Genomic DNA, 143169 nt, shown 5'->3' on the forward strand with positions numbered 1-143169 from the left:
CCCGTCCCCTTAGACATCTTGTATGCCATCGTCACACATTTGTGCGGTGATGCCTGGGTTGCGCAAATGCTTAGCAAACCTGTAGCGCCAGAGTCCTTCTAGGCTTGTGGGAATTAAGGAGATACCCCCCTATTTCACAAAATCTCTTTCTCACTTGGGCCATTTGCAAGGTTGGCATTTGACCTAGAGTCTCAAAGCCACTCAGTCTCAACGATTTTCCACCATTGACCAAAGGAAAGTTTACATGGAGGCCAGAGATGGTAGAAATCTAGAAAGAAGGGGACAGGAAGAAGAAGTGTTGGTGGATATTTTATCAACAGAACACACTCTATGAACTTTTCAGATTTGAAAGGTGCCACGGGTTAGGTTCCCCTGAGGCAGCCCCCAGAGCAAGGGCCCACAAGAAGGCAGCCCAGGAGAACCGAGGACCCGGGGGCGGGGGGCAGGACAGGGAGAGGTAGGCGCCCGTGGAGGCGCTGCTCCAGGCAGAGCCTGGTCTCGGCCTGGCCCGGCGGGGCAGCTCTGCCGTGCAGGACCTCTGGGGCGTGTTCAGACTTGACACAGTGTCACCGGGGCTTTCGGGCTCCAGCGTGCATCTGGCCTTGACTGAGGGCCGGAGGGAGATGGGGTGATGGCAGGTAAACTCTCTGGTCCCTCCCGTGGTCTGGGATTCTGCCCTGGGGAAGAGAACTGGGCACGGAGAAGTAAGGGGCCCCAGAAGCTGGTGGGTGATGGGGCCAGGAGGGAGCGTCCACAGCGTCACTGTGCCAGGTTCTACAACACATTCGTAAGCCAAGTCCAGGAATTCTTGTGGCCGGCTTGCGGCCATCCTAGCGGCCCTCGGAGTCCCCTGCCAGGTTACAGGTGAGAAAACTGAGGCACGGGGAGAGTACCGTCTTTTGCCAAAGCCACATCAACTAACTGGTGATGGAATCGGAATTTTGAGTTCCTCAAGTCAGGCCTCTTTCAACCACATCCGGCCACCACTCTTCCCTGCAACCGTGTCAGCTCTTAGAGTTTGGAGGAACGCTCTGCCAACCGACGGATCCCAGTTTCTGTTGTATCTACATTATTGTCCGCCCAGGACCTGGACTTTCAGGCCCTGCTCCTGCGCTGGCAGGCCGCGCTGGCCCCGGAGCCCTGCCGGGCAGCCCGGGAGGGGCTGCCTCTCGCCCCTGACAGAGAAGCAGGCAGTCCTCGGGAAGACTTAGCTGGGTGGCTCAGGAAGTCGTGGTGCCGGAAGAAGGCACTCAGGAGGCGACAGGTCTGAAGAGTCTGACAAATTTTTATTGCCCCCAAATCTCCAGTCCTGTAAGTTATGATATCAATCTCAGCTCACATCAAATAAATTATCGTCTGTTTAAGAACGAAAGAGTAGATGAACCAAAGAGCGCTCAGTCTGCTTCTGCCTCTTCTCTCCCTCAGCTCATTATCACGGATTCTTCAATCTAGAGCTTTCGCCTAACCCTGCCCAACACCAACCACCCTCCCCCGTCCCCCCCTTCCCCTGATAGAGAGCTGGGCTGAGCAGCAGAGAGCAATTGAGGCATTAAGCCTACTTTTGAAGAATTGTGAGGACCACCAGGCAGGAGGAAAGGAACTTGAACAGATGAGAAAGCTGTCATGCTTGCTGGTTGGGCAGATGAAGTGGCCAGCAATTCCTTAGAGCACTAAAGATTTATCAGCTAGAGGGAAAAAAAATCAATTGGCCAGATAATCTTAGGAGAAAGGAGGAGGAAAAATAATGCCAGCAACGAGGGCAAGGGGCAAGAACTTTTAGGAATGGTGTAGGGATGTCCTCTGTTCTTCTGTGGCCAGTCTGTGCTTTCCTCTTCCTTGCCCCTGACAGGCTGAATTATGATTGTGAGTTTGCTTATCTGTTCCTCTGGCCACAGTGCAATGTTCCTGGTGACAACGACTCTTTGTCGTTCACCCTTGATGTATGCGTGTGCCAGGCCTAGCAAAATGTCTAGTACATAACAGATACTCATAACATATTTGTCGAATGACTGAGGAAATACACGAATGAACCGGAATTTTGAAAGGACTGATGTGGACCAAGGCCCATTGCTGGACACCTGACCTCCTCGAGCCATGTCAGTCTCTCAGCAATGAGATAGGCATTATCATTGTTAATTTGCAGATGAGAAAACTGAAATCCAGAGAGGTTAAACAGTTTTCCTGAGGCCAGGAGGTGAATTCATGGGAAGGCTGGAATTTAAAGCAAGGTCTGTCTGACTCCCAAGTCTGTGATTTTTGTTGGATTTACTCTTTATTTATCGATAATTCTCTGTGATGTGAGGGCTGCCTGCCCACTCTGACTGAACTGTTGTCCTCTCTGCCATTTTGTCACTTGACCCGTTGCCTACACTTTCTCCCTTGGGCACACTGGAGACAGAAAAAAAAAGGTGAAATCGAAGCCAAGCCCCTGGTTAGACCTCGCCAGGCTCTCCTCTGTGGCGTCTCACTTGTGCGCGGCTCCCCTCCCCTCGGGCTGTACACTCCTGGGGGCAAAAGCCACATTTTGTCCATCTCTGGCTGCTCCTCCCCAGGTGCTTACAGGGACGATTGGGGTCAGAGGCACTTTTGTCACCCTGGCTGGCATCACAGCAAAGGATGGCAGAAGGAGGGTGCTAGGGACTCGGGGGGCTGTGGCACATAAACGGGAGGACAGGAACCACCTTTGAAAGCCCCACCAAAGAGCAGAATCAGTCCATCAGTTACACTTGAAACAGACTGGTTCTTAAAGGCCAAAGGGGAGAGGAGGGGAGAGGTCGGTGTCAACACAGGTTCTCAAAACCCTGGAGCCAGCCCGTCTGCCTCCAACTTCTTCTCCTTCCCTCTGGGCAGCCAGATAGCATCGGGCAAGGAAGAGTGCCATCCCACTGCCGCCCGGTCAGCCTGGCAGCGGTGACCTTGGTGGCCCTTCCGAGCCCCAGCCTTCCCTGCCATACAAGAGGCGCTGAGGCCAGTGCACCTCTCTAACCCAGAGCGTCTGGACCCCATGCCAGGCCTTTGCTGTGACTGGTACCTCACAGGGCTGGTCAGGTGCTGGGAGAGGAGGGAGCTCCTGTGAGGAGGAGGAAGTGCTGAATTGCGCTTGGTAATAGAACCACCTGAACACCGGCCTGTGGAGGGGGCCATCTGTCTCCCCGGGGACAAGGGTAGAGGGAGCGTGACTAATACAGCTGGTTGGCGGGCTGGGCACCCCCCCTTCCTGTTCCTCCTCGGGAGGCTGACTACAGAATTCATTAGGAGCGGGCAGCAGGGACGGGGAAGAGCTGCACCCCACCCGCGACCCCTCTGTTGGGCTTCCTCCGCCGGGCTGGTCAGGGTCCTTCAGGATCCGATAGACCCTCAAGGTGGGAGCAGGAGCGCATCAGCACGGCTGGGCCACTCCCAGACCACCTTGTGCGGTTAAAAGCTTCTGAAGGCTCCTTTCACCTCTTCCCCTGAAAATAAAAGGGGGCTTGGTTTTCCGTGCTGACCCTGCCGGGCTCTTTTCTGGCTGCTCCCTGGAGGGATCTGCAGTCTCGCCACAGGGACGCTGTGCACAGGGTGCGGCGGGAGGCAGAGGCGGGCCTCACCCCACCTCAGGCAGGCTCCCTGGAAGGGGTGAAGGGCACTGGGTTGGGCAGAGGGTTCCCCATGCCCCACCGTGCCCAGGTGCTGAGTCTGGAGGAATCCCTGCAGACTGCCAAGCAGCCAGTACCCCTCGTGTAACCCCTAAGGTGTGGGCTACATGAGCAATAGTTCTTACTCAGCCATTAGACTCATTCTGCGTCACCCCTGTGATTTTTGGTCTGAATTCATCGAGGCGTCATTTCTAGCATTCTGTAAAAAATCTAATGCTTCTTGTCCCTGCTGGTGTCACATTAAGAAGAGCTACAGTGACTGCTGAGAAGTGGGGGGAATTATCCACCCTCCCCCAACTTGGGGAAAAAGTCTTTATTAATGATTTGGGCCATCTTTTCAAGTTTTTATAATTTTTTGTTGACCCCTTACTATTTCCTTTGAGAGCAGGAGTGACTGGGCTTGAAGCAAAGTCATTTTATTGATTTTTCAGGTTGGATAACTTGACACCAAATACCAAGGCCGGGTCCCCGTTATCTGGATGCTTTATGTGCAGGAAGCAGGAAAGACCAGAGGAAAAGGTCTCTGTCGTTGGAGCAAGAAGATTTATCCTTTAGTGCCAGGTAGACAGCATGTAGCTGGTGGATCTTGGGTAAATCACTTTTGTTACTTACCGCACTCAAACAGACAAACAACCCATGTTTACTGACACCAGCTTCTGTCACGCTGCTATTTCTTGTCCCCTCGGGATGAGTGCCCATAATTTCCACCATTTCTTTACTTCATTATTTATGTATTTACTTACTCTTTCCATATTCCAGAAAGGATTTGAGAAAGCTTACAAAAGCAAAGAAAGAAAAGAGAAAAAGATGTTGCATAAAAATGTATGACAGGGAAAATTAGTTTTAGGAAACATGTCATGAGGTTCTGCCTGGTGATTAGAAAGCGTCACCTGTTGGTCTCAGAGCTTTCTGGTGGCCAAGGACAGTCATGTAACCTGAAAGGGCAAAGCTTCCTCACCCCATTCATTCTGGAGAAAACAAGCCCGTTTTCCCTGTCTCTGAGAACCAACACATTTCTTTCTTGGGTCCTAATAAAAGGGCACCAGGAGGTGTAGCAGCCGGCCTCGCAGCATCTTCACAAGAGTTTCTCCAGGCTCTGACATGCGTCAGCCCTCCATGCAAGAGGAGGGCAGGGGGCCGGCCGGAGATTCAGGCGAGGACTCCCTGCAGGTCAGGGATCTACATGGCACGTGCTGCAGGGGTGTGTCTCTCTGCTGGACACTTGGCCTGCCGATGAGCTTGACATCATTTAGACCAGTTGTTCTCAAGGCAGAGCCCTGAAGCTACAGCATCTGTGTCAACCGAGAAGTTACTAGGCACGCATATATTTGGGCTCCACCCAGGCCTGCGAATCAGAAACTCAGGGATGGGGCCCGGGGATCTAGGTCGTAACTGTTTCCAATGTAATTTGAAGACGAGTGACATAGGCATAACTGCTAGCTGGCATGTCCTTCTGACTGATAATTATAGAAACACTGCTTTCTGCTTCTGATCCCTTGATTAGAGTTGGGCAGCAGGTAGTTTGAAGGTATATTTGTTTGGCAAGAGCTTGGAGAACGAATGCTTGTGTTGTCAGTTGCCAGCTGTTGCCTGCCCTGGCAAGGGGGCTTCATTGGTTGGAGCATCATCCCAGTTTGATCCCCAGTCAGGGCACATGCCTGGGTCGAAGGTTCAGTCCCCAGTCAGGGTATATACAGGAGGCAACCAGTCAATGTTTCTCTCTCACACTGATGTTTCTCTCTCCTTCCCATCCTCTCTCTCTCTAAAAAAAAGAAAATCAATAAACATACCCTCGGGCGAGGATTTTTAAGAAATCCTGTAAAAAGTGGATCCGTAAGCTTTCAAAACAACTCAGAGGCGAGCCTGGCCGACCTCCTCCCTCCCCTGCAGGGAAGCCTCCTCAGCGGTCCTCGGCCTGCCCTGCTCAGCGCCGAAGGGTGCCAGGGCAGGCCAGCAGCGGCCGCCTGTTTCCTCCCAAGACACCTTCCCTGCACAGTGTGCGTTCCTCCTGGCTTTTCTTCAGCTGTCCTTCAGTGTTCTGCGTGCATATTTGTTCTTTCTTTCCTACCACCCCTCCCAGCTCTAAAATCCTGTGATTATTCCACTAGATAGAAGGAGAATAAAAAGAGTCCTGAAGCTGGCAGGGACAGTAGGGATAGTATAATACACCCTCCTCATTTTCCAGACTGTAAGGGAGGTGAGCGCGGGGACAATTTCCCTTGGTGTATTGCTTAGCTCAATACCTGGCACATAATGGGCTCTTGGTGACTCTTAGTTGAATCTGCTTATTCGCTGTATGTAGTAGCGTTTCCTAATATTCACACGCCTTGCCTCATTTTATCCCCACACATACTCAGTGAGGATTACTGCCCCATTTTCAGATAAAAAGCTGAAGTTTCAGCAGTCGGATATTCACTGAGATTTCCCAGCTTTCAGTAGTGCAGGTCCAGACTGGAACTCAGCAGGCCTCTCGTCTTCTGGCTCTACCTGCCCCTCCTCGGCCCGTGGCACATCCCTCTTGTGTCTAGAACCCAGCTAGTCACATCCTGGGCCCCTGCGCACCAAGATATGTAAACCCAGTGGTTCATTTCTGTGTCAATAGTGGCCATGGTCAACTGCAGTCGACTCAAAGAGACCAAGGAAAGGGCGTTAGCGTTTCATTGACTCTAGACAGACTCCACACCTCTTCACACCTGAGCGAGGGCTGCCACTGGGACCTTACCAAACCTCCACACGCCGTAGAGCGAACTCAGGGAGTCATGGTTTTTACCAGACCCCTCGGAGAGGTGTAGCTACTGGACTAACAAAACCAGTTCAACACAAACCAAAGATACAGGCCTCTCCCCATCCTCATGTTTCTAGCCTTGTGGCTATAGTTCTGCACACATATCAATACGGGTAAATATGGAGAGACTGCACGTCATTTCTAATGTAGGCAGAGTGATTTGATCTCAGCAAAATTGACCTAAACAAATGCAGCAGAAGGTAGCAAGAAAGACAACAAAATATCAGAATGAAGAAATTGTTTCACTCAGGATCACAAACACAGACTCAGAAGTTCCTTTGTTGCTTACATTTTTCATCCTCTACTAGCATTTGAGAGAATTGTCTTGTCACCTCCCTTTTAAAGTTTTTGGGATTCAGGTTAGCATTTTCTGTGACTTTCCCAAAGGTCAAGGCTGCTGGTGGCCCACAGGATGCCTTTGTGAAAATTAAGAAAAGATGCTCTTTCCTCCAAGCAGACTTAACCCCAAAGAGGGAGAATGGCTTGGAGCAGGGAGCCTGGGCTAAATTTCCACTCCTCACTTGTCAGCTGCCACTTGAGTGCAGGGCCCAACCAACTCACCTGTCCATGCAGCCCTGCCTTTATATGCAAGCCCAGTGTATATGACAGCTATGGGGCCATCTACCCGATCAGGTTGGTGTCTGGGGGGTGGTGCACATAGGGCCTAAACAGAAGCCTTGCTTTCTGCTAAGCCAAATCACCATTAAATCATGCAGCTATTGGCAGCCTAGAATAACACACAAGACTGTTTGCTGAATTATACCACCTACAATGGAAGGTCATGTCTTCTAACCCTTTTTTATAAGACATCTCATTAGACATGCTCAGATTAATAACTCAAAATACTAATGAGATTACTAGTAATAGCTACCATATATTTAACACTTACTATCTGCCAGGCATTATTCTAAATATCACAGGTATCAACTCATGTCATCCTCATAATGCTTCTGTAAGGTGGAATTAGCCCCATCACACAGATGCAGGACTTTGTGAAAAACAGAAACGTTAAGTAACCTGGTCAGAGTCACAACACATAAGTGGTAAAGCTGGGATTCCAACCCAGGTCCCGCTCCAGGGTCTGTGCTCTTAACCACTGTGATACTCATGTAGAATGCTAGGCACATAGAGGATACTGGGATAGCTAGGCGTGTTGTCAAACGGAAGCCCTCCCATTTCATTCCCCACCGGCCACGCTGCTGAGGACCCTCCCGCCACCCAGCATGAGCCAACCTCTCCAGGCTAAGGAGTTCCTCCTTCCTGGCTGAACTAGCCTCTTGCCACGAATCTCAGTCCACCTGGCTGGCTGGCAAGGCCATGTTCTAGTTTCAAGAGGGACAGAAGACAGTAGTGAGAACTGCACTTGGTGTTAGAGGAAGGCTGGGCTGTTGCAGACACTGCCCCGTCTCCCCTCCTCCATCCCACCCTGGCCACTGCCAGGAGCCACAGGCCTCACGACTTGGCCACCTTCAGGCCGGGCCTCATTACCACTAATGATGACACTAGCGCTGCCCAGGCGCTGGCTGAGTCCCCATTAATCCCGCTGCCACCGCTCCACAGCGCCTGTGAATCACAGACCTGCCAGTCTTCACCGTTCCCGGTAACGCTGTCATGGTCCACCTCTGTCGTCATGGCAGCACCAACACAGCTCCAGGGGCCCTCTAAGTACCTGAGGTGAGAGCAGAGGGGGTGTGTTTGCCCCCAGGGGTCCCTGTGCGGTGTGGCCAGGTAGGCATTCCTGGGACGGTGTTGACTCAGCCCACCTGGGAGCCACTAAAGGGAAGAGCAGTGATTCTGGTGGCACTCATGCTGGCCGAGCTGAGACTCTTTCCTCTGCTCAGCCCTCCACCCAGCCCCAAGACCCCCAGGCCTCCTCACATCCCTGCGGTGGCCGCAGCCCTTCTCAGGGTTTCCCCCTGTATAGGCCAGGGCCGGGGTGGGGTCCAGAGACCACTGCTCCAAGCCTACCTGTCCACGTACTTGTCATGTGACCTCGGGGAGCCCTCGAGCTCCTTTAGAGCTGGAGTTACCCGTGTGCACTGGGTTGAAGGGGACACCTCCTCTCTGCCCCCCAACTCTTCCTTGCTGGCTGGCTGCCCTCCGGGAGTTTACAGTCCGTTAGAGCCTTCCAGAAAATGTGAAGACCTAGGGTCTTGAGATTTGTCACAGGGTAGGGAGTGAGTTTTACGGGCCACTGAGCAGCTGAGTGCCTGGAGTAATGGGGCTGGTCTTGCTTGTTGGCTCTTTGAGTGTCTTCCCTTAGGGATGATGCACACGCAATGCCTGACTACAGTCTCTGGACCAGTGTCACGTGGGACCCACGTTCTGTCCTTAAATGACTAACTTATAGAAACTAAATGCAGAGTTTAAATCTTTACTAATGTCTATTTATTCATTTTGGCTTAGAGTTTTAGCCCACCATCATCCTATAGAGTTCGGATTCTCAGTCACCATGCCCTATTTCCCCTCCGCCTTCCCTTTATATGGTATCTGTACACTTGACAAGCATATATTCTATGCTCACATCCAAGGCCTTGAAGATACAGAACACGTGCTCACTAAAAGCCATAACTGTAATTCATTTGCATGAGTTTGTACAGCCCTTTGTATAACCTCTGTGTGTGTCCCATGAAAAATAGTGACATTGATTCCAGTGGGTTGATTTGTTTTTATTTTTTCAATGGTGTGACTAATGATGTGATCTTGACCAAGTCACTTAACCTGTTTGGCTCTTCTTTTGATAGATGCTCTATAAATAAATAACAGTCAAATTGAACAGAAATAAGGAATTAAACTAAATGAGGCCTACAGTTAAATCACCAGTAAGAAAACACCTTGCATTTGCATGCTGATAATTACTTCCTGAGAGATGGTCATACATTTGGCTTCCAGGAACGATTACTTTTTACCTTTGTTCTTAAGTACATGTCCTGTTCACCAAAGCAAGAAAGCTGCACGCTGCATTCCGCAGCAGCCGCGGCACACAACATTGTGCCCTGGTGTGCTAGGCTCCTAAGAATTATTTGTTGATAAAGCTGAGACCCAGAAGAAATAACCAAAGATTATCTAGATCCTTGAGAACTCCTTGGGAAGTTCGATGTGCAGACTCTATCCAATTTTTACTAAGCCTTTCTATTTGTTCACTAGTGAGGAGACTTAAAATGGGAAGAAGAGTTCCGAACCTAGAGGAAAAATTCTTACAGAAGATTGAGCAATTTCTATTGTCATTAGAATTCTTCCCCATCCCCTACCCACTGCCATCTACTTTTTTCTTTTTTCTTTTTCTTTTTCCCTTTCTTTTGTGTGAGTCCGTTGCCTTTGCAGTCCCTGTATCGATGTTAATTTACACATCTGGTCCAGCTACCTACCCCCACACGCCCATACTCCCTATAGGCCCCTCTGCAGGGGTTTTATCTCAGGACCCCAAACAAACAGGCCTCTCCCTCACCTCAAACATCACAGGTAGAGAGAATCCACGTTGGAAAATGGGCCCCAGGGTCCCAAAAGTCAGGGCCAACCTCTGAAAATTCAGCCCCAGGGTACGGTTTGAACTTGGGCACAGCCACGTGCTGCTGGGCATCCTGAGACTAAAGCGGCCTTCGGGCCTGCGGTCAGGCCGAGTGCCCCTCTGTGCACAGGGTCCCACGCCGGCTCCGGGTGGGAGGACCCAGCCATGGCTTCCCTTTGCATGAGCCTCTGGAAATTGCACAAGGACACGTGGGGAACAAAGTCCCTCCTGACATCCCCCAGGAAACACTGTCCCTCACAGGAGCGTCATCTGGCATCTTATAACCAGAGCCCTGTTTCCAGCCTGGGTGGAGGAGGGAGGGGGAGGGAAGGGCGGGCACTTGGCCTGGGATTCTGGGCAGCTCATCCCAGCCCTCTACCTCTGGATAAGCTCTCCCGTCCTTCCCTGCCTCCCACGGAGGTTGAGAGGATCTAATGAGATAATGTTTGCAAAGCTTCTGACAAGCACAGAGGAAATGACAGTAAATGCAAAACGCTGTTATCCTAGGGTTCACTTCGAGTTCCGAGAGCTGATAACACTCTGAAATGTGCACCCCTTCCCCAGCGGAAATTCTCCACCCTTCTAATCTACTCAGAGGTGAAATGTTTTAGGAAAATTTTAGGCATTTCTCTTTAGTCCCTTTGGACAAGGAAGAACATTAAATAAGCACACGTTGGCTGCTTACAAAAGAGCTGTTTTGACCAAAATCATTCAAAAAGCCTGAGCTTTATGACTTCAGATTTAGCTGGTCTTTAGTTCCCACTGAGATAAATGGAACAGTGTTCAATCTGAAAGGGGAAAATTGGTCTGGCGAGGTTCTGATGTTTGAAGCCGCCATTCAGGGGTTGCTGAACAGAGGCTGATTTTTTCATATGACAAAATTGTTTCTTTCAAGAGAAATTATTTCGGTGACTTTCCCAACACTGAAAAATGAAGTTTGTTATTTTGGCAATCATTCATCTTTCCAATTTAGGAAGATCGTTGATTTTCAGAAGCCGCTCGAAGTCCTTTCTCTTAGGTAGAGTCAGTCCCTGAGTAGCCGAAGAGCCCACTGCAGGGCGCACTGATGGTAAAGACGGCAGGCGTCCCCATCAGAAGGATCCGGGGGCCTGGCAGGCGTCTTCGGGGGGCCGCAGGGGCAGTGGGCCAGGCGTCAGGACAAGCGTGCTTGGCCTCTGGAGAGGAGGAAAACCGTTTTCCTCCACCCTCCTCGGTCCTCCATTAGGGCCCAGTAACGTAGTCTAACGCGAGCCAGACCGACAACAGGAAGACAGGCAGAGGTCTATTAACAGGCACTGCACACGGCGCGCGGGCAGACTCGGTGATGAGTAACTCAGAGGGGTGGTGAGAACTTGGGGCTGATGTGGCATCTTAGAGAAAAGCAATAATTTTGCAGAGAAGTGAGAAGACCCAAGAAATGGTGTTTAGGCTTTTACAGGCAGCAAACTGGGAAGGCCACTAGGTGGGGGGAGCTCATGGAAGGTGTGCGTTCGTCGGTGAGCTACGTTTCTGTGGACCCTTTCTGAGCCTCGTCTCCAAGGATGGCCTCTCTCTCCCAGGTGGGCTTGTTCTCCCCTCCCAGCTCTGGGAAGTGGGGGAGGGGACACCTTTGCAAGGGAGTGCATGGTCTGCTTTCAGGCCGACAGGGCGGGCAGAGCGCTCTTCCTGTGCCTGTTTTTTGACTGTATTCAGCTCAAAGTAATCTTATGACAGGACGCCATACTGGGGGTGGCGTATTCTGAGCACCTCCTCCTCGGCGTTCAGAGCAGTGGCAAGTGGAGGGCGTCACAGGGACCTGGTGACCCTGCCACCTCCTCCAGGACAGAAACGTAATTCCTAGGTTTCTTCCAGTTTTTCAAGGGAATCCAGAAAACAGTAATTCCAGAGGCCACCTCTCCATTTTAAACGTGATTCACAAATTATTCTTTTTAACACTGTGCAGCCAAACCACACATCCTGGCCATGGGATGTTGTTTTCAACCTTGGATTTAAATGAATGTGAACTTTCCAATGAAACTATAGTGGAGGGGGAAATGCATTTTTTCTCTCTAAGACCCAAGTATCTTATCGTAATAGAAGAATTGTGGACTCCAGACAGCTTCCTTCTCTTCACCTTGGTGGTTCTTTTTTTTCTACCAACTTGCTTATTCCTTTCTCTGCCTCAGCCTCCTCATTTATGAAATCAGTATTGTGAGAGCACCTACCTCCTAGGATGTTGTAATAAATGAGAGAATCCATAAAACCCAAGACTCTAGCATGTAACGAGCACTTGGTAAACCCTATCCTTTACCCTCATTGGTTCATTTTTTAAACTAGCTAGACTCTGGCCTGGGAATCAGGTCCCCCCCCCCCCCGCCCCTGCCTTTGATAGCAAACACGGTCCCCACTGGTTAACTCACTTCAGTCCAACAGTCATAATTTGGTGAGCTCAGTATAGGCTTAAAACAAGAAGACAGAAGAGGCTTTTGAAAGCCAGCACTCCTGAGAGTTAGTGGGTGGGAAGTGGTTGCAAAGTCAACTGAGTCAAGGCACAAGTATCCCAATTTACCCTCACAGTCTGCTTCCCAAAGGATCCAAGAAGTTCAGCCTCTCCAGCCACCTATTTCCAAAACGCTACATTGTTGTCGGGCGAGAAACATGGGGCACAGGAGAAAGGTCTGAAATGGGACTTAACCTGGGTTTAGATAGTTGCTTGGGCATGTGGAAGACTTCTTTCATATTTGCTATCATCTCTCATTTATAAAATGAATGAGTTAACCTAGATAATTTCTGAACCCTGTTTATCTTTACCTTTTTAACGCACTTAATGAAACAAAATTCCTGCCCTCATGTAGTTGACATTTTTACTTTAATTTTCTGAGTCTGTGTCTTCTCTTGGCACCTTCTCCTACATGACACATCCCCTACCAAAGCTAAGACAGCCCAGAATCTATGGTCAACAATAATTCTTATCCTGAGAGAGTTTGTATCTCACTTGGAAGAATCATATTGTGTGCCTGAAACAGAACACAATTCAAGATAATAGATGATTAAGCACAAGAACAAGAGACGCAAAGAAATTCTTTAGCAAGTAGAAAGGGGAGCATAAATTAGAGCAATAGGAATAAGGAAAGACTGAGTGCGGAGAGGATTTCTGATGGCCAGGAAAAGGGGAGAAAGGCGGAGGGCATCCCGGGGGAGAGGAGAGCCAGAGCCAGAGTGAAGGTGAGGGAAGAGCACGTCGAGATGTCAGGAAGCCTCAGCCCTTTCTCTGTACTGACTGATGTGTAAATTCAGAAGAACGGGGAGGAAATGTCAAAAAGACGTAATTTCTACAGGCCCCAGGGTGAACATTTCCAGTGCCCACCAAGAAGACTCTGGAAAAATCACAGGACCATAATGGGTACCCTCAGCTTTTCCCTGTGTCCTTAGAAGGTGTGCCGTGGACTCCAGGGAGTCCAGAAAGATAAATATGAACATCAAGAAATAGGAACCTCATAGAGATGCTAAAGGAACGGGGAGATATGTGTGAGAACAGCCCCCGCCTTCCCTTATTTTGTTATTCTGGACCCTCCCAAGATCAACCATGAGGCTGTACGGATACACAGTTCCTACGGAGAGGAGGGCTAATGACAGAAATTCAGCGCTGTGGCCGGCCCTGCGTTCTGGAGTCAGGAATGCGAACCGCCCTCTCTGTCCTTGATCTGTTTGGGAAGACACTGAGCGCTGCACACAGGGACTCCAGGAACATTTCCCTGTCTCCGAGAAAACCAGTGGTCCCGGCCCCTGCTTATCACATGCCCACCCACATGTCCCCTGCACAGAGGGACAGAGAGGATGGAGACCCAGGAGGACCCTGGGCTTGCCAGGGACAGGATCTATGTGGGGCAGGCTCTTCTGAAACGCAACTATATCGATTCCTGTTCAGCCAGGAAAGGGAGCTCATGGTGACGGAGGAGCTGCGAACCCAGCAGACGTGACTCTGGCTGAAACTGGCGACTCCTGAAACCTGGGCAGAAGAGGGCCGAGTTCCCGTCACCCGTCTCTATCTGCTCAGGAATTCTCCGCCCATAGTGCCCGTGGGTTGATCTCAGAGGGGCTGACATTTAAAGGGTATCTATTTCCTCCCCGCATTGGGTGGCGCAAGCTGATGCCTTGGACTGGGGCAGACCGTCACCTCTGCGCTGCCTTGGGCTCTCCTGTTTCCCCACTAACCGGCTCGGCCGAGGCTGCGTTTGCCAGGGCAGTGTGAGCAGTGGGGAGGGCTGGGTCGGAGCGGGGGGACTGACCTGAGTGCTCCCATAGCCTCCACCTGCACCCTGCACCTCACTCTCACAGACAAAGATGCTCAGTAAAAACAGCAGCTTTCTCCGTTAACACAGCAAACCTCAAGACGCGATCCCTCGGCCCGCTGCCTTCTGATCCGATCGGAGCCCTTCATTCCTCCTCTAGAGCAATGCTGCCACTCTTGACACTCTTTAGAAGAGATTCAGCAGGTGGTGTGCAGGGAGAAGCCTCCAGTCGGAGAGGCATGGTGGATAAATGCTTCCTTTCCGCCATGGCCAAGGACAGTATGACATATGTCCCAGCACTATGTGTTGGTGGATGCCCAATAAGCAGCAGCCAGAAACTCCCAGAAGAAGAAACACTCCTCGAAGAATTGTTTGTCCGACCATGATGGGGAGCAGGCAGGAGAAGGAGGGGCTTTTAAAATTGATGCCCAGCCTGGAACGAAGAATCTCCTCCCCTGTCACACCTGGGGATGCTCTTCATTGCGTGATGGTTAATGGCAACGTGAGCCAGAGCTATAAGGGCGAACGCGGTCGGCCCATAGGAGTGATGGGGAGAGAGACGGAGCCCAAAGACCACCTCACTCAGCACCAGCAGGGAATGTGGGAGAGCCGGGCGTCCCTCAGTCAGGTCCCCACAGGGGCGTGGCCATCTATAAGGAGTGTCATTAATAATCACGGCAACAACAGATGCACGCTGGCACTGCCCCAGACACCTGGTGGGATGTGAGCTCCTTAGCTGTCTGTCACTGTGAACCAGAAAGGGAAATAGTGGCTGCCTTGAGCCAGGGAGGCGTACTGAGCTCTGGGAGTGGATCCCTCCCAAGGGGACGTTGGGGACAGAGGTGGGGGCCGAGAGCAAGTCTGCAGGCTGGAGCCATAGAGATCTTCATACAAACCCAGGGGAAGGCCATTTGTGTAGAGAAAAGAGTCTCCACCCTCTTCCAGTAGAAGTTCGTTTCTCATTCATGTGGGTGGAAGGTCAGCAGGGTCTTTGTTAATCCTGGTCACTTGGACTTCCAAGCTAAGTCAGAACTGACACGTGCTTCCTCAGTTCCCATGGCAGGGGGAAGAGAATGTGCTGATGTTGCACCAGCTTTTAAAGCCTCCACTTCCTCATCACTTCCTCTCACACTCATGGCCGAAGGGAGTTGCAAGGCCACACCTGGCTCCTAAAGGGACAGAGCAGGACAATTCTGCCGTGGGCCCAGTTAGAGAACGGGGCTGTTGATCACAGCGCTGTTTCCCAGCGCATAGGGAAACCAAGTTCAAGCCCCTGTTGGTTGACTCCAGAGCCCATGTTCTATCCTCACGTTATTCTGTGAGAGAAGGTCAGCCAGCTGGGACAGGCTCTAGCCCCCAGCATGCCTACCCCACAAGGTCCTTCCGGAGCCCCTTCCCCTCCCTTTGCTTCCCAGGCTGTGGGTAGAAGACAAGCACCAGGTGATTGACGGTTCCCAGCAGCCACGGTGCCGAGATTATCTAACAGCATGTTCTGAAGGGGCCGTGGCTGGGAGCCTGCGCATAATAGCAACTGAAACACTGGTTTCTGCAGGGCTTGGAGTGCCAGGGCCTCAAGGGTTGATTAATCCCGCAGCAGTCCTGGGAGGGGCTCCTTGCTGCTGTTATTTATACCTTTTGCTGCGCTCATCCAGCACGTAGCGTCATCTGGGATTACGTTCCAGGGACACAGAGCCCTGGCTGCCTTCCAGGCTGGGGCTGCGGTGGGCTCTTCCTCCTCGGCCAGCCCCCAGCTGCATTGACAAAGAGAGCGGAGGCAGTTCAGCCATGGAGATGCAGGCAGGTGCATCGCTTTGAGAGGGGGTGGCGAGGAGGATGTGAAATCTTGGGACTTGCCAGTCCATTAGTGTGAAATCTAAGAGCTGGTTTCTCTCTGATCTCCCCTCCCCCATCCAGAGTGACTGACCGCGCCTCCCTCAGAACCGCTGTCCCCTTGACGTCGGTCCCCGCACCCCTTGTTAGTCACCGCGCCCCTTGTTAGTTACCTGGTTTGATTGTTTCTTTTTCCGCATGACATGTTCCATCTGCTATAATTAAAGTGAGTTTCTCAGAGCATAGATTATAAGTAGTGCTCCATGGGGACCCGCAGAGCATATGCCAGGGGCTCAGTCAGCATTTGCAGCCCCTGGCTGCTGCCTACCTGTGCTAGCTTACCTTCTGCACCTCCGGCCTGTGCCTTCGCTTGGCTCTCCGGCCAGCTGGAAGGAACAGCTCATCGCACCGTTGCACACCTTACTTGTGCCTGAGCACACACCTCCCTGAGCCTGGGATCAGGCCAACCACCCACCTCAATGAAACAGATCCCTTTTTCCTCGTACCAACACTGTCCCTTGCACTTATTTTTATTACAGAAATAATTACACTTCAGTTACTTGTTTACCTGTCCATCTTCCTCACTAGCCTGAGAGCTCCTTGAGAACACAGATAGGTCTTACCTGTTTTTCTGTCTCTTCTTGCCTTTGCCAGTGTCTGGATAGGACCGGGACGAGTGGGAGGTGAATGAGTAAGTGATTTAGGATGAGAGTGAATGGCTGGAGAAACTTCGCAGATTGAATCTCTGATTTTCCAAAATTTTGGTATTTACTTTTAGAATTACCCATGTGTCCTGGAGAACTCCTTTTTCATTCAGTTTTTCTGCCCTTTGGGACAAGTTCTCTATATTCTTTCTCAAGTTTAGAGATAAGAAAGAAAAGAAATACAACACCCAAACTCAGGTCAGTCAGCTACACGTGCTTTGTTTGCTTGGTCAGCTGGGGCACCTTGTGGCCTGGCCAAGGTTTGCGACCCCATCGGTGTGGACGGGTTGATTGCTTGGCTGCAGAGACAAAGTGCCACCCCTCCCCTCCCACCCTTAGCTGGTCCCTATTCAGATGAAAGGCCTTGGTCACGAGGGACACTGAGTGAAGAAGGAGCTCTCAGGGCAAACAAATCCGCCTGCGCCACCAGCAACACAGAATGGGTGGCCCTGGGAGAACGGGTGGCATTTTCAGTTGGAATGTGTTCTTGGAATTTTATGCATCTTTGTTGTCAAAGCCAAATGCCCAAGGACTGGCTCCAGAGCCATGTGTGGAGCCGCGCTCGTCTCCAGCTAAAGACATCCGGGCGGGCTGGAGGGAAAGGCACTGGCCAGCCGTGAAGAGGCTGCTCTGTGCCCGGCTCTGCTCTCACCAGCTGTGTGACCTTGACTGAGTCACGCAGCCATTCTGGGCTCCAGTTTGTCCGTTTGTAACAAGAGAGGGTCAGTCTGCAAAACAGGCTTTCAAGTCTTGTATCAGGGAGCCCCAGGGCTGTGGGCAGGTGGGCCTGTAGGAGCCAGAGGTGAAGCTCCGCCTTCTCCCCGGCAGCCCCGCTGTTGTCACCCCCGGGTTCCTGGGTGTGGTTTGCTCTCTTAGAAAAGGGGGTGAAAGGGGTGTGGTGCTTTGACGCAATGATACAAAATTCCACTCTGTATAATTTCAGTAATGCAAACTATTCCCTGCGAACTGTTGGCAGTAGCTTTGAAGGTGCCAGGTTTGCTTCCCCTGTGTCTGAAGGATGTATTCATTCCAGCCCATAAACTAGGGCTCAAGGGTAGAATCGCAGAGAATGATGGCTTGAATTCTGTCATTCTTTTGCTTTACAAACAGCTTTGTCTCAAGAAATGACTCAAAATTAATTACGCTGTTACCACCACAGAGCATTGATAGAGGCCATTAAGTGCTGGTCCAAGTGCTTATGCAATGCTTGAGTCCCCGCCTCTGTCCGCATCGAGCGGTCACGTGCCTTCTTGAATTCTACCAGTGCTCGGAACTCACCGCCTGTGGTGATATCTGACTTAGACCCCTGATTCATAGAGCTTGGCCTCGTCAGACCATGCAAGACAAGCTCAGTCCCTCTTCTAAAAACTGGCTCCTTAGCATCAGTGGGTCAAGCCAGTCACCCCCCTTGAGCACCTCTCCTCATGCGCAGGTTTAACTTCCTTCCCCACGCTGGTGGCCCTCGCCGCCGGTGTTCCTCTCTCAAGAGGAATCCGCCAGCATGGACCAGGACATCCTACAAGACTGACCAGAGCTGAGTAGAGCACAACAGTTCTCTTTTTCTGGTCCAGAGCTTTTCAACCTTTTCCACATTAGAATCACCTCAGCAGCTTTTGGGGAAAAAATATATATATATTGTTTTCCAGGGTTCCTGCTGAACAGTTAAATCAGAAATTCTGGGGGTGTGGTTTAGGTTCTGACATTAAAAGAAAAAAAAAAAGAAAAAGTCCAAGCAATTCTTCAGCGTGGCCAGAATTCAGAATCACTGCTTTTGATACTAGGTACAAAGTGCTTGATCCTGACTCGGCTTAGCCAGTGGTCCACTGGAGTGTACTGCCCAGCCTGGTTGGGAGGCGCATTTGAGAAAAGGAGAGAGAATTGTTGTTTGAGTACATTTTATATGTAAGTACTGAGCTAGGCATGTAGGGACGTTGTTGCGTTTACTCTTCCTTGGGCGTCAGTTGCCCAAAGGAGAAAACCGTCCCTCGGTGACAGTCAGCGGTTCCCAGGTTAACTCAGCCAGGCAGCGGGCGGAATGGGCATGCGCAGGGCCTGTGGGAGCCAAAGCCTGCCTTCTTTCTATCATGCCACTTTGCTTTCCCTAATTTAATTAATGTAATAATTATTTAAGAGTCAGGACCTACCATATGCTTGACCTGTCCCCGGCCAGCCAGTGTTGGGAGCTGGCCTTTTACGGTCATCTGCCAGGCTCGATGAGGACACGGACCCTTTTCTTTATTTTCACTCCATGATTTGTTTATAGGTTTGTTGTCTTGAAGGAAAAATCATGTCAATGTAATGCAGGCTTCGTAGGGAAATAAGTCTTTGGTATTTGGCTGTAAAATAAATGTCAAAATAAAATGTTTGAGAAAATAAAGAGCTGTATATGAAATCACTTCCCACAGAGCTGTAGGATACTGATAGGCTGCTGCTGGTGTTTCATTATTTAAGGCAAATTTGGTGCCTAAGGAGGGAGCGGCTGTCGCCAGACAGCTGCCGACCCCCAGAGCTATGGTCTCCTTGTCAGGAGCAACTGCGGAGCAAGCTGCCATGGTCTTGACCCACCCTACCTGTTCAAGACCATCTCAGCCAGGTGTGTGACGCGACCAACAACCAGGCGCTCTGCGACTCTTCCCACCAAAGCTTCTGGAACATACTCAAAGAGGCAGGTTGGCTACTTTCTTTTCGTTAGCCTGACTAAGCAGGGGGCTATTTGTGGGGGCGACGTAGAGGCTGATGGTGCTATCCAGGGAGAAATAACAAGGCAAGAATAAAGAAAGCGGTCCAGACCAAGAAAAGGGGGAGAAGAAACCAAAGTGAAATGGAGAACAGGGAAGTAACAAGACAACAAAAGGTGTGCATGGAGCGTCGACAACGCTAGATGGGGTCCCCTGGCCCAAAGGCCTGCCGACCCGGCTGCCAGCTCTTCCCCAGGCTGAGAGCTACCTGTCCTTCAGACCACAGCCGAGGACGCCCCTCTTGCCCAGGGGCTTCCCTGATCCCCTAAGACGGGGCCACCGCTCCTCCCGGGCATTCCCAGCCCTGCACTCTCCTCGTCGTCGTCAGACACACGGCGCTGTATCGACATTGCCTCCTCCTCTGTTCCCCAGACCTTCCTAACTGCGTCCTCCAGTGAGTTACAGGTGTGCCCAAGCCTTTGCACACGTCAGCACGTAGGGCATCCTGGCTGCTGGAGCCCTGAGCAGCCTAGTTTACTTAGCCAGCCTGTGGCAAAACTGCTCTTTGTGTGCCATGGTATAGAAAAACGTTAGGAAACACCATTCCAGGCTGCTTCGTGAACGACAGGAAGGAAGGGAGAAAGCGAGCGAGGGAGGGAGGCAGGCAGGCTGGCGGGTTGACCCAGGTGGGCGCAGGTCACAGCATCTGGAGATGCTTGTGAACCACCACTGACCAGGCTGTTCTGCCAGCAGGGTCTGTCCGGGTCTGGAGTTATAATACGTGACATTCACAGTCTCCTGGTCTTTTGAGCCAGACTGACCTGGAGGGAAGAGCATGGGCTTTGGAACTGGAAAGAGGGAAGTGTGAATGCTAGCTCCAAGGCATGATCTGCAGGACCCCGCCCACGCCGGTTAACTTCTCTGTGCCTCCACTTTCTCATCTGCATGATGGGAATAGTAAGAGTTTTGTTTTTAGGCTAGCATGAGAATTATGAGATAACGTTTTTGCAATACTCTTGGTGCCTCATAGACACTCAACATTTCCCCTAAGATGTCTAAATTTTGTTTCCAAACCACTTTAGGAACCAGTTTTGCAGCACGAGGCAGTTAACATGGCTTAGTGCTAAAGTCTCAGTGCTTGAACTCAAATCCTGTTCTGTATTTATTAGTTATAAGACCTCAGGCGAATCACTTAACCCTCCCTCAGCCCCTCCAACCCCCTGCGTCTGCTTTCTTGTTGTTGTTAAATCTGTGAAACGTGGATAACCGCACCAGCATCGCCCAGTTTTGTTCAGAGGATTGAATGAGAGGGCGTGGGTGACAGAACAGGCCTGCACATCATAAATACTCACGCACATGCTCAGTCTTGCCATGATTACCCAGGAGGGGACAGCTGAAGGTGGCCGGTGCTGGTGCCGGGCAGGTGCGCCGGTCCAGGCTGTTGCTGTTCGGGAAGCACTGGAGCAACCGTGACTGGGGCCGTGTACTGACCAGTTGGTGGGACACATAAAAAAGTTCACTTGCACTATATTCAACTAATTAGCACAAGCCCCAAAGCCTAAAATAATGAAGCCAGTCTTACGCATGAATGAGGCTATGGGCTAGGAAGGGTGTTAAGGATTTTTTAGCATCGCTGTTCTAATTGTTGAGAGAGTGAAAATGCTCATACACGCCAAGATTGTCTATGAGCCAGAAGACTCTGGGCCCCCGTGCCCAGAGCCGTAAAAGAGTTGGGCACGAGAGAGCAAGCAGCACGGACTGTGGTAACGTTCAGTTTTTCAGAAGCTGCTCTGTGGTGGACAGTCTCCACACGTTATGCAGTCTCAGTCTTCGCAAGCCACCCACGTTAATTCCCAAGGGCTGTCATAGCACAGCCCCCAAAACCGGACGGCTTAGAACAACAGAAATTTATTGTCTTGTGGCGCTGGAAGCCCAAAGCTCAAAATCCGGTGTCAGCAGGGCCGCGTGCACTCTGATGGCGCCAGCGGAGGAGCCTTCCTGGCTCCTTGGAGCTCTGGTGTCTGTCGGCAGTTCCTGGCAGCCCTCGCGCCCTGTGCAGCACGCGGACCACGGGCGTCATCCCCTGTGCCTTGTCACTCTGTCTGTGCTCTGTGCGTCTGCCACTAGGTACACATTTCCCCTTCATGAGGCCACCGGTCATGTTGGCCTAGGGCCCACCTTAATGATCTTAATTTCATTACCTCCAGAAAGACCTTATCTTTAAATAAAGTCACGTTCCCAGGCACTGGGGCTTAGGACTTCAACATATCTTTTTGGGGGACACAGTTGAGCCCGTACCACCACTCTCTAAGGTTAATGTTATTTCTTGTTTTACAGATGAGGCATTTGAGCCTTAGGGGCACAAGAAATGTGTCCAGGTCACACAGCTGGCATTTGGAGAAGCCACCTGTCTTTCAGACCCAGGCTAGACACCCTGCTGCCCTGCCTCTGTGTGCAGGTGCTTTGTTGTGCTGTGGTGTTTCAGGTGATGCCCCTTGTGACAGTGGTCAAGCTGATTTGTCAACTCTGTGACCTTTGCATGAACCTCTCAGTTAAAGATGTCCCTGCTTTTTTTGGGCTCCTGAGCAGGGGTTGGTACTCAGTGCACCAGCCCACGTACAGCTGAGATGATGCAGGGACAGGAGGGGAGGGGGTTGATGGTGAGAGGGGCTCTTGTTTCCGCCAAGGCTTGCGGGTGCCTCCTGATCACTGGGGATCAGCTTCCACCTCTGTGGCACCTTCTGAGTTGGCCATGGGTCCTCTGAGGCCCCCACTGACCACACCATGCAGTCTCCCTGGGAGTCTCCATGGGGGCCCTGGGATCTGCTGGTGCCCACCCATCGCCTTCTCTATGGCCGGCTCGGCCCTCGCCTGGGCCCTCCTGCTCCTGGCTGCTCTGGCAGGCCTCCCGGCTCTCAGACTGTGTCCCCGCCTGCGTTCTCCGGAGGGACAGAGGACCCGGCCATGTCTACTGAGCCTCAGTGGGGGTAGTAGTGGGAGGAGCTGTTTGCTCGGGAGTTCTCACTGCCCACACCTACCCCGGCACCCCTCCTGTCTGCACAACTCACCCCATGGGGTGTGGGCCTCTGTGCCTGGTGGCCCGGGCAGGGAGCACTGTGGAAGCCCCCCACCCAGTATGCGGGGCTCTCCACCACCCCCTTTCCCAGAGTTTCAGCCTCAAGGTGCAACGTGGAGCCTGATCCCCACCTGCACCGAAACCTTTCTGTATTTCTCTTTCCACCTTCTTCAGTACCCCCACTACTACTCCAGACCCCCAAAGTTTTTTATCTGCTCTCTGCATGATGGGGGAACCCTACAGCCTTGGTGTTTCCCTCCGGCCCTGGTTTGTGGTGTAAACCCCATGCTTGAGTCTTCTCTCTTGATGGTCAGAGCTAGGTTTTTGGTGTTAAAACAGCAATGCAGCAATGCACCGAGCCTGCCTCACACAACAGCAGGCTTGGCTTTGGAGAACTCAGGGCTGAGGATCCGAACCTTGGCTCTCCTTGGCGTGGGTGCCCTGTGGCCATCAGCTTCAGCCTGGTGGTTTGATTTTAATGGTAAGGGAGTTGTAGGGTAAAGAGGAATTATCTAGAAAGGAAAATGCATGCGGTGATATTTTAGAATACTGCCCTACTTTAGTCTTACTGTTGAGATTTTGTAGCCAAGAAGAGAATTTGTGAGTTTACTTGATTGAAGCATCATTTTAATGAGTCTTAGATTCTGGCCTGTAGGAGCTGGTTGGTTTCGCTGCCATTCAGGGCAGGAGATGATATCTCTAACTCTGGTTCTCCACATCCCAAGCATGTGCTGTCTGTCCCCAAAATGTGGAAATAGACGGATTAGCATAAGATTGTCCCCAGCCAGAACATGATGGAATATAGTGAGTTGTCACTGAGTCACTAGTCTCTTCTTCCTTTATTATCAAAGGACATGTCACTTGATGCCTGCCACCAACACTGTAGACCTGATCATCTTGTCCAATCTCTGTCGTTTTACAAATGTAGAAATGGAACCCTAGAAAGAAAAGTTGCCCCAAAGATTTCAAAGCTTCACTGTAGCGAAGCCACAGCAAAGAGCCCTGCGCACAGCTGAGCTCCACGGAGACCACATCCCCCACGTTTCCTCTCCGTTACCCTGTGCAGTCACGAGGATCCCTGACTCTTTCCAACCTACAGCTTGTTTTTTGACTGTAATAACCCAGCTTAGAGGTGGAGATGGACAAGTGCAAATGCTTGACCCCGAGAAGCCCCAGTCCGTCTGCTCATGGCTACTGAAGGCAGAATTCCTCATGAGCCAGAGCCCCGGTTGCTTTGCTAAGAGACTTCAGCCTGCTTGCTCAGGAAGGATCAGTTCCCCACTGGGATGAACTCCCCGCCGCAGCCCGTGAAGGGCGTGCGGAGCACAGTGGAGGCAGGTCTTGATGCAACGTGGGAAGGCCCTGCTCGGGTGAGGGTGAGGCGGTGGGCAGACCCTGACAGGTGGCGCAGGGGAGGGGTCCCTGTCTTCGGTTCCAGCTGGCAAACATCACTGCAGTGGAAGCAGGCTCTGCAGAGCCCGGGTGGGCCACAGCCCCATGCAGTCATTTCTGTGGGTTTTCCAAAAGCAGCCGTCAGCCCACGCACGCTCTCCTGAGTTTTCCGTCCTGCCGGCGAGGCTGGCAGGGCTCCGACGTGCCGACCTGGGGGCGGCTTACTTCCGGCCCGTCAGGTCACTCTGACCTGTGCACCTTTTGTGCAATTTTTGTTTTCAAAGCAGAGCTCTCCTGAGGACTTGGAACACTTTGTTCCTTCCATAGGAATATAGAGGCGCTCCCTACCTCCCTGGGGAAAGAAAACAGGAGTGAGAACTTAAAATGCAATTGGGACAAATAGACCCACATGCCATGAAAGGGAAAGGGGTGGGACAGTGCAAACTCTCCTTGTTTTGACCCTTAAATGCCCCCCCAACACCCCCCCCCCCATCCTTTATGCAGGTAAGATCAGGTGAAAATAAGCATCATGCACAGTCCTGAAAGTAACAGAGAAAGTAAGTCACAGAAGGTCTTCTTTGAAAAGGGGAAATAGAGTCCCACAAACTTAACTTGGCTGAAAGTTGCAGAAGGTGGGGGGGTTTACTCCATGTGCACAGGGTGATTATAATGTGGTAAGAGGCTTTCCTGTGTGGCTCATTAACTGGCCTCAAAGATCATTCTAAGGGAAGTTCAAAGGATATTATGAGCTGTGGGAGAAGCTGGGGGGGCCTTACTTTGCATGACAGCCCTCCCCTGGATCTCTGTGGAGTGAATTATGTTTCATATGCAAATAGTTCCCCCCCTCCCCCCAGGTGTTCTGTTGGGCTTCGTTCATTCATTCAGATGGTTTTCCTGAGCTGCACCTTGCGTGCTGTGCTGCACCAGGTGCTGCAGGGCAGACAGAAAAGGCTGGCCTGGTTCTCCTGCCCCTGTTCTCTTTGGGGAGAGGTTAGGTTGTGCATTTAAGTGACATGGCATTTAACTGACAGGGCAAGACAGAATTGTCACAGTAATTGGCCACACCTTGCAGGAGAGCATCAAGCTGTTTTGTGTCAGCTGCCAGAGCCGCCTCCCCGGAAGCTGCTCCCCCGAATCAGTGTCTAGAAGCCAGGTGGGCGGGGTTCCTGAGGTCGACTCTGCAGGTAAAGAACAGGGTGGTGGGGCCCTCTCTCTAGCTTTCCTTTCCTCTCTTCAGGCTGTTGGGACCTCAGCATCTTTGATGGGATCTCTGATGTGTCTGAGTTGCCATGGGGACCAGTATCCTCCTTAAATACTAAAGCTGTCTCGTGGGAGGAGACAGGGAAGGGAAAGGCCTGGAAAGATAAGAGGCAGGGCCCGCAGGGGGATGAGGATACACCTTGGGCGTCCCCAGGAGAGAGGACTCTGGAGAGAAGAGGGCTTGGGGTGCTGTTGGCAAGGAGGAAGCCTGGGTGGTGTTCCTCCCGGCCCTCACCTCTGTGTCTCCAGGAAGACCCATGCGGTGGGCTTTCTGTCCCCTGTGCATGTCCTCCCTGTCATTTTACGCCTCAACGCCCAAAACTCTGACCTTGTTTCTACTTCTCAAAACCCTCCAGGGGTATCACTGAGGCTGGATAAAGTGCAAGTTTCTGACCTTGACACCTCATTAACCCAAACGACCTTGTCCTGCTCTTCCTGTCCCATCTACTTCTCTTCTCTGCCACCATGCCAGGGCTCCAACACACCCTGTGTTTCCTGGATGCCTTTCTCACCTGCCATCCTCCAAGCCCCCAAAGCTCATCTGCCACACACAGTAAGCTTTCCTTTCTGCCTTTGGATCCTCATCATTCCTGCAGGCGGTAGCCCTCTGGTGGTCCTGATACAGTGCCTGTGCTGTGTCATGCTGGCTCTGTGCTTAAGAAGTCTGGAGGGAGGAAAAGACAGGAAAAGGGAGGGGAGGGGAGGAAAAAAAAAGAAGGAAAGAAGGGGAAGGGAAGGAGGGAGACAGGAAGGACTCTCCTGTCCTTTGAGGAAACAGGACTTGTGCTGGGGAGTGATAAAGGGCTCTGAGTCATTGTGTTTGCTTAGTTGAGAGACTCCTGTGGCTAAAGCTCTGAGGCGGGGCGGGTGCTTCCTGGCACTTGCCAGGCCCCGCTGTGGAAAAGCAGAGAGCTGCTGACCTGGGGCCCGCGGAGCTGGGCCTCTGGTGCCTGCAGGGGCCCTGGCAGGAAGGGAGGAGGCTTCTGCCCAGAGAGACCCACACTCTCGGGGGCGGGCCGGGTCCTGCCACCTGGCTTCAGCGTGGGAGCCTTCAGAAGTCCTCCTTCCCCTCAGCCAGCCGCAGGAGGACACGCTAATTGCCATGCTGGCTGTCATTTAAATTCCTCTCAATGGCGAGTGCAGAAAAGGTGACAAAATCCCAACAGCGCTTTCATTTGTTTTCATTCCAGTTTAGCTCCAGGGATCTCCTCATTAAGCCACATCATCAGTGCCCGAGGGGCCAGAGCCTGAGCAGGAGGCAGCGAGCCTGGGGGGCAGCGCTGCGCCGGGCCGGGGTCTCCCTCTGCGCTCCAAGGGGACACCCACGGGGCCTGACACCTCTTTGTCCCCTCTGCTCAGCAGGGTATCTATCTAGGTAACACTCACCTTCTGCCTACCCGGGTCACTTTCATGCTCTCTTCATTGGGCTGTTGATATTGTTTATATTTTCTGCCTATCCTGTTCTATGGCCTCTTTCCATCCACAGCGTCTGTCCTGTTCGGGGCCTGGTCTGTTTATGTTCCCCGGCTGTGCTGCAGCTCTCTTCCTGGTCAGTCTCTTTTTATCATCTCCCTGACCTTCTGCACAGCCCCTCCTCTTGCTATTATCCAGAAATCCATCTATTAAATGCCCCGTGCCCCTCCCTCTCTGTCTCAGCTTTCACTTTGATCCTCTGCAAGTTCCATGGCCACCTGTCTGCTCCCCTTAACCCCCAGGCCTGCACTTGACAAGCGAGCCCAATTAAGCTGCCCTAGGGAGCGGGGCTTGCCCTGCCGGGCACCCACAGCCATACGCCCGCCCACGAGGTCCTCCTCCTCTACCACTAATGACCAGATCTAGTGCATATTCAGCACCCAGCACGAGTTGTGCCCTGAGCTAGGTCTTCATTTCCTGCTTCCTGCAACTTTTCAAGCAACTTCCCCTACGTTAGAGGAGGAGGCCTGGGTTTCAGGAGGTGGGCTGACTCGCTCAGGGTCACGCAGTTCACACGTGCGATATTGACAGCCCGCTCTTAGTTATCTGCATGAGCAGCGGCGTGGATAATCTCCCCCTGCAGAAAGTGGGGACCTCATTCCTAACAGGCTCTGAATATTGCATCTGGGCAGCGGACTCTCTGCCCGCTGCTGCTGCTGCTGCTGCTGCGCTGTGGCTGCTAGTCAGAGTGCAGTGCAGGAAAGGCCAGTGTAGGGAATGGGGCTGTGCCACGGAGTCTGCACAGAAGTGGTGGCGCGCACAGACAGCGGTGTGACGGCTGCCAGCCTCGTCCCCAGTTCCTCGTCCCAGCCCTGTGTGCCACTTCCGTCCCCTGAGCATCCACGGTGACACAGGCTTGTGGGGGGTTGTGTCTGATGCCTCATGAAAACCAAAGGACAGTGATCCAGGATTCTAATATAGCCACGGACAGATAGTAGAGGGTAACTCAGTGTCCCCTGGGATTTAGACAACAGGGAGAGCCCTGAATGGAACTACCATGGGCTAGATGGAGACAAGTGAATCCTCAAGCCTCTTGGTCAAGGGGGAAAAAAAAAAAAAAGACTATACTCCCAGACCTGTGAACTCCTGAAACAGGAATCCCAAAGTCAGAGAAAAGCAGCAATAAAACAGAACTCCTAGGCAAACTGCAAGGGAAGTTCTCGAACTCTTGAAGGCAGTGGCTGCATATTCTTCCGTGGGGTCCCTCCTCCTGTTCCCATAGCCCACCCCTTCCGCATTAGCTATATAACCATCTGCATAAATTCCTTATCCTTGCCAATTAGAATAGCACAAGGTCCCCAGTCACTCCATGTCTGGTATAGAGAAGTGCACTGAGACCTCGGGGGGCTTGAGAGAGAAGGGGTGGTCTTTCTTTGCTTGGAGGGCTTTTCCCACTGGTCCTTAAGGATTTTACAGAGCACAGTGGTGAAAAAACACATGCGCCTCAATGACTACATCCAGGTAGAGAGGCGAAGAGCATGGAAGTAAAGGAGTTGCTACGAGTTGGGAGCACAGAGGAGAGGGAGACATCCGGTACGGGGGAACGGAGAAAGGCTCCAGGAGAAGGCAGCGTTTAAGCTGGGCCTTGCAAAAGAGGACTTACGCAGAGGCTCCAAGTGGAAGGGTCACTGGCAAAGGCAGGGCACTTCCTGGAGTATTTACAAGCCTGCGGAGAAGAGGTGGGTGGCGAGAGAGGTGGGAAAAAGTGATGCTGTTCTGAGTATCTGACTTCACCGACTGTAAACCCATCGTGGCTGGGTCTAGCACAGCCACGGCTGGTGCTTACGGAGGGTTTCCGATCCTCAGTGTGATGACCATGGCAGTGACATGTGTAATGGTGATGCTGATGCTGCTCGATGGGACTCAAGCCACCGCCACCATAAGGCCGAGGGGCAGAGACCAGAGCCTGGGAAAACCAAGTGAATTTCTGACTGGACATCCTCCTCTCCCTGCTTCGTCCTCAAGCTCTGTTCATCTGCCTCTGCATCTTTTTCAGGAAGAGCGGCTGGGGTGTTGCCAAGCTGACTGGGATCCCCTGCCCAGGGTGATAGACCCTGTCACCGAAAAGTAATTTTCTCTGCAACTTCTGTCCAGTGACACCCGCTGCCGCGCATGGCAGGCTGTGCGGGAGGGGCTATCCTGCCGCCACCTTGCCGGGGAAAGGGGAGAATGCTCAGCATTAAATCTCATGTAAATCAGACTTTATTTGCTCTGGTGACAGGTTATTACCTTCTGCAGGAAATGAGGGGAAAGCACAGCTGCTGGCTGGAGACATGTCCAAGAGCAGCCCAGGGCAGCGTGGCCCGGCCAGAGCCTCACCCCGTCCGCCCCCAACCCCCCAGCTTGTGCCCGCTTCTCTGCCAGCCCTTGCCGTCTCCCAAGAGGGTCAGCTTTGCAGCACCGTCCCCACGGCTAAGCGTTTGTTCACACCACCTGCCCTTCAGGTGTGTCTCACACAGCCTCCCGTACGTAGTGGTGTGACCGCTCGATGCGCCTCTGTCCACCTCGCTGAACTCAGTCCAGCCTCGGTGGCCCCGCTCAAGGCCGACTTCCCCAGGGAGCCTTCCTCCCCTGTCCAGCCTGTGGCACTCTCTTTCCTTTCAGTTGGTTTGTCCTTAACCTCTGTCTGAAATATAACCTTGCCTGTCCTGACTGATAAACTACCAGCAGCCAATAGGTTTATGGAGAACCCACGTGCTTGAAGTGATCGTTGGCTTCCACTGTGGAATCTGCCATGTGCCAGGCCCTGTGCTCGGCACCGTGGGTGGACACACATGTGCCCAGGCCACAGTCACTACCCTCAGCCAGCTCACACCTTGCCTGGGGAACTAAGTTATGCACATGAAGAAAAAGCCAACCATCACTCTAAGTCCATAGCAGACTCTCAGTAGGTGTGCTAGCTGCTGATGTGAATGGATTAGTCAGGGTAGGCTAGGTTATGCTAAAGCAACAAATGACTCCCCAGTGTATTTCTTATTCATGCTACCTGTCCATTGTGGTCAGCTAGCAGCCTCCGCTCATTGCAGCCATTCAGTGGCCGCCAGCCTGAACACCGCATGGGAGGATCTCATGTTGGCGATGAAATGAAGCTCTCTCCTGGAGGTGACACAAATCATCCCCAGTCACAAGTCACGTGGCCCCACCAACCGTAAGGGGGCCAGGAGGTGCAATCTTACCATGTGTCCAGAAGGCAGAGGGCTAGAAATTCTTGGCAAATACCACCAATGGCTTAGTTGCTAAATTTCGTGAGGCACAAGCTATGTCTGTTTTATCCACCACTGAATCCCTGATGGCTGGCACACACAGACTCAGTAATTACTCAGGCCAATGGCCAGTGCTGGATCTGATCCTCTCTCCTGGTGCAGAGCTGAGCTAGGAGCTGTACTGGCCTTGCATCGCCTTCCGTGCCTCTGTAGACCTCAAGCCCTTGTGGGGGAGGCGGCTGCGCCCTCACTGCGTGGCAGCCCTGACACACAAGGGCAGTGTGGCTTGGGCGCGTCCCCTCTGCACCAGGAGAGAGGCAGGAGAGGGCGGCACCCTTATTTGTTGACACTGTTCTTTATGATTTGGAAAGCAGACACTTTTTGAAAAGTATGAGTATGTATGAAGGTGTGTGTGTGTGTATGTGTGTGATAGCTAACATGGGAAGGGGGAAGGCAGACGGCAGCTCCATATTTTCTCGCCCGTACTTCCCACTAGTCGTTCATCAGCATCGTGTTCGATGCAGAACTTGAAGGGGCCAGGAGAGAAGACCTTGAGAGATGGGGCGGTGGGGGGTGGTCCTTCCTTGGGCAGCTCTGTTTCCCTGCTGCGCATGGTTCATACTCTCATGGTTTCTTCCACTCAATCCTTTTTCCTCCCCGCTCTCCTCCCTCCCTTTCCTCCACACCGATTGCCTTATCCCTTCCTCCAAGGTCGCAGTGACAGGGGGAGAAGAGAATATGGAGAAGGTAGGGCCTGAGTCAAGTGGGGAAACCGGACTGAGGGCCAGCTCCAGATTGGCCTCACGGTCGTGGCTTGAGTGTCCTTGTCACGGTCAGAGGATTAGATACACCTGACCAGCTTTGGGAGCCCTGGCAGAGGAATCTGGGAGCAGAAATCATTCGAGGTCCTCTACTCACCCCACCACCCCTCATGTTAGGGTCAGGTCCCACAGCTCCAGGGACAGGCCCGCTTGGCCGCCCCTCCCAGGGCCAGGGAAGGGGAGGAAGGCTCGGCTTTGTGCTGATCTTGCCGCAGCCTGCCTGGGCTTTTACAGCTTCATTGACTAAGGGCTGCCGTTGAGAGAAGGCAGAGCCGGCCCAGCATCTCTGCTGCCTCCACAGCCTCCATGGCTGGAGGGCTGCCAGGCTCACCATCTGTACCCCGCGGGCAGGGGTATGCGCTGCCAGTTTCTGCGTCAGGCCCTGCCCCAGGCCCGCGCCCCCCGCCTGTGCTGGGAACCTGCCAGCGTCCCAGACTGCATCATACAATCGGATAAGCTTTGCCAGGTTTATGGCTGGTAATTTATGACCTTTTTTAGCAACATCTATCACGCTGTACAGTCGTTAATCCCAGAGTCTTTGCCCACTTTGCAGAAAATAGCTTGCAATTCCTTACAGTGTAGCACTGGCTAACTCACCTGTCGGGCTGCCAGGCTGGGTGGGGGTGGCAGGCCACTCTCCAGGTGCTTCTTTCCGTCCTGCTGTGCTCTGGTGAGCCAGGCCTTTTCCCTCCAGAAACGGCAGCGGGGACCTGCATTGCCAGTGACTGTACTGCTGTCCCCTGCTACCGCTGCAGTGGCAGCTCTAACCTCCGTACCTCCTGGGGTGGCTGTGGGGGGCCGTGGGAGGGTGGGCTCACAGCTCCAGCAAAGGAAGAGCCTTTCACGGCTGCGAGAGGCAGAGCAGGTCCGGCCCACACAAACCTACTCCCTCCTTAGTGCTGGGGAGGGAGGAGGTGGGGCGCGGCCTGAGGGCGCTCGTACCCACTGTGCACTAGTCCCGGTGTGTGGAACACTTCTGTGCTCAACCCCGGCTTAGGTGCCCTAATTGAAGGGTCGATCTGGACCTTGAAAACTTCCAAGAAGGCAGACGAAATGATACATAAATAATATGTGAATGCATTTGGCTCCTGGATGAATCACACTGTATTTTGTAGCCAACTCTTTTAACTTAAGCTATTCCAGCATTAAAATTAAGTCTCCTTCTCTTAAGGCATGTGTCTGAACGAGGAGAGGCGACAGCTTGGGGAATTCTAAATCATGGTGAGGAAGGGTGACAAGATTGGGACTGTGACCATATGGTACCTAGAGTATATGTGAATGAATTAAAAAAATTATTTCTGGAAAAAGATGGAGTGAGTCTTATTGGAAGGGCAAACAGCAAAATGATAAAAGGTTAAATTCAAATAGTGGGACATATGTGTGTGTATAATTTATTATGTATCATATGTACATAATATACATATGTATAATAAATTGTCCCAATTTATTGTTGCCCCCATTTCTTATTTTTCTATGTTCTCTATATTTCCTACAATAAACATGAGTTTTCACACCGGGAGTAAACCCGCACGCCACAAATGAGCAACAGTGCCCGCTGTGCTTGCGGGGTGGGCTGAGGTGACGAACATCTGAGGTGTTCGACCGTCCCCTGGGCTCTCCGAGGACCAGGGGGACGTCAGGAGGCACGTGTCTGTCCATTCTTTTCCTTGGCCTGTTCTCTCCTCACGTACCCGAACCTCTCTGGTTTCATAGTCGATCTTCTGACAGTAAATATAGGAAGAAAGTCTCCGTTACTGAAGAACCTAAAGACTCCCCAGTGCAAATGTCATATTCTTGATGGTGTCCTCAGTGCTCTGCTCAGGCCGCTCCAGAAATATTTGCTGAACGGATGGGTGAGTGAATAAAGTGACCGTGGCCACTTTTCATTTCGAACAAGCCAACAGAGGCAGTAGGTTCAGGCCGACGGCATTTCGCTGCCCCTGCTGTGCACTCATCAGCATCAGTGCAGTGGGCAGCAGGCATGTGGCACTTGTCCTGTCCCTGTCAAGGCCGGTGTAGATGGGGAGGGCACTTCCTGTATCAGGCCCACAGGCACAGTAAGGTCTCCCCATCAGTGCGCGGCTCATCGTCCTTAGGGCGTGTATTTGCTTGCTTGTTCGTCACCATTTAGTGTCGTCACCACGACTCTTTAGTCGTAGAAGGCACGTGTGTTCCTGTACACTTTAAAGCAGACATGCTGCTGTCTCTCGGGCCCTTGGTGTTGTGCCAGGGGTGGCTCTGATGGTTCATCTGGCACTTGAGGCTGTCGTTGTAACTTGGCCTCTGAAGACACTCAGCTGGACTAGTGTTGACATTGGACTCCCCGATACCGGGGGTGGGGGAGGGATCTTCATGAATCTTTGCAGCCCAGTCCTTTAGGGAATAGTCAGCCCGAACATAGAATGAGGTCATCGAATGCATGCGTGTGCATGCACACGCTCTCAATGGCAGTGAAAGCAGCTCCCTCCTCAGCTTCTTTCGCCTCTGACCGCAGCTGCAGTCGACTCTTTAATAAGGGTTGGTTGGGTGAGGGGGGTGGGAGAATTGTGGGAGCAACCCTTCCCTCTGTCTGAAGGTCAAGGTGAGTATGGAAAGTCTACCCTGGGCCTCCAGGGACATTCGCAAAGACCGCACATCAGCAGTTTGGTCGTCTCCCCATAAAGGAGCCAGACGGAAGGAGCGAGTTAAAGGACCACTAGAGCATGTGGGCAGATCTGTATGGAACTTGGAAAAGGGTTCCTAAGGGTCCTGTTTTTAGTATTTGCAGGAGAGCCTTTTTATCCATCACTGAGCATAAGGAGGGTGGGTAGGAAGCTTAAGGTCAGAGACGGCCCCCTTGCCCTGGGCTAACCATGTCAACTCACACTTGTATCTTTCTTCTGGAGCTACGCTTAAAGCGGGGGCTGGCCAATGGCACACGGGTGATAAGAGGAAGCCACACACTTGATAACCCCATGACCTTGGGAAACCACTTAACCTTCCAGAGCCTTGTTGTCTGTCTCCTATAAACTTACCTGCCTAATAAGAATTGAATGAGTCGGTATTTGTAAAAGTGTTTTGCAGACTCTAAAGTTCTTCACAAATGCAACACATGATTAGAGTAAATGCATAATAAGTACTTGTTGAATGACAATAAATGGAGCTTGGTCATAGGGTGCTATTAATTTTGATGACACATTGGTATCGCTAGCAAGCATTTTATTGATCGAGGACAATTCTATGAGTAGCGGTCAAAATAAAACTGCAAAACCCACAAATTTCGTCACTGAGTGATAGATGGCTTTATACTAGTTTTTTTTGTTGTTGTTTCATTTGTCTTTGTCTTGTCCCCCATTTATTGTGTAAGCTGCTCAAAAGCAGATATCTTGTCATCTGCACAGCTCGCCCAGCATAGGCACAGGCACGCTAGTTGACCTCAGTGAATGTTCAGGGACTGAATCTGGGGTCTTTCTTGAACGTAATCTGGGCTGCTATGAGCAGGCACCTGCATGGGACAGCCATCGGCTGGTTGGGCCGCAGGGTTGTTGGAGGGCGCTCTTGCAGACCCGCCTGCAGACCCTTCATTGCCTAGCATCGAATAAGAGGAAGATGTAATGTCCACAGCAAGTGAAATGCGCCGCAACTTTCTTCCCAGCTGTTTGGGGGGACGTGTCACTGTCTCCTGAGAGGTTCTCTAAGTGGTGGCTGTGATTTCTCTCCTCCCCCTTTACAAACTGGGCTTTCTTTCTCCTGGCCCGTGGAGGGACCTTCCTTGGCCATCCATCTTCACTAGGAAGTAGAATAAAAGCACTGAGACTGGGGAAGAAAGGCTCTCCCTTAAGGGGCAGTGAACACACAATGCAATATACAGACGATGTAGTACAGAGCTGTACACCTGAAGCCTATATAATTTTATTAACCAATGTCACCCCCATAAATTCAACCAAAAATGGTGCCAGGTTAAAAAAAAATAGGCGAACAGCCAGGTGAGAGAGGGAACATTGGAAAGAAACATTTACTTAGTCCTGCACCCAGCGAAGACGCAGCCTTCCTCCTCCCTGTTGAGGCGGCCCTGAGGAAAGCGAAGTGTCTCCCTTTCCTCCGCGAGTCTCACGTCCCCAGGGAGGGCGCCGCCCTGAGCTCCGGCCCCTGCACACGGCTCTTCTCTGCCCTGTACCTTGATTTGGAAGCCGTGATCAGAAATGAGGTGACTACCAAGGGCTCCCACTGTTGACCCAGGGTGGGACAGGAGGTAGAGGACCAGCCACACCCAGCTGCCAGCTCCTGATACCCAGATAGTGAAGTGAAGGCCAGCGGGCCAATGGAAAGAGGGGGTGTTCAGTACTAAGAACAGGCAGAGATGAAGTGTATAAACAAGGCTGATGGATGGAGAGAGAGGGAGACCATTTCCAACCCAAGCACCTTTTGTAATACGGAGAAATCGCCTCTGCGGGAAGGGATGGAGCTACTCTTTAAAGAGTGAATTGATTGCTGAGCAGTGCTCACCAAGCTTGTTCCGTGGACCCAAAGCTCTTGAAAACAATTACGTGAAATAGGTAGAAACTATTAACAAGGAAAAGAAAGCCCAGAGGTCAGTCTTGTTTGTTTAAAGAGAGAGCAGCAGTTATTCATCATCATACTTCAGAGGGCTAAATGAGTATTTACTATACAAGGGCCATAGTCAGGCAAGAGAGCCTGCAAAGCAGGCCCCGAGATGGTGCCTGTGTCCCGCTGGACTGTGATGGGACTCAGCTCTGGGGCCGCAGCGGCCTGGCCTGGAAAGGCCTTTGCAGGTGCTGGTTCCTGAGTCATGTTCAACAAGCTCACACAAGGAGCTCGGAAGGTTTTTGGCAAGCTTGTTATTGTAAATATTTCTGCTGACTTGTTATCATCCTTGGTTTAGGGCAACAGGGGCAAGAGGAAAATTGAAATAAGGAGGGAAGAGTTACCCGGACTGCATTTAAATCATTAATTTCTCCAGTCCTTGTTTCTTTGATGATTTTTTTAGTGATGCCCTAGGAAGTATGGGACTGGAAGGAAGTCAACAAGAACACCCATCCCTTCCACTGAGAGAGAAGGATCAGAGTCCTGGAAGAATCACCTAGGAAAGGCCTTAGAAATCCCTCGTTCCAGCGCCTCTGATAGCAGGGTGAAGCAGGTCCCCGAGGGCAGGGGGGCTGGTCCAAGGTGGCACACAGGGCCTGGGTCCCACAGCCTGCTCCCCCTGCACTTCCCACCCCACAGATGGAGGCGTCCTTCATGTTTGCCTGCGGTTGAAACCTCCTTCCGAGTCGTTTTCCACAGGCCTACCTAGAGCTTGGCTGCCCCTCCTTGCTATGGTTTGGAGGTGCCGTCTCAACCAGCCAGGACCTGCCAGGGATGGCCCGGGTCCCCCTGTACGTGAACTATAGGAAGAGCTCCCAGGTGGGGCTCCGGGCCCCTGGGACCTCTGAGAAGCGTGTTCTCGTCTATTGGGGATCTTGGTTGCTCTCATCCAAGGACGTCAGCCAGCAGTGTGGCTGTCGCTTGCTGACTCGCCCGGTGGACCATGCCATGGGAAGGTCTCAGCCTTGCACCCCTTCCCTTTCCAGCCACGCACCCCAGCCTCTGCTCGCCTCTTAGGGAATTTAAACTTAAACATCATCCTAAACACACACACACACAACCCACCCCTGCGTCGGGGAATGAGGTTTAAGTTTTGCCAAGCCAGTGCTCGACGAGGAAGAGTAGCGACTGGCTCGCAACTGTAGGGGTCCTGCCGATCTTGAAAGATCTTTAAAGAATGCAGCTTTGGCAGAGGGAACATGGGACAGAAAATAAAAACTTACGTGATGGTTTTGTGGAAAAGAAAATAAGACCACTCCTGCTGGTGACAGACCAGAGGTAGCACATTTCAAACAGGGCCAATCGCTGCAAATACGGTTTCCTGATGGGATCAGTGAGTGATATTTTCTTTTGTATTTTTGTTCCCTAATGAATACTTGGCAGTAATAGACCACAGTTATCAGACAGGCTTTCTCCTTGCAGGTGAAAAAAAAAATGCAGATTTGTGATATTCAAGCGGGTAAAGGATGATGAAGGAGTGGAACACACTATAGGTGCGTGGTTGACGGAGTCTGAGGGGTTTGAGCGTGAGGGTGCTCCGTTCCGCTGCCGTGTGACCTTACCGCAGTCCGCCAATGGGAGCCCTGATGTCACCCGGAGACCCCACAGGGACCGGAGCAGTCACATTTCTGGAGAGTGTGGGGAGTTGGGGCCTGTAGATCTAGAACTCCTCCTGGCTGAGTCTTCTTTCTTACTGGAAATTTACAGAGTAGAGCATATGGTTTGGGGTTCCGTGGCTCCAAGGTCTCAGAGCAAATTCCCTCACTTGGGATCTATGTAGCACCCATCTGAGGACCTACTGTGTGCCAGACGCTGTTCTGTCAGCCTGACCTCTAATCAGAGCCACTGGGGCAACACAGTGTTGTTAGCGCCGCCACCTGCTGGAACTGCCTCCCTGGTGCATTGTTGTGAACAAGTAATGAACTTGATTCATTTGGATTTTATCTCCTTTTCATTTCCCCCACTTACCCCATTTGGGGTTGCTAATAAACTACATCATAGGGTGAGAGGCTGGCTGCCAGTGGAGGGCGGGGCCGTAGGAGGAAAATGCAAATGCCGGGCTAATGAATTAATTGGATTTTGATGTACTAAGAGTCCATAATGAACTCTCGATTGCTCATTGTCTTCATTTCCCCCCTGCTCTGCTTGGGTCTGAGTGATTTGGGACTCCTTTAAAACAACGAGGATTCTTGCAGAAACAAAAATTACCAGCTGTGGTCTGATTCTCTTTACTTTTCTCTTAAAAAGCCTTTTAAAAGATCCTGCTGCTTGTCCATCCCCTACAAAATGCAAGCCTTTTTGAGAGCCAGGGTCTAATTTACATTCACAGCTTCCCTGCCCCTGCCCAGGCTCCAGTGCCACTCATCAACATCTTACGAACATTTTTAATGCCAGCAATTCGAATTCATTTTTAGTGGTTTCATTGTATTGTGTACTGTGCTGTAATTTATTTAACCAGACTTATTGGGCAGTTGGATCATTTTTTATTTTTTAGTGCCTCCACCAGCACTTTGATGAGTCCTTATCCCTGTGTGGTTTCCTAATTGCTTTGTGAGGGTCAGGTCCTAGAAGGAAATGGCTGGGTCAAAGTGGGTGTGTGTTTTTTAGGATTTGGACATATGTTGCCAAATTCCACGCTAGAAATATTGTGCCAGCAGCGTAGGAGAGGTATTTCTGTCTACCTCCTCTCAGTGGTTTCGACGAGGAAATTTCCCAGGGTCAGATATCAGTGAAAAATTACTTCCTTCTGTGAAGTTGCTCCCAGTGGGTGGCATTATTATTCAATGCCTTTACCCTCACCTACTGGTGTCCAAGTCCAAGCCCTTTCAAATCCAATACTGTATATTTATAAAGGTCAATCTATTGTTTTCATCTTCCACTGGTTTTCTGGCCTCGTTTGTAGACCCCCCCATGCCATGTCTGGTGGGGGGAGATGGAGGCAGGGGTGGGGGAGGGGGAGACCAAGAAGACAAGGCAGGTCCCCGCTGGGCCTTAGAAAGGCAGAACCCTCAGAAACAGAATGCCTGGCCCTGCAGGGTTGTCCTGTTTCTTCCTGTTTGTAAAAAGGCAAAGAAACAAAGACTTGTGTGATCCTCTGAAGATCCAGAATCCTCTGTGGGCAGAACCATCGAAAACAGTTGTTCTCAGCTGAGGAAAGTGATCTCAGCTTTTAGCCTCGGATGTTACATCATCATTCTGGCTTCACGACAGTCCCCTGAGCATTCCCACCCTCCAGACAGTCCTGGCGAGACGGAGCTGAAGGGCAGCCAGGCTCTGAAGCAGTTCGTGATGAGGGGACGGGCGAGGGTGGAGGAGGAGGAAGGCGGAGGGCTCAGCGCCCTGGCCGGCGCGGCAGCTGCGCCAGTCCCGTCCTAGCGCCCCTCCCAAAAGGCCAGCCCAGGGAGACATTCCCTCTCAGTCGCGCTCCCAAAGCCTGTCCTTCAAACCAGATTGCATGCTTAAGCTCCTCTTGCAGGGAAATTTTGCCACCAGGCATGCCTAGAATCGCCATCAAAATGTACAATTAATACAAAATTCTTTTTAAATATTCTAAACCTGCTGGCACCATTTGATATATTTATTATGTAATTTACTGATTAAGAGGACTAATAAAGAAAACCACTACTCATGAGATTTTCTAAAGCTCCTAACGGACGTTTCCCTCCTGTCCAGCGGAAGGCCAACGCAGCGGCCCTGGTACCCAGGGCGGCATTCTGCGCGCACCGCCTCGCCGCCCACTCTGCTTGCAGTGGGCAGGTGAGCCGTGAACAAGCAGACAGGGCAGGAGCGGGGCACGGGCCTCTGCTGGGGAAGACACAGGTACACTTCAGGTACCACACGCTGCTGAGCGCCTTGGAGGCGTCAGGACCTTGGAGAGCAGTCAGATTGCTGCTGTTTGACTTGTTGCTCTTGACAGGTCCCTTTGAGAACACTTTTAATGGTAATAATTGTGCTTTTGCTAATCTCTGTTTAAATCAACATCTGGTTCTCTAGCTAGAAAGGCTTATTGTGACTCCAGGATGAAGCATGGGGATTCAGCTCTGAAGTGCCAGAGGAAAAGCAAACGGGCCCCGTTGTTTCAGAGGGTTTTGGGAGCTTTGCACAGGGTGACGGGAGCCTTGGAGAAAAAGCACTTTGCTAAAGCACAGGGCTGTCTGTGAAAGCCCTCGATCACCTGGCCAAAGTGCCAGGGGAGACCCACTTGCTCAGAGTCGATTAGAAAATAACAGACCCCTTCCGGGGACCCAGCGGGGGAGTGCTCTGTGGACAAGGCCAGCTTTCCCAGCTCCTCTTTCTTATGCCAGCGGGGGGGCAGCGCACTTTCCCAGCAGGGGCCTCCCGGGGGCTCCCTGCCAAGGCCGGGCGAGGAACATGGACTGGAGCCAGAAGAGCTGAGTATGTATGTCAGCGCTGTATGGACCTTTGTCCTGCTGCCCTCATTTAACCAATGGCTGCTCTCTTCATGAGGGGCTGGGGGCTCTCAAAGCAAACTCCGAGGAGACTAGCAAAGGGAGGAGTTGTGCTTGCATCGCCCCTTTTGCATTCAAGTGAATGTCTGGTGTGTCTCTAACACCCTCTGATAGGTTACTGAGGAGCCTTAACTAGTCAAACACTAGGTAAGAGCTGAAGTAGGGATCTGGGAGGCTGCTAATGCGCAAGTGTTGATGGACTTGGGCCAGAAAATAGTGGAAGTGATTTCTGTGTCCCAAGAAATTTTTGAACCAATCCCAGCAGATGTTCATCAGCCCCTTTTTACTGGCTTTCCCTACTCCATCTTTCTTTCCCTAATGGGCTCAGTCTAGGAGACAGCAGATCCCTGCCTGCTTGTGAGTTCTATGAAAACATACTTTAAAGGAAGGACAAGGAGAGCCACGGTGGATGCATTTGAGGGTCATGAGAATGCCATGAGATTTTTGCAAGGCAAGTTCCCAGACACCCAGTAGGGCCTGGTGCGCTCAGACAGCACCGTGTTCGGCTGACGCTCTGGGGATATGGGATTCATCCACTGTGCTCTCGGTTTTGGTCTGTCCATTTAGTCAAACAACAGATTCTACCAGTCGCCTCATGGAACTTGGCCAGACATTTGATTGAATTCACCAACTGGCATGGCTGTATTTTTTTTCTGGTAGTCACAAACAATGCCTTAGCTTGTCGTTAGGAATTTTACTTCTGGTGTTTGGGGCCTGGCAGAGAACAAGCAATATTGACTCTTCATGATGAGAGCTACAAACCGGCGCATTTACATCAGCAGCCCAATTCCCCTGCCCCTTGTCAGCCAGCCTGCCCCGGCGGGGGGCATAGCTCCTCAGCCATGCAGTTCGGCAGCCTCCCATCCCTTCCTCTCTGGGGGCCCCACCAGGGACTTGTATTTCTGCAAGAATTTCTTGGGTGTGTTGCGCACTCTCTCCTGCTTAGTCATTCAGCCATCACCTCTCCATTTAGACTCCCACCCTGTGGATGGTTCAGCTCCCTAGTTCAATATTTTACATTTATCTCTATTGAATTCCAGTTGCCTCCTGTTACGAGAGGCACTTAAATTATCTGAGCCGCGCTCCACAGGCTCAGGCTCAAGTCCAGGACAAATCTGTTCAGCACTGAGGACCAGTGGCTGTGTGAGGGGCCTGGCTGTATAAATGGGTCCAATTTGGGCATGTCTTCAGGATGGTGAAGGCGGCAGACTGGGGTGGGGAGCACGGGAGCCACTGAACAGATTAAAATCTCAGTCGGGTTCCCACAGTGCGGGGTGAAAATAGACCAGAAACATTATTTGGAGAGGGAGAAAATAAATATAACAATATAGCCTTGTAGTAAAGGAGCCGCTAGCATATTGCCAGTGCCTACTAGATATGAACACCATTATGCACATAAAAATATAATGTAGCCTTTCCTTTAGAGGAGATTTATGGCGTATTATGTCACTGTTGCCATCCTGTTGATGATGACAGGAAGTGGTGCGATTTTTCTCCTATTTCGCGGTTGGAAGAGTGGTTCAGGAAGGGGGAGAGAAGGGGACTTGGAGTGGTCTAATTCTCTTGTCAATAGACCGTAGCCACTGGAAAACAGAGAAAAGAGACACTGAGGATGAGGGTCCCTAGATGGAGGAGCTCTAGGCTGTGCCAATCTGCATGCCAAGCCAGTAGAGAAACCCCAGCTCTGACATGGGAGGAAATGCAGGACCTGTAGTTCCAACCAGCTCCTTTCCCTAGATGCACTCCCCGCATTTGGGGATGCAGATTTTATTGACTCTCAAAGGTCTGAATGCAGTGTTTTGATGGCTGCTATGGTTTCCCCATTGGGGACCCGGTAAGCACCTTTCGTACTATAAGGTACTGATATGATAACGCCCTACCAACTGTAGGGCCAAAGGGCTCTAGAAGATGGAAAAGCCACTTGCATCCATGAATCCATGGTGGCTTTCTGATGCTTTGATGTCTTCTGCCTCAAGACATCAGGGACTGGGTGAGAAGAAGATGCTACCTCCCTCAGGAGGTAGGGCTGGCATGGAGGGAGGTGTATGAAAGGGGATGACTGTGTTTCTTTCTGTTGGTTTAGTGGCCCCCTCCTTCCTCTTTAGAAGTAGACAAGCGATAGCATTGTCTTGGGAGGGACAGGAAAAATGAGGGGTATCCTGAGCGACCAATGTAGCTGCCCAGAAAGCTATTTGATTAACTCATCTATTTAAAGGTCAGGTATGGAAGAAGAAAGGAGAAACACATAAGCGAGGACAAACACAAAAGAATGTCACACGCCTGGAAGAATAGTGCCCAAAAGACTAAAAGCTCAGAATGAGTGGAGGCTTCAGGAAAATGCAGGAACAATGCAGGAGCTCTTAGCAGCTATGTTCCAAATGAAAGGAATGGGCTTGCTGCTTGGGACGCTTGGTGCAAGGTTAAAGATGAGAAAAGAAAGAAGAGCCACTCAAGTATTTTGTTTCTTTATTGAAAGGCAAGCCCTTTCAGCAGAAGAGAATAGAATCAATATTGTTGAAATCATCTTGAAACTCAAGCTGGATAAACAACCAGCGACTGGTTACCTGGAAGCTTTGAAAGTTTCTAGACCTGACATATTTCATGCCAGGATTTTAAAGAAATTATTATAAATGCTCATAAAACCACAATTTAGAGATGACTGAGGGAAGAGACAAGAAGACTAGAGATGAGAAAAATAGGAAGTTTCAAAGAAAGAAAGTGGGTACTAGATTTTACTGCCTGGCGAATTTGATACTGGGCACATTAGAGACTCTAAGATTAATTGCTCTTTAAATCGTCCATGGGATCATAGAGGGGAGCAGAAATTGCTAGAAGCTAGCATAGGTCCACTGAGAACAGGCAAAATAAGTAGAATCCCATTTTTTCTGTTCACCAGATTGTTATATTTGTAAAGCAGCTGAATACTCCAGATACAACAAGGTCCCTGATGAAGTTTGTCTTGATGTTCTCGTGGATTAAATGGACAGTTGAGGACTGCATCATACTGTTAGCTAGCGTTGTGGTTAGTTGACCAGCCATGCCCAGGCCTTGGGTTCCATCAACATTGTGGGAGCATCTTGTTGAATATTGTAGGGTTTCTTTGGTTCTGTCCACTCTATTTTATTAAGAATTTAGATAAAAATGCTGAAAGCAGACTTACCACGTTTATGGTGGAATAGCAGAACCAGGATTCAGAATATCTCTACAGAGATAAGGAATGGCTAAAGCTAACAAGGAGAAATTCAATAGAGATAGAATTAAAGTCCTGTTCTTACGCTTAATAAAATCAGCTGTCCAGGCACAGACTGGGTATACCTGGTTTAAGAATAATTCATATAAAAAGTATTAGGGATTACTGCCTGACTAAAATATCAAGATCAGATTAAAGTATATAAGGTTCCTGAAACATTTCCTGTACCCTCAGACCACTGGTAGAGGTATTCTGTCCAGGACAAAGGAGGCGACCATCTCATTGTCCTGAGAAGAGTCCCTGGCAAACCAGGCTCCTCTGGGGAGGGGCCAACTCAATGAGGGGGCATCTCAAAATCTCATTGTATGCACAACACGGCCATATCTGTTGGAGCTGAAGATACTCCCAGGAATGTAACCAATAGACGTTCTTGCTCCTGTGCACAAGAAGTCATCTATAAGATTGTTTCTAGCAGCACTGATTGGGATGGCTAAGAACAGACATGACTTAAGCATCTGTCTAAAGGAGAATGGCTATGAAAATGTGACATATTCATAAACATCACAAACAGAATTAGAATGAAAAAAGGAAGTTGAATAAGAATACCTACGATATGAGATCATTTATTTACATTTAAAAGTGTGCACAGCAATTCTGTGTATCGTTCAGTGATGCATTTGTAGGAAGGAAAACAATAAACAAGAAGCAATAAGCAAGCCCAGGGGAGCAGGAGCTGGCAAGTCCTGGGCAGCGCTTGCTCCTTGGCGGGGGGACGAGGGTGGGCACGACAGAAGGTCATGGGAAAACAAGACTGACTTCCGTTCATGGCTCACTGTTACGCTGAGTGTTGGGTGTGTGCGCCTATGTTATTTCAATTTTTATACCATTTTCTATCTTTAAAATATCCAAAATAGACTTTTTTAGATATTAAAAAATTGATTGAACTGAAATTCATATAAAATGACCCATTTTCAATGGAACAGTTAATTCCGTGGTATTTAGTATCATCGTAATCCTGGGTTCCCACCACCTCTGTCAAATTCCCAAGTGTTGCCATCACTCCAAGTAAAACACTGTGTCCCATAAGGGCTTTATACCCATTCCCCACTGAAAGGATTTGGGGTTTTTTTGTTTGTTTTGTTTTGGATAATGAGAACTTTATAAATAATAGGCCTTATTTTTTTTTTTTTGGAGTTTTAGTTTCTAGCAGAACTGAGAGGAAGGTTCAGAGATCTCCCGGCTACCGCCTGCCCTCACACACGCACGGACCCCCATCGCCCCCCGGCAGACAGTGCATTTGTTGTGACTGATGAACCTACACTGCCCCATCGCTGTCACCCGGAGCCCAGAGTTTGCACAGCGCTCACCCTCGGCATTGTACGTTCTGTGGGTCTGGGCGAATGTGTAATGACGTGCATTCACCATTTTCGTGTCACACTGAGCCGCTTCGCTGCCCCACAGGAGCCCCCGTGCTCCCCTATCCATCCTCCCCCGCAGCACGCTATTCAGGCGTGTGCCCCGACCAAACAAGCAAACCGGAGCGCACAGCCTCCTGAGGAAGAAGGAAAGGGGAATAGATGGGAGCTGTCTTCACTCACTTGATAGAATTACAGTGAGGAATAATCGAAATGGAACCTATAGCTGATAGCACGGTGACTACCACAGGAGAAGCGCTTGCATACTTATAAAATAGATACTAAAAATAAAAGAACTGTCCATAAACAGGATGACTGTCTTGCATTGGGTTGGCCAAAAAGTCTGGTTGGTTTTTTCCGTAAAATAAAAGACACATTTTTCATTTTCAGCAATAACTTTATTGATTGGGATATTTTGAGTATGTTGGCTGTCCCCTGCTATTGGCCTCTAGAGGGTAGAGGCCAGAGGTGATGCTAAACATCTTGCAATGCATAACACAACCCCACAGCAAAGAGTTATTTAACCAAAATGTCAGTAGTACCAAGAAACTTTGCAAACCACTTTTGACACGTTTGATCAGTAATAGCACTTTCTCCATACACTGCACAAATCTTTATTTTGTGTTTCAGTTGCATTTTTACCTTTTTTGAAATAACAAAGCATAATACCCCCAAAATGTTGCATATTTTCTTCCACCTTCAAAATTAAAATGGTTGCACAAAAATTCACCAATTTTGATTTTTTTTAAAAAAATGTATACTGATATGACAGCCATCGCAATACAATCTAAAAAAAAAAAATTGAATGAAGTTCAAGACAACTAAGTACTACTAGAGCCATCATATGGAAAACACTAAATGAACTTTGTGGGCAGCCCAATGGGATACTGAGCTACTCAAGTTCTAACTGAGGCTGAAAGGTGAGCTGTCCGAGGTGCTGGAGAGAGGACTTCTGTGTTACGATCCCCACAAGTATGAGCTCAGAAATTAGAGTTTGATCACACACTCTTTATTATTTGGCCAAGTTTTACCTGCGCAGGGGCCACCTTTCCCTCGAAAGGAAAAAGGCGCGCTGCTGTTAGATTACATGGATTTTTATAAGCAGAGCAAGCAAGCAGGATACAAGGGCAAGAGGTGGCGGTTAGCTATTGGCTGTTTGGTTTTTCTACATTGTTACTGGGGGTGTCACAATTCTTCCATCATCTTGGGGTATTGTTTGTTCTAGTGTGGGTCAACTTGTTCCCCTTAGTCTGCCCATATCCGTATTGTTCTTGCCCTATGCCTCCTCCTTATTCTTGTCGACTCTGGCCCAGCTGCATGGGGGCTGCACCCTGATATGTCTTTCTTGGTATTTGTTCCTCCCTTATCCTCAGCTCTGACCCTGCTTTTACGGGCTGTTTATCTGAGTCAAGGCTCAGTCATTATCCTATCTTGTTACTAAGGGGGGCTCTAATTCTTCCCTTCATCTTGTTCTAGTTTCTTGTTTTCGGCCCAGGCTTGACCTAGTGTTAAAGTTTGGCCCCTTCATTCTGCATCAGAGGGAAGCTGGAGTAGGTGTTCCCAACTGTTCTTACACGCTGTGGAACCTAAACGTCTGTTTCAAATACTGAAGAGTCATACAGTTGGGTTCTTCTGAGAGTGAAACATACTAGTTCTCTATTTCTGTAACATTACCACACACTTAGGGGTTTAAAACACATTTATGCATTGTCTCACAGTTTCTGTAGATTAGGCTTGGCTGGGTTCTCTTGCTCAGGGTCTCACCTGAAAGCTGCAACGGAGGCGTTGGCTAAGGCTGTGATCTCTTCTCCAGGCTCCATCTGCTCCCGGTCGCCCATGGTGGTCAGCTCCTTCTGAACCATCGGGCTGAGCGTCTGAGTTTCTGGCTCGCTGCCTGCTAGAAGCTGCCCTCAGTTCTGGTGACTGTTGGGGGCGGGCGTGGGCCATCTCAGTTCCCAGCCATGTGAGCCCCCCCACCGTGGCTGCTTGCTCCATCAAAAACAGCAAGAGATGGAGTCCACCAACAAGATGTTACACTCTCATGTAACATAATCATGGAAGTGACACTCTATGACTTTGCCGTGTTCTGTTGGTTAGAAGCAAGTCACAGATTCTGCCCAGGCTCAAGGTGAGGGGATTACACAGAGGCATGACCTTGGAGGGTGCTGAGGGTAATGGGGGCCACTTTCAAGTCTGTCTGCCACAGGCAGGGAAACACATGAGGAATCCGGAGGGCAAATGCCTCCCTCGACCTGTAGGGGGGCGGGTAACAGAGGAGACCAACATGCCTGAGCATGAAATGAGCAGTGGAGGAGACTTAGGGACACTGACGGGCTGAAAAACGACCAAAGCAGAGCTGGGGGAAGGCGCGTGGCTGTGGGGGCCGCAGGCTGCCCGAGCAGCCAGCATGGCTGACAGGGGCCTGCTGGTGTGAGAACAGGCTGTGCCCGGAAGTCTCACTAGAAAAGGCCCCGTTGTCACAGAGCACAGAGAGACAGTTTGGGTCAGAACGTGCTTAGGTACGCGATGGATTTAGAACAAGAGAGAGGGTCTGCTGGGATCAGACTCACTTCTGCCCTAGGTGGCCCGTCAGTCGTTGGCCCCGTTACGCACACCCCATCCTCCATGGCAGTGAGTGATTTCGTGCTGCACATGGGTAAGGCTGCCTGGTGCCGCAGATCACTGGCCCCCTGGTGCAGAGGCGAAGAATCAGAGGGCGAGGGGCTGAGGCGAAAGCCCAGGGTGGTGGCCCCAGGGCCTGCATCTCATCACGGGCCAGCGGGGTGGGTCTTTTTATTTATAGGTATATTTGCAATGTGGCCCAGAAACTCTAGTTGGCCCCCAATTAGGTGCCTGCATTTTGTTTTATGTTTCTACCTCTCTATATCACTACTGTATTGTAAGTGTCCCACGGTGGGGCAGAGGGTCCGAGTCCATAATCTCACTTTGAATAGGGTCTAGAGAAGCTTCAAATGAACGCGTAACAGGTGCATGTAAAGCAAGCAGCGTGGTGGTTGTGATGGTCTTAGATTCACACAACCTCAGGTAGGAAGGACCCTTCTAGTTGAATCCTCCCCTTCAATGCTGAAATCAGGAATGATTTGGCCTGGCTACTTCAGATTCTTCATGGTTTTATGCCTCTGGGTTTTTGGATAAAAGGAAAGTGAGGAGTCTTTAAGTCTCTGGAAAATGAGAGTCCTGTTATGAGGTCAGGAAATGGATAGAGTAGTTTGGATGTCAAGCTAAATGGCCTTGACAACCTCTTCTCCAGACAGCCAGCCCATGGTGTGTCCCTTCGGGGGAGCTGAAATTTGCTTCTTGACTATCTCCGTCTCTGGCCTGAGTTCCGTGCTGTGGATGTCGGCGAGTCAGCACCACCTTGTGCCTGTGAGTCAGGCCAGCTGGGTGAACTGTGCTTTCACCCAGCACCCTGGAAGGGAGGGGCCGCGTGAGACACTGCGCCTCTACAGAACATCTGGGAAATTCTTCCAGGCCTCCCCTGGGCCTGGCGCTTATGGTGGCTCTGGAACATGTATTTTGGAAGGAGGGACAGAAGTCCCTCAGCTCCCCTTCAGACACCTGTAAGAACTTGACTAGTTCAAATATATGGTATTCTCTCCTCATGCAGACATACTGGTCAGGAAGCAGGAGGGGACATGGAAAGGACACGGGGACTCTAGGAACACCTCTTCCGGGCCAGGCACAGTGTGAGGTTCCTTCCAAATGTCGTCTCCTTTGCTGTCTGCTGAGCACTCACCTTTGTGGCTCCTTTGAACCTGCATCATCTGATATGATCCTTAATCCATCCTAGAAATTCAGTGGTCATTGCTTCATTAAAAAGAATTAAACCTCTGCATGGAGGAGGACGGAGCACTGGCTGGGGGGTCAAGAGACCTGTGTTCTAGCCCTGCTGCTGCGTGACGCAGGAGCAATCTTGGCCTCAGAGACTTTATCAATAAAAGGAGAAGCTTGAATGGTATGATCCCTAAGGCCCAACCAACTCTAACTCCCCACGGTTTATGTGTGAGAATGGGAGATCCAGGATTTCACAATGAAAAAAGGTAACCAACACAAAGAGAAGGACCCTGCTCATGGACTCAGCCTGCCCAGATATGGGCAAGGTCAAGGTGGGGCCGGAGGCACCCTGGAGCCAGGAGCCGCGCCTCAGCCTTGGCCGCCAAACAATGCACAGCTCTGGGCAAGCAGGGGTCAGCTTGCGGAGGCAAAAGTAACTCGCTGCGGGAGGAATAATTACTGAATTGCCTGAAATAATTATCATTTCCAAACAAATAAAGCCCTGTGCTGTCTTTCAGTTCCCTGAAATGTGTACACACAGAGAGAGACACACAATTACAAGAGATCTTTGCCTGAACTCTGATGAGCACCAGCCTCACACCAGCCTCACAGTTTGCACCCTTTTGTTAACCCCCAGGAACAGTATCAGCACATATCTGTATGTACACAGACGCCCCAGAGCTGAGAGCTGAGAGGTGAGAGTTCCATCTCTGAACGATGGCACCGTGAACTCTCTGGGCTCAGCCTCCAGCCTTGGGTTTTGTCAGGGCAAAGCAGAGCTTTGGCTCCCCTTCCCCGTAAGCAGGAGCAAACGCGAACACAGAACGAAGACACACAGTGGAGCCCTGAAGGGCCTTGAAAGTGCCGAGTCTCTGGCTGTCTGACCGACGAGGCCGTGTGCCCACCTGCAGCCATCGGTGGCAGGGGGACGGCGGCCTGCCCCGGCCACGTTTCATCAGCGCGCAGCTCACTGAGACTGCTCCCTCTGCAGGACGCCCGGGGTTCAAGCTGCTGCATTCGCTCTGCCCACGGAATGACAGCATTTCTACGAGTGCATTTTGGAGCCTGTTTATTTCAGAAACAAGTGACTGACTGTTCTTGCATGAGTGTGCACACGAGTGTGTATGTGTGTGAACATGTATGTATATGTGTGCGTGCATAAGTGTCTGTTTGCACTAAGGTGCTAGAATTAAAATACCGCCAAGTCAGCGAACAGTTTGTCTTAGCTCCACTTTACATTATTGGTGGGTTTTTTTTCTTGTTCTCTCTGAATTGAAAATGCTGCAGGAGCGAGGAGCTGCTCTCGTCTTAATTACCGTGGAAATATTGCTAATTAGAAACAAGGGAAGAAGTGTTAGGGATTTGCCTCCGAATCAAAGGCAGCATTATTTTCCAATGGATATTAAAAGACTCGCAAAAGAGGCTAAGATGATGAGACGGACGAGTTGTGAAGGATGTTTCGGGCCCCAGTGGTAAAGCGGCTGGAAGGGGAAATTAAGTCTCTGGGAGGAAAATGCTCGCACGTGTTGGAGTTACGCCTGCAGCCACAGCACTGGATGCTGTGATCCTCTCTGCCCCCGGCACACAGCAGGGCTAAGGGACCTCCGAGAAACCCGAGGGCGGCGGAAGTGTTAGTAGCTGAAACCAGGGCCGCGCTGACTGCCTGTCACGCTGCAGATGCTGGTCGTGGTCCCTGCTGCCAATGTCTTGAATGTGACATCTTGTCTCTCCCTGTGCCTCCCCTCTCACATCATTTTTTGGGCCTTAAACTGAGTGTGTGCTTGAGGGACATATTGAAAGATGTAGAGACCAGGAGGAGCCCATGTCAGGGGCCTGTGTCACGTGGCCAGACGGCTGCATTTGTGGAAGACTGAACTTCCGGTTGAGCAGGGGGCCGAGCAGGTGGCGTGCGGTGGGCTGGGTGCCCCAGGGCTTCGATCGCGTGATCTCCAGGTCTAATTCAGATTCCAAGGATGGGGCGGACTCCAACAGTGAGTGTGAACCACAAGAGTGCCACCATGATGGTGGTTTAGCTGACGGATCTCAGTGTTTCAAATGTGTTAGTTCCTGAAGCTGAGAATCAAGTTTGGAGGTATGAGGACCGGGGCAGGGAGGAGAGCCAAGCCTCCACAAGAGGCTGTTGCAGACTTGGGAAGGAAAGAGGGAGGAACTGGCAGGGTGGAAAGACAGGGAAGATAAAGCAGAGAATGACTCAGTGTCCTCAAATGAGGAGTCCCCAAGCAGACCATGTACCAAATATAAATCAATGACCTGTTCCAAAATCATGCCGCGTGTCCCCTTGCTTTAGATCGATGGCTTCAGCAGGTCCATAGAGCAGCAGTTGGTGTGTGGAGTCTAGGTTGTGTGACCATGTGTAAGTCCTCTACAGATTCCAGTTCCCTTGTTTGTCTCTTATTCCCTGCTGTGACTACCTCACAAGGTTGCTACAAGGATCAAGCAAGGTAGTGTACCTGCAATGGCTTTGTGAATTGGAGAGCACTGTGTGCAGAGTAGACATGTCTATACTTGTGACTCAGCACCAGAGAGGTGGGTTTGTCGTCCAAACACTGGGTTAGGAGAGAGAACCAAGAATATATGCTCTTGTGCAAAAATATGACTTTCAAGCCATGTTAAAGTTATCAGAAATAATCCTTTTCCATCTCTGCCCAGACCACAGGGCAAGAGGGGAGCATTCTTACTGGTGAGGTACTGCACAAATTAAATGTAGTTATCTGTGGCCTCTTGATTGCTAACACAGACTCTTAAAAGTCAAATAATACTTTAAGGCTCATCATGAAGAAAAGAAAAAAGGCAATTGCCTAGCCCATCCCTTGCAGCTCTGAAGGCTGTTCTTCAGAGGTGACTACTTTTAGCAATTTATTTTAGTATTTGCCTAAATAAACTTAGATAATATATTTAGACTACTATTTCTCGAGGTTATTTTTTTCTCTCAAATTTTAGAAATCTTATGTTGATTTACTCTTGCTGAAGGTATGGAGTTAACTCTCTTACACCCCTGGTCTTACCCCACCTACCGCACATGCACTGAAACCCACAGTGCAGTTGACCACAGTCATTGTTTAAACCAATATTTAGTATTTACAGTGTTTGGCCTTGGTAAATGTTACTCACAACAAGGCTGTGTAGGTATACGGATCATGGTTAATCTAATGTATGACTTCTTGGTTGTCCCTAAAGTTCAACTTTTCATCTGTTATTTTTCTTTGTGACTGATTACATTTCTTAGCAAACTCTTTGGCAGGCCCATAAAACATAAAACAGCCAGGCACATCAAGCAAAGTGTCATTTCTGTGTTTTTCTGGGAGGCACCCCTCCCACCAGCTCCAGTCCTCCTGCCCCGTCACCTGACAGTCTTCCGGGTCTGCTCTGCCGTCCTCGCGGAGCTTCCTTCGGTGACATCCTGGGAGTTCGTCCTTCTTCTCTCCTCTCTACGGTCCTCCTTTGTTTTTTGGGATACACCCCCTTCTAGCCTCTTGGGAAATGATGCGCCAGAAGTAAATTTTTTAAGACTGAGAACTTAGATATTAAAAAACGCAAGTATTCTTCCCTCACATTCATTGGTAGTTTGGGTATAAAGCCAGGTTGAAAAATTTCACTCATGTTTTGAAGGAACTACGCTATTGTCTTTTAGAATCTAGTGTGGCTTCCTCGAAAGTGGTTATCCTGAATTCTGGTATTTTGTATGTCACCTGCCCTTTTTCTCTGGAAGCTGGTCTGAGGTTTTATGACAGCATGATTCGATGTGGCTTTCATTTACTGTTCTGGGCTCTTAGTGAGCCCTTGCGTTCTGGGAAGTCATGTCTTTTGATAGAAGAAAATGTTATTGTATATTTTAAAATAAGTTCCAGTCCTTTATTTTCTTTCTTCTCTCTTTCTCTGACTCCTGTTAGTTGAGAGTAGGACTTCCAAGAGTGAATCGCCTAATTTAGTTTTTCTTCTTTTCTAATTTCTGTCATTGTGTACTATTTCCTGGGAGATTGCCATATTTTATCTTCTACACATTCTGTTGGGTTTTTTCTATTTTAATTTTTCATATTCAAGAGCTTTTTCTTGTTTTCTAAATGTCCCTTTGTAAATAGGATCCTATTTTGTTGTTTCCTGGGTGAATTTTTTTTCAGTTCCCTGCATATTCTGTTCCATCTGACTCCCATTTCCTTTTTGTTTGTTTTGACCTTTTCTATACAAGAGTCTTTCCTTAAATGTCTCAATTCTTTTCTGTCTATTCATATCTTAAACACAAATGTGCCACTAGAAAGTTAATTAGATGCTATATGCACCGTACCCATGCGCACACGTACCGTGGGGGTGGGGAGCCTCCCTAACTATAGAGTAATCAGTACGGTAATTATTATAGTTGCAGTCTCAGTCATTTAATTAGGAGACATTTCTAGTCTCCTTCCCAGGGGGTGAGAATAATGCATGCCCAACTGAGAGGGGGACGGGGAGAGTCTGAGGGTTCGGTATTTGAATTTCACTAATGACTCTGCCCAGAACTCCCCCTCACATCTGCCATCAGCTGACGCTGGTATCCTCAGTCCACGGCCTGTCCGACTCAGTGTCTTCGAGAGAGTGAGCCTCTTGCCTTCCATAGAGGTGAGGGGAGGAGAGGGAATCGAGGGGTCTGGCGGCTCCTCGTACAGACCCTCGCCCGGCCTCACTGCTGGCGGTGCACCCAGTGCCCCGGCCTCCGGAGGCACCTGCCTCTCTGGTTCCAAGTCTTTCCCGGGAATCCAAACGCGAGCGCGCCTTTCGCTCCCCCTCCTGCAGCCACTGCTTCTGCTCTTCTACACCTGGTGACCTTCGTCCACCTGCTCTCACCTTTCCAAATTCTGTTGCCGCTTCTCTGCCTTAAGTGCCTCCTTTATGGGTTTATATCTTTATTGCTTTTAGAAAGGGCATTAGTTTTCTGTTGCTGCATAACAAATTACCACAAGTGCGGCAGCTCAAAACAACAGAAATTTATTCTCTCACAGCTTTTGTGGGGCAGGCATCCAGCCCATTTGAGCTGGGCCTTTGGCTCAGGGACCCAGAAGGCAGAAAGAGTGATGTTGGCCGCCTGCACCCTCACCTAGAAGCTTGGCCAGGAAAGACGCCCTTTCAGGAGACGTCAGGTTGTCAGCGGAGTCCGTTTCCTCGCAATTGCAGGGCTGAGGTCCCCATCGTCTGGCTGGCTGGTGACCAGTCTCGGGTCCTTGCCTTGCGGCCCCCTCCAGTTCAGCAATGAAGACTCTCACTCACGTTAACTTCCTTTTATGTTCCAGCTCTCTCTGGCTTCTCTTTCTGCAACCAGACAAAACAAACAAAAAACCCACCAAAAAAGCCCAAAAAACCCAAAACAAAACAACCCACAACTTGCTGCTTTTAAAGAGCTTGTGGAATTAGGACAAGCTTACCTGGACGGTTTCCCTACCTCAGGGCCAACTCTGCCAGGCAGCCGCCCTGGTTCCAGGCATAAAATCGCAGGTCCCCAGTCCCAGGGTTTATGCGTGACGGTGTATCCTGGGGGGGCAAGGTGGGCAGTCGCGGCGGCTGCCTTGGCATTCTGCCTGCCAGGGTGAGGTTTTCAGGAGGGAACAGAGTAACCATGTTTGTTTAATCCAACACGTTCAATCAGAAGTCTCTTGTGCTCTCGTGAACAGATCGTTCCTCTCACAGGGCATCTTAGTTAACACCAGCGCCCTAGACATAACAGCAAACTCAGTCCCCAGGTCTTCACCTGTGGGTGGTGCTTTCTTTAGTTATGGCTCAGGAAGAGTGAGCCTCCCTCCTCCCTCTTCCAACAAGTGAGTCTTACGGCCCTAGGAGCCCACAGCCGCTGCCGACTGCATTCTCACAGTCCCCTCCAAAGCACAAGCCTATTAGGGCCCCAGGGGACGGTGTGGAGTGAGTGGTCCTGACCTGTTCTCAGCGGTCCAGACACAACCAGCGGAGGTCGCTGTTCTGGGTGCGTGCACGGATGTCGTGCACCAGCACTGCTCCGCCGCGTGAAGATGTTACCAACGAGAGACAGCACCTTGGCACAGGGACGTGGTGATTTTTTTTGGCTTGGCAGTTCCCAAAGGTAGTCGTTGTGTTCAGTGATGAATGACTAATTTCTAGAAACCTTGACTGGAACCTGAAGGCAGGAGATAAATGGGCGTGGGGGTAGTTGGCTCTGAGCATTCCGGCAGATAAATGGCCAGTCATGACTAAAAGATGGTTCTACATTTTCTGAGTGTAATCAAGTGAGATGTAACCAATATTGTGCAGCTCATTAGCCTCATGTCTCTTAACCTTCACTGTCAGGTGGTCCCTCGTGGTGAAGCTTCGTGTCCATCTCACTTTGAACAGTTTTGACCTCAGAGCAACACTGGTGGGCGAGGCACTGGCAGGTCCCAGCAGAAGGAGGGACCCTGCGAGGACGGAAAGGTCACACACAGTTGGGTCTCAGCTAAAAGGGAGAAGAGAGAGAAAGCATGGAGGCAGGAAGACAGGGAAGGACTGACAAGGGGAAAACAGTCTGATTTCGGCATCTTTCTGATGCGGGCGCGTTTCTTACCGCAGCCAGCTGGGCGTCAGCAAACCAGCGAGGCGTGCGCGGTGTCTGGAGGAAATTCACAGCAGGGCCCCCGAGGCGGGGTGGCAGCCAGACATCGCTTACTCTCCACATTCGGCCTTTGCTCCTAGCAGGGCCTTGGGGCTTCCTTTCCAGGAAACCCACTTGATCCATTTCCCAGTGAATCTAGGGTTGGAAAGACAGGTTCTGAGACTGTAACTGGGGAGGCTGTGAGACCCCTCCCTGCGGAGGAGCCGACAGCCAGCCATGGTCGCGCCTGCTTCCTGGCCCGCTGTGAAGGTCAGTGCTGAGAGCCGCGCTGTGGTCTCCCCTGGCGGGGGCATTTCAGCGCCGTCCCACCAGGTCCTTGCCCACCTGGACCCACCGTTCTCACAGCCACCTTCAGATTTCTGAACCTCAGATCTCATCACGGTAGGATCCCTGCTTAAACACCCTGGCTGGACCTCAGTTCCCTACAGAGCCAAGCCCAAGGCCAAATTTCAGAGCAGGACGCTCAGTGCCATTTACAGCAGTGTCATTTGTAACTGCCACGCTCCTGACTGAGGTGTCCGTTTCAACCCCACCGAGTCGCTCTTCCCCAAATTCAGCCTGTCCCAGTTCACTTTGGTGCCTTTGCATGATGTGCTGTCCTTCCACCTAGAGCCGTCTTCCTTCCCTTGTCTACGTGTCAGAAGATTGTTTATCAACTGTCAACCCCGATTTTTCTTTCTCTGAAGTTCTTTCCTCACCACTGACTCCTGCTTCATCTCTTCTCTGTTGGGGCACACGGGGATCAGCAGAGTGGGCTAGTGGTTAATTGGGGAAAAATAAAGGCTGTGTAGGTCCGAGGTGGGCGGTCAGGGCTTGGCAGAGGTGCGGACTCAAACAAAGAGGGTGGCTGCAGCCCGGCACGGAATAAATTCAGGGGCGTGTGGCTTCAACGTGACTCAGGTGGGAAGTATCAGCCTGACGTGGAGGCCCCTGGGGCGGGACAGGCCGGTACCGGGGACGCTCCACTGAGCTGTGTCTAGTGCTCTGGGGCCAGGATTCTGAGGAGGTATGTAGGAGGCAGGCCAGCGTACCTGGGAGACAGAGGTCCCCTGCCACCCATGTATCTGTTTTGACAGTAGGTGCCCTTCAGCAGAGTCCGGGGCTGAGCTAGGAAGACAAAACAGCACAAAGGCAGGAGGGGAGAGCGTGGCGAGCGCTTGGCAGAGCGGAACCGATAGTTCGGGTGGCCCCAGCTCAGCAGCAGGCCTCAGCGGGGGACAGAACAAACTCCGGCCCCCTGGAGGCAAGCCGCTGCCCGCCTGCCCTCACGGCCACATGGGCATTTCACTGCTTCCCTGTGTGCTCATATCTTCACCTACAAAGCAGGGACGTCTGCAGACTTCCCAAGAGTGCACAGAAATCGTCTCTAGTTCAGGGCATCTGCCACGCACTGAGGGGACATGGGGCAACCTGACAACTCACAACGCGTCCTACAGACTCAGTGGTAATGAAAGGCCACTCACACTTTGAAAGGCCTCCTAACAGGCACGCCGAGCGTGGGGACTTAGATGTGTCATATCGTTTTAAAGTTCTCCAACTTTGAATGCTGAATAGCAACCTGGCCCTCGTGGCCTTTCTGCCTTTAGTCAGGTTGGAGGGAGTTCCACATTCCATGAGCCGTGTCCTGATCTTCGCAGAGAGACAGGGAAAGGAGGGGGCACCCTTATGGAGACAGACTGCTGGCAGTTCAGCTTCTCATTGGATGATGACAGTATCTGTGCTGGTAGATTCCATCCCTTGGTGGCCTGTTTTTCCTTAGTATTTTGCACGCATCCCATTTAACTTCACCCCAGAGTCAAAGTCGCCTCTTAGATCTGTCTTCCCATTATCCTGGGGGCTCCTCAGGGTCTTCCTCCCTGAGCTCCCACCCAGCACAGCGCTTGGCCCCTAGTGAAGGATGAGTGCCCCTCAAAGTGAGCTTTGCTCCCTCCCCATCCCCATCCCCATCCTTTGGTCCTTGGCCCTCCTTTTTATCTAATGTTTTCCCTCTCCTCTTCCTCCTTTTCATCTTTTCTCACCTCCCAATCCCAGGTGGATAACGGAGGCTGAGGGAGACTGTGGAAAACCAGTCTGGTACCCCAAATAGGAGGCTCCGTGCTCATAGTGTTCCAGTTCCACTTTCCAGGAACCCAGGATTTGCTCCGGCCACTCCCTTTTTACTCCTGATCCACATCCCTCATTCATGATGCATGTGACCCTCTCGAGCACAGCGTCTTCTTAAGCTGATCTTATAGCTCAAAATCTTTCTGGGCCTCCCCAGGCCACAGCCTGGCACGGTGGTTAAGGATCTGCTCCCCGGGGTGGGATGGCCTTAGTCTGAGCCCGGGCTCTGCCATTTATTAGTTGTGTGAACTTGGGGGAGTTCATCAAACCCTCCGTGCCTCAGTTTACTTATTTATATAATAGGAATTATAACAACGGTGCCTACCTCACAGAGTTGCTTTGAAGATTAAAATAGTACATGCAAAGCCATCACACTCTGTGGGCACTTAGTGAGCACTCTGTGTTTGCTATTACGATTTTTAATATTATGAGGAAGTCACGGGTACAAATGTTTTCAGGCATGTAGCTTCAGTACATACACCTTCCACCTCCCTATTTTCATCCAGCCTTCCTCCTCAGTCTGCAAACGGTTTCAAGGCTGTTCTATTCTAAATGAAACTACCTTCCTACTCTATCTCTACCTTAAGCTGTTTCTCCCTCCCGCTGTCTCTCTTTCCTTCTTTTCAGTCAGCATCCTTAAATGAGTAATCGCCGCTCAGAATCCCCGCCTCCTCACCTCCCATTCATGCCGCAGGCCCCAGCCACCCGGCTGCGGCTTCCCCCACACCACGAGGACGCTTCACACCCGAGATCTCCAGCAACCTCCCTATTGCTGCATGGAATTGCCTCTCGGTCACTTTTGACCCTACTGACCACTCAGTTTTTCTGGCAGTGCCTCCTTCATGTCTGAGATGCTGTTCTTTCTTCTCCAGTTGTACCAGTCAGCTTTGGCTCGGATGTGCCAAAGTCACGATCCCCAAACCTCACGGGCTTATAATAAAGCTTCTCCTTGTGCTCACACCCCTCTGCTCTCAGATGTTCTTCCCCTGGGATCCAGGCAGAAAAAACAGAGGACTTCTGGGGACTCCTGAGACTTCTGCGTGCTTGTACTGGGTTGGCCAAAAAGTCTATTAAGTTTTTTTCTATAAAATAAAAGACACATTTTTCATTTTCACCAATAACTTCATTGATTTGGATATGTTGAGTTATGTCGGCCAGTTCCCGCTATTGACCTCTAGTGGGTGGAGGCCAGGAGTGCTGCTAAACATCTTCCAATGCATGAGACAGCCCCACAGCAAAGAGTTATTGGCCCAAATGTCAATAGTACCAAGAAATTTTGCAAACCACTTTTGACACATTTGATCAGTCACAGTACCTTCTCCCTACATTCCACAAATCTTTTTTTTTCATTTCAGTTTTGTTTTTGCTTGAAATAATAAAATGTGATATGCTGAAAATGTTGTATATTTTCTCTCATCTTCAATATTAAAATGGTTGCACAGAAATTCACTAATTGTGATAATTTTTTTTTAATACACGCTGATATGACAGCTATTGCAACACAACCTAACAATTTTGTTTTGAATGAAGTTACAGACAATTAAGCACTACCAGAGCCATCGTACGGAAAAAAACCAAATAAACTTTTTGGCTAACCCAATATATCACCTTTTCTCATGTTCCATTGGCCAAAGCAAGTCATGTGGCCCACGGCTGACATCAAGAGATCAAAGAATTGACTCCTCCAGCCTTCGATGAGCAGCGACATGGAGACATGCGATGATCTTCCAGGAAGGACGGCAAATGATAGGAAACAGTGGTAAAACCTGCACACTGGTTTTCTTTCCACCTGTCCGATAGCTTGTTCTGAGCCTCTCTCGCTGGACCGTGTCCACCCACTCCCTTCCGCGCGTCCGCGCTTTCCAGAGCGCCTCTCTCGGCAGCCCCCCTGCGGGGAACTCGACCCATGCCCTTCACTTCAGAAAGGGCCCGTGCTCTTCTGCTTCCACGTTCCTGGCGCAGACCACCACTGGACATACTTAGTGGTCCCTTAAACGTAACATGTCCAAAGTTCATCTCCTCCTCTTACCTTCGTATTCCTTTATTCTCCATCATGGTTAATGACAATGTTGTTGACCCAGATGTCTAAATCAGAAACCCAGGAAGGCTTTCTTGTTTCTCCCTGCTCATCCCATCCACTGAGTCCACTACAGTCCATCCTACCTTTAAGATAAATCTCTTCCCCGCTCTCTATTTACTCTGCTGTTGCCTAGGGTTGGGTTCACACTGTTCCTTGCTGAACTGTATCAGTGACTCACTCACCTGCCTGCCCCCTTACTCTGCACTTGGATCCACCTGTGCACCGCAGCAAAGCTATCTCCCTCCCTCTGATTTTCTCCACCCTCATCTCCAGAGAGAGCTGCTTCGCACTGACCGGCTCTGCATAAGGCACGTCAAAGGCTCTCCCGTGAGCCTGCAGGAAAGCCCGGGCTTCTCCGTACGAGGGCCCTGCTGCCCTTCCCAGCGCCCCTTCCTGCTACCCACCACCTCGCACACTCCGCTTTGGCTGCACTCACCTTCTCAGGAGTGTCCAAATGCTTCTCGTGCCTGTGTATTTACTCCTGCTATTCCCTCTGTCCAAATGCTCTTATTATTTTTGTTTGCTGACCTCTCACTGGCTCCTCAAGATCCAGTCTTCACACCTGTCACAAGACCTTCCCCAGCCTTGCCCATCCCCGGCCCCACTCGGCAACAGGTAACGGCTACCTTTGTGATGATGTTGATCACATTGCATTGTCATTCACGTCTTTCTCTTCTATATAGACTAGGAGTTCCCAGAGCAGGGCCTGGATTCTTGTCATCTTTGAAAGTGCTCAGGAACTAACTCAGTGGATGCACCGTAGATTCTCAGTAGATGATTTTTGAGGGAATGAATAAACAAACGAAGGGTGTAATCCGGTTTGTGTCACATTAGCACAATAGTCAGCTTCTGCCACTTGCTGGGCTTACTCTCTGGCTACTTGCTGGGCTTACTCTCTGGCTGCTTGCTGGTCCTAGAAGATACAGCCTTCTTCCTAGATTGGAGGAGGGACTTCTTGCCTTCATGTTAAACGGGGCCGCCCTGCACCCCACCTCCATGGCCAGAATCTGACAGTTCCAACTTTGGAGGGTTTCTTAGCGAGCCTCCCTCTCCTAAGCCTGGCTCTCCTCTGCCGCCGCCCCCCAACTCTGCGCTCCGGCTTTTATAGCAGCCCCCACCCCCGTCCACCGCTGGCCAGCGTGGCCGCTCCGTAGGCTCTGCCCTGGACCCCTCTGAGCTTGGGTGACATCATCATTCTTGCTGCCTCCGGTTTACTTGCTGTTTCCTTTCCCTCCAGCTCTGCCAGGATGGGTCAGTCACAGCCTTCGCAGGGCCCAGTGCAAAATGAAAACGCAGGCCCTTTGTTCAAACATTTTTAGGAATTTCAGGATGGCAACCACAAAGCAGGAAGTCAAGCACAGCACCCCCAAGAAGCTGTGTCCCTTCTGAGCACAGGGCCCTGTGTGACTAAGCATGATGTCATGCCTGTGCAGGTAGCCCTCCGTTCCGCCTCCCAGTCCCATGCCAAAGCCACATGCAGGGGGTCAAACTAAGAATACTTGTCTATCAATTCTCTAAATTGGGGTGTTCAACCTTTTGGCGTCTCTGGGCCACACATTAAATACATTGTGCCATGCAATCACAAAAAATACTCAACATGTTTTCAGTTAATTTATGATTTGTGTCGGGCCTCGTTCGTAGCCATCCTGGGCCACATGCTGCCTGTGGGCGGCGGGTTGGACACCCCTGCAGTGAGTCACCGAGGTAAAGAGGGGGCTTGTTTTCGCCTGTGTGAGGGCAAAAGCTTTGGAGAGAATTTGGTGGGATGAGTTAAATCTGAATAAGGTCTTTAATCAACGCAGATAGAAAAAGGAAATTTAAAATACTGTGTATGTGTATTATATATATGATTAATATGTATGATTATTTGGTAAGTAAAGGGTGTGGACCAACATCATGCAAAAGTTATTTTAAAAATAAAAACAAGGTTTCTCATTACAAGCATTTTGTGATTATGAAGAATTTGCTTGTCACTGTTTGCATCAATGAGGATAGTGATTCCTTGGCTTGGGCCTCTATTAGCACCCTGTCACATGGCAGGAGGACAGGCGAGAGGCCTCGCCCGCAGTGTTTGAGAGCTTATTCGTTGATTCATCAGTTTATTAAACTAAACATTTGTTTATTAACTCATTTCACACCAGTGGCTCGGATTCAGAGGTTTCCTCAGAGCAGGGGCAATAAGAGGCCAGATTTGGGGGCCGACCTGCCAGAGCCAGAGGTGGGCTCAGTATATCTCACACCAGACAGCGGCCGCGTCTGAACCCACTGTGTACTCACAGTGAAATCACGCTTACACCGATAAACCATATGCCGGGGGCTGGGGCAGGGGCCCTGGGGGACAGGGGGGCGGGGGGGCGCGGTGCCTGGGTTGGGAGTTGAAACAATTCTTGACCCCTTTTTGTCTTTCTCCTTCCCCTTCCTCCAACCTAACATTCATGCAGGTGATGGAGGCTCTTGGCTCCTGGGATCTGCCCCTGGCTGAGCTCTGCTGGCTGCCGGTTGGCACAGCCTCGCGGTGATTCCCCAACAAACCTTGCAGTTCTTCTACCGTATCTTCCATTGTACAACCATCGTCTCATTTTGTTCCCTGCAATAGCCTTCTTGCTAAATATTAGGTTGAACCATATGAAATTACCACTTGTGTAGGTCAAATATTGTCAAATAGTGGCAATTTCATATGTCTCAATCTAATGTTCACAGTGTCATTATCCCCGTTATTATTTTCTCAATGACAGAGATGAGAATTTCAAGAAACCTTAGCAATCTCACAGAGCGGGCGTGGGGTTGGACCCCAGGCTCAACTTGAACTTAGATTTGTGTTGTTTCTGACGTTGGGTGTCTCTTTGGTGGGAATAAATCGGCCTCATGCAGAGACACGTTAGTGGAGAGTCTCATGTTAACGGGTTTTAACTCTTTTTTTTTTTCCCTAGCCCTAGATTCAGTAATGGTTCTCTGTACAAACTCATTCATTTTTAATCAGTTGACTGTAATGATTTGTTACAAATGATCTTTAATTCTCAACTGCGGTTAATCAGTACTGAAAGGCACTTTTCCTGTTATTTTATTTGGATAGGACTCTCAGTAAAACACTTGCCTGCCATTACTTAATCACTTGTTTGCTTTCCCTCTGCACACAGTCTTCAGCAGCATGCAGCGGTATTTAATGTGGGCATTTTTCTTTTACCCAGTGAACTGAGCTCTCTGAGCTGTAGGCGCGGGGAGCTGAGGGTGTGCCCTGCAGGGCCTTGCTCGCTGTCATGCTGACGCTCTTCTGCGGGCCGCACAGGCCAGGAGCAGGGGATGTGCCCAGCTATGTACAGGTGGTTGCAGCACAACTTGAAAGGTTATGATGAGAGTGCATGGTGGAAGGGAGGGGAGGTAGAGGAGGTGGCACCAGACCCCTCCCTGGAGTGTCAGGAAGTCTGCCTGGAGGAGGCGGCTCCTGGTTGAGGGTTAACCTCAACCAGGTGGAAGTTTCTAGGCAGATGCAACAGCAGAGAGTGAGAGTGTGGGAACTGGGACTGTGCAAGGAGATGAGACAGGGGAGGGCGACAGTGAGTGTGGGGGCTGGGGGAGCGGGCAGGTCATAGAGGGCTTTGGGTACATCTTAAACCTTGAGGGGTGTAAGAAGAAAATAACCTGAGTAGATTTATTTTAGAAAAATCTGGGAGCACCATGGAAAATGGATTGGAAGGGGGCTGAGCGTGGAGGCAGGAAGCCTGGCGGTTGGGGGGAGGGGGAGGAATAGGCAGGATGTGCTGGGGCCTGAGGGGAGGGAGCAGCTGTGGGCCTGAGGTAGGTGGGCGGCAGGAAGTGACTTGTCTCCTTTATCTCTGTTTTGTAAGGCTTTGCCATACTCCCTTTTTTCCCTTTCGATGTCCTCTGTAGCAGTCCTTGAGTCCCTCTTCTCCCTGGGTGGCCCGGACCAATAACTGGTGATACTAATTCACGCTATAGTGTGAGTGACTTGTGCTTGGGTTTGAAATGCAAATACCTCAGAAAGGGCAAATAGTAAGACAGGTATGAATTTGTTGGTAGAAATGTGAGTTTCAGAAGCATGAACTTGGCGGGTTTTGTGAAGACCTTCCACACACTGTATGAGCAACGACCTGACCCCAACATGGCACCTCTTGGTTCTGGCGCATTCCAAGAAGGGACTGTGAGCCTTCTGCAGAACTTCAGCCCTGCAGACTGGGATGGGTCTGTGTTTCTCTTCAGTCTCACCCTGAGATTCAGGAGCTCCTGTGTCTGCGCAGTTGGTTCTCTGTTTCTGGAAACGGGCACCGCTTTCCGTATCTGAGCCTTGGTTCTTCCATCTTCACCCAGTTCTTCTCCATTGTGAGCCTCCCTGGGCTCTGTGCTCGGGCTTCCAGGGGTCATTGCTCACACTCCCGTTACATTCTCAGCACAGAATCCACGTGGAAGCAGCTCTCTGTACACTTGGCTGTGCCTTCCCCATGGACTGCAAGCTGCTTTTCAAGGGTTCAAGGGTGGGAGCCATTTTTTTACTCAGTGATTTTTAGTTCTGGCAGGTCGTAAGTGAGCAGTAAGTAACTTTCCCACCCTTTCCTCCCCCTGCCCACCCTGCCCTTTCCTTTCTGCTCCCAGGCAGTGGCGAGGCTGCCCATGTGAAGGCTGAGTGGGATTTAGTTCGGGAGCATCCTTCCAGCATTTCCCAAGGCAACAGTGGGGTATTTATCAGGCCCTTCCTGGAGAAGCTAGATCCAAAAAAAGTCACTATTTGTGCCTCCAGGGACCTCACAGTGTCGGGTCAAACATAGATGTGAGGTGGAAATGTTGAAGACATGGTCTCCTCGTAGCCCATGCTGGTGGCCATGACCTGAAAACCCACGCCTGGGGACCGGCAGCTTTGACAGGGTGAAATCTGAGGGTTTGAGGGGGTGCCCAGGCTCGCTCAGGTTCTCGAGTATAAACTTGACATCTGAGAGACCAGCAGCCTCCCTGTAGGCCAAGAAGCTGGATGCGCCAGAGGTGGTCCTGACCACACCCTTCCCTCCTCCCCTGGGAAGGTTGGGAGAAGCGTGTGCGGTGGAAGGTGTGATCAGGTAGCACAGGGAGGCCAGGAACGAAGGTCACCCTGCTGTGTCCTGAAGTCCCATCCACAGAGAAGTCAACTCGCCCTAAAGAGCGATGGTACACTCAGCAGAACACAAGGTGAGAAGACAACCCTGTCTCATAAAGGGACACCACGAATGCGAAGTTCTTAATAGAATTTTCATTTTTGAAGGCAGATGCTGCTTAAAGAAAACAGACCTTAATTTCTGGGGCCTACTTCGTGTTAAGCCATCCTCAGGACTGCTCTACACTGGGTGAAACTCTTCTACCCCCACAGGTTACACGAAGGCTGAGGCTCTACTCAAGCCTCTGTACCCCAGGAGACAGTGGCCTGGTAGTGACATGACAGGTGGCCCCTCTCTCTGCTCCAGTCCTGCATTTCCCCTTCTCATTTACCACAAGGCCAGGATCTGAGCAGAGCAATCTGAACACCCCAGCCCCGGGCGTGCCCGATAAGCCCCACTCGACTGTTCGGACTCTGCGCCTAAGTTCTGGGCTGCTCCGATATGCGCTGCGGCCTGAACCTCTAGCTTTGCCTCCCTGTTTTCCTCTGGCACACATTTCTTAGAGAGTCTGCTTCTCCACGTCTTCTGTATAGTCTACCCCAAAGAGAATTATCCCACTCAAAATGACAGTGGTATCCCCATGGATTTATACCACGCCCTCGGTTGAATCCCCTTCCTGTTTAACTGAGTGACGCCCCCAACTATTCCCCACTCCATAGGCCCCAGTAGTGGGGCCTGATCCGCACAGATGCCTGGGGAAGGGACTCGGGCCGTCTGTGTCCTCTGCTCTGAGTCCTGCGTCCTCCATGATCATGCTGACTGATGGGGGAGCAGCAGAGGTTTGGCTCCCAGTGCATCCAGACCCAGAGGACAGGCCTTCTTCAAACGCCTGGGAAGCCGATTTTACCATTCTACTAACTGAGTGCCCCTTAATTGCAGATCCAAGGGAGATGATGACATCGAGCAAATTAAAATTGAACTTGCTTGCAGAAGACAGGGATTCCCGAACCAGTTGTAAAGATGTGACCTCTGGGGTAGATCCTTTGAGAGGAAATTTGCTACCTTTGAGGAGGACCTGAGAGCTGTCATCAGAAAAAATATACTCAGCCTCCGGCCCCGAGGGTCACACCTTTGCCAGCCAAGTACCAGGTTAGCCAATTACCTGCTCCACAGGAGCCATGTAAAGGAGAGAAGAAATGCCACACCCGGGCAAGCCAGGGCTCTAGATCACGTGAAGAAGGCGCCTTTAGACCCAGAGCCTTCTCTTTCCCTTTTCAGCCTCAGTTTTGGCCTCTTTCAGTAAGGAGAGCCCATGTCTGAAGACAAGAAGTTACCCTGGTGATTGATGTCTAGCAAACGCAATTAGGGCCCAGTTAAGTGCTCTCCGAGGGGCGCCCTTATAGTGTGGCGGTCCGAGTTTGGTGATTGCTTAACGACTGTGCACCCGAGACCCCCTGGTAATGGAGCATTTGTCTCTGTCAGCCTTTGGCCACCAGAACCTTCTGCTCCCTTCAGAGGCAGGAATGGGAAGCGGAGCAGGGAGGAGGCCGAGGCTGGGGAGGGCCCTCCAGAACAAGGAAGGCCAGGTTCTCTGAGGACGTGCCAGGCCCCCCAAGGGGAGGCTGGAGCATGCCTTTGGGGTGAGATTGCGGGGGGCGGGGGTGCCTTCCATTGGTGAAATCCTGTAATATTTACTATTCAACCTAGTGCTTTGAATATCCTCCCTTCATTTTACTTCCTTGCGGGGTTTGGGATGGTTCAACAAAGAAAAATGGCCTGGACCCTGTGCTTGAGGTGCCTGCACTGTGGTTGGGAAGGTTGAGTACATCCTGTCAGCTTCCAGGCAACCAGCTCCCATCCGGCTCAGCCGAGGCCGCACATTCAGCTCCGACCCATCTGCGGGGCCGTGGGGAGGACAAGGGTGGCCAGCCGTCGGCAGCCTGCCTGAGCTCTGCGTCAGCGCTACCACTTGGACGCTGGGTGATCTTGGGCCAGTTAGTCACCCCTTGATGTCTCAGTTTCCCGGCTATAGAATGGGGACAGTCGCTTTCCTCTTAAGTGTCGAGGGGGCAGTCAGCAGGGCAATGCACAGGAAGTCCAGGGCCTGGACTCCGCCAGTGCCAGCACAGGTCTGTCCCTTCCTCCCCTCCTAAGCCAGGGCTGATTTCCCTTCTTTGTGTCGTGGGTCCCTTTGGAAGCCTGGTGATGCCTATGAACCCCTTTTCAGAATAATGGCATAAATGTGTAAGATAAAATATATAGGATTGCAGAGGAAACAGCATTTTTATTGAAATGCAGTTATCAAAATACTAAAAAAAAAACCCAAATTTGCTGGATAGTAATATATAGGCTTCTTTATTAACACAGTAAATAACAAGATCTGCTGGCGGGTCTAATAACTACTGTAATTTTGAAGTAGTAATAAGCTTAAACAATATTTCAGCATATCCGTACCAACTGTAATGAGATATAAAAATATCTGTGATTTCTTTTGGTGACAAAATAACAGCTAATGCTACTGTGACTTGTTGCCTATGTTGAAAAGGAGAGGAATTGCTAAATTTTTGTTAGAGCTTGGGGAAAATAATGATGTAATTTTTTTCCATTTCAGTCTGTGGGCTCTCTGTGGACCCCGGGCTAAGGACCATTGCTATATGACTTGGTAAAATAAGTGATAACCGTACTTCCTAAATTTTAAAAATAACTTTTATTCTCTCATTACTAAAGCAAAATGCAAACATAATAGAGAAGTTTAAGAAATATAGATTAAGTAGAAAAGCCAAAGGAAATAAAAGCATGCCCCAGAGAAAACCACTGTTAACACTTGGCATAGTAGTTTGACTTTTCAGACGTGGAGTGCATTGCTAATCTGCTATTCATGTGCTGAGTCTACTCTGCCTAGGCTTGTAGGTTGCAGTTTCACTCAGAGGGATGCCAAGGCACAGGGATGCTCAATAAGGAACCAACGCAAAGCGTCACGCGTGTAGGCTGGAAGCTACGCAGAGCCCAGGGGTAGAAATGGTGAGCCTGCCCTTCATGGCACGGCCACCCCAGGCAGGGCGAGGGACGCGTCAAGAAACGGCCAGGCCACGGTTCATTGCTACTTACGGCTCAGCAGTGTTCCATGGTACACATGCACCTCCTCTTTTTTATGTGAACATCTATCGAGGGGCACTTCAGTAGCTTCTGTGTCTTGGCCTCCATGGATAACACTGCAATGAACGCAGGGGTGCAAATATATCTTTGCAAATGAAGGTTTTTGATTTGGGGGCTTAAATACCCAGAAGAGGGGTTGCTGGATCATATGGGAGCTCTATTCCTAATTTTTTGAGGGGCCTCTGTACTGTTTTCCATAACGTCTGTGCCAGTTTGCATTCCCAGCCATTTGCAGCACAATGAATGGATCTTGAGACTCTGAGGATGTAAGTGAAACAAGTCACAGAGAAAGAAGAACCAGATGGTCTCACTTATATGTGGGACGTAAAACTGAAAGCAAAAACCAAACAAACAAATAAGAAAAATATCAATCAAAACCTCATAGACACAGACGACAGCCTGGTGGTGACCGGAAGGGAAGGGGTGGGGGCAGTAAAGGGTGAAGGGGGCCAAGAACATGGTGACGGAAGAAGATCCCCTGTGGGCACAGGGCACGCAATACACTATGCAATATACAAATGGCATGTCATAGAATTGTGTGCTTGGAATCTATATATTCTTATTAACCAATGTTACCCCAATAAATTTAATTTAAAAATCTATTAAATTAAGGCAAAAAAGAAAAAAAAAAAGAGGAGGAGGAAAAGCGGAAGAACCAGAGCCAGACTGCCCCAGCAGTCCGGAGCCCAGAGGACACGCTGGGGTCGCCCAGCTCCGCCCCGATCTCAGGTCTCGCATTAGACCTGATGAATTACCTCTAGTTGGGATCATGAATTGTGAATAATGGAAGTTACCCAGTTGATGAGGGATACCAGCTGACTGCTCCAAATCTGCCAGCTGTTGAGATCAGATTCCTGACACCGGTAATAATCCATTTGGAAATAGTGATGATGTTGTAGCACTGAATCTAGGAGGTGTTTTTCAGTCTACACACACACTTACAAACCAGTGCAGAACCCTTATGCCACCCAAAATGATTCCCTGTGGGGACACCATCTTCAGGGTGACAGGATGGTCTGACATATGTTCAGCTGTCTCGAGCCAGCCCTGGAAGCCTGAAGGCTTGGAATGGCTTGTCTGGTCCCTGTTCAATGGCACCCATGGAGGACCCACCGTGTGTGGATTAGAGCACACGAGAGGCCCCGCCCTGGCTTCTTCTGCCCAAGAGTCCCCCCAAGAGCCCAGTCCCACCAGCCTTCCAAGCAGTGGCCAGACAATGGGCCCCCTACCTGCCATACCTCCTGTGTGAACGTGAGGGTGTGAATCCCCCATCACCAAGTAAAGGTCTTGCCGCACTCTCAGAACTCCAGGGAGATGGTGCCGTCAGAATCGTAGAAACATCGGAGAAGCCACCTTTCTCTTCTCCAGCCAGACCTTAGAGCTACATTCTCTTCTGACCTTCAAACCAAGACCTTCCCGGGTGGGGAGGAGAAGGGTGTTAATGCAGTTCTGCCGGCATCGTTGGCAGAGCTGTCAGCTGTGATAGCGTGCTCTCCTGGGGGGCCCCTGCTGCTTCTCAGCCTAAAGACCACAGCACGAGCTACCCGGCCAGCTGAGCTCCTGAGTGCAAGGTGCCACCAAGTTTCAAAGCGTTTTTAATAAACCGATGTGGAAAGGGCAGCCTGCTCATTTGATTTTCCACTGGGTTGCGCAATTAAACCTGAGAGTCTGGGAAGGCTTGTACCACCCTGACCATATTTTCCATTAGTAGCAATGTTAAAAGATAATTATTGAGCCTGTCTGTCAAATATTCCAGACACCTGCACCTCCACTTAATTAATTACTAATTAAGATATGAAAGAACCACAGTGTCTCTCACATGTCCTGACTTTATTAAGCCTGGGCAATTCTTTTGCAGGGGGAAAAGAAAGACATTGCCAAGGCTGAGCCCTTCCTTCGGTGTGGAAACCAGAGGAGGAAGGCTGACTCTTGGTTGGGGTCATTTAACCACATCATTCAGCTGGTGGAATAGGGGATAAGAGAGGAATTAACACATTTTGAACCTTCTCCCATGTGCTGAGTTAAGCCTTTTTCATCTAATATCTAAACTAATCCTCATAGTAGCCCTGTAAAGAAATGTCATTATTCCCCTTTTACAGGTTAGAAAAGGAACTAAGTGCATATAGAAAAGGAACTAAGCACACTCTTTTCCAAAAGCGTGTGGCTTATAAGAGCTAGAATTTGAGCCAGATTCCACGTGCTTCCATTTGTAGTTCCATGGAGATACGAGAAGCAAAATGTTTTCTCCCTGGTCTTTGTCATTATTGAGGAGGGTGAAAAGCATTTGTTGTAGCTAGCCTGCAAGACAACCCCCAATTAATTCTTGCTCTCTAGTAGTCATACCCGTGCGTTGTCTCCTTCCTCATGGAATAGGGATAATCAGTGTAAACAATAGCATGTTGCAGAAATGATGGTAAGATAGTTCATAAAAGTCACTGTGGCTTCCACCTGCCTTTCCTGGCTTGCCCACCCTGGGGAAAGCCAGCCAGGCTGTGAGGACACTCAAGCAGCCCCCCAAGGCCCAGGTGGGGCAGCCTCCTGCAACACCCAGCGTCACACAAGCGAGCTACCTTGGAATCCGCTCCTCAGCCCTCGCAGATGTTCAGATGACAGTAGCCCTCGTCGACATCTTAGCTGCAACTTCACTAGAGACCTTGGGCCCAAACCACCCAGATAAACCACTTCTGAATTCTTGACCTACAGAAACCATAAGACTATAAATGTTTTTTGTTCTAAGCCAATGAGTTTGGGGGTCAGTAGTTATGCAGCAATAGACAATGAATTCAACATTTGCGAACTTTCCACATCTTGTTGAATTGTAACGTTTTGCCAGTACCGACAGGTCAGAGAAATCCTTCTAAGAAACATTCAAACTTGTGTGCCTGAAAGTAGAAGGCCTGACCTATAGTCGTTCAAGGTCTCATCAGGTAGGAGAGCTTGTGAGTTTAGGAGGCAGATACAGGTCAGATCGCCAATTGTTGCCTAAATTCCCCACTTTCTCATCAAGGTAACTAAGTACAGTTCGTTGGCCCTTCACAATCTGGTCCATTTTCAGCAATGGACTGCTGTGAGAATTGAGAGAAAAGTATCCATTGACAATACTTTATAGAGTATTGTGTAGTTTTGTGTAGGGAGCTGATCAGCATCCTTGCTATCACATGGCTGTTTCCGGGAACATGGCCAGCAATTTGCAGTAAGCAAACCCGAACCAACCAAATACCAAGGTGCATGCAGAATGGCAAAATGAACTGTGCCATGAAGTGTGCAGGTTTTAGTAGCTGTGCCTCACCTGGCTGGCAGTGTCTGTCTGCTGCCCGTGATTCCCTGAGGCGAAAGTGGGAAAAACACGGGGCTTAGGAGAAAGTCTGTGGTTGGGGGGGTCTCCCCAGAGCCTGCCTGGGCCGTCGGGGACAGGGACCCCTGCCTTGTGACAGAGTCCAAGCCCAGCCCCTTGGGTTCCTGAACACACACACTTTCGGTAGGAGTGGGACCAGCCTTTGATGAGGAAAGAAAATAGAACACAAATTTTGGGGACAAGTTTCCTCGGGAAGCTACTTTTTTTTTCAGCAATGAGCTATTGCAAGTTGACCTCAGAAATGGAGGGAAAGAAAGGCGGGGCACTTAGAGGGGAAGCACAGGCGCGTCAGTGGGCAGGGAGACTGGGCAGAGAGAGCACGCCGCGGCTGACGTTGCCCGGGGGTCAGGCCGCTGTGCTCTTCAGTCTTGCATGCATGTGTCTCTCGTCACTCCACGTCCCCTCCCTCTCGGCTCCCCCCGGAACTGTGTAGGTCAAGAGGATTTGGGAGCTTGCGCTCTGCACGCGATAGTTATCTCTGCTGGTGGTTTTGCCTCTGGACCTTGTCGCCACAGGCAGACTTGCCCACTCTGTGACATGCCAGCTTGTAATATAGTAATAAATAATCTCTCCCCTTGCCCACCAGTTACATGAACACCTACTCCAAGGAATGGCCTTTGTGTGATGTATTTTTAGGGCAGAATGACTTGTTGCTCCAATGAGACGGGCCCCTTACTGAGGCGCGCAGGCTGCGTCCCAAGGGCAGCACGGTAGGAGTGCCCTGAGCCTCGTGCTGACACAGGAAGAGGTTCTGGGCTCAGGAAGGTCAGCACGCACTTGCTCGCATTCAGTGTGGCCATTGCGCCGGCCCCCGTTTGAAACGCGTGTTTAGTTTAAAGCGGGTTAGATGGAAGAGAGCACAAGACCAGGCACGGGAGCCCTGCGGGCTAGCTTCGGTTCTCCGCGTGGCCCTGTGTGGGGTGCCTGCTTCCACCGGTGACTTGCCCCTGTTGTGACCGCCAGTCCACGTCTCTCCTTGGTGGGCAGAGGCCGTGTCCACTTGTTCTATGCCCAGGGCCTGGCATACGGTGGTTGCTTCATAAATGTCTGCTCCCAATGACCGAACACCTGCGTGTACTTGCTTCTGCTCATGTATGTGTGTCTGTGGTCATACGACCATGAAGGCGAGTACAAAAGTCCCCATCCTGTGCTGTCCCTGTGGGGTAGAGAGCAGAGCGATGCGGGTGGTGCAGAGAGGCAAGCAGCGGGGAAAACATAAGGCAACTGTGCTAAAAAAGCTGGGATGTCCAATACGGTCTTTGTTTAAGTAAAGTACAGGCACGTGTGCATCACTAAATTAGGGGAAAATGGTGATGTGCATATGTTGAGGCAAAACAAGTTGCAGAGTATTTCAGTTAAAAACTATAAACAAAACACCCCATGTATCTGTATATCTAAGCATAGTTAAGTTTAAATGAGCCCAAGGGAGGGTGGGGAGGGTGGGTGCTGTGGGGCACCCCCCAGTGGAGGCGCTCAGGCCTCTGGCTGCTGAGGTTGTCGGTTTTGACAGCCCATGGCTGAGTTCCTCTCCAAGGGTTGCTCTCAGCCAAAGGGAGGTGCTTTGCCCAAGGTTGGGCCTGTCCCCTCCCCTCAGGGCAGCTCACATCCAAAGACTGGCGGGCGGTGGCCAGAGGCCCGTCTCTTTTCATTGCAGGACAGCTTCCGAGCTCCCCTGGCCAGTTCTGCTCTCTGAACCCACCCCCACCCCCAGGGGAGGAAGTGGCGGGTATAAGTACGCCCTGGTCAACCTTCCGGGTACACACACTGTCTCTGTGTCCTTCCCAGGAACCTGACTTAGGACAGCGTGGCAGGAAATGTGCTTGTCTATGAGCATGTTACCTCGAGGGCTGAGGCTGGAGGGAAAGGATGAACTTCTTCTGTATACGTCTTCATCTGCATCCACTTATTACAAAGAGCACTTACTACTTTGACAACTTTAAGAACCCCACAGAAAGAAATTTAAAGAAATAAATATCTGTGAGTTGAATGAAACAATGACCATACCTACGTCTAGTTAGAGAAATGACAATAAAACAGCATGTTGAAGGTATTGATGTTTAATGACCTAAACGAAGGGGGATTTTGCCATCATTTTTGAGGACGTTTGACTTAGTTGTTTGGAGCGAGATTGGACCGGCTTTCTAAGAGTGAGGCCAGCACCTCACAGAGAAGATGAGAGGGAAAAGGGTCAGTGGATGGAAGCAGAAAGGAGAGGGAGTTTTAACTTCATGGAAAGAGAGATTTTGCAGCATCAGAGCTGCCTGCTAGGGAAAGAGGCCGCAGATGGGGCAGCCGCTGTCCAAACAGCACTGTCCGAAGGACCATCGCTCTTCATTAGTGAGCAGCCGGAGCCGACCCGGAGCAGGAAGGTACCCGGCCTTGGGTCACCTGCACCGCCCTGCGCGGGGCAGCGGCACGCCCACCGACGGCGGCCCGCTTCCCGGTGAAGGTGACGCAGCCTCGGCCTCTGTCCCAGCCCCCCTCCAGGTGGCTGCTGCTCACATGCTGGAGCACCCACCAGCGGTGACCCTGCTCGCTCTGCCAGGACTAAGTGATCTCTCCACTTCCGCCTGCCCCGAGGTTGCAGCAGGTCCTCCGGGGGAAGGATGATTTATTCAGGAATAACTTAAATGAGCAAGCCTGCACCTTAGCCCGAGGCTTGCTCCTTCAGCTGTCCGATGCTGCTTGATTTTTTGCAAATACAGCCTCTTCGGGTGCCTGTAGGTGAGATCCCTGAGTCTCAGGGCGGGCTGTGTTGATGGCCCCCGGAAACTGTGTAGAGGCACCCGGTCCAAGTTCTGCCTAGGAGCCCTGCTTAAAGAGACTGACAAACTACTGCCACAGAAACTCCCCCTTTGCTGTAGACGTCACTGCTCCTTTGAGTTGTCTTGTGCTGACATTGTGGTTGGGACAAGAGCTAAGAGGCAGTGAGCAGGACAGAGAGTCTGCCCTTGCGGGGTCAGAATAGGAGCCCAGAGTGAGAATAGCTCAAAAGAAGAGCTTTATAAAGTAGTGACTTTTATGACATAGGAAGTCCTCAGAGGTTAAGGACAAAAGAGGGCCCCGGGTTCAGGGAGGATGAGTGGCTTCCCGGAGGAAGTGTCAAGCATTTGTCATAACCAGACCATCTAAGCATGGAACTACAGCCACCTTCAAAGATCTGAGTCGATTTGCCACATAAAACACCTTTCTGAACTTGTAGTCATTCTACAAGTTCAAGCAGAATTTTTGCCTTAAGTGTTTACCACTTTATTGCAAAGCTATTAGAATGCATAAAAGAAAATTACTGAAACAAGTAGAACTCCCTGGAGAGGGGAAATAACTTAATAAATAACAGTTTGCTTCAGAAATCCACACGGTGCACCTCCCGGTGTGTTGAAAAGATGCAGCATTGGGATGGAAAGGGAAACCAAGATCCCTTATTTTGAGACCGTAAAGGTATTTCTTCCTCCCCATCCCTGCTGCAGGTGGCCGTATTGTCGTAACTACACGTAACCCAGGTCTCTTTGGCCGTGAGGATTGAAGACCTGCGGGGAAGAGAAAGCGTCGAAGAGCCCATCACTGAAGGTACCATTTTCTGAACCTTTTATTATCTATCATTGCAATGGCTGGTGTGAGGCTTTCACTAGTAATTGCTCATTCCCAGGGAGCTGAGACTCCGTCGCTGTAACAGCAGCCTAGGGGACGGTCCCCCTGCAATGAGGTGGTCAGGCCCGTTAGCTTCCAGGGCTTCAGGCCGCCTTGGAAAAGGCTGGGGAAGCCGGGCATTGAGGGTGGGGCTTCTCACAAAATATTTCTGCAGTGCATTTCACGATGTGGCTGGTAATAAAAGTGGGTTACGGCGCTCACCCCCTCCCAGAGCTTCAGCTTGATCTAGCCCAGCGGCGCCTGCCCTGGGCCTGTATGAATCAGTCACTAAATTATTCACCAGCCTGCCTCGAAAATTCCTGGAGTTCCAAACCCCTAATAAAGCATTATGAAAAAATATCCATCTCTTTATCTCTATCCGTAACTATTTATATGGCTAGAGGAAAAAAACCTGTCATTTTATTTCTTTTAATTTAAAAGCTTTCCTAATTCCGTCTTCACACCACATATATGTGTCTGAAGAATTGTTGGGTTGAAATAATAACTTCTAAAAAATGGTCCGTGGGAGAAGGCCCTCAGGATCCACAGAGCTGACAGGCACTCAGTAACCCCAAGTAACTGTCCCTGGCACTCAAACTTAATATGCCAAATTGGGACCTTTTTAAATAGGTGAGGCTCTTTTCCATTGTACAAAACAATGATAATATACCCCCCAGCCTTCTCCCTCCATTTGTTCACGCAGTTGCTAAAGTTTGTTCAGGAAAAAACTCGTTTCCTGCCTCAGATGCACCATGTACCCATTATCCGTCTCTGTGTAGCGATAAAGAGGTCCCACGTTGAAATCAACCCAGAACATCCTTAGGGACGTTATGCCTCACTTGGGGACACTTGACTAGAGTACCCAGGCCATTTAAAACACCTCTGAACATACAGACTCACAAGAAACATCATGGCACTAAGCTGGCCATCAGCCATTCACACTGAAGAGCGAATTGCTTGATTTCGTGCTGCTAGGGTAGCAGGTGGTTGAGATCAAGTTCCCTGCAACCAAGCAGAGCTGGCACAGGGGGACGGTGGGGGCAGCCACTAGGGGTCGCTGTCACAGGAGCATCGCTGGAGGTGTATGAAGGTGGAGGCATTTTTATCAGCACTCTGCTCAAAGTACTTGTGCAGCTAAAAGAGTATTTGACAAATCACTTGCATTGGAAGATCAAGGTCCCTCCCCCAAAAGAGAAATGCGCTTAAATAAAAATAGTGCTCTTGAAACTGACTTCCGAATGAGATGGGTCCAGTGGGAGGATGAGACCTACGGTGCTGTCGTCCACTAAATCGGTGTTCAGTAAATACTTAAAGAATATTGGTGTAAAGGGGAGGCCAGTTATTCATTTGGCAGGTACACCCACATATTGTCATCCAGCGCTGGTATCTGAAGGTTTTGACGGAGGGGTGGGGAGGGTGGGAGAGGGAGCTCAGGGAACCTGGGAGCGCTGTGTGCCGAGGAGGGCAGGACGGAGAGAGGCCTCACACCCGTGCTGGAGGTGTCTGCCCCGCCCCAGGCCTTCCCAGCGGGTCGTGAGCAGGCGGCGTCTCCAGGCAAGGGTGAGCCTGGTGTTTGAAGCAGGGCGTGCGATGCCCGCTGCGGCGCTGTGACGTGTAATAAGGAATATGTACATGGTCTTCATCCTGTTTGGGGCACGGAGCTCCTGGAACCCTTGGCATTTCCTAAGTGTGATGAGAGAAATAAACATGTCTTGATATTTATAACAAGCCCCTTTCAACCACCCCTTATGTTAATGAGTTGGTTTTTAGAAATCCCCTAAGGATGGGAGCTGGTTGCCAGGGGACTCAAACATGTGATGAAAGGGTTGACATTTTCAGTCCCACCCCTGATCTGCAGAGTGGGGAGAGGGGGGCTGGAGATTTTAATTACCAGTGGCCAATGATTGACTCAATTGAGCCTGGTCAGTAAAGCCTCCATAAAAACCCAGGTCAGGGTTCAAAGAGCTTCCATGAGGATAGAGAGGCTCCCTTGACTGGGACCTCACCTTATGTGTCTTTTTATCTGGCTATTGATTTGTATCCTCTGTAATAAACTGGTGGTCTAGTGAGCAAGTGGATTTCCTGAGTTCTGTGAGATGCTCTAGCAAATTAATTGAACCCAAGGAGGGAGTTGCAGGGCCCGCCCATCGGGAGCCGGTCACTCAGAAGCACAGGTGACAGTCCAAATTTGCCCCCGGCATCTAACGCGGAGGACAGCCTTGTGGGACTGAGCCCCCCAACCTGTGGAGTCTGTTGCTCTCTCTGGGTAGGAAGCGTCAGAAATGAATGTCGCAGAGAGCTGCTTAGTGTGGGGGAGGAAAAAAACCCACGTCAGAACTGGCGTCAGAATCAGATTCATCATCCCTGATCACGTCAGAGCCATGCACACACCAGGGTGAAGCTCCAGTTCGGCCTGGGACTCGTAGAAGTCCCGTCCAACCCAAGCTGGTTGTGAGGGGCCTCCCTGAAGCCAGCTACCAAGTGCCAGTGGTCCTGGCAGGGGTGGTGGGTCCTGCTGGCCTCCCGAGGGCGGGACTTCTCAGAAGTCTGCAGGATGCTGTATTCAGAGGTAGTTCTCAGAAGCATCAGCTGCTCTGTTGATTAAATCTCAAAGCTGCTTCCTGGTGCAGAGACCAGTCAACTTTCTCTGCCAAGCCTTGTCACAGGTGTCCAGCTGACATCATGGAGAGCGTGGATTGTCCAGAAAAGCCCTCTCCCCTTGTAGTCGCAAATGGCTGTTCACCAGCATAGTTGGGTGTTGGAGGGGCAGAAGTTACCAAATGGGAAAGCGTCTGGTTGTCTGCTGGCTCTGTGGCCGCTCCGCCAGAGGGGCGCGCCCCACACCCCCTCCCTCGGCCTGCCGTTCCCCTACCTTCACTCCCCGTGCATCTGAAAGCAGCTTATTTTAAAAGCTGATTAGATGAGCCCTTAATAACATTAGAGTTTAAATGGCCCCAGATAGGCTTTCAGCTTCTCGCCAAATTAAGATAAATGTGATATTTGGGGAGCTGAGCTCCCAGCTTCAGGGCTGCTCTGGACCGCAGATGGGTTTTGAAGCACCGTGTGTGTGTTCCGTGTCCCTGAGTCCACCCTGACTCCTGGTGACCCTGTGAATGAGTGGGGTCTACCACGCCCTGTCCTCCACAGCCCCGCTCAGCTCCTGGAGACCCATCCCTGTGGCTTTTCTTATGGAGTCAACCCATCTCATAGTTGGCCTCCTCTTTCCCTGCAGCCTTCTGCTTTCCCCAGAACTATTGTCTTTTCCCAAGGACCCTGCCTTCTCATGATGTGCCCGAAGTCGGACAGCCTCAGGTCTGTCATTTTGGCCCGCAGGGATGGCCCGGCTTCTTTCGCTCTAGGGCCCCCTGTTGCTCTTTCTGGTGTCCACGGCACCCATGGAGCTGTCCTCCAGTGCCATGTTTGAAATTTTTTCCTATCAGCCTCCCTCACTGTCCAGCGTTCACGTCTGTACACAGTAGCTGAGAATAGGAGGGTGTGCGTGACCTTAGCCTCGGTCTCTGTTGACGCATCTTCGCTCCTGGGGATCTGCCCTGGTTCTTTCCCTGCTGCCCCTCGGAGTCTCGGCCGCCTCTTGATTGCTTGGCCGCCGTTGCCGTTGGAAGTGACAACTGACCCGAGATAAGCAAAATCTTTAACAGTCCCAGTGTCCTCGTTGTCTTTGTGAAAGCTGTGCTCTTCCTCTGTAATCATGACTTTGTCTTCTCGGTGTCCAAGCGCTGTCATGCTGGGGCACTTTCTTCTTTCACTTTCCTGAGGAGTCATTTCAAATCGTGGCTTCTTTGTGCCAGTAAGACGAGGTCACCTGCGTCTCCTAAGTTATTGCTCTTTCTTCAACTAATTTTCAGTCCACTTTCCTCTGAGTCTCACCCAGTTTTTCATGTGATATGTCCTGCATATGGATTAGCCACGCGGGGAGATGAAGTGCGCCCTGGTCTGACACTGTTGCCTGTGAGAAGTGACCTCCTCCCGTGTTTCTCTGCAGCCAAAACCGGGTATGTGTGCACCGGGAAGGCTTCCTTCATCTCTGAAGGCCTAGGATTCTGTGCGTAGATGTTAAAATCAGTCTGACGATCCACGGGAAAACTTCTCTCTGTTCTCCCACACACTCTGGTAACTTTACTGAGCAACTACTGTTTACTCATTTAATTTAATATTGATGTTGTTAATGCCTGACTTTTGCTGAAAATAATACAAAGTGGTCAGCAGTACAAACGCTTCGTCTTGGTTGGCATGTTCAGTTCCCTCTGCAACTCTGTTAGGAGGGTTCCGTTGCTGGGCGAGGGGACACCCCTCTCAAACCATCCAGGAATGAGCGCCTTCCAGTTTAACACTGTTCTGTCGATTTTAGTAAATGCTGAAGACAGCATGGCGAGGGGTGCAGGGGGAAGGGGAGCAGGAACACACCGTTCAACGCGGAGGTGAATGAGTTTTTACAAACAAGTAAACAAAAACTCTGTTGTCTTCTCTTTCCCGTCTTTTCCCAGCCCAACCAAACCAAACCCCTGCTCTTTTTAGAATTAAATCTTGAGGTTCTTAAAAGCATGGCTTGCCCTTCTGATGTGGTGGTCATTGTAGAAGTGCCCCTGGATTTAAGCTTCTTTCTAGAATGTTCACCAAACAATAGCTGCTCTTAGAGCCTATTGGAAGAAGCAAACCCTTGAGCTTTGACCTTGAATTTGCATTCTGGTGGGAAAAGCCCGTCTGCCATGTTTCCTTCAAGTGATGCTGAGAATTCTAAGGAGCCTCGCAGGAGAGGAGTAACATGTAGCAGGTGCTGTGTACACAGTAGAGGGGGGGGAAGGGGTTAAGGCTTCAGAGGATGACAGACATTTCATCTTCAAGTGTGAGAGCCTGAGAAACTTGAACACTTTCTTGCAGAATTGGGAACAAGGGAGAGTTCAAAGCCAAGCTGTGACATAATCAGATGGCTTTTTAAGAGGATCACTCAGAGAGCCCATGTGGCTCAGTTGGTTGGAGCATCGTCTCATACCCCAGAGGTTTTGCAGGTTCGATTCCCAGTCAAGGCACATACTCAGGTTGTAGGTTGGATCCCCGTCAGGGCATGTACCTAGGTTGCATGTTCAGTCCCCAATCAGGGAACATGTGGGAGGCAACAGATCTGTATTTCTCTCTCATATCAACATTTCTCTCTCTCTCTCTCCCCCCCTTCCTCTTCCTTCTTCTCTCTCTAAAATCAATAAACATATTTAGAAAAATTAAAAAAAATAAGATCAAAAAGGTCACTTGGGAAACGGCAATTGGAGGGGGAAGATCAGATAAGAAGCTGCTCTAAATCCTCCAGATAAGAGGTGATGTGGACCTGAACCAAGAGTGGCTCTGGGGATAGAGAAGAGGGTCCCCTCCATTGTCCACGGACCCCCTTTGGACCCACCTGGTCAGATGTTGGCCCTGCCTGCACTAGACCCTCAGTGCAGTGATTGCGCTTTTCTTACTGTGCTTACTCAGCTTGTAGACTGTCCCTTGTGTGTTTCTTGGGTTTCCTTAGAAGATTGTATCTGTTTCGCCCCTTCCTCAAATCGTAATACCGTGCTCCGAGTAAGAGCTAAAGGAGAGGTTATTTAATTGAATTGAATTTTCAAGCGCTTCAAACCATGAATAATTGAGGAATCAGCCATGTACAAGTGCTCATCGTTTACATAATTGTGTAAACAGGCTGATAAAAAGTTTTTATTTTTCCATCACTTCCATTACGCCAGGATGCCCTGCTACCTCCTTAGTTCTCCAGATTTTCGGGGACTAGTGAGCGAGCATTTGCTGACACGCAGCGGCGCAGGCACTGCCTGGCTCCCGCCTCCCCAGGCGAGGGAGGCGGCTGAACGGAGGGAACAGATGATTGCATTGATTGAATATGACAGCCACGTACAAATATTGAGAAATATGCTGTCTGAAGAGACAGAAGCGCGGAGCACACTGCATGATGGGACCCGCGCACAGAGTCCCAAAGGTCAATGTGCAGATACAAATTGATTAAGCTAAGTACTTACTGAAATTGCTTTCCAACATACTGATGAGAATGGATCATAAGCAGGACCCATAGTTACAGTGAAAATGCCTATGTAAACTTACCCTTTGGTATGTCATCAAAGCAAATCAAATTATCCAGACTTTCCCCCCAATAAACGTATGTACAGTACAGTTAACAAATACGTCGTCGGCAGTTGACCCGCACTTACCATTTTGTGATTGACTTTTTCTGCGTGTGGACCCAGTGGCCCCGTTGACAGCTTTTGCTGTGGCCCCTTTTGAGAACCCTGAGATTAGCCTCTCTTCCTCATGCCAAGCCAAGGGAATGTAACGGGCCGAGGGGAGTCCTGTTCTGTGCAGTCCCTACTTGTCACTTGTGAGCCCCATCCGTGGCTCTTCAGAAACCCAGAGTGAGAAACCTCCTCACCCTGGACGTCATCCAACAGGCTGAGGCCGGGGCCCCGAGGCAGCAGAGAAGAAGAGGGGAGGGGGCGGGTGGGCAAAAGGCAAGGCAGAGCAGGCTCAAGGGAGAGAAAGGCCCGGGGGCCCAGGTGGCAAGTCTTTACTGAGTAATTTTATACGTCCAATACAGCAGGATGAGCCGCGGGCCACACGAAAGACGTGCATGTTGTGGTCCCTGCTCTGAAGGAGCTTAGGGTTTAGTCCAGGCAGCAATTCCGAACCCAGAAAACAAATGAAATACCAGTGTGTGACAACATGACGAGGCACTGAGTGCTACGCCCTGGCACTGGCTGTGCCATGTTACTGAGAACCGGGAGAGAGGGAACGTGCCGGGGTTCCGCGGGGTGGAGACGGCCCCAGAAGATGTCGTGGGAGAGGGCGTGGGCATCGAGCTGCTCCTTGGACATGGGGCTGGTACAGAGCCAGGCAGGCAGAGTCGCATCTCGACTGTGGGAAAGGAAGATGTAACGGAGAGGAAGAAAGTGAGGAGGAAGTATTGCCGAGGACGGAGACGGTCCAGCAGCCCTCATGGTGGCCTCACATCTCCGAGCTCCTGGGCCAGCCCTCAGGCTGCCTTGGCTAGAGACCAGCCATCCAGAGGCAGAAAACATGTCTGTGGTCCCCGCAGTTGCTGTAGAACTGGCTGAGTGCCAGCCAGTTTTTGTCGTCTCTATAATCACAAAGTGAAGCATGTTTTTCCTCGTGTTTGCTTGAGAAGAACGCTGTTTGCACAGAAAAGACGAATACACTTCAGACTGATCTTTGACAACTGAATTCTCATATTACTAACAATTGGGTGTGAAGAACTCACAGAAACTTCACAACAGACAAGATGGCTTCATTAACTGACAGTTCTATAGCCTCTGAGCAACAGAGAGACTGGTAATCTCGGGGTAATTTATTAGATGCCTTTCAAGTGGGTTTTATACAGACAGAAGGACAGAGCCTACGAAATATATTTTGATTGGCACTGTGAAATCTCCCTGCCCTGAAAATTGTTCCCCCACCCCACCCTCACCCCCTTTCAAGTGTTAAAAAAATAAAATTGAAAATAAATTCTACCATTTGAGAGACATTCTTGGAAAGGCATGGGCTCCCAGTTGCCCCTCTGAAAGGCAGGCGTCCCCAGAGGGACCCATTTACTCACACGAGAACGCCCATGATTGTATCAGATCGTTTTTTTGGTCCAAAGGCCATGGGAGGAGGGGAATGCAGGGACGAGGGTGGGAAGTGGAGGCGCGAGAGGAGAGGAAAGCACCTCAGAACATGGGGTCTGCTAGGAAAGGCCGGGTTGAGGAAGACGCCTGGCACACACGGGGGAGGCCCGGGGGGACTCTGCTGATGAGGCTTTGACAGTGACCAGCGGTCACTGCATGCGAAGACTGGGAGGGGCGAGGCACTGACTCGCGCAGCGACCCGCACTTTCTGAGCGCTGACTGTGCCCCGCTGCTCGTCCTCCGGAAAGGAGGTGGGGTCGGTGTGGCCCACCCTGAGCTCCCAATCTAAAGGACAAGCAGGGCAGCAGTAGGACATGCCCCCCCCCCCGCGTGCACACGGGGACATCAGATGTGCGGGTGCCCCTCCGGTCACAGTAACAGGGACTGCTTTGAGGAAGAAATTGGTAGTGAGGATTCTAGGGGCCAGAGAGGCACCTGTAACAGAGGGCTGCACAGATGAGGAGCTGATATGTTTTAAGAGGATTACTTCTGTTTTGCTGTGACAGAAAAGGAAATGAGGGATGAGCTATGAATAAAAATGACAGTGGCAGTAGTGAAATTGCCATGGGAAGGGGCAGATTTTTTGTGGTTTATGTGATCACAGGGGACGTGATGAAGGAAAAGGGGCTTCTGACATTGATGCGGAGGCTGGAGCACATGTGTCGTGTGTCATAGGGACGTCTGCAGCTTTACCAAAGGTGGCTGGACTCTGGCATTGTAGAGGGGTGGATAGACACAGAAATTGTTATGGGAACAATTATGGTTGTAACCGAGGTAATAATAAAGATAATGGAGCTGTAATTGAAAGGCTGGTGGCTGGAAAGAAGAAGGGGCGGGCAGCTGCCGTGGAGAGGGGGTGACGAGGGAGGTAATGGGGGCGACGGGGTGGGTAATGGAGTTCTAATGCGGTGCAGCCTCCGGGGGCGGGCAGATGATCAGCCTTAATGGAAGCGGGAGGGGCGGAGGGATCCAGGTGAGAACTGTATGCAGAGCATTCATGACAACAGCTGGAGCTGTGGGTGACCAGCGACGTAATGAGCAGCGACACCCAAAGTTCTCATTACGGCGGGAGTTCTAATGGACCCTGGAATAAGATAATGACGTTAATGGAAAAGATGATGACCGCCATGAAAATCAGGAGCCTTGTGATGGCATTTAGAACTAGCTCTGTGGTGGGAGAGTTTGGGGGTGGGGGGCGGGCTGGAAGGCAGACCGGTGGGGATATGTTTGTAGGTCCCGGGACTGAGGTTCCTGAGAGCAGTTACCAGATACGTCCCGTGGGTAATTTGGCTTCAGTGCAACTGCTCCTGCTTGGACAAGGCGTTGGTCATGCACAAGGGAGTCCGGGATAGATGAACGTGGCTGCAGCAACAATTCGGGCCACCGTGTGGGGACTGAAGGCAGGCCTGACACGCACGAGCTCATATAATATTTTGGTGAGCAGATGCGTAAACAAAATATCTGGGAAACACACAACTCTGCAGCAGAAGTGAATGTATACAGAGGATTATGTATTTTGGATACACCATGTTAACCATTAATGTCCTTTCCAGGTGGGGAAGTGGGACCTTACCTCCGAGACCTCAGCTGGGGCGAGGCCGTGCGGTTCGTGCGGGGGAGCCTCTGATGTGGGCTCTGTGAAGGGACGGGGGGACGGCCTTCCCAGGGCTGCCCGCCGCTGCCGGCACCCCTGCGTTGAGGAGGCTAAAGATGTGCACGTAGTGTAGACGGTAGGAGTGTGAACAGGCAGACGGTCCCAGACCCCCTCAGGCAGCCAGCAGACGGGGGCAGGACCGAGGGCCTGTGAGGGCAGCAGAGGCAGCCCATCGGCTTGTCACGTGTACAGGGAAGGAGCCTGGTGTGAAACCCTGGTGTTCTCTGCCTCCAGTCCCAAAATGCCACCTCTCGGTCCACCTGCACCCAAAAGGCTGGGAAAGACTTTACAAGAATGCAGGTTCCTGGGCCCCGCCTCAGGGAGAGTCTGACTGTTGGTAAGGGGCAGGGCCTGAGAACCTGTGTTTTAAGACTGACTAGGAATTTCTCCACGTCGTCTCATGTGGGAGCCACTGTCTGAGTGTCAGACACTCAGGTCTGACACAAGGGCCCCCGAGGCCCTTATGAGGCAAAGGTTGGGCACGCGGTGGGAGAGGCACGTTGGATGAGTGCAGGCCAGGCCCACCTTCGGAGCAGATTTGTCCTTGTGGCAGGGTTTGAGCAGCGCTCAGATGCCTCTGCTTCTCCCCAGAAAAGTGCCCTCCGCCTGCACGCGGGGCGCACTTTTCTCTCGAGGAGGAGTCACACGTTGACGTAAGCAGTTGCCCGGCCAGCCAGGGTCTCCCAGAACAGCTCCCTGGGAAGCAGGCAGCCTGGGGCCGCTGCGCCCGATTCCTGCCAGAGCGGAAAGGGTGAAGCCGTCCAACGACAGCAGTGCGTTGGGGAGAAAGGGAGGAAGTGTCCAGAAAAGATGTCTCAAGTGCCCCCAGTTACAGGGATGGTCACGCATATGACAACAAGGGTCGGCCCCACGTGCCATCCCTGGAAGGTCTCTCTGGCCCTGCCTTCTGATTTCCCTGTTTGTTCTTCAAGATTCTCATGGGATAAAAAAGTGTCAATATCATAAAAATATCTAATTTATAATTTGGGAAATACAAATCATTTCTGTCCTTACATGGCATATAAATTGTGAGCCTGTCCACATCTGAATCAACAAAATGAAGAAATGGGTATAATAACTAAATAATGCATTACAAAGAAATGTGTTTTTTTTTCCATTGCTGAAGAAAACGGCAATTTCTTCATAGCCTCTGTCCTAATTCTCCCTGTTCCCCTCAACATGAACTTTTATAGAGACCAGGAACTTACTGGAAGAGTCTGGTACAAAGCCATTGTCACTTGAGATGGAAAACTCAGTTTCTGTTAGCACCAGCCTGCCCAGGCCTGTCTCAGAGAGACAGACACTCGGGCATCATTTCATGTTCCCTTGGGAGTCGTGAAGTTAACCCCTATTTCACCCACTAGAGAATAATTCAGACGATCAGATTGAAGCCACAGTGGAGGGCAAGTTCATGAGCACAGGGTGGGTCCTCTCCCCGGCTGGTCACCCCTCCCTCTCGCCCTGGTTACTACGCTTATCAGGAAGTGGATTAAAACAATGCCTCACTTTCCCTGGGACGGTGACCCACCACTTGAGAAATGCCACCTTCCTCCCGAGCCACGTTGTCATTTGTTACCTGCTAATCATTCATTAACCTCCCAGGCACCTCAAGGAAGCCAGGACCTCACCTTCATTTGCAAAGGTGTTTCACTGGGTCCCCCTTTAACAAAATTACAACTTCGGGAAACAAATGACTTATATCAAATACAACCCCATGGCTTCCTTCGTGGTAATCATTTCAGGCAGGTGCTGTTAGGTAATTCAATCACTGGGCTACAGAAATCCGCCACGGAATTAATGAGGAATGAACTCAAATTCTGCATACAAGATTTTCTGAGTAAATGGCTCCGAATGAAAAACCAGGAGCCAAGCCTATAATCACAGCCGATGACAACAATACACAATGGCATATTAAGCACAGTCCCCGCTTCCGTCTATTCTCGGTTCACAACCTCTTGTTGAGCTAAAAGAGCCTATTGCATCTACCAACAACAGCCTTCCTCATTTCTGTTTCCTAATATTGCCTTCACATGTTTTCAGGTAAACTGAATACATTCCAAAGCTCTCATTCCAGTTTAGAATAAAGCTTAGTTAATCCCCAAGGCTGGTCTTTCCTTAGAAGGAGTACTTCTGCCCACATCCCCATTCAGTCTCTACGCTTCTCTGACCTCCCAGCTGGCCCACCCGCATCCAGCCTCCCCGCCCCCTCCAGGACACTGGCCTCACAGCCGCCAGGGTGATCTTCCCAGAACTCCAATCCTGCCACATCACAGCCCTGCTCCCACCCTCTAGTCATTGTCTCTGTCGTCACCTTCTGAGCCTGGCGTATGAAACCCCTCGTGGCCAGTGCCTGCTTGCCTTTCCAGCCTCGCGCCTCGTCGTTCCCCTGTGGGGATGCATCCTGAGTTCCAGCCACACCCCGTTCTCAACATCCCGGGTGTTCTGAGCTCTTTCGCAGTGCCACGCTGGTTCTGCTGGAGTGCCTGCTCCAGCCTCGTTCTCACCTTTTAAAGTGCACCTTCACGGTGCCTCTTTCTCCACCCCCCCTGATGCCCTTATTACCTTCCTTCCTAGCCCGCGCTGGGTGCCCTTTCCCTGTGCCCCCGGGGGCAGGGCTCCGCTAGTGACCACAGCGCTCAGCACTGTCGTAGCTGGAGTGGTCTTTTCTCTCCAGCTGGATGGGCAGCTCCTTGGGAGCAGTGCTACATAGTGTTTAGCCTTGTATTTCCAATGCTGGGCAAATGGCAGATTCGTAACAAATATTTGATGAGTGAATGAACCAGTGATAGAATAAATGAAATCATGGTTGAACAAACAAACGAACCCAATAGCACAAGTTATGCCAATTCTAGCAGCCACGCTCTGGGCAGAAGCTCTTGAAAAGTTGATTTCCGTAATCTGAAATGAGTCCATGAAGGCTTGGCCCAGAATGAGGGTGTCTCCCTACAGCTAGCGATGCCATCACTGTGTCTTCCTCCTCCCACTCTTTAGTAAATACCTGAAACGCTAGACTCTGTAGCACAGCTGGGATGCTTACCTGAGCCAGAAACCTCTGTTAGGGGACCCGCGGGGTGACCCACACTGTCTTCCCCAGGCCTTGGCGTCGGGCCCCACAGGAAGTCTCCCCAGCGCCACGCACCGGGTCTGGTTTTCACGGAGTTGTAGTCGCCTGGCATTTTTCATGCTGTGCTTCATCAGGGAGTTAATCAGGCCTGAGTTTTTAATGCCATGTTCGTCATGCTCACTTACCTTAAAATCAAGTCTGTTCAGGCATTCGTGGGTCCTATTCACTCAGTCTGGTGATTTTGGCATTTAAAACTTTAGAATTTTTCGTAGAGGAGCCCCAGACATTTTTTGTTTTTTTAAATCAAGCATCCCTTATACATAAACCTTTCAGACTAGTTCCCTGGTTGAAATATTCCAGCCTCAAGGATTAGGGTGCTTTGAAGGAAGTGTCTATGTATAAGTTTCCTGGCGATGCTATAACAATTATCACAAACTTAGAGGCTCAAAACTATCCACATTTATTAGCCTGCAGTTCTGTAGGTCGGAAGTTGGACAGGAGTCTCTCAGGGCTGAAGTCAAGGTGTCAAAGGGCATGCTTCTTTCCAGAGGCCTTAGGGGAAAGCCGGTTTCCCTGCCTTTACCCGCTTCGAGAGGGCGCCCACACTCTCTGGTCCCAGCCTGCCCCACCCCCGCCCCTGCCCTCTTCAGAGCCTTGCTTGCATCACATCGCCCTGGCCTCCTCTTCTGCCCCCCCCCCCGTCCCGATTTAAGGACCCCTTTGATACTATTGGGCCTATCCAGTTAATCCAAAATAATCTTTCTATTTTAAAGTCAGCTGATGAGCAGCCTTGATTAGACCTTCATTTTCCATTGCCCTGTAAAGTGACATAATCACAGGCTCCAGGGATTAAGACATGGACATCTTGGGGACGAGGGGCATCCTACCACCCTTGCCTGCCTCTGAATCTCTGTGGAGGGTGTCCTCCATAGGACCTTGTGGGTGCGGTGTGGACTTCCTACCAGCAGCAGGCTGGCGCCTGAAATGAAAGCTCATGAGAAATGCAGACTCGCAGATCCCACCCCAGACCTTTGGAATCAAAACCTAATTTTCGCCCCCTGCCAGGGCATTATGTGCATGCACAGGGTTTGAGAAGCACCACTCCAGAGGTTCCCCGGGGGGGCAGAGGGGAGACCTTGAACTTGGCGTTGGACAGAGAGTGGTCTTAACTGGAAATGTGCCTATAATAACAAAGGGATCTTGAGGAATCCAATCAAGAGCCTCCCTCCTCCCCGTCAGAGTTCAGAACAAATAGAGGTGTGAGACAAGCAGTGCACCCGGCGGAACCAAGCACCACCTTGGAAAGCCGAGATCTGGTGATGTAGCTTTCCCTGGGGGTATAACGCTGAACCCTGCCACAGAGAATGTGCGGCCCTGCCTCCGCGGCCCTGGACTGGAGGGGTCTCCCCGACTGCAGCCCTGCCAGCAGGGGCGGGGCCGGGGCCTGCGGAAGGGCATCGCAGGCGCGGAGTGGTGGGTCTGCGAGCCTGTGTGCTCTGCAGGCAGGCCTGCCCCCAGAGCGGGGGAGGAGGCGGGGCTGCACAGGCCTGGCTTCTCCTTCTCAACTTGGCAACAGACAGGTCCCTGGTGAGTAGGGGGGCAGAGGTAAGACGGAGGTGTTACAGTTAGTAGAGCTGCTTCTGCATGGGGTGAAATGTCCAAAGAGGGGATCAGCATTTCCTCGACTGGTGGTGTCTGCGTCACAGGGTTGTTGTGATAGAGCACGTGTCAGCGCTTGGTCCACCATAGTTCAGTGACAAGGATTGTGTGGTCCAGCGGTCCTAAAACCTGGCGCCCACGGGGATAGCCTGATGACTAGTTACAGAAGGTGGATACCTGGCCTCCACCCAGCGGGTCGAAGGTAGGGCTTGAGAATCGAACCTGAAATCCAAGGGAGAAAGCATCTGATGTCATGGACCTTTCAGTCACGTAGGCAGGACTTGACCTAGACCAGGCAGACAGAGTATTAGACAAGACTCCTTTGGTTGCAAGTTACAGAAGCCAACTTGAGCCGACTTACCCCACAAGAGAGAATGTGTGCAGGGCCCATGGGTGTCTACAGAACATGAGGGCAAAGAGTCCACATTGGGAAGGGGCTGGCCCCAGGAACTAGACACTTCCCAGGCCCCGGTGGCACTTCGTCTCCATCTTCATGTCTGTTTCTCTCGGTGACCATTGCCACCGTCCCTCTGTTTTCATGGACGTGGTAAGCAGAAGGTGAGCTCTACACAACTCCCACAGGTGCTTTGTCCCTGGACGTTGCAGACAGATTAGCCTCTTTCAGCCCTAATTCACATTCCCAGGACCGAGAATCTTGGCGGACCCAGGTCAGGGCAGCCATGCCCACCAGGGGCAGGAACTTGACATCTTAGACCAGTCCCTCCAACTGTGTGGGGATACATTGGAAGGCGGTTGATTCTTGGAGAAAAGCAGTCTTCTTTGAGTTTGATGGATACCCACAAGAATCTACTGAAACCTGGTATCTATCCTATGTTTATATGTTAAAAATTGCTTTCCATCAATAAGCAAAAAAAAGGAAAACCTTGTGTCTATGAGTGTCTAATAAAAAAAAATCTTAAAATAGGTCCAGTTCATACTTAGAGCCAATCTCATTGAAATATCAGTTCTAGCCATATCCCCAAGGTTGTGCTCTCCTGCCTCCTTGGGCGGTTGAGGACCTGCGCCCCTTCTGGAAGGGTGCTTCTCCTTCTGAGCAGGGCCGCTGCCTCAGCCAGTTCAGAGCCCTCCCACATGCTTTTTTTTTCTTTCCTTTTTCCTCCTGCTGTGAAGAGGGTCCTTTTCCAAGAAGATATTTTCTTGGAGTGACTGCCAAATCCACTTAGGTCGTAATTAGTTTTCATGAATGTGTCTGCCTACCAGACCTCAAGTTCTTTCCGAGTGGAGACTCTGTCTCACTCATGCTGTATCTGCAGAGCCTGTGATAGTGCCTGGCACAAGGTGGCCACAGTACGTGTTTTTGACCATGTGAATGAGTAAGAGTCAGTGTTCCTCCAAGTTGATATCATATTATGCTCAGTGAGACATCAACGTGTACCAGGAGAGGGTCCCGCCATTCAGGTTTGCTGGGCCCTTCCGGGATCACCTGGCTGGGGGCCCGGGGGAAGGAAAGGGGAGCTCTCAGAGACTTGGGTGTGTAACAGGAAGACACAGGGCTGGCCGCTTCACAACCCACAGTTAGATTCTCCTCCAGGCCTCCCTTTCGCCATTGGGAAAAGGAAAAGGGATCTTGCTTTCCCCCAAAGACACAACATCCCTGTCTCTGTGTTTGTCTGCCCAGACCCCTCCACCTCCCTCCAGGATGCGCTTACGTCGGGAAAACCAGGAGTGTTACTTCTCAGAGGTGCAACTGGCAGCTGTCACAGGGTCCTCTTAGGGAGAGAGGATGTAGACCCTTTATTAATGTTTATTTTAATTGCAGTAAAAATGAAAAAAAAAACACAACAACCCTTAGACTTCATAATCCATCATCCCGCTACAAAACCAATATTACAGGGCTCAAATATCTGTATTGTGACTGTGGTTTAGTCTAAAAATGTATTTTCTTCTGAAAATGTATGTTCTAATGGCTAAAATAATAAAAAAAACGTAGCTTTGCCATGACAGTCGCCTGACATAAATGAAAACACAATTTAATGAAATGGCATTTTAGGAATTTAAACTGGAGCAAATATTTGACATGCTTTATTTAAATCAATTTGCTGTGCATGCTCCACTGTTTCGACTGCAGGCGAGCTTTGTTGTGTTGCACAGTCGCTCTTCTGGGCCCTGAGACTTGCTGCCGAAGAAGCAGAAGCTGTGGATTCCAAGGGGACCCAATTCTGAGGGTCCCACAGGCCCTCGCTTGGTTCCCTCGGCAGGAAAACTTGGCTCGATGTGGCAGGGAGTTTAACAAAACAACTAACTACATCCGCTCTTGCAAAGCAAGAAGGAGATAATTCAGCTGTGTGTTGGTGGCATTTTACCATGTAAACGTTGAGCTGCTTTTAGTAATCTTACCCCAGTCCTAAAGCGTATTCTCTGTAAACTCTAAGCTGAACAATTTGTGCGCGCGCGTGTGTGTGCACATTGTAAATACCATCTCTTTCTAAACTTTCTAGGAAAACAATCTGCCAGTTCTAGGATGCTAACACTAGCACTTCAGTGGGGGAAACTGAGGCCACAGATATGTTCATTAAGTTACTATCTGGCCCTTTCAGAAAACCTGTGCCATCTATAGAAGAAACATGATGGGGAATGACCAAATAATACTGGTTTCAATTTGGAATCCCAGATACTAACCCAGTTTCTTCATTTTGCAGCTTCCTGCAGGAATAATTTGTAGATCTGACTTAAGAGTTTCCCAGCAGTTGATTGTTATAGAAACTCATTGGACCATGGTTACCATTTGCTTTCCGTGGGCACTAACCTAGGATAATGACCCATATCCTGGAAGGGGGCTCTGAAGTACAGTGATGGGGCTGCTGACCGCCGGGTCAGGTCAAGAGCGTCACAGCAGAGGTGTTGTGAGCTGGTCGCGGTCTAAAATAATATGTGACTTTCGCTTGTGCTGTCGCTTTTATTTTGGGGCAAAGGTCTGTTACAGCTCTTGGGTTCAAGTGCCCTTTGAAGATGAGGATATAATTTACAGACAAAATAAAGAACATGGATGGGGGTGGGTATCTAAATACACTTAAAAGGGGGATTTCTCTCTCACACACACGCGTGCACACACACACGAGAGCCTGTCTCCACCATTTGTAAAATTTCAGTTCCATTTACAGAAAAAGGAAAAAAAAATGTTAAAAATGCAGTATAAGATGGCCCCTGTATCCAGAGAGCTCTCAAAGCATTTCACAAAGCATCATGCTTCGTCCATCAAAAAGAGCTTAGACTCAGCCCTTTGAAACATCAGACAGGCTAAAGTCTTAGCTCTGCGGGATTACTCTCGGGCCCAGTCACTAAACGGGCTGGAAAAGGTCCCTTTCTAAAAGCCTGTGCCCCCATTGCTCACCCCCAGGGTCAGTCACCAGAGGTGAGACTGTTTGGAGGCACATTCTGAACAAACTCGTGCAGTGGGAGCTAAGGGGGTGTCCAGGCAACTGTGAGATAAAGAAGTGGAGATAAGAGCCACCAAAATCAAAGGGCAGGAGAAAACTGGAAGCCAAAGGGATGCAGTAGATTATATTTTTCTCAGAGATAACCTGCAAACAGGCTCGTGCCCCCACGACCATTTTCTCTCCCATCTAGAATTATTTTTTTAAAGGGTGAAAAGATCAGTTGTACAGCAAAGTTCAGCTTAAGTTATCTTACCAGATAACTAAACAAACAAACAAACAAACAAACAAACAACTCAGGTATTTGGTTAAAAAGATTTTTTTTATGGTTATCAGATAAAAACTCTCCTGGTAGAAGGTGGGAAACCATAATTCCTATGCAGGCTCAGAGAAAACTAGATGTTGAAGAACAGAAACAATTGCTAGAAAGTAATGGCTCCTGATCTTCCAGTAGAAAACAAGAAAAACCCTTCCAAGATAATTCAATAAATACTTTGTGAAATATGCCTGTTTTTTAATAAGATGCAGTCCCTGCCTTCAGAGAAGCTGAGATCTATTTCTGGGGAAAGGACTGACATGTCACTAGAAAACAACACATCGTCGCTTCGTGTGCTCACTCAAACAGTGCTGTAGGAGTTAGAGGGAAAGACACAGGGGCTAGTTTAGAGCACATAAGTGTATTAATTGTCTGTCGCTGGTAACAGATTGCCCCCAAATTTAGTGGCATAAAACAATAATCATTTATCCTCAGTGTCTGAGGATCAGGAATCTGAAAGCAGTTTAGTTGCTTGGTTCAGGTTCAGGGACTCCTGCGAGGCTGCAGTCCAGCTGTCAGCTGGAGCTGCTGTCGTCTCAGGGTGCGGCTCGGTGCATCCAGGTGTACTCACGTGCTTGTTGGAAGGTGTCAGCTCCTCACTAGGGGGCCTGTCTGCAGGCACTTTACAACACGGCAGCTGGCTTCTGCCAGAGCTCGCCATCTGAGAGACTGTATAAGAGAGACAAAGCCACAGTCTTTTTATCACCTAACCTTGGAAGTAACATCCCATCAGTTCTGCCTGTTTATTAGAAGAGAGTCAAGAAATGCAGCACACACTCCAAATTCTGGAGGTTGGAAGTCCAAGATCAAGGTGTAGGCAGGGCTGGTTTCCTCTGAGGCCTCTCTGCTTGGCCTGCAGGCAGCCGCCGTCTTGCTTTCTCTCCACGAGGCCCGGTCTCTGCCCACGTGCGCTCCTGCGGTCTCTGTGTTCCCTAAGCAACTTTTCTTATGGGGACATCAGCCAGATTGGATTAGAGCCCACCCTAATGGCCTCCTTTTAACTTAATTATCTGTTTAAAGGCCTTATCTCTAAATACAGCCACATTCTGAGGTTCTGAGGGTTAGGATTGCAACTTGTGAATTTGGGCGGATATGCATTCAGCCCATAACCAGGATTAAATGAGCTAATATAAGTGTTTAGAATGTTGCCTAGAATATAATGCCAGAAAAGTGCTTGTGTTACCATGAGCAGTTTGAAAGAAAGATGTAGAAAGCACATGGTTTGTCTCCGAGCCACTATTTCAGAGGGAAACCCCCCACACAGCTCCTTTTTAAAAAATGTTTTGAGTTTTGTGATTTATACAGCAAGTTAGAAGGAGAGTTCCGGCACTCAGTGTCCCTGCAGTGGATCACGCTCCCAGGGCAGCATGGCCCCAGCGAGGGTGGCCCTCCCATCCCCGTGCCTACTTCATCTTCCCCCAAACATAGTTACCATGCCCATCATTCCCAAAATGCATTTCCTCTGCTGTTTCTTATATGCGGTCACAGCAATCCTGTTAGGCAGAAATTGTCATTTTACAGATGAGAGAAGGGGGTCCAGAGAGGTAAGTCACTTGCCTAAACGCGTACCGCCCATTAATGGCCGAGGCATTTCCAAAGCCAGGCGTCCTCCCACAGCGCGATGCCCGCGGATGAGGTGCCAGGCCAGGCGCGGGTGTCGCCTTCTCTGGAGCCGAACTTCAGCCTCAGCCCAGGAGCGCAGTGGTGTCTCCGGCCCCCAACGCTGACACTGAGGCAGCAGGCCTGGCCGAGCCCGGCCTAGACTGGAAAGGACCCCGGAGTACCCCCAGGTGGAAGGGGAAGAACCCACACTGAGTGGATCTGCTGGACAACCCGTTGGTGTCTCTCCGCTGCCTCTCAGCCAGTGGGTCACTCGTCCTGTGGGTGGAAGCTGGGGATAAACTGCAGCGAGAGTCCTGGAGGGGGGCACAGAAGGAGTGTAAACCCCCAGGAGGCGCCATGGTGGGGCCGCGGGAGGGGCTGGGGACAGGTCAGAGAGGAAACCTGCATTAGTTAGTCAGCTGGGGATGCTGGAACAAAGCACTTACCATGGCCTGGGGGGGCGTGGGGGCGGGGGGGGGACACCTGGGCTGACTTTCTCCCCCCGGAAGTCTGAGCTCAGGATGTCAGCAAGGCTGACTCCGTTTGAGGGCTGTGAGGGACGGACCAGTCCCGGGCCTCTTTCCTTGGCTGACAGATGGCCATTTTCTTGGTTCGTCTCTTCCCATGGCCCTGCCTCTCTGTTTGCCTATGATCTGATTTCTCCTGACAAGGACACCAGTCCCGTTGGGTTAGGGCCCACCCAGTGACCCCATTTAGTTTCATCACCTTTTAAAAAACCGTATCTCCAAATATAACCATGTTCCGAGGTGCTGGGGGTTAGGCCTCAGCATATGAACTCCTGATGGCACACAGCTTGGCCCTGCACTGCTGACCCAGCCGCCTCAGAGCTTGGGGAACTGTTCTGGCGAAACTTCCCTTCAGAGAGGCGGGGGCCTCATTGCCCAGCGTGGGAATGCGCAGCTCCCTTGCCCTGGCAGGGAGGTGGGAGAGGCCTGGGGCGTCAGCTGTCAGGGCAGGATGTGCGTTCCAGACACTGAGCAGACATGGGGACCAGCAGCCCAGGCCAGAGCCTGCGCCCACCGTCCAGGGTGAGGGCTGGCTGAGGAGCTGAGTCGCAGTGGAGGCGGGTCAGCCGTAGGACAGGGTGCCGCATGGTGGCAGGCGAGCTGTTTTCATGGCTTTCCTCCCTCGGGTGGACAAGTTATCCACCTTCTTGAAGCCTCAGTGGCCACATCCATAAAACAGATGTTAATAGTATCCACCTTGCAGAAGTGTAAGGAATGAAGAGGTAATGCATATAAGATGTCTAGCACCGGGCCTGTGAAAGGCAGCCATCCTTCAACACTGGTTGAGTGGAAAGTGGCAGCTATAATCACAATAACATGAAATATTGAAGACACCAGCTGAACCACCCAACCCAGGGGAGATTTTTTCACCCTGGGAAGTGAAACTCCCCTCAAAGACCAGTTTCCTCTAAGCCCAGCTCCGCCATGGCTGAAGCAGGTGCAACCGTGGAGGGTTCCCACGCCTCAGCCCTCGCAGTGCACCCCGCCATTGGGCGTCCAGCCTTGGGGTGTCCCTGGGCCACACTGGAAGAAGGAGAGTTGTCTTGGGCCACACATTAAATACGCTGTGACATGTAATCACAAAAAAATCTCATAATGTTTGTGGTAAATTTACGATTTGTGTTGGGCCACTTTCACAGCCGCCGGGGCTGCGTGCGGCCCGGGGCCGTGGGTTGGACGGCCCGGGCAACCCACCTCAGCATCTCCTATCGGGGCCGTGCCTGGGGATTAGCCGTGTGAGGCTAGAGGCCTTGTGAGCCTGTAAACCGCACATCCCACCCAGAAAGGCATTTCACATGGGCAGTTTTGCCTGGTTTTGATGCCCAGGCTAAAAATTACTAATCACTAAAAATGTCCGCCCACCCCCTTCTCCTGCTCTGTCCTCGTCTCCTCCTTCCTCTCAGGGTCCGTTTCAGGGTTTCGTTCCCCTGAATTACTCTCTGCAAATGAATCGGCTTGAACACTGTTGTTCCACGGCTCCATGAAAGGAGGTTGCGGGGCTTCGGCCCGCTCGCTCAGCACGCACCGCTCGGCCTGCTGGGAGAGAGCTGCCCTTGCGTAATGGGAGCCAGGACCTGCCCGCCCCAGGTCCAGGGCACCTTATGAAATATCTAATCATGCAGCTTCTCATTTGTGCAGGGAATTAGTCTCCAGAACACAGCCATCCCCATCAGCTCATTTACATAAAGACCATAAAACACATAATACCTTTCATTTGCTCAGCCCGTTTTCCATTTACCAAGTACTTTCATATATTTTACCTAATTTATAGATAATATGTGATTATCTGATCCTCCAAAAATGCATCGATTCCTTCCATATGAATAGGGCTATTACAAGCCATCACTGGGAAAGGACGTGGGCCAGCCGGTCCCCTTGACACTGAGCCCTGAGAAGTGAGCCTCCCCCTTGGTTGGGATCTGTCCTCAAGGCTTGTCCTGTTGGCATGCAGCCTTCTGGGTGCCTCTTGAACTTGGCCTTCTTAGAGAGGCTTCCATTCCTTCGGCCACGAGGCCAGGGTTCTGCCCTGGGCTCTGGTCTCCCACTCATCCTAAGCAGCGCCACTAAGCCTGTTCATAGGGAAATGGTGACCATTCGTGCACAGCTGTGGTGGGGCACCCTGCTCCCCCTAACTCTCCCCTGTGTCCCCACCCCCGACTCAGGCAGCTGGAGTGGGATGAGTATATGCTGGCTCTATGTTAAAACTCTGTGACTGGCAGTTAAGCCTTGGTCTAGTATTTAGGGAATAATTGTAGAACTCAAAAAAGCTTAAAGTATCTCATTGACGCATCCAGTAGGTTCCATCCATCCCGGAGTCTTGGTGATCTTTGATCATATTCCTCGCACTCTTCTTTTACTCTTTGCACCCTGAGACTCTTCCACATCTTCGCCTGCACTGTTATCGCTTGTCTTCTTGCTAAGGTGGAATCTCGCTGAGGTTTTGATTTGCCTGTCCCTGATGATCGGGGATGCTGAGTGCCTGTCTCGCTTCAGATTTGATTTCCTGGAAACAGACTCTGAGCCAGAGTTGCACGCAGAGGGTTTACTAGAGAGAACTCTTGGGAGACAGATCTGTGAGGAGGCAAGGAAGGTAGGCTTGAGCAGAGGTAGCAGGTGACTAAAAATGCGGTTGTAACTGAGGCCTAAGTCAACCCTACAGGGAGCCCTGGAGCTGGGAAGACCCATCAGCATAGCCCTAAACGGAGGCAAGGGGCCAGGCCTCTGCGTCCCTGAAAAGGACTGGGAAAGGGACCTTGGATGGGAAAGGCCCCAGGCCCCCAGGATGATGCTCAGCGAGGGATGTAGTTGTGAGCCTTCAGCAGCCAGTAGTCCCAGCGTTGGGGTTTGAGGGCTCCGCCTTAAGAGGAGATCTGAACAGAGTGCCCCCAGCATTCACTGTCCCAGAGGCTCCCAAACTTAGCTGCCCCGGGGCAGGAATGTTGGAAGCCCTCTTGGAAGCCTGCCCGGGGCCCTGGAACACCCACCCAGGCCGTTCGGCCTGGCCCTGCTTTTCTTCCTCACCCTCAGGACTGGGTGACTCAACCCTGGCCAGGACCTCGTTTAGGCGGCAGCACAGCTACTAAAAGGGGAAAGCCAGGCCAAGGGCTGGCCCACCCCCTTCCCAGTCCCCTCCCTCCCGCCCCTTGGAACAAGGTCAGCGCCGCGGGCCCCATTGGGCTTTTCTGGGGCATGCCGTGTCCCGTGCCCTGCTGCCTTCCCGTGTGGAGCCCTCTTTTTCTAATTTATTTTCAGCCCTGAAGCTGATCTCAAAGAGGCAGCATCTGGTTCTGCCTCTCAAACAAAGTTCTGGCTGAGTCAGGCAGAGAAGCACAGGAGTCAAACACAGGCTTGTTCCCAAGGTCGCCCAGCAGAAGCACCGCCTTGGTCCTTCCCTGCCAGCATGGCCTCCTCCCAGCATCCTTTGTTGTCAACACAGAAGTTCTCTTCGCCTGGGCCACCCCAGGGTCCTGGGGTTGTGGGGTCTGTAGCTGGGTCAGAGGTACTAACTAGGCTTCGGAGCCCTCCCGAGCCCGCGTTCACCCAGAAATTCCACATCCACTTGGAAATTCCACATCCATACGAGAAAAAGAGAATCAGAGAGGCCCGGGCCTTGCGAGACCTGCGCTCCATGGTCCAGCTTTCCCTTTGGCAGATGTAGAGCCTGCCTGCCACTCCCTGGACTCAGCATTCAATATCCAGAAAGCCAAGTGACTGGGGTGTCACAGGAGCTAAATTTCCCCCCACCCCCGCACTGCCCTGAATCCCACAGGAAGTACTGACCTGATTGTGACCCACGGAGGGAGAAGGAAGCCTTTGAGCTCCAGCGGCGCTGTTGCTTTGCTTTCGCTCTTGTTCCCATTTCGGTTCCAGTCTCAGGAGGATGGAGGCTGTTACGGAATGTCCACCATTGCCCTGTGGGGGCAGGAGAGACATGTGGCAAGTCACTGGTGTAGTCGGGACTCCTCTCAGAGGATAGAAAAGGCTTTTGCCATGTGCACGGGGCCCAGGGCCCAGGTGTTGTGCCTTCTGGGGTGCAGGGTAATAGTCTCAGCTCCCCTGTTGTATGGCGCCATGATTTGTCTTTGTCAAACGAGCTCAGTCTTAGTTTTAAAAATATGGTCATAGTAGTTCTGTAACCAGTTGGCTGGGAGTAGGGGGAGAAAGACGTAGGTGGGCCGAGGTGACAGGTATGCTTCCTGCTAAAAGGCACCCCAAAAAGATGTAGGCTCTCCCTCCAACCCAAGCCCACACCCGTATTGCCCTACCCCAAAAGGAGTTGGAGGGCCCGTGAAACAGGACACTGAAGGCATCCGATGGCTATTGAGGGGGAGCACTTTGATTAAACAATGAGGGGAAGTCATTTATTTGGTTAGGACCCTAACAAGGAGGAAGACCCTCAGAGCATGAGGCGTGGGGATGTGACCAGAGGCTGTCACGCCTGCTGCAGCCATGGCACTGGGCACGGAGTCCGGGGGCTCCCAGAATGGAGGCTGTGAAGGGAGGTGAGCAAGGGCAGCAGATAAAAATCATTCTTAAGCCTGAACCTGAGCGGGGGGCACAGAGGAAGCAAAGACCACAGGCCAAGGGTCAGGGAGGAGGTGGGTCGGCATAACCCCCCACTCTGTCGTCCCCGCGTGGAGAGCCAGCTCAACCATTTGACAAATACAGCTCTTGGAGTTATGCCAGCCCCATGTTAAATACTCAGAAATGTCAGTTATTGTTCCTGTAATTATTATTATTAGTCATGAAGCATCCTTTCCTTTGTTATTTTTAATGGGAGGGGAGGACAGCGCCATTCCCAATTTCTACTCCGAAGAAATAGTTTTCTGCCTCGTCTGTATCTATTTGGAAAGGAAAAGGCAACAAGAAAAACAAACAAACCCAGAACCTAAACATGTGACCAGGGAGACCCTGCACAATTTCAGCCTTGAAGGAGCCAGAATCCAAGGCAAAGTACCCAGTGGAACATCAGCTTTCGTAGGTTTTGCTTCTGGTTTACGTTTCCTCTACTGCTGTTTGCCTTTCTAATTATGATCAAATGACCTTGTTACACAAACTGTGGCTTGAACATGAGCAACAGAAGGTTGAGCAAAGAGAGTTTAATGTTATCATCCAGTGCAACCTACCACCGTGTTCTTAGAGCAACATATTGATAGATGGTGGCACTGATAGTTCTATGTGCTGCACGGCCATCGGCCACCCACGTAGGCGGTGCCTTCCTGAAGTTATGGCTCTGAGCTCAAGCTCGGCTTTCCTACAGTCTCCTCCTGCACTTGGCTCGCCCTCCAGCATCCACGCTCACCCACTGTGGCAGTTTCCCTGACACTACTTCCCTTCTCTATGCAGAGTCAAGCAAGCGCAGGGAGCCTCCTTTCCCTGAGAAAAATACAACAATCGAAGGATTGAAGAAGACACTCAACCTGGGGTGACACAAGGTGCTTAAACAAGCAGACACCCCCAGAAGAGCCTATCTCGCACTCTCATAGCTGTCCTGTGGGGGTGGACCTCATCGGCCCACAGTTTTCGTCCTTGGGAAGACTGGGGGTCTCCAGCTCCTCCCCCTGTGGCTCCATCATCCCTTGACCCTGGGAGCTCTGCACCCATGTGGCAGATGGAGACAGGAGGAGGAAAAACGCACCTCCATGCCCTGCTGGGCCTGGAAGTGACACCCGTCACTCAGGCTCGTATCCCAGCCGGGAAAACGCACCCTGCAGGCAGGGGGAAGGGAAACGGCAGCCCTCGGCGAGGCGGCCACCCCCCAGCTGCATGGCGTAGAAGGGGTGGTCAGCCGTCTCTGCTGCAGGCACTTGGCAAGACTTAAGCAGGACCTGCCTGGTTTATTGCTACTGATTATCACCTTCGCAAGCCCTGAGGATTCCCAGGGGACTAGGGCAGAGAGCACGGCACAAGCCACAGGGAGCCCAGGGGATGTGTTCTTACGTAAGTGGAAGTCCATTTCTCCCACAAGACCCCCGCCTCCCCCCCCCCCCCGCCCCGAGCAGCCTTGACTCCAGCCAGCAGGACCCAGGCTCAGGACACCTGAGAAATGCAGAGACCTATGTGATCGCCCTTAACATCCAATCCTTGTTCAGCAGACACCAGTTTTTCCAAAGGAAACAGTTGCTGTTCCCCAGCTGTTTGAATACCTAGTCAGGCTCCAGTACAAATGTCAGGTTATCTGAACTAGTTAGTTCAAAATTCATTCTTCCTGGTCCTTGCTTTCCAAATGAGTGACATTTGCTGAAATTGATGTTGAGGGGGGTGAGGGGACAGGCAGAGGGGCACTGGAGGCCTGGGAGCCGGCCTTCCACTCCCACAGGCCTGCAACCAAGGCAAAGTGAAGGAAAGAAGCGGAGGGGACGGGGGTGCTGGCTGTTAAGTGTGTGCCCTGAAAAATTAGATTTTAAGTATTTTTTTTTTTCTCCTGAAAGACTCTTGAAAGGAACCAAGAAGGAAAAGAATGCCTAGGCAGCCACAGAATCAGGGTCAGAATTAACAAGTTTAAAGAAGGGCGAGGGATCCTTCTGCTGGGCTTTGTTCTGTTGGAGTCACCCCATGCCACCCTTGTCCTAGGTAAGCGTGACGAGGAGTCCCGAAGCTGTGACAGGCAACACTGGGCTCTGGCTCCACCACGCACCAGCTGCCTAACTGCGCAAGTTGCGTAACCCCTGTGTGCCTCAATTTCCTTACCCGTCAACACCGGACGGCACCTACCTTAGAGTGCGGCTACGAGGATTCAGGGTGTGCATGCTTGTAAACTGTTTAGCGGGGCATGCGGAACACACGGAGCCCCTGCAGACGTGCATACAATTTAAAGGCTCGATGAAAGCCCCCATGTCCCCTTAGTCCAGTCCATTTAAACCCCGAGCCTCAGTTTCTTGTTCGTAAAACGAGGCTCATTTTATGGCCTCCCAGAATAATCTCACAGGTGGTGAGACTTGCTGAGTCTTGAACGTGGACGTGCCTGCCCGGTGCCTGGCACAGAACTGGCAGCTAATAAATGCTAAGTGCTACCTCAAGCTGAATGTTTAAAGTATTCCCAGATCCCAGCAAGACAGAAAATGAGAGACGTCGGTAAGACAGTGCCAGGGAAGTTCCTGCGTGTGGCAGCCCCGAGTCGCTGCGGAGAGAGTGCCAGCCCGCACTTTAATTTTTACTTGTTTCACAGACTAAGCAGCCATGAGCGCTGAGCTCCCACCCAGGTGATTAGAGAGGCATATGGAGCACATCCACACAGATTGGCAGGGCGGGAAAACGAGGCTGAGCAGGGGAATACCTGGCGAAAGGTAGTTAAATAAGTGAGATGGGTCTGGATGTGGCTCCCGCAGACTTCGGTGGCGTGTGTGATGGAGTATGAAAATGCACGGAGACACGAGGATCCACGAGAATCGGCGCTCGAAAAAGGCGAGCGATGAGCCTTTCTATTTTAATAACAGGAAAACGCCAGAGAACAAGAACTTCTCTTATAAAGAAAAACAAGGCAAAGTTTTTCTGACGTCAATTCCAAAGTGCCCTGAGGAGGGTGAATGGTAAATGCCAGCCAGCAGGGATCAGCCAGCGTACACCCTGTGAAGTATAATCTAGTGGCACAGGGGCAGGACCAGGAAAGTGACAAAAAGTAATACTTGGGGGCTGAAGCAAGGCTTCCTAGTTCTCTTCTTCCTGAATGAGTTAAAAAAAAAGACAGAGTTTGCCTATGCAAGGGTTCATGTGACTGCCTGTGTTCCAGGACAGCATAAACGGCACCTAGGACGTCATGATTGTCACGCGGTCTCGATGCACAGCTTCCATCACCGGCGCACAGTGGTCAGGGAGCGTGCCGCAGCGACGGCCGCAGGCTGGAGCGTTCCCAGGGTGGCCCTGAGTCCGGTGTTGGGGAAATAGGTCCTCCGTGACCTCAACAGTATCTTGTTCCCCAGTACGTCTGAGCTCTGGATGGCAGGGGTCGCCTTTTATATCTTCGTGTCCTTCATTCATTCACTCAACAAACATGCAGTCAGCACTTACTCTGCGTGACCAGGCAGCGTGCAGGCACCAGACTAAAAGACCGGCATGAGAGAGGATCCCTGCCCTTGAGGAGCCCCTAGTCTAGCCAGAGAGGTAGATGACAAGCAAACATTTAGTGATGTTTTGTGGGTGCCGAGACATTCTGTTATGGGGTGCAGTGTGGGAGGGTGTTTAGAAAGGAAGCTCAGAAAACCTCAGTGAGGAAGTTACCTTGACCTGTATGGGAAATGGTGAGTGGACGGTTTGCCTGTATGACTGGATGCTTAAAGTTCAGTGTGTTCGCATGTGTGAGAAAGAGGAAGAGAAGGAGGGAGAGAGAAAGGAGGAGGAGGAGGGGAAGGCAGAGGAGGCTGGAGACTGGATAAGCGGCGAAACCTCAGGCCACTTAGGAGCTTGCTTGCCTTCGCTTCATCCATCCAGGGCTTTTCCTGTATGGGACGAAGCAGGTAATGGGCCCGGTCCTATATGGATGTTACAGATTTGTTTCCCCCCCAAATTCACATGTCGAAGCCCTAACCGCCAATGTTATGCTATTTGGAGATGGGGCCTTGGGAATCATGAGGGTTAGAGGAGGTCGTGAGGGTAGGTAGGGTCCTCAGGGTAAGATTAGCACCCTTATAAGACAAGACACCAGAGATGACTCATCTTCCCCTTGGCCTGGCCCCATGTGAGTCACCAAACAGGCAACTCATACACGGCCACTGAAGAGCGTGTGCAAGGAGGGGAGGAAGGAACGAACACAAGCGGCCCCGTGTGCCGGAGTGAAAGCTGGAGGCAGCGAGGAACCTGACAGGGGTCCAGCCCAGGAGGAGGTGGCATCCAAGGCCCTGTGTCGGGCTGGTTTTCAGCTCCCCTGGAGGGTGAGGGGTCAGACTCGCTATAAGCAAAAGCCTCCTGAGGGCGGAAATGCTCTGGGCTCGGAGGACAGTGCTCCTCGTTCCTCCAACGATCTGTCCCGAGACAGGAGTTAGATTGCTGATGGTCTGATATTATCGAGGCTTTGTCCAGACTCGGGCAGGATTCCTCGGTTTCAGTGGCCAAGATGGGACGGGCACACAGCACGTGATCCTTAACAGAAGAGAGCCAAAGGATCACCAGCAGGTGTTTAAAGGGACGCGGGACTTCTTAGTGTTCAGCATGCAGCCAGACGTAAGTCCAAAGGCGATAAACAGGAGGCCCGCGTCAGGTACCTGCTTGTCCTGCAGGTCAGCCCGGGCCCAGAGGCCGGCAGACGCCCTACATAAACTGTCCTCTCAGACAGGTGGGCTCTGTGGCCAGGAAGCCCCACGTGCCGCCCCCTGCTCCCCATAAAGCACATGCAAAATCAATGCTTTTCTGCTCAGGCAGAGCTTTCCTGGCCACTGCGCTACCGAAGTTACAGCGGCACCGTCTCCGACGGGGAATGAGCTCCCACCCCAGATTAACATTCAGGCGGAGGCCCTGGTGATGAATATTTTAATATAATGTTTACTGTTTACCCACACAAATGGAAAGAACTTGCATCTGCCAGGGCCACCTGTGCCCATAGAGCTGCAGCCCAAGCAGCAGCACCCCCAGGGAGCCCAGCTGTGTGCCCGAGCTAGGGGGGGCCGGGGGGGGAGCGGGGGAGGCCCGGAAGGAAGTAGGGAGGCAAGCACAGGCCCAAGGAGAAGGGGCGCAGGACAGAGTGGGGAAGAAGGGGGGCGAAGCAGGGAGAGCCGCTGATAGCAAAGCGAAGCTGAGGGTAGCTGGGTGAGCCCTGGAGAAGAGAGGGCACAGGGGCCCCTCCACTGGGGTCGGAGCCACAGAGCTGGTTTCAGAGGGGTGGGCCGCTCCTCCAAGTCGGTGTGGCTATCTGTGGTCACACAGCTGCAGGGACTCCCTGGGGACAGAGAGCAGAGCGCTCTGCCCTCCCGCCCAGGCGCTGGCTGCCCTGGCCCGACTCGGTGGGACCGCCTACACCCAGGCCTCAGCCCCAAGTGTCTCTTCTTTAGTAGGAAAGGGGGGAGGGAGTGAGGGGTGGCCCTAACTGGGATCTGGGAATGGAGAGGCTCATTCACAAGCTTAGCACAGGGTCTTCATGGTTTTGGAAGGGCCCGGAAGGGGGCCTTTCCCAGCTGGAAAGGCTGCCATCACCTCCACCATGAAGGCTGGTGGGTGAGGGCACAGCCAGCTGCTGGCGGGGGCGGGGGGTGCGAGGACACCTGCCAGAGAGAGCACCAGGCCTCCTCCCATGGCCTGAGCGCATGGCCCACCTTTTCTGAGCAGCCACCCGCCCTGTGAGCAGCTGGGTGCCCTGGGGAAGCTGCTGGCTCCCCTGGGGAAGCTTCTTCTAGAACGCCCTCGGTTTTGTGTCACCTTTCTGTTCCCTTTCATCTTGCTCCCTTTCTTGGTCGCACCTTAGATGAGGGTTGATCCCAGGCAGGATGTGGCTTCAGCGCACGTGTGATTTCTCCCAGCCCCTTCTCTGGTCGTGTCTCTAGGACACGTGGAGCCTGGGCTCCCTCTTTGGAGGGATTGCCAAGCATGTGGGGAGGAGGGGGCACAGCTGTGGTACGTGAGAGAGAGGCATCTGCTGTCCCCCGGGCACGGCGGAGAAGGACGTGGTACGGGCAGCGTGCCAAGCCCGCTCTCCCGCGCCTGCCCCCTTCCCTCTTCTCACCCCTGAGCTCCTGGGTGACCTCTCCCTGCCGGGGGCCATCCCTGCACCCCCGCCCGACCGCCATCGCTCTCCGGAATCCATAAAAGGCCTAATAATATTCATCGTACTTCTGGGAGCCCATATGTAGGAACAGATTTTGTTTTCAACTTTTTATTACAGAAAATTTTTTAAATTCATAAAAATAGAGAGAGTTGTCAATGAACCTCATGTACCAACCACTTGTCTATAAAAATCTCCAACCCTGCACTGCTCTTGTTCCGTCCATAACTGATGCTCCCCACACACCCCCACACATGCCCACACCCCCAACACCCACTTGGGAATTTTTTAAAGAAATTCCACTTGATCATGTCAGTTCATCACAAATATCCACAGGAGCAGTCTGACCAGCGAGCTAGCCCCCTGGACTATCTCAGGCGCCAGGAACGAGCTCAGGCCTTGGCACGCACCTGCCCTGGGGGATGGAAATGCATTGACCCCTTATAGTTTGAGCGCCTCATCATCTTGCCCAAACTGGCATCTCAGAAAACCATTCTTCGAAACAAATCAGTGCCCCAGCTCATGGGCAGTTTATCTAAGAGCTTAGACAATTCCTTGCCTTTGTCCCCAGAAGAAATCATTTTGTAAGCATCCTGCCTATCAGGAATCACACCTGCGTGCCAGATGCGCACAGCTGTAGGTGAGCGACCCCCTGTCCATATGCATATCTGTCTCAACCAGGGAGACGTGCAGTCTGATGTCAGGTGACTCCTGTAACTGATGGTGGTACATGCAATATTCAAAAGCAGGAGACAAAACAAACCTGGGCTTTCTCCCGAGGGAGAAACCGAGAAATAAATGCTCTTCCCCATCTCCCAAATTTGATGAAATCTATTATTTCTTCAATGAGAGCAAAACAGATTTGTTCTGGAAATGGTCGCTGGGCGGCCTGACTTTGACCGTTGGCCCACAATGAGTGACCTTCCTTTATGCAACTGGTAAATAATCCATGGAACCAATATCAAAAAGTTTATAGTTTAAAAGTCTGGGCCTGGAGACATAGACTTGTGTTGATGTTTGTGCTGTGGTAGAAAGTGTATTATTTAAACTCAGGCAGTCTGGATGCACTGACTTCTGAGATACTGAGGCAATGACGGGACTGCCCTCGGATCCTGGTTTCTCGTCTCTGAACATGGGTGCCTCACTGCAGCCTGTCGCCCCGCACTGGGAGGCTGGTGAAGAAGTCAGGAGGTGAAATGCTAGAAGGATCCTATGGAAAGAACAGGAGATAAATTCATATCTGAATTCATTATGTTTGTATGAAAGCTGTGTATAGTGGGTTGAAAATATACAGTTCTTTTGGTTGATGTTAGAGAAAAGCGCGCACACACACACACACACACATCATTTCGACTTTTTGAAAAACACCAGTGACAATAGATACAAAGTTCTTATAAAAATATTAGAGTCTGAATGATGAGTATTATTAAAAATTAACCATGTTAAGCACCGAGGGCACTGAGCCACCACCAGCAGTTTCTTAGGAATGTTCAGAAAATCAAATAATTAGCGAGGGCCCCTTGAGCTTCTGTGCATTCAGGTCTCCCGGGGCGATGAGACTGCAGGGCAGGGAACGGGTCACATAGCCTCCCCCGGAAGGCCCACCCCCGTCCCGTCTTAGCTCCCCAAGTGACGCCGACCCACGGTTCAGTTGGCTCAGCAGCCACGATTTACATGGGAGTTGGCTCAGCATGTTCTTTGCACAGACCCTGAAACAGACTGTAGAATCCTCGGCTTTTCCCCAGCAAGGACTGTAGCTACAACCCCGTCTAACCTCCACCCACAGGTGCAGTAGTCATGCTTTGCATGATGGCAGCGTCTCTGGGGACTGTCCGATTTACTGTATTTTGCCATGTATAATGTGCACCCACGGTTTTGTGCACATTATACACAGATTATTATACCCATGGTATGTAGTCGTTACACCCATGTGTACTGCACATCCTTTTTCCCTCAAGAATTATACCCATGTATACTGCACATCCTTACTTTTCCCACAAGTGTGCATTATACATGGCAAAATATGACACTCAAAAGTAGAGTTGACCTTTGTGAGTGAGGTTGAATGGAGGAACGTTGGGTCAGAATTCAGGAGGTTCGGTGGCTCCTGGCTCATCCTGGGTGACCTTGGACGGTTAACTTCTCTGGGACGGCTCTGCTTGCCTGTGTGTTCAGTGGGAATAATCCCATCACTTCCTTCCACCCTCAGTGTTGAGAGGGGTCTAAAATGTGTGTGAAGAGAGCAACAAATAAATGAATAAGGTCATTCATGGCATTCTAGGGCTGCGACACATTCACCACTACATTGAATTTTATTCGCCTTCCCTAGGCAAATTGAAATTCACTTGCAGGTTCAATTCCTGTTAACCACAAACATCCCTTTGCCCTCAGGATTCCTGTTCCCTTACCCCAACTTTTCCATCTTTTTTGGCCTTTTCTCAAAGTAGAGGCAGCTTTGTGTCCCACACCCCCATGATCCTTGCCCCATCTACCCTTTTGGGGACCGGCAAACATGTTCTCTTTGTATTTCCCCATCCTTCATGTAGCCTGCTGACTTTTTATGGTGGCAAGGGATTCTAGGAGTTTCATCTTGCATTTTCTTGAGTGACATGTGTGTGGCCCTTGCTAGAATTTCTGTGGTGGCCAGGGATCAAGAATCGGTGCCCTGACCAGGTAAGTTCCTTGGAGAGAGGTGCCTGGGAAGCTTTTGAAGCTGTCCGACTTTCCACCAAGGACCATGTGGGGCCTCTGAGGACGCCCTGCCCAGCCCCCCTGAAATCAATTTCCCGGCCCAGCAGAGAGACTGGGCCTGGTTGTATTGCATCTATTCTCCTCCGCTGCCCTTCAGTGAGTTCCCAAATCACATCTGGCTTCTAGTGCTTTCTTCCGACGAGCGTTTCCTCCTCAGTGGCGACCCTTTAAGAAATTTAATTTCTTTCTCCTCCCTTCTTTCCCCACCCATAAAAAAGAAACAGTTTCTGGGAATTTTCAAACCCTGACATCACATGAAAACTTCCTTGTTCTGCAAAGTGCTCATTCTCAACGCCGCATGCCTCTCTCAGTACTATCCGCAGTGGTGCGCTGTGTGTGGCCAGGTTTACAGATCTCTCATCTGCTGGCTGCTGCTTCCAGCAGCCAGGAAGTTCAGCTTAGAGAACTTTCAATGAGTTTGGCCCCTATAATTGATCACCTTACTTTTCATCTATTGCATTGTTCCCACCCAGTTAATTCATTCATATGTTCAACTAGTAGGTACAAAGTACCAGGCTAGGTTCTCACCTTCTTAGTGTATCTCCTTGGTTCACATTGATTTTGTCATGTCCCGGGTACAGAGAGTTACTGTTCTTTGCTGCGTAAACTGTAATCAGCATTTTCCTTGCTAGCCTATGGTAGCATATAGACTTATGGTTCAGGCAATTCATTCCGTCTTTTTAAATTCAATAAGACACAAACTGGATGGTCATTAAGGGTCTCCTGTTGTGCGTGAAGAGCTGAAAATAAACATGGATAAAATTAACTCGGGTTTATTATGTTTAGCAAGCAAAGTTATTCCTTCCAACCGTCGTAGCGAAGGCCACAATGTCAGGGAAGAGCTCTTTCCCTTCCCTCCGATTTCCTGATTCCTTGCGACATAAACCACACCACAGGTAAGTCACAGGTCTGGTCGAGCTGGTCACCTAGCGGCTGATCAACTCATCACAGTGCGGCTGAGTGGACTTCAGTCATTTATTCCTCTAGGACCTAAAGATGAAAGAAAAGAAAAACTGTCTCTGCCCTTGAAGGGACATGCCCAGAAAATGACGAACTGCCCACTTAACGCTGGTACATAATGTGGAGGCACCTGGGCCAGGGGTGAGGTTGGGGAGGTGCAGCGTACCAGGGAGGCCTCACAGAGGAGGTGACCAGCCCCTGGACACTAGGCAGGTGGCCCTGTTACAGAGGAAGGCCGATCAGAGCAGAGGGTCCCCCCACCCCCAGCAAGACGCGTCGGGACAGTGCTGTGTGGACAAAGGCGCGCGCTCGGTCCCAGAGAAGTGTTCTGCATCCGCCAATTCCTGTCTTGTTGACCAAAGTGAAGGCGCGAACTGTGCCATTATCTCCCATACTGCCTTCTGGTAGTGCTCCAATGAAAAACAATTCACCAGAAACCAATGGTCAACGTTTAGCAAGGGTCAGCACCCCAGCCACCATCCTCTGCCCCAGAGCCACCCACAGGGGCAGCGTCGGAAGGGGCAGGGTTGTGCTCTGACCGTTCCGCAGGGGCCGTGCCCAGGGGATGCCGCAGCAGCATCGGTTATCCTGGGGCTGCGGACCGGTCCGGCCTTCCCTCCAAGCAGCAGAGAGAGCGACTCCTTGCTTGTATCTGGCCGCCCCTCCCCCTGTGACGGGCTTCGTGCAGGAAGAAGCACATTGAAATTCATCAGTGCATCTTATTCCCACAGTCAACCTTTGGGGTAACAGAATTTCCCATGCCCCAGGTTTTCCCTTCAATGATTAGCACTGGTGTGGATACTGGAAAATGTTAACAGTGGCCTCTACTGCCTAGACACAGCATTACCATGTACTTAAATCTTGTCTAGATATTTTCATATTTGTTTGTTTGTTCACTCATTCATCTGGCCAGCCACTTCTCACTAAGTGGGTATTGGGTATTTACTGTGTGTCCAGCTGGTAGAACACCACCAGTCAGAGGGAGCAAGAATGGAGGCCTCACTCCCCTTTCCCTGACCTCCACTTTTCTCCCCCCAGGTCCAGCCGTAAAAATGGAGATTTACACATTCCTCTCTCCCTGGCATTAAGGCAGAAGAGTCTGCTGTGACAATGCAGAGCGTTTCATTTCAAGACAACACATTGCTTCTTGGTAGTCATTAACACTTTAGCAGAAATTAGTTTGAGCTGTCAGAAAGCAACCTTAGAGCAAATCAATAGAAAACCGTGTAAGTGTGGATTTAATAAAAGGACAAGAAGTGGTCCAGGATGTGCCCCTAGAAAGGGCAGTGCAGTGAGACCAGGGGGCTAGAGAGAGAATGCAGCCCGTTAGGCACTGGAGAAAAAAGAAAGGTCAGAGCGAAGGCAGTGGAACTAGGGGCTTAGGAGGAAGTGTTCTGAATCCAGACCTGGCCTCTTGTGGACTAGCCTTTGATTTCAGGTGAGCGTCTAACCTCTCCGAGCCCCCCTCCAAATTCCTCATACAGCATTGTGGGGACCAGGCTGTGGAATGCTGTGTGCAGCACCGAGCCCAGGGCCGGGCCTGGTGTACGCACTGAGTGAGTATTAGTCATCTGGCTCGAGGGGGAGGAAGGAGGCTGAGGAGCAGCGGGGACGAACTCCTCTTTCCAGTTGGACCGAGTCCAGCCTTTCCCGTGCTCAGGTGTCCTCCAGCCCCGGGCTGGTGCTGTTTCCTCAGTGGTGGGCGCACCTCTTCACAGAGCACAGCCTTGGGGTGCCCCTGAGCTCCCGGCCTGGCAGCTGGAGGATGGAGCCCAGGATGGGTCCCGAGACCTGCAGCAGCAGCAGCCCAGCCCCGCGGTCACCGTCCGCCCTGGGCTGCTGTGTGGAGGCCGAGGGAAAGCCTCCACGGGGACTCCCAGGAACGTAGCACGGGCACGCAGGTGGGTCCCTAGGGCCATTCCTGGCCTCTGCTCCCTCTGCTCCCACTCTTGCTTGGCTAGTGTCACCACCCGTCCTTGCTCCTTTTGAGGAACATGAGGACAGGAGCTGCTTTCTGAGGGTCTGAAATGCCTTCGTATTTATCTAGACTCTCACTGGAATCCTATTCTTGGAGATCTGAAGTAGATTTGTCAACGGTTGTGCGTCTTCCAAAATTAGCATGCCTCATTAGCTTGGCTCAGAAATAACGGGGAAAATGTCGCTACCCCTAGCAGCTGGGAGGGTTTTCAAAGGAGCTGACCAGCCACAGGGCATAGCAGTGGGAAGCTTGAGATCCATAGAACTTCAACCTCAGGTCCCGGGCTAGGAGCTCGGGCGTCACTCAATCAGGGGCAGCCAAACTGTGCTGTTATTTTAGCTTGGCATCAAGAACAGCACGTGGGCAAACCTGAATACTGACCTCGGGAGCCCTGGCTGCCGAGTGCAGCCAGGAGGCGGGTGTGGCCGGAGCTGATGAGCCCATGCACAGCTGGGCGACACTGGGGGCTCTCTGGGGCAGCGGGTCACTGGGATTATAATTCACAGCAAGAAGAAGAAGGTAAAGACTAGTCTCGCCCCTTGGAGGGTCCCCGTGGGAGGAGGAGCCTCAGGCTATAACACAGAGGGGGCTGAAGCAAGATGGCTCCACCTGAGATACTGACTTGGGGGTAACTTTTCAGGGGAGTGTCCCTGGGAGAGGCTTTCTGAATGTCATCCACTCCAGTGCTAAAAAAATGTCCACCCCAAATTCCTCAAGGAACCCAAAGAGTTACACCATAAGCGGAGAGAGCATCCTTTCTACAGCCGAGAGGGGCAGGTGGTAGCCACTTGGGGGATCCATCTTGCCAGTGGTTGAGAACACACAGTCTAGAGTTCGAGTCCCAGCTCTACCTTGTATGGAGTCTCAAACCCCTGTTTTAACTCTTCTGAACCTTAATTTTCTCACCTGCCAAGTGGAGGTATTAGCATCAAGCTAATGAAATAATGTACATAGAGGGGTTGGCCCAATGGAAATGCTCAAAGGTCACAGCCTAATGCAGCCCACGGGTGCCCAGGTGCACTGGCCTGTGATCATGACACAGAGTCCTGTCTTCTTTGTCAATGTCTGCATTCGTGCAGCAGGGACCCCGGTGGCCTGGTCGCTGTTGTGCACAAGTGGCATCTGACAAGAGCACGCTGGCGGCTTAGACACGAGTCCCGGAGCAACGAGGGCTGGTTTCTTTCCACAGGGAAGCTGCCATGTGGCCGTGCACCGGCAAGGCCCCTTGGTGCCCTTTTCCACGGCAGTGGGGGACTTTGGCCTGGGTATGGGTCTCCTTCCATCCTTTCTTAAGCCATTCACCCTGGTGGCTACTGGAAGGAAAATGCAGACAGTGGATCTTTCTAAGTACAGGTGACTGGTGTCCCCAAAGGATGAGGGGCTGGGCGGGATTCAGTTTCAGGCACGAAGAGGAACACCAGGGTTGAATCTACACTACCTTTTAACCACACCAGAAAGGGAACTGAGCGTTCGTGAAGTCAGACGGAGAGACCGAAGCACGGAGAGCTGGCAGAGGTCAGACTCTGAGCTGGTATTTGCCGCCGACTCCGTTGCTGCTCGCTGGGGCACTCTGCCTTCTTCCCAGATTCACGCGACTGGGCCTTGAAGAAGAGCAGGCCCTCCCGCAGGGAGGCAGCCACACAGCTTTGTGCGGTCGAGGGGCCCTGCTGGCTCTGCTCTGTCCCCCTTCCCTCTCTTCTTCCCTTCCACGCAGACTGCCGCCGCTGCGTGTGGGCAGTGCGTGCACACGCACTGCAAGCTGGTGCGAGTTTTCCCAATTGCACTTGTGCAGGGCCCTGTATAAATTAAATGGGGACTTTCCAATTATCCACTCTGAAGAGAATTGCCAACGAAATCAAAAATTCAAGAGAGCAATTACACATACCCCTAAATGGTTTATTTTTAACGTGTGAGGGGGAGTGCAGGCCCTCCGTTGGCAGCACACTTAATTTCCCCATTATGCCTTGCGATCACTAATACTTGAGTGAATTTGCATTCTTCGAGCACCCGGCAGGTGACAGCTTAGGCAGCCAGCTATCCAGAAGTGTCCTGGGCGGCAGAGGAAGCCAGTGGAGATGAAACGCCAGCTTGCAGAGACCCTCATTTGAATGCTGTATCCCCACCATTGAAGAGGATCGAGGCTGGGGGACATGTCGGGGGAGGGAGAGAAGCAGACAGGGAGGTGAGGGGACAGATAACTTCCACAGGTTCCGCCCAACCTTGTGTGTGCGTAAGAACCGACACCTGCCACCTGATTTTCCTCTGAGCACTTCCCTCTCTTCCGTCAGACCCGCGACCGTGCTGACTGGCCTTCCCTGAGTCCCAGGCCTGCCGCCTCTTTCCGGGTCTTGCATTTGTATGATTTCTGGTGTGCGGGTTTGTCTATTGTCATTTGGTGGCACTCTCCATGGGGCAGGGAGCTGGTCCCATTCATCGTCCGAGCGCTGTGTAGGTCCAGCGTTTTATAAGTAATACAGCCAGACAAGAAATTGGCTAACTCCTGAGATAAGTAGTTGACACAGAGAGCCACATATAGATGCCATCGCAATGAGAGGCAAAAACACAGCCCTCCATGTGGGGTTCCAGGACGCAGGCTCTTCAAAAGAGATAAATGTTACAACCCAGAAAATCTCACTGGCAAAAATATTCTAAGCAGGTTCCTCGGTGGATGTGCGGAACATGCGAAAACAGCCTATCTCCTTTCACGCCGAAGCTAGAAAAGAAAATGTTATTAGTGGGAATGACATATGTGAGCTTTGCTGTGAATAAATACACACTGTCTATATATATATTATATGCATAATAATAACACCTCCAGTCTATATGCTGCTTTCCTTCCCAGGAACTAAAAATGATCCATGGTTATTACTATCTCATCTATCCTGCAGACTTTTTCACTGATATTTTACTAGTGCATTTTCCTAAAATATAGAAACATTTAAGGGCCATTCTTTCGGTGCCTCTTTCCAGTGCAGTCCTTAAAATGCAGTTAGGGGAAAGAGCCCTTCTATGGGGCCCTGCTGTGGGTTCCCAGGCCTGGGGGACAGATGCCTGCCAGGTGCCTTTATGGGTTTTTTAAGACCAGCAGTCCCGATGGGCTCCCCCAACCCCCACCCTGAGTTTCTGTGGAGCTCAAATTCCTGAAAGGGTCACCTTGTGGGGTTTGCGTAGTATATCAGGCGATAGGTCTCTGTTGCTTTTCAGAGGAGAGGGTGCACCCAAAGCCCTTGTTACCTGCTAATTGTTTTTGCAAAAGTCCGTTAGCAGGTAAATTCATCTGCTTTTCCAGCAAGTCTGAAAGGGTCTTTTGAGTTGGAGACTAGTGGTGGTTTGACGGGGGGTGTGACTTTGGGAGGCTGGAACGGAGTGTGGAATGTGAATTGTTTCAGAGGTCTCCAAGGAGGGTATGACTGGGGACAGGACTCGGGAGGTCACGAAGTGGCATGAGGACACGGGGGACCATGCTCAGAGCAGTCATGGTGGGGATGTGGCAGGAGGAGAAGCAAAGCCATAGACAGAGCATGTGATCCCTGAAGCAGAACTCCTCTGTCCAGGGTTCCGAGTTAGGGAAGCGTGGCTGCTTCGTCCCGTGGGCGGTCTTATAAATCAGACCATTTTACAGACGTGTAAACCAACGCTCAGAGACGGTGGTTTTCTGAGATTGTCTTGTGCCTCCGTCACGGCACACGCTCACTTACTTTCTGACTCTGGGAGACAGCTGCCTGGCCACGCGGGGCTCTGGCCTGTGGTCTCGGTATCCAAAGACAGAAGGAAGTGAGCAGAAGACAGCAGGCTACTAAGCTGATGTGCGCTGTTGAATCGATGGCCCTTGGGCTGACAAGCAACATGACAGTGCCTTGAGTCCCCCCGCCCCGGTCTGTATGTGGCGTTCCTGGCCAGGTCTTGTCACTACCACGAGGCTCTCTGCTCCATTGGCCTGGATGCCCCCCTCTGGCTGCGGACCTATTTGCTCCTTAAAATACAGTTTCGTTAGAGGACTGCTGAAGTTTGGAGGGGCAGCCAGATACTCTGGGGGGAAAAATGCCAATTGAAGTCCTTGATGATTTTAAATTCCTAATTATTTCTTGGGGCTCCTTATTTGTATTGATTGATAGTGAGCAAGTAAGCTGGATAGGAACAAGTTTTCCTTTCTCATCCAGGATGAAAACTGGGCGATTTGGCAGCTCTGAATTCTACTGGGATAGTAATCAGGGAGACTTTCCTGAGGGAGGACACCTGGACTTGAGAAGATGAGCATAAATTCGCCAGATTATAAAAAAGAAGGAAAAGACGATTCCTGGGCACATGCGCACACTGGGCTGAGCGTGTGCAAAGGCACAGCGGGATGGGCCCAGGTCCACATATTCGTAGGACTAGAAACTTTCTGCATTTCTGCAGCATAAACTGTGAATAACAAGAAATGAAGCCAGAGAAGTATCCTGAGGATCAGATTATAGAAGACTCTCTTTCTCTTTCTCTCTCTTCTGGGCCAAAGAACCTGATTTTATCCCTCTCAACCTCGAAAAGCTAGCACACCTGCAGCACTTAGTGTGCCATCTCATGCAGCTCCTTAACCACCGCCTTCTCGAGCCCTTAGGTAATGGAGGTAACAAGCAGAAGTGTGCCGTGAGTTTTAAAATTTTACTTTGACAGAACGGTGGGAGAGCAGTCACAGTGGGGGAGATGCAAGGACGATGCCCCTGGAACCCTGAAGACCTGGGGGGCGCCTAGATGAGAGTCGGTGAGAACCCAGAGGAAAGCAGCCCCGGGGAGCAGAGGGGAAGGGAGGAGCTGGGGACATGGCAGTGTGGACAGGACTGGGTGACTTGGTGAGGAAGCGCTCGCTTCCCTGGGGCGTCCTGTTGAGCTGTTGCAGTAGACGCCTTCCCCTTGAGCCAAGCCGCTCGCTCACTTAACAAACATGCACCCTCTCCACGTGCCGGGCATTGCTCTAAGCACGTAAAACATAGTGACTGGGCTAATCCTCACAGCAGTCCACGGCATAGGAACCGCTGCGACTCCCACTTCACAGGTGGAGAACTAGAGCTTGGAGGGGTCACAGAGTGGGTGTGGGTGTGGGGTCGAGCAGGGTTCTGTGCACTAACAGCCATGCTGTGCCGCTCTAGCGGGCTCCCAGCGCTCAGCCTGCACGGACTGAGCGCCTACCTGCCCGTCTGTGGAAACTCTTAGCCCGCCGTTGCAACACAGTCCCCTCGTGCCGAGGGCAGCATTTCAGGCATGCAAAGGCAGAGATGGCCACTACCACCCACACCCTCATCCTCTATTGTCCAGAAGTTTCCAGCTGTTCCCATTGACCTCACTCCAGGAAAGACATGGCCAGGGGCCATCTTCTAGGGCCCTTGGATCACTTTCTTCCAATGGATGAGTCCACAGCCCATTGTTCTAATCGCGGGTCACCGTCACAAAGCACCACAGGCTGGGGGCTTGGACAAGAGAAACCCAATTTCTCACGTTCAGGAGGCTGGATGCCCAAGATCAAGGTGCCAGCCGAGCTGATTTCCTCTGAGTCCTCTCTCCTTGGCGAGCAGGTGGCCACCCTCCTGCTGTCTCTTGTCATGGTCTTTTCCCTGAGCACGCATGCCTCAGGTGTCTCTCCTCATCTCCCTTGAAGTGCACCAGCCTCACTTTAACTCAGTCCTCTTTGAAGACCATTTCTGAATATGGTCACGTTCTGATATGCTGGGGGTTAGGACTTCAATATACCACTTTTTTCAGCCCATAACAAGACTCTTCTCCCCATCACCTCTACCTACCTGGCTCATAGCTCAGCTTCCTTCCACAGATACGTCATAGTACAGAAATAGAGTGAATTAAGTTGAAATATGCACCAGTAATGTAGGTCTTACCAGAAATGTAGAATTTTTGCATGTGCGGTTCCTAAAATGACACCCCCCACCTCCCTCCCACAGAGGGGCTTGCACAGTGACAGCTCAAGGGGAGGCAGCACGATAAAAGCGCACGGGCTGGCCACGAGTCTTCCCATTTTAATGCACTTCATTAAAACCCGTATTTTTATTACAAAGATCTGCCAAAGCGAATATTAGACAGAAATGCATGTTAAGCTGCCATTGATCTTTCCAGGTAGATTGTACATTAAAGAGTGTGCTTTCTCACTCTGGTCGCCATTCACACATGAAAGGAAAGCAAGAATCAAAGGTAAAGAGCCTCAGCCTTCTCCCTCCAACGTCACCATGGCTACCCAGTGGGGCTGAGCCGGAGCCGCCCAAATCTCATTTCCAAAGCTTTTCAGACATCCAGACCGTGGCCATCTGCTCTGCTCACCCCGCCGGCCCTCCCCCATGCGTGGGAGGTCAAGGCCAGTTTACCAGGTTGCTCTTTCCAACCTGGAAACTTCCGATCCCCAGGAGAGGGTCTGAGTTGGTCCACTTCTCAACAATGACAGTTCAGCTGGACGTATGGACGGGACAATGTTTCTCCCATGGTGTTTCTTTATCAAGGGTTCAGTGTTCATTTAAGAAAAGAGCTGGGGGCATCTTTGCAGGTCTGCTGGTGCTCAGCATGTGTATGTGCATGCATGTGTGTTACCAAACAACAAGGACAGAAACCAGACATCTAATGGAAAGAGGAGGAAAATTCACTGGGCAGCTGAGAAAGAAGTCACGTTCGTGCCTCTGGGGTTTACTGGAGCCTGAGATAGGGCCCGAACTTGTGTGCTGACAGCCAGCCGATCCCCACTAGGAGTCCTGTCTCCTAAAATGTAACAGTGCAAGGGCAGTGAGGGGGCTTAAACACAGAGGGCTAGTCCTGCCAGAATAGTTTCTTCCAAGGCTGCCACTTATTTGCAAAGTCATCTCTGCCATCACCGCTCTGTTCTCCACCGCTGCTCAGACACGTTGGTCCCTTGTACCCCATCTCAGTGGGTGCCTCAGTGTACCCTCCCAAAGCTGGCCGCCCTGCCCTCGGTCAGGCTGCGAGCTGGGCCCCAGCAGGGGCCGTGCGGCACTGGTTCGGAGCTGGGGGGCCCTGATTCATTGTCCGCTAATGGTGGTACACGATAGAAATCTGAGATTCAAACACCCCAAAGGGACCCAGACCACCAGATTTGCTTGCCTGTAAGATATCACGCCTTCCCCGCTCGATGGCTCCCCCAGTGTCAACATACAGGACAAATTATTAATATTGCAACAAGTGCAGACAGGCGTGATCACGGGTTCTGTCAAGGACCCCAAATAAAGACTCCACCGGCTGAGAGGCAGCGTGTGCGAGACGGGGAGGGACGGGCGGGAGTGAGTCATTTATTACTCAGAGCTTGCGTTAACTTCAGTCTTGTCATGGCTCCTCAGGCCGTTCTTCTGTTTTACTTACTAATTGCAGTGTGTTTATTGCTTTTCTCTCTGGGCTGTCCCATTCCGATGTGTCAGACGGGAGCAGGGAACGTCCTGTTCTTGACAGGGCTGACTGGCTTCTTCCTTCCTCCCCCCGGTGGCCCACCCATCCACCCCCATCGCACCGAAACTGCGGACGTTTCCAGGCACGCGCTTACCTCTCCTTCACTTTACAGCACTTTCTGCAGCATCGGGTAGCACTGACCTCTTACCCAATTAGTTACTTATCAGACATTGCTTGAGTGCCCACCTTGTGCTGAGCCCTGTGCCAAGCTTTTGGCCAACGGTAGTGCAGGGCTCTGCCACTGAATTTCAGGGTCCAGGGGCTGATGGAGAAGCGAGTGGACAAACACCTGCAAAGCACAGGGCGTGAGCGGGAGGCAGGGGCGCCGAGGGAGGCTGGAGGGGGCGCGCTGCTTCTGCCCGACTCCGGACCTCACTCTGGGCTGTTTCTCCTCTCCACCCTCCATCGCTCCGGGCCACTCTCTCCACGCCGCTCCTCCTCTGCAGCCCTCTGCATGCGCACGTCTCCCCGGCCTGTCTTCTGCCTCCCTTCCAGTCTCTCTACACATGGCCTTTACATGCTCCACCCTGCTCCCAAGGATTCAGTGATCACGTTTATACTGTGCCTCTTAAATGCGAGTCTCTCTCCTGAGTTCCAGATCCACACACTCGCTGCGTATTCGTTTTCTCTGCGGATGTTGCCTCACATGCAACATACCCGAACCGCAGCTCATCCTCTGCATCCCCGCCTCTTCCCAGCTCTCTCCATTCACTGTTGTTCATACCACACACCACCCAGTGTTGTCACTCACACTGTCCCTCCGATGGGTTCTTGCTGCACCCTTCCCATGCTGCGCGCCGCCCTGCCGGAGCCGATGTCCCCGTCGTCTACCACTGGGCTCTATGATTTCATCCTTAGCATCTCTTTGCTCCAGTCTGTGCACCACATGGATGCCAGAGAAATGTGCCTAAAGCCCAGGTCTCCCATTTCTAAGACTTCTAGATCCCCTGCTTCTAGAAACATGCCCAAGCCTTTCAGTCTGACTCTAGACTCCTTTGCTCTGTCATCTCCTGCTCCCTCAGTCTCCAGAGTAGCCTGCAGCCCAGCTACAAGGGGCCCCGTGACCCTCCCCAGACCCAGCGTCCCAGCTGCTCTGGTCTGTCAGTGTCTCTTCCACCAGCTGGGAAGCCCTGCCCACCGGCCAGCCTGTCTGGTGAATCCGTTTAGGGTTCGCTTCGACTCTCCTGCTTTCTGAGCCTCTGACCAGCCACACGCCATCAGGCACCTTTCGAGTCATGTTCTCACGACAGTGATGCCTCTATCATACTCTGCATACTTCCCATGCTCTTTGGCCGTCTGCCCCCTGGCAGGACCGTGAGCTCCAGGGCAGAGGCCACTGGCGCCTTATCTGTAGCAGGCGCCCCAGAAAGTGCAGCGGGAAGCCGTGCACGCCTCTGCTCCGGGCCTCTGCGGCCTGCACCCGCTGGCCACTGCCAGCCACAGCCCGACACCAAGCTCAGTATTGTCTTCACCAGCTGCTCCTCCTGCTGAACTCTCTGCCCCCGGGGGCAGGCTCCCCATGGATGGTCATTTCGGCTCCTCCCTCAGGCCTGTTCTCTGCCCGCGTCACTGCCCAAAGCTGCCTCAAGTCTCTGTCCGCCCTTCCATCCCCAGGCCGAAGCTCATTCCGACCCCCATAGACTGTGGCCAGGACTGCAGCAGCAGGAGCCTCCCCTCCAGCCCCCGCCAGACCCCCTGCCACCTTCTTGACAAGGGCCCTTCCTCAGTCCCCGTTTCTTACTCAAGAGAAGTCCCTGTTCAGTGTGAACCCCCCACGGCCTGGGGTCTGGCTAACCTCGCCCGCCCCTCAGGCCCCTGGCTTCCCCGGCCCTCCTGCTCCGGCCGTGGGGGGCCCTAGACACCCTCAGGCTCCCAGCACCGTGCCTCGCCTCCCGCCCACCCCTCTGCCACGAACACCCCTCTCCTTGCTCGGACTTCAGAGGAAGCGTAAATGTCACCTCCTCCTCCTGGCAGCTCCCTCAGATTTCTCCCCATCCCTCAGCCTGGGTGAATCCCCCTCTACGTTCCCGCCTCTTCCCCCTCATGGCACAGTTGTCGTGCGGACCACAACGTCCTACGCTCCTCAGGGCTGGGAGGAGCCATGTCATCCACGATAGGAACTCAGCCAGTGTGGGGGAGGTGAGCCCATGTTGTTAAAGGGATGCCTGAAGGTGGCGGGAATGACCCAGTACTATCACATGCCCGGTGCTTTACCTGCACTCCCTTAAGTCTCACCGAATGCTATGGGGCAGGTATTACTGCCCCCGTCCATAGTGACTGAGGAAATTGAGGCTCAGGGGGGCGAGCAACTTGCCCAGAGGTGGCCGGGGGGATGCAAACCCATACCTACACCTCTGTGTCTGTGCCCTCCCCTCCGCATTGTGCCGCCTCCTTTACTAGACTGGCAGACAGGCTCTCACACCTGCGGGAGGTCTCCTGGAAGACAGGTGGCCGAGTGGCCCGAGGCCAAGCCTCCTGTCCTGCCACGGTCACCCTGGGGCTCTCCACACACCTCCTCCGGCGCCGCACGGCTGCAGGCACGGGCTCAGGAGCGTTCCCTGCTGCCACATCACATTGCAGACTTCTGTCTAATTCGCCGCTCCTTCTCTCCCTGAGGGCACATTCACGTTAGTACTTTAAAGGCAAGCTTCTATGTATGAAGCAAGCGCGAATCCATTTTTCACTGGCATTCATATGATGGGAAATGCAGTGCTTTATATATTAACGAGTCATTTTCTTTGCCCAATGCAGTTCAAAATTCAATAAATGTCGTTTAAGCCCAATTTTCCCACTTGTAGATCAGAGAGCAGCCTCGTGGGGGCAGGGAGAAAATTCCCGCACGTTCCCTTGTCTTCCCCGCTGCCCTCCCCCCCAGTAGTCAACGCTACCCCAGGACGACTGTCTTTGACAGTCACGGTGGCAGCCGCAGTCTCAGGCTCCAGGGGCCCCAGGGCCCGGAGGTTCCCCAGCATCTGTCCTTTGAGGGGCAGCCCCTCAGGCATCTCCCCAGGGGGCTGAAGTCCACCTGAGAAAGGCCATTCAAAATCCCCAAGTTAGACTCCGCCCAGTTCTTCTGTCCTCTCTGAGAATGGAAATGCTGCATCAATTCGTGGACACCTAAACTTCATCTAAGTCATGGTTTCACTCTGGGAACCAGGTGAACTTGTGGCTTGAACTTGAGTTTGAAAGATGAAGGAAAACGATGCAGCAGAAGGCGAACTGCTCTGTCTTTCTCATTCTTCCAAGGCTGACCCTTGCCGGCAAGCGGGGGAAGGGTAGAGGCAGGCAGAGCAGTGGCTGCCTCTGGCCCTCAGTGGGAGCGAGTGACATCACCCTTGGGCAGACCGTAGTCACCCAGCCCTGAGAAGGACACACGGGACACTTAGGGATATGGGTCCAGGTCTGTTCTCTGCATCAAAAAATAATAAAGTAAAATCTCAATTAAAACCAAGTCATAAATCACATTTAATGTTGCCCTGATGGGTCGAATCTAATATGCCAGGATTATTAATCATCCAGCAGGCCCTTGAAGCCCAGCCCCCCTCCTCTGAGGATTCAGGGATTAAGGCCCATGCCTCCCACCTTTGGTACCATTTCATCCAAACTCAGGAAGCAGGGCCCAGGGAGGTTAAGGACTGTGCCATGTCCCCGAGGCGAGGCTTGGCAGCTCACATACGGCACAGGAGCCCAGGAGAGAAGAGGAGGCCTGACCCGAGGGACCACAGGTGCGGGCGGTGGCGTGTGGGTGCAGTAGACAGAGCCAGGCACAACCAACCAGCCCAGGAAGCCATGGCCGGGCGTGGCAGGGCCCAGGAACTGGGCAGAGATTCAGAGTGGGACCTGGGATTCTGGGAGGGTGCGGTTTAAGCTGGAGAGGCAGGGTCAGCAACATGCAGATCCCCTGGGAGAGGGATGGAGTGCAGGTGGCGTCCAGCTGAGACAGCGGCCAAGTGACCAACTGGGGACACTATGTTCCACAGGTTGAAATGGGGGGGGGGCGTCTTTCCTGAGGCCTCAGGGACCCCTGAGAGCCAAGGTGGTGTCCATGAGAAAAGCGGAGGCTGAAGAACACGCGAACGTAAGGTTGGAAGCCAGATCCTGGCGCCAGGGTCTCAGCTGTGTGGCTCTGAGCCCGACACTTCACTCGTTTGAGCCCCTGCTTCCCATCTGTAAAGCAGGACTCAAACTCTAATGCCCACTGTGATGCCCACCTGTGACAGGTAGGAGCTCAAGTAACAGAAACTCTATTGTTAGTGCAGCAGCAGAAAGGCCACTTCCACACAGCAAGTTTAAGAGCCCAGAGGCAGGATTGAGGTCAAGGTTGCAGAGCCAGGGCCCAAGTCGGTAAAACAGGTGGAATATAAAATGAGACCAAGAGAGCACTGGCTAAAGCCACCCCACAACACCCTGGGGTGTCAACCATCAGGCCTTCTTAGAGTGGGGGCACTTAATTAAGGGACCAGGGACAAGGGCGGGCATGGGCAGATGGGAACCCTATGGTCAGTCCAGGGAGGTGCTGCTGGCCCCAGCAGTCACCCTGGCCCATGGGCAAGGCTGCACCAGAGTGAGGTTAACGTGGCCTTGTCTCTATTTCTCTACTCCTCCATCCCTTCCTCTTTCTTTTCTTCCTACTTTCCTGCACCGTATGTTTCTGGGTCCCTCCTATTTGCCAGGCACTGGAGGCCTGACCCTAGAACCCGGCCAGAGCCTGGCAGACAGGGACTCAGAGACTGGCCAGCGGGCTGCGCCCCCCTCCCAGGGGGAAGGCACGTGCCTTCTTACTTTTGAAAGAGCTCATTTTTCTTTTTTTAAAAAAAATTACATAAGGGCACTTAGATGCTCTATGATTAATATGCTTTGAAATCTACTTAAGGACTTGTTGTCAAGCCTCATGTTACACCCCTGACTGACACAAAATCATAGTTGGTGTTTATAGAGCATTTACAATATGCCAGGCACTGAGCTAAAAAGTTTATGGGAATTATTTATTTAATCTTCCTGATCTAGGCGCTTTGGTAATATTATTACCTCCATTCGTAGATTAAGACAACTGAGGCTAAAAGCAGGAAAGGAACTTGCCCAAGGTCTTGCAATAAGTAAGAGAGCTGGGATGTCAGTCAAGGCCAGCTGGGCTTTGAACAGCTGTGTGTCCTTGGACCACCGTCCAGGGTGAGCGGGTGACCTGCTCATTCCTCCAGGTGGCCCTGGCTGCCACCTGACTCATGGCCACCTGGAGCCCACTGATGTTTCTCTGACCAACCTGCGAGAGCTCAGAACCAAACAGCCTAATGTGCGCACTGGCTTTGCCCAGACTCAGCACCCACTTGGGTAGGAGCCAGGCAGGATGGGTGCCTGTCAAGGCCAACAGCCGCACTCCCCTTCCAGGAGGCAAAGCCTTTCCAAGCCCTCTCCCCAGCAGCATCCTGGCGCCTGGACTTCTCAAGCTCTGCCTTTGAATAATTGTCTTCATTTTCAGTGCCCTTTCCATGGTACTCGAACAGGAAAAATTAAATCAAGTCAATTGATAGGGTAGGAGACAATGAAAAACAAATGTTATCTACTATAATGAGCATTTTCTGGCTACCATTAAGATCATATGAGAGTGGAAGGTCCCAAAAGGGCTGCTTTTCTAATCTAGAAAATGACCTTCCCTCATATGAACTGTGTTCGCAGAGATCCTTTCTGTTTCAAGCATTTGCTCAGTCCATGGCCAGGGAATTGTCCAGCTTGCAATCCAGACGTTTCCCAGGTGCTTGGGTGCCTGGGCTCTGGGCACTGTTACCCCTGAGGTGTGCGTCTTCCCAACCTTCTCCTGGCTCATGCCTGGACCCCACTTTCAGGGCCTTTGGCCAGTTTCCCACCTCTCTTGGAGCTGGCAGTGCCTTCTAGCCTGGGACCCCCAACCTGCTTTATGACGGGCTTCCTGTTCCTCTTCAGGAAATCCACACTTCGCTCAACACCCTCATTCTGGATATTGGATTTCCGAAGACCAGGGATCCTAGGACAAGGGTTAACCCATTTCTCATTTAACCTGATGAGCAAAATGGATTTGTTCCTTATCCAGAAGTTCTGAGTTCAACGCAGTTGGGGTTTGTCCTATTATCCAATAATTCTTCTCCTTGATTATTCCCCTTGGAGTTCAAGGCTTTCTATCAAGTTTTGGGGAGGAGAGACTTGTGGCTTAGATCTTATCAGGGAAGTGATTAGTCGCATGAGGACCAGGGGACCAATTATTCAGAATTAACGAGCCCATGTGGTAACTGCATACTCTTTTTGACAGCAGCGCACCAGGGCCTCAGACTCAAGCGTCCTAAGACAGGGCAGACCAGAGAGAAAAGAACATGACTCCTTGACAGCCTTCTGCCTTACATATTTCTGATTATGTTACTGACTCCACGGGAAATCACATGTTCTGTGGGGATCTACCCAATAGCCCTCTCTCATTTCTTCTTTGTAGCAGAATCCTAATTGGGTTCAAGTGTCTGATGACAGTCAGCTTAGGAGGTGGCTGAGCCCCGCTCCTGCCACTGGTGGCGGGGGGAGGTCTTGATCGGTCTAAGCCAGTCGTGGCAACTCTACCCTCCCGCGGAAGCAGTTCTGGAAATCGGCACGTGCACCATTTTAGCCAATGCACTGTGAGGCAGCTTTAGGGAATGTTCTCGCTTTTAAAAAGGGGTATAAGGAAGGAAAGTCCCTCTTATCCCACTTCCAAACTTTGGACATTGCTGAGCAAGGAGGTGATAACTGGGGCTGTGGCAACTGTTTTGGCATTAAGAGGAGTCAAGGCTAAGAACAAAAGCCAGTATGTTGAGAATGTCAGTGCGAGAAGACAAAAATAACAATTCCTTGATGGTGCATTTAGCTGCTAAATAAACTGACTTTTGGCAAATGTATGCTTTGAAAGCGTAGTAAAAGAAGACCGGCTGAGGGTGCTGTAAAAGCATACTTAGTGGAGTTTTCGGAACAAGACCAGAGAAGAGCTAAAATCTCTGGACAGCATGGTGGAATCGGGAGTTGCTCCTGAAACCTCTAATAGGTGGTGTGAGGGAAGGTCATGAGGCCCCACCTAAAGGTCACCTGCTGCCCACAGGACGCTTCCTTGAGACTCTATGCTCTCTAAAGACAAGCACAGAAATGGAATCTTTCTTTTTTTAATTGTTCAACAGAGATAGAATCTTTTATGGCAGGGCTTCTCCAGTGTGACTCAGAGAACACTGCTTGGGCCCCTGACTTCTAGAAAGTTACTGAGGGCCTCTTTCTTCCTCGCATAAGAGCAAAGTGAGACAATTCTATATTCTACAGGAATAATTTCCGAAGCATGGTCTCACATTATGTCAAAGAATAAAACCTATCTTACTGGCCAATCAGATTATTAACTATAAAAACCCCTACCCTTCAGGGTGCAAATTTACACCCCCCCCCAATCTCTTTCAACCATTGTCCATACTCTGACCAGCTGTCCTTGTCTTGTTGCTGGTTTTGATTTGGTTTTGTTTCTTTGGGTGGTGGCGGGATGTTGTTATTGTCAATAGGGTGGAACTATTTGCATATCATCAAACTCACCTTGTCAGTATGAATTAACTCTTCCTTACAGCAGCACAGAGGCCCCCCTTGAATCAACATGACAATTCCAGCGCCTGTTGTCCGCGAGCGCAGACATTGGGGCTGCTTCTCTCACTACAGATTCCCAACACCCAAACCGAGCAGGACTGGCCCTCTGAGTGTTGTCCGCTGCCAAGCACGAGCTCTGGAGGGTGCCAGGGTCTGCGGTTAGGCTGTGGGCAGTGATGGTGAGCGTCGAGAACATGACTCCTCTGGATGAGGCCGTCTTTATTTTGCAGGCCATGGCAGCTCGTTTCAACCAAGAGCACATTTTGTCTTCTCCTCTTCCCCATTCATCACAGCATTATCGGTGCATGCAGGGAGCATGCGGGGACGGATCCTTGGGTACAGTTCAGCTTCATCCTTTCCTTCCTTAAGTTGCATCTCTGTTTTCGTTGGAGGTGGCACCTAATTAAACCCGTCTTGTTTGAGATCTTGCACCTACATTTCAGGACATTTCCACCTTTATGTGACCTAGTTAACCCATGGAACTTAAGCGAGGTAATTTAATGAATCATAAAAGGACAAGAAGTGGACACATTTTATTGTCAAAAGAGAAAGGGATGAGGGCAACTGGGTATTTTCTGGGTACGTATTACTTGTCAGGTCCTGGGCTAGGGCCTTCCCCACAGGGTTGCATTTAATTCTCAGAACAATACTCTATCATGTGTTATTAGCCCGCATTTCAAGTCTAGAAATCACGGCTCTGAGAGCAGTGAGTGGCTTGCCAAGGTCATGTCGCTATGCAGGTGTTACAGTCTGGGGTGAGCGTCCTCACTCTGCCGAGAGCACCCCCTGCAAAGGACAGCGGGGCAGAACCCAAAGCCATAGACGAGGCAAGGCCCATGGCATGAGGAGAGAAAATGCAGAAGAACTGGCAGAAATAAAGGGCCACCTGAATTAAGAATTCATGGTAGTAGAAGGAAAAGGTCTCATTTGAAAAGAAAACTAAAAATTGTCAGAAAAAATAATATGAGCCGAAGCCGTAAACACTTGAAAATAAGGAGTAAGATTTCCCAAGAGATGCTGCAGGAAGAAATCAAAGTAAAAGATGGAATAAGGAGGGTGTGGGGAGGAAAATATTAGCTATCGAGAATTTGTTTTCTGTTATTTCACGGAAGGTTCCTTGTAAGTTATTCGTGTGGAGGATAGAACCTTTGAGGAAAACACGAGTCGGCTCTGACATTAACATTATCTAATCTTCAGGGAAGTGGATCTAATTTTTAAAATTTTAGACACACTCTCGCCTCTCAGAGTAATTCCTTAAATCTAAAGGTGAGCCAGGGGAGGGATGACATTTTCTTGGGAGCAAGTGTTGTCCCTTCCTGAGGCCGACTGCATCTCCTCAGACACTGAGTGCCGTCCGCCTTCGTCCCAGCGAATTGTCACCACCAGTAGCTGGGAACCCCCGCCGGAGGTCGGTGGCTGGAAGAGGCCATGGATCACGCTTCTCCAGAGCCGCAGACCCCTGCAGGGCGGAAGTCATTTCCTGGGGTACCCGGGTAGCTCCACCCGTCCCTCTGGGGCCAGGATTCTTGATGCCTTGAGTGATTTTTCACTGAGGTGAAGGGAACCGAATCGAGCAGCAGGAACCCTGTGCTAGTGGGAATGCTTCTGCGACTTCAGTTGTGCAAGTGTGTGCACGGGGTGTGCGCACACCGGCATGTGTATGTGTGTATCTGCGTGGGTGCGCATTCGTCCATGTGTGCGTGTGTGCACGACTGCATGAGTGTGGGCTTCGTATGTGTGTTCACGTGTGCACAACCCCCCGCCCCCACACTCACGAGGGCAACAGTGTCTCTGCAGAGGTGTCCCCAAGGGGCAACCTTGAGTGGTAAGAGCCCTGAACCGAGAGTCAGAGAACCGAACTTGGAGCAAACTTGGAATGAATTCCTTCCCTTACCTGCTTTGCCACCCTGGACAGGTTACTAACCCTTTCCCGGCCTCAATTTTCTCGTCTATAAAATGGGGGTAGCCATCCTTGCCTCCTTGTGGTGAGGATCAAGTAAGGTAACATGTGAGGGCACTTCGGAAGCCCGACACGTTGTAAAAACACGCGAGTTCTTGATTGTTCAGGGGCAAATTGGAAGGTAGTCTATGTGGGTCAAATTACTAATTTTTCAGTTTGAGTCCATTCTTCAGCTGGTTTGTGGTCCAAGGGCTGGCGGAATCAGGAAGGTTTCCCAGTATCCTGGTGCTGCCTTTTCTTGGTAGGAGTGAGGGACCCTCGCCGTCCTCTGGGGAAGCCCCCCAGGAAAGCGGGGCTCATGACTCTGCACTCCTTCAATGCCCGGCGAGTCTCTCAGACTTGCATTGATGCTACGGGAGAAGAAGCTAGCAGAAGGCAGCAGTGCCAGACTCACAAGACACACGGGTCTGCTGCCTGTCTCCTGTCTCTCCATCTTGGTGGCGTATGCCACCTTCTTGCCACCCATTCCTAGGAGCTGAAAGCACAACAAATCCTCCATCTGTCTCCCACCTTCGTCCTCACATCTCCACTGAAGGCAAAGGGGCCCTGCCCCCAGCTCAAAGGAAAAGCCAGGTTAACCTTCCTGACACTACAGCCAATGGTAACAGCCTGCCTTGCCTTTCATAATGCGAACCCAGACACCGTCCTTCAGTGTCTGTTAGAAATACAGAGCGTGTGTGTGTCAAAGCTCACCCGCACACACTGGATCGGAAAAGAGCAGTTATTACTGCAAACTCTATATACATTATTTATCAAATGAACTCTCTGCAGTAGGAATACAATTCATTTCCACTCTCCCTCTTGTTCTTTCATTTCAATAGGAGATGAAACAAACCATTTATAGAATCTTTCTGGGCATTACTCATGCAGCAGGATCTTTGGCTAAGGTTTAGCATCAGGGCTGCCTGTGCCTGAAAGGAACGGGCGGCTTTGAGAGAGAAGTAGCCCCCGTCTGCCTGGTTTCCTCGGACGCCTGTCCCCATGGCCGCCACCGCCACCCCGCCTCCTGGACCTGGGAATACCTGGACGTCTCTGCAGCTCTCCAGGCTCTCTTGAAGGAGGTGGCGGCCTCGGCTCAGAGTAGGGCATGTGACCTCTAAATGCATTTCTTCGCAACATTCAGCTTTAATGAATTATGGCAAGGTGGGACAGGTGTTCCCGATAGGTCGGTTTCTGGGTCAGCACCAGCCTCCTGTCAGACGGCAGAAGAAACAAAGCTCTTACTCAGTTGAAACTGGCGTCGCCCTTAAAATGAAGTCCACTCACTCTCATAATCACCTAGGCTCAAAGTTCGGAGGGCCTCCCGGCGGGTCGGAGGCCATGGCAGTGGTGTTGGTAGCGATAGCGGAGGAGATGGTGGCTGGAGGGATGGCACAGTGGGCATGGTCGCATTGGCCACGGTAATGACGGAGGCAGTGGAGGTGATAATGGTGCTGTTGGCGATGGGGGCGGACGGTGGTGGGGTGGTTCGTCCTGCCGCTAAGGTGGTGGGGATGGAGGTGATGACGGTGCTGGTGGAGGTGCCGAGGGTGGTGCGGGGGCCGGCGGTGCTGGCGGAGGTGGCGCAGATGCTGGTGATGGTGAGGGTGGCGTGGGGGCAGGGACGGCCTCGACGATGGTGATGGCGGTGGTGGCCTGTGTGTCAGGGTAGAGCGTGACAGTGTAGCCTCTGCATTCAAGACAAGTTTTCATTATGAAATGGACGCTTCTGTTGAAAGAAAACACTTGGCTGCTGCTTCAGATCTGACTTTCCTTAAACTATTTTCTGAATCCTGTCCATCTGTGTATCTCAGAGTAGAGGTTGCAAACTCCACGTTCCCTTTCTGAAGGGCTGATTGCCTGCCGGTGCCCAAAGCACTTCCTGGTCTTTGGGGCTGAGTGTCCTGACCATCTTCTCTCCTAAGAGGCAAGACCTGCTCGCCTCGCAGCCCAGCTCAAGCACAGCCTCTCGCCTCTGGCCCACGGGACTCCCCTCCTCAAACCTCACTTACTTGGCTTAGCGCGCGTATCGCCTTCATGCTTTACCTTGTGAGTATGCTTGTCCATCTCCAACAGACTGAGTTCCTTGAAGATGGGGTACATTTCTTGTCTTCCTTGAATCTCATACCCTTTAAATAAATATGTTGACCAAATGAGTGAATGAATTGATGGATGAATCTATGGTTTCATCATTTTCTCCCAAAACTACGTAGCATCATGGTGCATACAATAATCAAGAAATCAATTTGAGCATAAAGACCTCCTCTGGCACTGTAAGAAAGGGGGGCTTTCACTAATAGTACTGTAATAATACCTGGCATTTATTGGGCTCTGCGCTAAGCACTTCATACATGTTATTTCCCTTAACCTTCACATTGCGCTTATGAAGTAGGTACTGTTTCCCCATCTTACAGACAGAAAACTGAAGATCGCGGAGTTTCAGTGACTGGCATTAAAGCCGCATGGTGAAAAGTAGTAGCTTAGGAGTCAAATGGACTTGGTTTCAAATAAGAACCCTGTCGTTGACCAGCTGGCTGGCTCTCATTAAGTCGGTTGTTATCTCGGGACCTTGGTTTCCTCATCGGAAAAATAGGGAAATAACATTTTATTGTGTAAGGGAGAAGCATGAGAATTATATACTTAGAAATATATAGACAGCTAACATAATATTCTTATAAATTTCTCTCTCTTTCCTTTGCTCAGTACCCAAGACAAAGCGTTCAGTAAATATTTGCTCTTTTTTTCCTTCTCTGTTTTTCTGCTTAAGGTCTTATTAGCCTTCCGTTGATGAAAACAGGCTTCCACTATATATCTGGTAACAAAGCCCATGTGTTTTCGCACCATGTGTTTGCTTCAAACATGAGCTACTTTTCTTGGCCCTGAGAATGAGTCAGAGGGCAGCTCTAGGGGGGATGATGCCCCGTGACTAAATCGGTGCAAGCCCAGGCCGGCCGGCTGGTCTAACAGCGGTCCACAGAGTCAACGTCCTGGTTAGCTCTCCGCCTGCCCGCGGCCATCGACTGTAGCCTAGGGCCCTGCCCACACGTAGTTTCCTGCCAGGAGCGCTGCCTGCGGGACGGAGCCCCTCCCACACAGGCAGGGGGCGCTGGGGCGGCCTTTGCGGGGAGCAGGTGGCCCAGGAGCCCTGCCTAACTGGCAGCTCCGGGCGCACAACATCTCTCGTCTGCTGCTTTACTCACATGTTAAAAATTAATTCAACTCTGATCACACCGACAGGGGAAAAGTTCATAGAAGGTTGTTTTGTTTTTGTGGTTTTTTTTTAAATATATAAGGAACCTTAAAAGGATTTAAACCTAATGCCTAAGAAATGGGTAGGACTGCTGACAGTTTATCTACCTGAATCTGCACAGTGGGGACCTGAAGAAATGGAAAAAGTATTATTTCAGCAGCCAGAGGCAGGATTGAAATACCCCCCACAGCCAGGGGGAGAAATCCCAATAGTCTGCCAACCTGAGAAGATTGACTCATAAATTGCCCAAATCCTCAGTTTCCCCTTATTACCCTGACCTCCAGTTTTCTTTGCCATCCAGAAAAAAATATATATCATTTCAATTTTCTAAAGATATAATAGAGCTTTTCACTTAGAACCGTAGAATTTTAGAGCTGATTTCTTCTAGCTATAATAAGTTACGATACTAAGATATGGAGGGAAAGTTTATAACAGAAAATTGTGCTGAACGTGGGCCATACATTTTGTGGTAGACATGGCTCTTGGCTATTTTCAAACGCTACCAACTTAAAAAAACCTCTCATGCAAAACATTCTTCAGTGCCCTTAGACTGAACTGCGTGAACCATTCCTTGTTAGGCCATATTTCACGAAGGAGACCAGTCAACTGCCCTGGCTCAGGAATTCTTCCACTGGGTATTTGTTGTGTGGCTACCAAGTGTCAGGGGGTTCTAGGCAGTCAGGGGTACAGCTGCACCCGACACAGCCCCAGATCCAAAAACAGTAACAAAATAAATAGTAAGTTATGTGGTGTATTAGAGATGATGAGTGCAACCAAGAAAAACAAAGGAATGATGACAACAGGGCCGTGGAGAGGGTCCATTTAAAATAGAATAGGCAGGAAGGCCTTACAAAGAAATGACTTTGGGCAAGGACTTGAAGTCAGCAAGGGAGCAAGCCAGTGACCTGCCAGGGGAAGAGCACCTTGGACAGAGACCACGAGGTGCATCTGGCAGAGACAGGAACTTGCCCGTGCAGGTCCGGGGGCATCAGGAGAGGGAGCTCAGCCGGTCTGGAGTGAGTAAGCGGGCGGGGAAGGAGGAGGTGAGCTCAGGGGCCTGGGAGGTGGTAGACGGGGACAGGCCTCAGGACGCCCATAGGTGTGGTTAGTGCACGTCCCAGTTGCCTGGAGCCATCTCAGATGAGCACCTGTTGTCCTGGCAGGATTACCAGTAGTGGCTCTGTTCGTTCTCCCAGTGCCCCAATTTAGATGATGAATACGTTTTTGCTGGAGGCGGTCGCTGAGAGCATGTGACCAATCAAGCTAGACCTGGGCCCTTGGAGCCTCCTTGCCCCTTCCTTGTCCTCGGAATGTGCATTTTGCCCCCTGGTCCCACACGAGGAGTCACTTCAAGGACAGAGCCTTGACAGAGGAGTATGTTTTTTTAGACCTTCTGAGCCGCGTACATGCCTGAGCCTTGTGAGAGCCTCTATATAAGCCAAGGTTCTGACGGGCAGGTGTGGAGAGCCGTTCATCTTGTGGTCACCCAAGACGGGCCTCGTGCGCAGGCTCCCTCATTTATCACACCTACCCCCTGCCAATCTCGGGCCATCTGCCCCTTTCTTGGGTCTCTCCTGCCTTCTGTGTGTGGTGGACCTGTTTCAGATTTCAGCCAGGGAACTTCCGAGGATGCAAACCAACAATTCCACGGTCGCTCTGCTCGCGGGATACCCTTAGGACCCTGGCTGTTACACTGAGCTAAACAGAAGCCGAGGGATTGGGACAGGGTGACTGGAGCTCATTCACAGGCCCGCCGAGGGCTCCCCGGGCTGCTCGGTTGAAAAGAGCCTGATGGGGTGGAGGTGGCCGGGGGAAACAACCTCAGGGGCCTTTGCCAAACTGGGGCTGTTGCCTCTCTCCCCACCTACAACGTCTCTCTCCTACTTTGCCTGGTTGGTGAGCCCCAAGCAACCTTGCCAGTCCCTCAGGGCCTGATTAGACATCTCCTTCCCCTGAAGTTTTCTCTGTCACAGTCCCATGGCCCCAAGTCCTCACGAAATTAAGGAGCTCCTTGGTTGATTTTTTTTTTTGTACTTTGTTTTCTTATTTACTACAGTGTTTACCCATTATATTTAGTTCTTAGATGCCATTCCAACTTCTTTTGCAGCATATAAATGGAAACTTTTTTACTGTTAAAAAGTTTATATTACTTTTCAATTACAGTTGACACACAATATTAGTTTCAGATGGACACCCCAGTTATTAAGCATTATATAACTAAGTCATCACCCAATAAATCTAGTACCAATCTGACACCATGCAGTTATTACAATATTATTGACCATACTTTCAATGCTGTACTTCCCCATGACCATTATGTAGCAACCAATTTGTATACTTCTCAATACCTTCACCCATTTCACCTGTCCCCCCAAGCCCCTGGCCACCTGGCCACCATCAGTCTGTTCTCTGTGTCTGTGGGTCTGTTTCTGTTCTGCTTGTTCCTTTGTTTTGTTTTTTCAATTCAGTTGTTCATTGATATGTATTTATTGCCATTTTCTTATTCATACTTATTATCTTTTTTCCTTCTTCTTAAAGAAGACCCTTTAACATTTTACGTATTACTGGCTTGGCAGTGATGAACTTCTAAAGAAGCTTTTGCTTAGCTGGGAAGCTCTTTATCTGTCCTTTGATTCTAAATGATAGCTTTGCTGGTTAGAGTAATCTTCGTTTCTAGGTCCTTGCTTTTTATCACTTTGAATGTTTCTTGCCAATCCCTTCTTGCCTGAAAAGTTTCTATTGAGCAGTCAGCTGACAGTCTAATGGGACCTCCCTTGGAGGTAACTGCTTTTCTCTTACTGCTTTTAAGATTCTCTCTTTGTCTTTAATCTTTGGCATTTTAACTATGATGTATTTTGGTGTAGGCCTCTTTGCACCTAGCTTGTTTGGGACTCTCTGTGCTTCCTGTACTTAATGTCTATTTCCCTCACCAGGTTAGGGAAGTTCTCCGTCATTATTTTTTCACATAGGTTCTCAATTCCTTGCTCTCTCTTCTCCTCCTGGCACTCCCATAATGCAAATGTTGGTGCACTTGCAGTTACCATAGACATTCCTTATACTATCCTCCTTTTTTGGGGGGGCGGGATTCTTTTAAAAAATTTATTTATTTGGGGAAGGGAAGGAGAAAGAGAGAGAGAGAGAGAAACACTGATATGTGCAATCAGTTACCTCTCAAACATGCCCCAAACAAGGGACCCAGTCTGCAACCCAGGCATGCACCCCATCTGAAAATCAAACCAGTGACCATACGCTTTGTAAAACGATACCCAGCCAACAAAACCACATCAGACAGGGCTGGGTTCTTTGTTCTTTTTTACTGTTCTGATTGGGTGTTTTCTGCTTCCTTTTTTTCCAAATCTCTGATTTGATCCTCTGCTTCACCTACTGCACTGTTGATTCCGTATAATGTATTCTTCATTCAGTTAATATATTCTTCATTTCTGACCGGTTCTCTTTTTATGTTTCTAGTTCTGTCTGTATGTTTTCTCTTTGTTGAAGTTCTCACTAAGTTTATCTGTTCTTCCCCTAAGTTCTTGAACATTCTTATAACCAGTGTTTTGAACTCTGCATCTAGTAGATTGCTTGTCTCCATTTTATTTAGTTCTTTTTCTGAAGTTTTATTTTGTTCTTTAATCTGGGACATGTTTCTTTGTCTCCTCATTTTGGCTGCCTCCCTGTGCTTGTTTCTATGTATTAGGTAGAGCTGCTGTGCCTCCTGGGCTTGGTAGAGTGGCCTAATGTATAGGTGGCCTGTAGGGTCCAGTGGCACAGTCTCCCCAGTCACCTGAGCCGAGTACTCCAGGTGCACTCCCTGTGTGGGCTGAGTACACTCTTCTGTTGTAGCTGAGCCTTGGTGGCTGCTGGCACCTCATTGGGAGGGATTTGCCCCCAGGCCCATTGGCTGCGAGAATTTGCTGTGACCACCATGGAGAATCTGCTATGGGGGGACTGACCCTGTGGAGCAGGACTGACCTCAGGAGGCCGTGGTACCTGCTGAGTCCACCTCTTGAGTGTGTCCCTTGTGGAAAAGGTCAAGTAGTGCTTCAGCATGGTCTGAAGCTGTCCAGTGGGTGCGCTGGCTCTGGTGCCTCCCATCCGGCACAGGCCAAGGTCAGCCGCCACTTGTGCCCTGCCTGGGGCCACCCAGCATGCGCTAGAAAGCCATCTGCACATGGCTGCTATTTGTGCTGCGCTTGGAGGTGCCCGGTGAGGCCAAGTGGCGAACCGAGGCCAGGCCTGGGGCCACTTAGTGAGCAATAGGAGGTACACGGAAGACAGATGCTGCTTGTTTGAGAGATTTCAGGAAAGTCCAAAGCATGAGTCAAGACAGGCCATTTGTATGTGAAAGCCACTGGAAACTGCTTGAGTTGGGCCTGTGCGTCGGGTGGGATGAAGGCTCAGGGAGTCATGGGAGCACATCCTCACCAGGGCCTCTGCACATGCCGTGCCCCTGCCTGTGGTGCATTCCCTGCCAACGTGAGCATGCCCAGCTCCGCCTCTTCATTCAGGTCGGCTCAGATACCTCCTCCGTCGAGAGGCCCTGCCCCAGGGCCCCAAGCTGCCGGGATGCAGGCGCCCTTCCAGTCACGGGCGCCCTCCTCGGGTAGCATTGCTCCACAGTGGCCGCTCCCCTGACATGACATATCATCCCTGCCAGGTGCTGTCCTCTTCTCCCACTAGACTGAGGAGCGGGCTGCCTTGTGTGTTTCTGATTCCTGGAACCCAGACAGCGCCTGGCACAACGGGGCACTCCGTGTTGGTGGCATGAATGAAGTCTGAGTATTTGCTCTTACAGCCCACGGGGGGAGTGCAGCTGGACAGAGAAGTCACAGGACCCTCTGTCCATCTGCACAGGAAGCAGTTGACAGAAGGGAGGCGCAGGGCGCACGATATTGGCTCCCATCGCAACCTCGCCTCTGCTGCTTTGACTGCTTCTGCAGCGGAGCCCAGGGGGACACTTGGTACTGTAATAACCAAGGCATGCGTCCACTCCAACTAAGTCCGGCCTTGCGCCTCCAGGCTCTGGGTCCAGCCAGAACAATTCTTTATAGACGAGCCCCTTAGTCACTGCGCCACATAATATATGTCAGGAGAGAACCCATTAGTCCATGTCCCTCTAACGTTCAAAACACTAAGTCATTTTTCAGGCTTGGCTTGATTCCTCTTTCATCAATAAGAGCTACAGCCCTGCCAGGTCGGGGACTGCCTACCTGGCGCGGGGACGGGCAGCCCCATCCCGTGCTCTGTGGCAGGTTCTGCACGCCTACTCTTGGGGGCTGTGAGGGGCTCATGTCCTGTGGGCCAGGGGCGCAGCTGGATGGCCTGTCCTGGTGCCAAAGTGATGAAGTCCCCCAACAGAGAGAATGGCTGGGACTCCACAGCCGGAAGCAGGGTGGCCCTGTAGACGCAGGAGCAGATTGCAGGCCGGAAGTCTGGGAGAAGTCTTTTAACTTCTTTGAACCTCAGTGACCTCAAGTGCAAATGCAGAAATTGGACCGGATGGTTCCTACGACCACTTCGAGCATTCCAGTTCTACCCTTTGAGGCAGCGGGAGGGTGCAGAGAGAGATGTGAAAGGGGGAGAGGAGCCAGCCTGCTCTGGTCCCCTGCCCGCTCCGCCCGCACCAGCTCTAGTCAGTGGTACACTTTATAAATTTTTTTTTTTTAGCCTTCTCTTGGTGCTTTTGTGGTGGCAAGAAGTAAATGAGTCAGTATGTACGGAGCACTTGGAGTTGTGCCTGCGAGGGACATGGGATGTGCTTAACAGGTATTAATCATCATTGCAGAGGAGGGCATGCAAGTGGCCCAGGGGCCATGATAAGGCCCACGTGAGACAGGGCCGGTTCTTGCACGTAATCTGCTCTGCTCATTTGTTTCATTCAGCAACTATTTATTGAGCGCCAGACACTTCCTAGAATACAGAGGTGGAAAAATCGGTCAGTCCTTGCCCTCATGAGCTCACAGTGTAGCCTGTGTGTCCATCGCGGGCTGTCCCAGCAGGAGCGGCCCGGCCACTGCGCCCTGGGTGTGCGGCACAGCGGCCGGCCCGCGGGAAGGCTTCAGGACTCATTGGCATGGTTCTCCCTTCACGTGGGCTCCTCATGACACTTCAGGACTCTTAAGCCAAGGGCGAATTTATCTTTGTGGGAAGTGACTCTTCCTCCCCTGAAAACGACAGATGTCTGTTGATGAAAACAGCTTTCTCATTGGTATAAGGACACAGCTGGCTGTGCTTTCAGACCACTGTGCTGCAGAAGGATGTTAGGGAGAACCCCTGGCCCTGACTGCTCTGTCCCCCACAGCCACACGGTCAGGGTCCCAGTTCCTGTGAAGGACGGGCTTCGTTCATTCGTTCATCGATCAGAAATGTGCCTGGCACTGCAGATACAGACGGAACATACCGTTCTCGTCCTCCAGGAGTTCCCTGTCCAAAAGACAGGCATGCAGAGTGAATGGGCCACAGCAGGCTGGTGTGCTAACTGCTACGGAGAAGAGAAGCACAAGCTGCTACGGGAGCCCAGAGCAGGGACTTGAGCTGCAGAGGCAGTGCCCTGGGTGGGTGGGAAAATGCAGGCATTCGGGTCACAAAGAAGGAAGCCTTGAGGAGGGCGCTGCCACACCAAAATCACAAAAGAAAAGTAGAATTTCCCTGGCCCACTGGGTTCAGAGGCCTCTCCTCCCTCCTACCTGAGCAGGTGAGAGAAAAAACCCCCTCCCCCCACCCAGGTTCAGTCCAGGTGAGTGGACACGCAGCCACACGGATTCCCTACTCCCTCTGACACATGAGTCAGGCCTCGGTATTTCCTTAGAACTCCATTTTTTGTTCCCTCTTTGCCTTAATCTTCACAAATGCCTTCTCAGGACAGGTGGCAGTGGACCCAGCACAAAATGTAAATGTCCCCTAACTGGTGGTGCAACCACCTAGTACTTGCGAGAACCCAGCATTTTCAGGGAAACGAGGGAAAGAAGAGGAAAGTGGGGCGGGGGGGGGGGGGGGGGCGACAGCCCTTAGCAGGTACGGCAGGCCCGGCCTGGCCCAGCCTGCCCCTGAGGGTCTCAGGCATTGCCCTGAGCATGGCCGTGAGCGCAGGCGTCCACACTCCTGCACATGTGTCTGTGCGTGTGTGTGCATGCACCTCTGTGGGAGAGGGAGGACCGGGGCGCTCCCTGGGGGTGGGGGTCTGGCCAGCAGCCTTGGTGGCGACGGGTGGATGTCATTCAGGTGGGGTGCGTGGGGCAGGCAGCAGCTTCCACGCAGCCTTTCCTCTGCCTCCGAGTGGTCTCTACTATTGTAGATAAAAGACAGCCCCGGGTCTTTGCAGACCCTCCTGTGCTTTGCTGTCGTTTAAATGTGTCCACAGATGGCCACACCAGCAGGCTGATCACTGGGTCAGGTGACAGGACCCAACGGAAGCATAATCCTCTCAGACTGGGGCCAGGCCCAAGAAAATGGCAGACGTGTGCCCAAGCAGCATCAGCACTCCCTGCCCCCCGCCCCCACCGATTCTGCGGGGATCAGTGACAGACCCAGGCCGCCCTTGGTGCGGAGGAAAGCAAGGCAGGCCCCTCCCCGGGCTCCCCTGCCTGCCTGGGGGGCCGGCACACTTCCCACCACCAAAGTGCACATCAGGAACCTCGAACCTGAAAGTATCTGCCTCCCGCCAGGAGGGCATGTGACTGTTCAGGCTCCTCTAGTGGCTTTTGGTGGCCTCTGCTGCAGAGAGCCAGCACACCTAGGCCTCTGCATGTCCCTCATGACCGTCCGCTGGGCCAGGTCGGAAGTGGACAAGGGGAGCCCAACGGGCCATTGCCCACCAGACCGAGGAGCCAGCAAAGCCCCGGACCACTCCTGAGAGCAAGATGTGGGGGGCAGAGCTTGAGTGACAGTGTCAGGGTTCAGGAGCGCCCCCCGCCCGGGGGTGGAGAGGCCAGTGGCGGGGGAGCGGCACCCGTGCAAGTCGGCCGAGCGCAGGTGTGGCTCCAAACCACCTCTGTCCGCTCCTGGGGAAGGCAAGTCCAGGCGTAGGCTGTCCTTCCCAGTGGAAAGCACAATAACAAGCAGCAGACAGTAGCAGTAATAACAGTAGGTAACATTTATTGAGCCCTTACTGTGCGACAGTCAGCGTGTTCTTGTGGATTAGCTCATTAAATCGTCGGAACAGCCTTAAAAGATAGGTGCCTAAGTGGTTCATCTTACAGGTGTTGGAATAAGATTTGATGATACTGAGGACTTTTCCTCTGCTGGGCCCCACACACCGCCCTCCCCACGGAGGGCCAAGCCATAGCTGCCCCAGGTGCCACTCCTTGCCCACAATTGGGGTGACCATACAATCGAGAACAAAATCCGGCCACCGCCACCACCACAAACAACAACAGAGAAAACACAGAAACTGGTTGTCTCCAAAGAGACACTGTGAAGTCACAGCAGAGGCTCCAGTCTTGGATTAAGTGCACTGCATGCTTGTGAACGCGCAGAGTTAGAAACCCCCGTCTCAGGGTCAGGGAGGCGGCAGGGGCCAGCTGATGGGCAGGAAAGTGAGAGCCACAGCCCTGCCAGCCTGGGCCAGCTTGGCAGCCACAGGCAGCCACAGCCTTAGAGATTAGTATGAAAAGATTGAAAAAGCCAGACACACAGGAACCGTGCGCTTCCTATAATGGTACAGATGAAATTATATTGTCCAGAACATTTTAAAAGCAGGAGCTTATTTCAAACAGGGGCACACAGAGGCTACGTCGTGCACTGTGAAAACTCAATAAAGGAGAACATCTAATGAAAACAGATATAACGTACAACTGCGATCACAGGTCATGCATGAATTATTAACCTTGAGGAGTTTTCTATCAGTTCTGGGAACTACAGATTGCATCTCTGGTATACAATTTGGGAGATATTGGTTCTCCGTTTCATAAGAGAGAGCTTGAAGCAGGAAATGTAGTTATTTCTCCTTTAAATATATACTGTAATTACCAGTCAGCAATGACTAAATGTTATTATCCATCCACTGGCTCTTCGGGGACCTGCAATGAGGAAACCCTTAGCAGGTACATACCATTTTCTGTAGCGTAGTGGCCAGGGCAGGTACATACCTGTGAAGTTTTGAGAATTTGTTATTGGAAATTTTTATAGACAGAGACCAAGAAATGAAAAAAAAAAAATCATTGAGCAGGTTTGAAACTCCTGCTCAGGGCCTTTGGATGAATTCTTGTTGCAGTAAGAATACAATCTAAGCGCCTTTGTTTCGCTTAGAGGGCCCCACACGATCTGGTCCCACTCACTCTCCAACTCTGAGTCACGCCTCTCGCCGCAGCCACCTTGGTCTGTAACGGTTGCAAAGGTGCCACGTTCCTTCCCAGCTCGGGGCCTTGGCACCGGCTGTTCCCTCTGCCCGAGTCCCCCCCCAGTCCCCCACAACATGCTCTGCCTGCCTCCCTCTCATCCTTCGGGTCCCAGTTTAAACAATCACCTGCTCACCGAGGCCTGCTCTGAACACCTTCTCCTCACCGCATGCAGTTTCGAGCCATGTCACTGTGGACTCACACGTGAGGCCTCTGTCTCTCCCAGGGAGCAGGACAGCAGGAGCCGTCTGTGTCAGCTACCGTGGCCATTCCGGCACCGAGGATGCCCCCTGCTGTCCTTGCAGCGGTGCCGGGAGAGCAGGTCTGTGCCAGGACCTGCTGCACAGGCTCAGGGGTCGGGCCCTGGGCCCTCCGCCCACAGACCGGCGCAAAGGCACGCAGGGCGGGCCAGCCGTGCATCTCATCGCCCACGGTGCATCCGTGTGGGCCTCTTTCTTGGCATGCATCCAAATTTTCCTTGCCCACCTAAACCCTTAGATCTAAGGCCCCCATTAAGTCTCACTTCCTCCTCTAAAAAGGTCTTCCATTGCTGGGTCAGAAAATGAAGAGACGCCTTAAAGCACTTCCTCACCTTACACGGCTCCTTCCTCTTCCTCCAACCAGCCACAGCTCTGACTCTCAGCTCACCACCAAATTCCATGCTCTGCCAGCGACCTTAGTTTTGTAGGCCAATTTTGATTTTTCTATCAGACTGTGAGTATTACGATTAGAGCCTCTGGTTCGGGTGCCTCCTTATCCTGGGAGGTCCAGGGTAATGGACAAGGAGCCCGGAGTCCGTGGTTGTGTGGTGCCAGAGGCTCTGCCCCGGGCTTGCGGGGCCGTGAGGCCCTCGGCCTTAGGTTCGTGTCAACTAAAAACTCAGTCGTCTGCGAGATGCCTCTGAAGGGGCCCTCCCCCGAAGTCACCCTCAGACGGAACATTTGTAGGGGCAGCAAAACGTCCTGAAGGTTTTGGAAGCTGCAAAAATCCCGTCTCAAACCGGGAACCACCAACCTCAGAGCCTGCTGTTTTGTGTTCCTTTCTTCCTGAGTCCTTCCCAAAAATTCCACCCACACTTTTGCACCCTGTCTTCCGGTCCTCCCTGTTGTTTGTGTCCATCTCTCCTTTTCCCCCTCTTTCTTGGGGCCAAGACAGATTTCTTTGGTTCTGGCAGAAATTTGTAACGTCCCTCTACCAAAGCTGAAACATGACCTGGGCGTATCTCCCACTCCATCCCAGGCTCAACTTGGCAAAGCTTCGTTCACCTTTCTCATCCCAGATTACGATCTTGTTTCACTCCCCCGTAGTCTCTACCACAGTGCCAAGCACACAGTAGGTGATCGGTAAACACTCGCTAAGCATCGACTGCAGGACCTGGTTGACCTGGGGGTGCAGCTTAGTGTCCCAAGCACCAGGTAGTGATAGGACATTTGTGTCCCCAGTCCTCCTGGTGTGTGAAATTTGAGTCCCCTCCTCCAGCACCACAAGGAAATGCTCCATCCAGAGAAAGGAAATCTGTGGTTCAGATTGAAATAAAGTGGCAGCAAAGTGACATGCAAATATCTGGTTGTAAACGCTGAAGGGACTTAACCCAGCAAAGGGCACAGCTGCTGTGTTGCAGTATAATGTGAAGGCATCTTATTACTCTGGCAACTGGAAAAAAAAAAAAAGTTAAATGATTTCATGAGGCTTTTTCTAAATTACCTTTATTAACATATGTAATATTGTTGAAAGATTATACTACAGCATGAATGTTCCAGTGAGCTACAAGTCGCCTACAGGAATGTGTTGTAAATATACATGGGCGGCTATGTTACTATCTCTACAACTCTTTTCGCACTTACAGCCTTCTGAAACCCAGCGAGCAGGCAGCGATCGGAAAGGCGTAGCTCTTTAACAGCAAAGCAGCAGCAGGGGCGGATTTGCGGGGCCTCCACGCACACCGATTGTCACCGAGTGGGGTAGCCATCTGAGAGGTGTTTCAAGATTTCTTTTTCCTAGAAGCCTTGTGTCTTTCTGATGTGTTGACAGGTACTTTTAGAAACCTGTTCCGGCTGATTTGAATAGCTGCAGTTTGTGGCCAGTGACAGGACTTTTCATATTTGTTATATTTTGATGCGTGGGAGCAGAAGGGCTGAAGGCTGAGGTGGGCCAGGAGGGACACGTCACGGCTCTCGCCTCTTCCCTCCGGTCGTTCACACGCATCTGTCTCCACAGGCCCTGCCTCTTGTGGCAGTCCAGGGACTGCGGATGCCACAGCTCCCTGCCTGTCGAGGGGGCTCCGAGGCCACCCTCTCCCCGCCGGGGTCCTGCTGACCCAGCCAACACTGTTCCAGAGCGCAGGGCTCAGCCCCGGTGACGCGGTCCATCCCTCTCCCGGCTGCGGCCTCTCCTCAGGCGTGAGCCCGCGGCCGCTCTGTCTTCATTCACTGCCATCTTGTTGCTGCTTAAGTCTCCTACCACTCGCTTGCTCGGCTCTAAGTCAACCTAATGGGCATCGCCTGGTCCTAATTTACGTGGCTTGTTTACGTGTCCTGCTGCCTGCGGTGAACTCTGTGAGCTGCTTGAAGAAGAGGGGCGGGGGAGGAATCCAGGAGAAAAATGAGGTGGAGGAAAAGGTAGGTCAGCAAAGCAAACTGAAATTTACTGTGCTGCTCACCTCATGGAGTCCCCCGGAGCGCGGGCCTCGAGCGCCATGCTGCCCTCGGCAGGTGGCCACCGTGGTCCCCAGAGTGCACATCATCCAACGGACCTCAGGCTCAGCCCTCTGTTCCCAGGGTAGCTAGGCCCGGCCGGGCTGGGCAGGCTCTGAAATGCAAAATATGCGACCCTTAGGCGCAACTTCTACTTTCTCTTTTTCAGTAATTCCCATTCCCATTCTTTGCTTATTTAACCTCCCTCTCCATAGTTTTTATATTTTTTAAGCATGCCTTTATGTTTTTCTCTGACCAGTAGGATAGAGTTTTAGGAATGTTTGGACCACATCACTGAGATGGTTGGACTCACTGGCTAGGAAGGGACTGTGGGGCTCGCTCGTACCCAGGCCAGCGAGGGGACTGCGTGGGTGGGGTGGGGTGGCTTCCCTCGTGTAGCCCAGGGGCTACTGGCAGCCCATTCCTCCCACCACAGCGCCCCCTGCCCCCCCACAGTCATTTGAACATCCGTGTCTTTCTACAGCAGGCAGGATGTCACCTGTAACAGCCAACAACAATGAATTAAGATGGGTT

Source organism: Pteronotus mesoamericanus, unplaced genomic scaffold (assembly GCF_021234165.1).
Source record: "Pteronotus mesoamericanus isolate MK-2021 breed Mesoamerican mustached bat unplaced genomic scaffold, CSHL_Meso_final scaffold_1186, whole genome shotgun sequence".
Classification (NCBI taxonomy): Eukaryota; Metazoa; Chordata; class Mammalia; order Chiroptera; family Mormoopidae; genus Pteronotus; species Pteronotus mesoamericanus.